We start from the raw sequence: 123,687 nt of genomic DNA, 5'->3' as shown, positions 1-123,687 counted from the left end.
AGAGGGTTCCCTTTTCTCCACACCCTCTCCAGCATTTGTTGTTTGTAGATTTTCTGATGATGCCCATTCTAACTGGTATGAGGTGATACCCCATTGTAGTTTTGATTTGCATTTCTCTAATAATTAGTGATGCTGAGCAGCTTTTCATGTGCTTCTTGGCCATCTGTATGTCTTCTTTGGAGAAATATCTATTTAGGTCTTCTGCCCATCTTTGGATTGGGTTGATTGTTTTTTTAATATTGAGCTGCATGAGATGCTTGTATATTTTGGAGATTAATCCTTTGTCAGTAGCTTCATTTGAAAATATTTTCTCCCATTCTGAGGGTTGTCTTTTCGTCTTGTTTGTAGTTTCCTTTGCTTTGTAAAAGCTTTTAAGTTTCATTTGGTCCCATTTGCTTATTTTTGTTTTTATTTCCATTATTCTAGGAGGTGGATCAAAAAAGATCTTGCTGTGATTTATGTCAAAGAGTGTTCTTCCTATGTTTTCCTCTAAGACCTTTATAGTGTTCAGTCTTATATTTAGGTCTCTAAACCATTTTGAGTTTATTTTTGTGTATGGTGTTAGGGAGTGTTCTAATTTCATTCTCTTACATGTGGCTGTCCTGTTGTCCCAGCACCACTTATTGAAAAGACTGTCTTTTCTCCATTGTGTATCCTTGCCTTCTTTGTCATAGCTTAGTTGACCATAGGTGTGTCGGTTTATCTCTGGGCTTTGTATCCTGTTCCATTGATCTGTATTTCTGTTTTTGTGCCAGTGCCATATTGTCTTGATTACTGTAGCTTTGTAGTATACTCTGAAGTCAGGGAGTCTGTTTCCTCCAGCTCTGTTTTTTTCCCTCAAGACCATTTTTGGCTATTCAGGGACTTTTGTGTCTCCATACAAATTTTAAGATTTTTTGTTCTAGTTCTGTAAAAAATGCCATTGGTAATTTGATAAGGGTTGCATTGAATCTGTAGATTGCTTTGGGTAATATAGTCATTTTCACAATATTGATTCTTCCAATCCAAGAACATGGTATATCTCTCCATCTGTTGGTATCATCTTTAATTTCTTTCATCAGTGTCTTATAGTTTTCTGCATACAGGTCTTTTGTCTCCCTAGGTAACTTTATTCCTAGGTATTTTATTCTTTTTGTTGCATTGGTAAATGGGAATGTTTCCTTAATTTCTCGTTCAGATTTTTCATCATTGGTGTATAGGAATGCAAGAGATTTCTGTGCATTAATTTTGTATCCTGCAACTTAACCAAATTCATTGATTAGCTCTAGTAGTTTTCTGGTGGCATCTTAAGGATTCTCTATGTATAGTAGCATGTCATCTGCAAACAGTGACAGTTTTACCTCTTCTTTTCCAATTTGTATTCCTTTTATTTCTTTTTCTTCTCTCATTGCTGTGGTTAGGACTTCCAAAACTATGTTGAATAATAGGGGTGAGAGTGGACATCCTTGTCTTTTTCCTGATCTTAGAGGAAATGCTTTCAGTTTTTCACCATTGAGAATGATGTTTGTTGTGGGTTTGTCGTATATGGCCTTTATTATGTTGAGGTAGGTTCCCTCTATGCCCACTTTCTGGAGAGTTTTTATCATAAACAGGTGTTGGATTTTGTCAAAAGCTTTTTCTGCATCTATTGAGATGATCATATGGTTTTTATTCTTCAGTTTGTTAATATGGTGTATACATTGATTTGCGTATATTGAAGAATCCTTGCATCCCTGGGATAAATCCCACTTGATCATGGTGTATGATCCTTTTAATGTGTTGTTGGATTCTGTTTGCTAGTATTTTGTTGAGGATTTTTGTATCTATATTCATCAGTGATATTGGTCTGTCATTTTCTTTTTTTGGAGTATCTTTGTCTGGTTTTGGTATCAGGGTGATGGTGGCCTTATAGAATGAATTTGGGAGTGTTCCTTCCTCTGCAATTTTTTGGAAGAGTTTGAGAAGGATGGGTGTTAACTCTTCTCTAAATGTTTGATAGAATTCACCTGTGAAGCCATCTGGCCCTGGACTTCTGTTTGTTGGAAGATTTTTAATCACAGTTTCAATTTCATTACTTGTGATTGGTCTGTTCATATTTTCTATTTCTTCCTGGTTCAGTCTTGGAAGGTTATACCTTTCTAAGAATTTGTCCATTTCTTCCAGGTTGTCCATGTTTTTGACATAGAGTTGCTTGTTGCAGTCTCTTAGGATGCTTTGTATTTCTGTGGTGTCTGTGTAACTTCTTTTTCATTTCTAATTTTATTGACTTGAGTCCTCTCCCTTTTTTTCTTGATGAGTCTTTCTAATGGTTTATCAATTTTGTTTATCTTCTCAAAGAACCATCTTTTAGTTTTATTGGTCTTTGCTATTGTTTTCTTTGTTTCTATTTCATTTATTTCTGCTCTGATCTTTATGATTTCTTTCCTTCTGCTAACTTTGGGTTTTGTTTGTTCTTCTTTCTCTAGTTCATTTTAGGTGTAAGGTTAGGTTGTTTATTTGAGATGTTTGTTGTTTCTTGAGGTAGGATTGTATTGCTATAAACTTCCCATTTAGAACTGCTTTTGCTGCATCCCATAGGTTTTGGATCGTCGTGTTTTCATTGTCATTTGTCCCTAGGTTTTTGTTTTTTTTTTTCTTTCCGGTACGCGGGCCTCTCACTGTTGTGGCCTCTCCCGTTGCGGAGCACAGGCTCCGGACGCGCAGGCTCAGCGGCCATGGCTCACGGGCCCAGCCGCTCCACAGCATGTGGGATCTTCCCGGACCGGGGCACGAACCTGTGTCCCCTGCACCGGCAGGCGGACTCTCAACCACTGCGCCACCAGGGAAGCCCCCTAGGTATTTTTTGATTTCCTCTTTGATATCTTCAGTGATCTCTTGGTTATTTAATAACGTATTGTTTAGCCTCCATGTGTTTGTGTTTTTTACGTAATTCATTTCTAATCTCATAGTGTTATGGTCAGAAAAGATGCTTGATATGATTTCAGTTTTCTTAAATTTACTGAGGCTTGATTTGTGACCCAAGATGTGATCTCTCCTGGAGAATGTTCAGTGCACACTTGAGATGAAAGTGAAGTCTGCTGTTTTAGGATGGAATGTCCTATAAATATCAATTAAATCTATCTGATCTATTGCGTCATTTAAAGCTTGTGTTTCCTTATTAATTTTGTTTGGATGATCTGTCCATCGGTGTAAGTGAGGTGTTAAAGTCCCCCACTATTATTGTGTTACTGTCGATTTCCTCTTTTATAGCTGTTAGCAGTTGCCTTATGTATTGAGGTGCTCCTATGTTGGATGCATATATATTTATAATTGTTATATCGTCTTCTTGGATTGATCCCTTGATCATTATGTAGTGTCCTTCCTTGTCTCTTATAACATTCTTTATTTTAAAGTCTATTTTATCTGATGTGAGTATTGCTACTCCAGCTTTTTTTAAATTTCCATTTGCATGGAATATCTTTTTCCATCCCCTCACTTTCTGTCTGTATGTGTCCCTAGGTCTGAAGTGGGTCTCTTGTAGACAGCATATATATGGGTCTTTTTTTTGTATCCTTTCAGCAAGCCTGTGTCTTTTGGTTGGAGCATTTAATCCATTTTCGTTTAAGGTAATTATCGATATGTTTGTTCTTATTACCATTTTCTTAATTGTTTTGGGTTTGTTTTTGTAGGTCCTTTTCTTCTGTTGTGTTTCCCACTTAGAGAAGTTCCTTTAGTATTTGTTGTAGAGCTGGTTTGGTGATGCTGAATTCTCTTAGCTTTTAATTGTCTGTAAAGCTTTTGATTTCTCCATTGAATCTGAATGAGACCCTTGCCCGGTAGAGTAATCTTTGTTGTAGGTTCTTCCCTTTCATCACTTTAAATATGTCATGCCACTGCCTTCTGGCTTGTAGATTTTCTGCTGAGAAACCAGCTGTTAACCTTATGGGAGTTCCCTTGTATGTTATTTGTCGTTTTTCCCTTTAGCTCTCAATAATTTTTCTTTGTCTTTATTTTTTGCCAATTTGATTACTGTGTGGCTCGGCGTGTTTCTCCTTGGGTTTATCCTGCCTGGGACCCTCTGCGTTTCCTGGCCTTGGGTGTCTATTTCCTTTCCCATGTTAGGGAAGCTTTCGGCTATAATCTCTTCAGATATTTTCTTGGGTCCTTTTTCTCTCTCTTCTCCTTCTGGGACCCCTATAACGCGAATATTATTGTGTTTAATGTTGTCCCAGAGGTCTCCTGGGCTGTCTTCATTCCTTTTCATTCTCTTTTCTTTATTCTGTTCCACAGCAGTGAATTCCACCATTCTGTCTTCCAGGTCACTTATCTGTTCTTCTGCCTCAGTTATTCTGCTATTGATTCCTTCTAGTGTAGTTTTCATTTCATGTATTGTGTTGTTCGTCTCTCTTTGTTTGTTCTTTAATTCTTCTAGATCTGTGTTAAACATTTCTTGCATCCTCTCGATCTTTGCTTCCATTCTTTTTCCAAGGTCCTGGATCATCTTCACTATCATTATTCTGAATTCTTTTTATGGAAGGTTGCCTATGTCCACTTCATTTAGTTGTTTTTCTGGGATTTTATCTTGTTCCTTCATCTGGTACATAGGCCTCTGCCTTTTCATCTTGTGTATCTTTCTGTGAATGTGGTTTTTGTTCCACAGGCTGCAGGATTGTAGTTCTTCTTGCTTCTGCTGTCTGCCCTCTGGTGGATGAGGCTATCTCAGAGGCTTGTGCAAGTTTCCTGATGGGAGGGACTGGTGGTGGGTAGAGCTGGCTGTTGCTCTGGTGGGCAGAGCTCAGTAAAACTTTAATCTACTTGTCTGCTGATGGGTGAGGCTGGGTTCCTTCCCTGTTGGTTGTTGGCCTGAGGCGACCCAACACTGGAGCCTACCCGGGCTCTTTGGTGGAGCTAATGGCGGACTCTGGGAGGGCTCACGCCAAGGAGCACTTCCCAGAACTTCTCCTGCCAGTGTCCTTGTCCTCACGGTGAGACACAGCCACCCCCTGACTCTGCAGGAGACCCTCCAACACTTGCAGGTAGGTCTGGTTCAGTCTCCTACAGGGTCACTGCTCCTTCCCCTGGGTCCCGATGCGCACACTACTTTGTGTGTACCCTCCAAGAGTGGAGTTTCTGTTTTCCCCAGTCCTGTCAACGTCCTGCAATCAAATCCCGCTAGCCTTCAAAGTCTGATTCTCTAGGAATTCCTCCTCCCATTGCCGGACCCGACCGGACCCCCAGGTTGGGAAGCCTGACGAGGGGCTCAGAACCTTCACTCCAGTGGGTGGACTTCTGTGGTATAAGTGTTCTCCAGTCTGTGAGTCACCCACCCAGCAGTTATGGGATTTGATTTTATTGTGACAGCAGCCCTCCTACCATCTCATTGTGGCTTCTCCTTTGTCCTTGGATGTGGGGTATATTTTTTGGTGAGTTCCAGTGTCTTCCTTTTGATGATTGTTCAGCAGTTATTTGTGATTCCGGTGCTCTCACAAGAGGGAGTCGGTTCTCCTCATTCTTTTTTAACGCCTGAGTAATAGTCCGTTGTGTGTATATACCACATATTTGAAAACATTCTTTTAAAATTTTATATTGGAGTACAGTTGATTGACAATGTTGTGTTAGTTTCAGGTGTACAGCAAAGTGATTGTTATACATAGAAATGCATCTATTTTTTTTCAAATTCTTATCCCATTTAGGTCATTACAGAGTATTGAGCAGAGTTCCCTGTGCTGTACAGTAGGTCCTTGTTGGTTATCTGCTTTAAATATAGCAGTGTGTACATGTCAACCTCAACCTCCCAGTCTATCCCTCCCCCCCGGCCCCCATAATATTTTTATTTAAAAGTGGAAATCAGATCATGTTGCTTAAAGTCTCCAAATGCTTGCCACCATGCTGAAGATGAAGTCCGCAGTTCTTATCAAGGCCAAGCAGGCCCATCTGATCTGGGCGGCGCCGCCTCTGGATCTCATCTCTTCCTGTTGCCTCCTCCAGCAGATGGGGTCAGTGCCCTGCCCACACCCCTGGCTTGCCCCAGACGCCACCTGCTAACACTGGCCTGGGCTCCAGTGGTCTTTGTGCATCTGCCTGGAAGTCTTCTGTGGCCTCAGGGGCAGCTTCCAGAAGCCATCTTCAGCAGTGAGGCAGGAGTGGGAAAATACCCAGCTTCCTGACTGGTCACTGGGGCAGTTCTGAGGCATGTCCCATGTATTCTCAGAGGTCCCCAGCAGGACTGAGCCTCAGTGGCCCACACTGAGACACCCACTCATTAATGTCCCATTGTTAGCTTTCCTTCCTTCCCTCTCTCTCTTTCCCACTCTCTCTTAGTGCTTCCTAAGATCACCTCCAGAAACCCCTTGTACCCAAATCCTTGTCTCAGGAAGTATGAAAACTAAGACACCTCTCACTCCACTCCAGCCACACCAGCTTCCTGTTTCTAGAACACATCAAACACCCCACCACCCAGAGCCTTTGCATATTCTGTTTCCTCTGCCTGGAACACTCTTCCCCTCGAGTCTTTCCAGTCTCTGCTCAAATACCATCTTCTCTGACTTCTGTACAAAGTAGGAACTCTGACCCCCATGAGTCACTCTCTATCTCCTTTCTCTGCTTTCTTTCTCTTTTTGTCATCAATGGCTAACAGACTCATTGCATGTTAATTTGTTTATTTATTGACTGTCTCCCTCCAGCAAAAGGTAAGCTTCACGAGAAGAGGGACTTAGTCTGTTCTGTTTTGTTCATTGCTATATTCCCAGCCAGTGTGAAGAATGGTCCCTGGCACACAGTAGGTGTCTAGGAAATGTTTGCTGAGTAAATGGTCATAGAGATGGATAATAGGGAGAGAAGAATGGAAAGAATATTTGTAACCATAGCGTAAAACTTGGCTTTATTGATCTTTGTTGGTAATTGCTCAGAGTCTACCAGATGGGAATGTTACGACTGTATAAGAAAGATCTTGGGACATACTCAATTTCCAATTTTCTATAAAAGAATTTGAGGCTTTCCCAAATGAAAATGTAGAGAGTTGATTTCACAAGTATCTCTGCTTCCTGACTTTTGATATAAGAAGTATTTTAGATCCTATTATAGCATCGTTCACAAATTCTTTCAATTTAGAAAGTCCTATTTTAAAAGTAGAAAATAGCAGACTTGTACCACTATGCACTTAACATGGTTCTGTCAAGGGCAGGAGACATTCAGACACTGGATTTCTAGGTGCCACCTTACAGGCTGGTGCTAACGAAGAAGTGAATAAGCTTAAAAAATGTGGAGAGTAGCTCCTGAATCTGTCCTACCAGATGAGGGGTCAACTGGAGCTCTTTTCCTCATCATCTGTTGGTTTCCTTGGCAGTCTGTCCCCGTGGGCGTGACCTGGGTCCCACCTCCATTTTATGTCATCCTTGTGGCCCTCACTTAAATGTCTCAGAGAGAAACCTGCCCTGACCGCCAACTGCGTGGTGATTCTCTTCCATGGTGTGCGGTTGTTTTGCTCGGTGGCATTTAGCATTACCTGTAGGCACATATTTATTTCTTGCCCTTTCTTGAATGTCCTCTACCTTCCTAGAGTATAAGCCCCCTGAGGGCAGGACCGTGTCTGTTTTGTCACGACTGCATGAAGAGTGCCTAGCACACAATAGACACTCCGTTATTTTTTGATCGATGCCAGAGTGAAAGCGCACGTGAAGGAAGGGAGGCAGGAACCAGGGAGCCGGGTGGCGATGTGCTCAAGGTCAGATCATCAGCCGGGCTCAGGGCCCAGGCCTTCTGACTCCCGCTCTGAGCCCTCGTCCGAGTCCTGATCTGCACTTCAGCAAAGCTCCTAATCACACTGCTGACAGGCAGGGTCATCTAAGAAAGCAGAAAGAGGAGAAGAAAAATGAGGCACAGGAGGGTGGAACGGAGAATCCAGGCTCTTTTAGCAGCCACTCTTCCTTATTTCTGGCTGGAGTATTGGCACCTTTAAAAGCCTTGGCTGTCCTCCCCAACCTCCCCACTCAATCACAAACCACAGTGACTAGAAAAAAATAAAGGGGAAAAAAATCAATGTGCTGAATCTTCCTTGGGCTCAGTAGCAGCTCCTTCTGCAGCTTCCCTCGCTGGCCACAGAACTAAGCTCTCCAGGGCTCGGACTTGACTCCCAGGGCGGGGACCTTGCACATTAAAAATATGCCCCCTCCCAACCCATTCCCAGCCTGGAGAAGACCGGGAGGTGAGCCTCAGGACTGCCCCGCCTTCCCAGCTCTGAGTCTCTGTCTGCTGGTTCTCACCTGCCCTCTCGTGCAGTCTGCGCTCTACTTCCTTCCCTCTCAGCCCTCACTATAAGGTTTTCCATTCACAACTCACCTCTAGATCCCCCTCTTTTTGGTGAGTAGGGAGGGAAAGGGAAAGGGAGAGTTGTTATCTGCAGGTAGATGGGTCGAGAAGAGAATCCTATTTGGAAAATATTAAAAATGGCGTATTTTCATTTCTCCTTTAAATCATATTACTTGCAACAATCTCCCTTCAAGTCTGAGTCACAGAGTTTACTGCACCAGGGAAGGAGAAGGTGGGCAGAACTGAGAGGCAACTTGATTACCTTTGGGTATCGAATCCTCACTACTTTGACCTCTTAGTCAAGAGCTTGATCTTGAAAGCTAGGATTTATGGAACCAGAAGAGGATTTCCTAGATTCTAGAAACCTGGATAGGTCTTCTAACATATGAAGAGCCATGCCTGGTTGGATAGATGGGTGAGTTTTAGAAAAGGGAGGTCCACATCAGAGAGAAGACCTATCCAGGTTGAGGGGAGACTGAGCTAGGATGAGGGATCAGGTGGGTTCTCGTTGCCCGTTTCTAGGGGTGGAAAGCCTTCAGTGTGTGTGTGTGTTTGTGTGTGTGTGTAGGTGGAGGACCGGGAGAGAAACAGGTAGTTATGGGCGAGCTGAGAAGGTTAAAGTGAAGGGTGGCCTTGTGGCACATGTACCCGGACACAGCTTAGAGGAGGCTATCTGTTCCCAGTCGAAGACCCACCTGTCCAAGGTGACAAAAGAGAGGTCATGAGGCATTGACTGAGGAAGTGACTGCATGAAGGACCCTGAGGCAGCACTTCTGGGTCCCCTTGGCCGGCTCAGGAAGAGCAGAGCATCCGGAAGTTCTTCCCTGGCCAAGAGGGGATGCAGAGAGTGCTGGGGGCAGGTGGAAGCTTGGGATTGGCGGAAGACACTGCCCTGGGCGGAGACATTGAGACCAGGGCAAATGGCTGGGACCCGTCCTCTTTCTCAGTCCCCTTTGCAGATTCCTCTTTATCTCTAAGCTCTGGAATTCCTGTCTATACTCAACTCCTTTAGTGATATCATGCATTGGCACGGCTTTAAACGCTTCCCATACACAACAAATCTCAATCGTATGTCTCCACTCTTTGCTCTTCCTTGAACTCAGACCTTTAAAGGCAGTTCCTTCCTTAACACTTCTGCTTGCACAAAACTGAAGTCCATGCCCTCATCTCCCCTCAGAAAGCCTCCCCCTCAGCCTTCTCTTCTTCTACAGGGAAATGCCAGTCTTCCAATTGCTCAACCAAAAGCCATGGAGTATCCTCGACCTCTTTATCTCTCATACCATTCATGCTACGACCCTGGGCCATGCGCTGTCATCGTTCACCAGGAGTTTTGCAGTTGCCTTCCAACTCACCTCTCTTCGCCCACGCCTGCTCCCCTGTAGCCTGTTTCCCACCAGCAGCTGTACTGGGACTTTTAAAATGTATGTCTCTTCTCTGCTCGAAGTCCCCAAAGGCTTCTCATCTCACTGTGAAAGCAAAACTCCTTCCCCCGGCGCACCAGGTCTGCCACACTCTGGCTGCCTCTCACCCTTGCCCCCTCCAGCCCAGCCGCCCGGAGTCCCTGCCCTCCCTGCTCCACGTCGTGCCCGCTCTGGCCTCCAGGCCTGTGCCTTGGCTCTTCTGCCTGCCCAGAAGGCCCTGCCCCCAGAATCGGTCCTGCACTTTCTTCAGAACTCAGCTTCAAATGTCTTCTTATTAGTAGGCTCTTCCGTGGCCACTCCATGTGAAAGAACAGCCCCGCCCTGCACTCTCTGTCTCCCTTAACCTGCCTCTCCCGCCCACATAATCACCTATCTCCCCCTGACATATTACGTATTGGGAGTCTATATATCATCTGTTGCACATCCCGCAGAATATAAGGTCCATGAGGCCAGAGGGTAGGAACTTTGTCCACTGCTGTCTATCCAGCCCCTGGAATATAGTACTGAACATAGTAGGAGCTCGATCAGTATTTTTTGAGTGAAATGATTCAGTGAAGGCTGCCCCCCGATCTCTGCTACCATAAGGCCCTGAATACTCTCTACCTTTCCACAGAGCATCCTTGAAAGGAACTAGGTGTGGAGGAAATCTGAACTACTGAGCTTCACACCACAAAGAGGATGAGTGATTAAAACCAAGAAACAAACAACCCAGCAAAATAAACTATGAAACTATACACTGCTCAAATTTTCATTTTGTTTCTCTTCAGAGTTACCCAATGGGATGGGGGCTGACGGTGAAGAGCAGATCAGTTCTAGGAAATAAAAAAGCTGCGTTTTCTTGGCACGTCTGTGTGAAGGTAGAAATCAGCATATCTCTGCACACACGGCCCCTTCCCCCTAGTTCAAGGGCGCGTGTGACGCTACAGAGGGTGTATGAGACAAATTCTGTGTCTCCAAAAGCCCGCGAGCTAGCTAGGGTGCTGCGATAGGTATTATGGAGTTTGGAGACATCTGTGGGAACGTGTGCAGCCAGATTTCGTGGTAAATAACCACAAAGTCTGTCAACAGGTTTCCCTGGAGTAGGAGGACCGCTCCTGCACGCTGGGCTGTGGAGGGCGCAGCTGAGAAGTCATGCAGCCAGTGGCAGAGCTCGGTCACTTGGCTGGGTGGCCAGGCCTGGAGCAGCTCAGGGGAGGTGTGACGTCACAGGACTTCCCCGTTTCCGTTGTTTGGAAGCACTCCTCAGCACAGCTGCTCCGGGGAAGGCTTGAGCAGCCATCATAGGGGTTGAAAAGGCTCTGGGGACCACTGGTTGCTGTACTTGGAGGAAAAGAAGGGCTCATCTGAAGTCTTGCAGGAAAGGAATCCATGCCCTGGACGCCATATCTGGAGTGTGTCAGAGTGTCAGCCAATGGGACCTTTATCTCTCTACCTAGTGTTTGTTCCGGGATGTCTAGGCCCAGGCGTTGGGACACACTGTCGCTGTTTTCTGTCTTCTGTAATGCAGGTGTTGCCCTTTGCCCAACTCATGTGGGCTGCACCCTACACCTCTTCCTTGTGCTCCCTGACAGGGCACTGACTTATGGGGCTGACTTTCTGATCAGAGCTGCACTTAGGCTTTCACGTGGATATGTGGACCGCACAGGCCAGGCCTCTCCCCAAAATCTCTGCAAATGCGAAGCAGCCCTAGGTGGTTCCCATATTAGCAATCTATTTCTGAGTAACAAATTACCCCCAATACTTAGCGATTTGAAACAGCAAACGTCCGTTGTCTCGCGATTCCTGTGGGTCAGGCCTCTGGGAGTAGTTGAGCTGGTGCCTGGCTCAAGGTCTCACAGGCTGCAGTCAAGGTGTCGGTCTGGGCTGCAGCCTCATCCCAAGACTCCAAGGGCCACTTCGAAGCTCAGCTGTGTGGCTGTTCACAGGCCTCGGAAGATGTGCTTCCAAACTCAATCGTGTGGGCCTCTCCATGGGGCTGCCCAGCGACGTGAGACCAATAGTTAAAGACAATAAGAAAAAGTAACGTAGTTGGGTCATTTTAAAAACCTTTTTTTAATCAAAGCATAACACAGATACGAAAAGTGTACAGATCTAAAGTGCACAGCTCAGTGAATTTTCATAAAATGAACACACCCATGTAACCACTCAGGTCAAGAAATAGAACATGACCTAGAATCATCCAGAATCATCCAGAAGCCCTAGTTCTCCCAGGCATCACCTTTCTTCTCCCTCCGTAAGTGTAGCCGCTACCTGGACTCTGGTACCACATCTGCCTGGGTTTTTTTTTTTTTTTTTTCCAGCTTTACGGAGGTATAATTGACACATTTGCCTGTTCTTAAACTTACATATAAGTACAATCCTGCGGTATGTGTTCTGCGTCTGGCTTCTTGCTTAACATATGTGTGAGGTCCATTTAAGCTGTAGTATGAAGCTGTAACTCAATGTATTTCGTTACCATAAAGAATTCTGTTATATGAATATACTACAATATACATTATATAACAATCTATTCTACCACTGATATACATTTGGGTTATTTCCACTTTGGGGCCAATAAAGACACTACCTACGCTAGGCTCTAAACCTCCTTGTACATGTCTTTTGATACACACGTGCATGCATTTCTGTTAGCCATTGTGGTAGGCAGGTCCACAGAGATATCTACATCCTAATCCCCAGAACCTATGAATATGTTACATTTCATGGCAAAGTGGAATTAGGGCAGCAAATGGAAGTACATTTGATAATCAGCTGACTTTACGATAGGAAGATTATCCTGGATGATCTGGCTGGGCCCAGTGTAATCACAAGTGTCCTTAAATGTGCAAGTCGGAGAGGGGGCAGAAAAGGAGGTCAGAGTGATGCGTTCTGAGACCCACCCACTGTTGCTGGCTCTGGGACCATCAGCTGAGGACTATGGGTGGCCTCTAGAGGCTGAAATGATCAAGGAAAAGGATTCTTCCCTAGAATCTCCAGAAAGAACATAGCCTTGCTGACACCTTGATTTTAACCCAGGAGACCCATTTTGAACTTCTGAACTACAGAACCATAAGATAAAAAGATATGTTGTTTTATTCCACTAAGTTTGAGGTAATTTGTTACAGCAGCAATAGAAAACTAATACAATGATGTTCTTGTAAGTAGAATCATTGTGTATGTCCATGTTCATCTTTTCTAGACACTGTCAGTTTTCCAATATGGTTATGCCAACTTTACTCCCACCAGGAATGTATGAGTGTTCCCACTGTTCCGCGTCTTTGTCAATGCTTCGTCAGCCAGTCCTTTTAACTCTAGCCTTTCTGTTAAGGCATCTCATTTTCATTTCCATTTGCATTTCTCTGATTACTGAGGAGGTCGAGTACCCTTTCGTGTCATTACTGGCCATTCGGATCTCCTCTTTTGGGAGGTGTCTGATGAGATCTCTTGCCATGCGATTCCTTTGTGCTGCTCTAGTAAAGGAGGAATAGAATTTAGAACATAGCTCTCTAGTTTTCCATTCATAAAACCATTCTGCATTCTCAAGTCACAAAATTGGGATTTTCTTTAATGTTTTATAAGGCTTTCTTCTTTTCTTATTCTTCTTTAAAAATAAGAAAGATGGGCTTCCCTGGTGGCGCAGTGGTTAAGAATCCGCCTGCCAATGCAGGGGACACGGGTTTGAGCCCTAGTCCGGGAAGATCCCACGTGCCGCGGAGCAACTAAGCCCGTGCGCCACAACTACTGAGCCTGCACTCTAGAACCCACGAGCCACAACTACTGAGCCTGAGTGCCACAACTACTGAAGCCTGTGTGCCTAGAGCCCCTGCTCTGCAACAAGAGAAGCCACTGCAATGAGAAGCCCGCGCACCGCAACAAAGAATAGCCCCCGCTCACCGCAACTACAGAAAGCCTGCGCACAGCAACAAAGACCCAACGCAGCCAAAAATAAAAATAAATAAACTTACTAAAACAGAAGATCAATGGAATCTAATAGTGTATTAAAAAAAATAAGAACGAGAACCAGATTCTAGCCTGTATATCACAATATGGCTAGTTTAGCAAGTTTACAACACAACACGCACACTCACACACAGTTACAAACAGATACGGGACACTGAAAAGAAATATGCAGCAACCATTAAAGCCACTAGCAGATATTTTTAAAAACAGTAGTTGTAAATCCCAATAGACCATCAGGGTTTTATTTATAGATTAATAATCTCTGCATGAGGCTATTTCATTCAGAGGCTCTGTGATGAGGGTATTAGGACAAGCCTCAGTATTGAATGTTGAGATCAAAATATGATCTTCCTCAGCTGATGTAACTTCCAAAGTAAATCATTCATACAGTCAGTGACTCACATAATCCATTCCAACGTGCTCTGCTCCTTGTTAGGAGATTTTTATTTAAGCATTTTCATTTTTCCAGATTTTTATTGTGCCCTGTGCAGTTCTGAGTCTTGGGCAATTGTTATAATAAGGTTGCTAGTCAGAGACTGCAGATAAAGAACAGTAATCCAATAATTAAAAGGCAACCAAGGGCTTCCCTGGTGGCGCAGTGGTTGAGAGTCCGCCTGCCGATGCAGGGGACACAGGTTCGTGCCCCGGTCCGGGAAGATCCCACATGCCGCAGAGCGGCTGGGCCCGTGAGCCATGGCCACTGAGCCTGCGTGTCCAGAGCTTGTGGTCCACAATGGGAGAGGCCACAACAGTGACAGGCCCGCGTACCACAAAAAAAAAAAAAAAAAAAAAGGCAACCAAGAGTATGATCTGTTGAGTAGCAAAAAATCAGATCTAAAACTGAATGAAAGTGGGCTAAAAGAGAAAACTCTTAATGCAAAATATTATTTCCAGTAGTGAACTGATACATGTTGGGGCTTCTGCGTTACAAAGGGGATTTTGTAAGGTAATCAGACAAACAGATTAGGCACAAGAATCTTGACTTTCCTCTTCTTACAATATCACCCCTCAGAATTCCATTTTTAATACTTTCAGGATTCTATTAAACCAGGTTCTATTCCTTCCTCTTCCTATTTATTCCTTATCTACTACCATTCCTACCTTCGGCATGGCTTTCCATCCTCAGAAAAAGTAAGGTTTTTGAGGGCAAGGACCTGGTCTTTTTCTTTTTTGTACATCTTTCTAAATATCTTTTGGAATTACCCGCTCATCTCTGCTTCCATCACCCTAGTTCAAGCCACGGTTTCACACTTTGCCTCCTGTGGACTCCTGGTCTCTCTACATCTATCCTCACCTCCCCACCATCCCACCCCACCCCACCCCAGCCCCATCTTACAAACTCTCCACAGAGCAGCCAGATGGATCTTGTTTCCACACAAACCTGATCTTGTCATTTGTGTCCTTAACATGGATTGCCCTTACTCCAAACTCTTGCATGTAGCCTGAGAAGCCCTGCCTGGTCTGGCTCTGGCCTGCCTCACCAGCCTCTTCTAGAACCTCTCTCCTTGTTCTCTGAGCTCCACCTTTCAGATCCTAAAATACACTGTGCTCCTCTCAACCTCAGGGCCTTTGCATACACTATTTCCTTCTGCCTGGCTAATGGCCACCAGTCCTCAGGTTCCCCTGTCTTGGTCTCCTCTTCTTTCAAGGATGCTAATCATATTGGATTAGGACCCCATCCTTATGGCCTCATTTAGAGCTTTAATTACTTCTTTAAAGACCTGTTATGGACTAAATGTTAGTGTTCCCGCAAAATTCAGATGTTGAATCTAATTCTCATTGTGATGGTATTTGGAGGTGAGGTCTTTGGGAGGTTATTAGGTCATGATGGTAGAACCCTCATGAATGGCATTAGTGCTCTTATAAGAAGAGACCAGAGAGCTAGCTAGTTCTCGTTTTGCTGTGTGAGGATACAATGAGAAGTCGCCAGTCTGCAGCTTGGAAGAGGGCTCTCATCAGAACCCAACTGTGCTGGCATCCTGATCTCAGACTTCCAGCCTCCAGAACTGTGAGAAATAAATTTCTGGTCGTTTATAAGCCACCCTGTCTATGGCATTTTATTATAGCAGCCTGAGCCAAGACAAGGCCCTATCTCCAAATTCAGTCGCTCTGGGGGTTAGGGTTTCAACATATGAATCTTGGGAAAACACAATTCAGTCCATAACAGTGCCCAATACTGAATATATTCTGATACACAAGACACAGAGGTCCCTGTCCTCAAGGAGCCCATAGTCTGGGCAGGAGGTGAACAGGTGGAACAGACGATAAATAAGAAAACTAAATGAATATATAATAACAAATTATAAGAAGTACTCAAAGGAAAAAGCAGGGTACGTTGAGAGAGAAGTGTGAGCACCTATTGTAGACTCAGGAGCTAGGAAGGGCCTCTTTGAGAAGATGCTTTGAAGTTAAGACCTAAAGGCTGAGAAGCAGCTAGCCATGTCAGCGTCTTCATGTATGCTGTTCCCTCCACCAGGGGCAGGCAGTCAGGTGGGAACGAGTTTAGCGTATTTGAGAAGAATGAAAGAGGCCAGGATGATTGAAATGCAGTGAGTGACGCAGAGAGGAACCTAGGTGAAGTTGGAAAAAGTAGGCAGGGGAAAGATTTCACAGGGCCACGTGGCCCTCATGAGGATTTAGGTTACAGTAAGGATATTAGGAAGATTGTTAAAGATTTTAACCAGAAGAGCTATGACACAACTGTCACTATGTGAGAATGGACCCTGTGGAGGCAACTGTGAAAGCAGGGTTTGCAATCAGGCTACTTTCAGTGAATCCCACGATGGGACTGTAATAGCTTAGATTAGCGTGGTAGCACCAGAGACAGGGAGAAACTGGTTAGAGAGGAAAATCCAGAGTTCAGTTTTGAAGATGCTTGTTTGAGATGTTTGTGAGACATTCAAGCAGATGTGTCTAGTGGTCAGTTATACAGGCTGGGAGTTGAAAGATGACGTGTAGGATGGGGATATATGGAGTCTCCTCTCACCTCAGGGTTAAGGTGTAAAGTCAGCATGTAAAGCCAAAGTGCAAACAATTAGAAACTGCCTTTGGAAAACTCTACTGTCTCTTGAACCTGAGCCTTGGAAGCCAGAAGCTGGGGTCCACTTCTTTTGCTCTTTGCACTGTGGCCCCTATTTGCATCTCCCTCACCCCCAGCAACATCTTCTCTGGGTTACTGGAAAGCAAAGTCTGGTTTGCGGAAATGGAGGAAGGAAGACTTTTTTCTTTGCCACGTGGGTAAAGTTGAAATCACTGTTCACGTAATACGGCTTTAGTGTATAAACTCGGGAATCATCAGCAACCGGATGGTTTTTAAAAATATGGAAATGAACAAGGTCACTCAGGGTGAGGGTGAAGCAGAATGGGGGCTGTATTCGTTTCCTAGGGCTGGCGTCACCAAGTACCACAAACCGGGAGCCTTAAAACAAGAGAAATTTATTCTTTCATAGTTCTGGAGACTAGAAGTCGGAGATCAGGGTGTTATCAGGGCTGTGCCCCCTCTGAAAGCTGCAGGGCAGAATCCTTCTTCGCCTCTTCTAGCTTCTGGGGTTGGCTGGCAGTCCTCGGCATTCCTTGGCTTGAGATGCATCCCTCTGATATCTGCCTCTGTCATCACAAGGCGACTTCCAGGGACTTCCCTGGTGGCACAGTGGTTAAGAATCCGCCTGCCAATGCAGGGGACACAGGTTGGAGCCCTGGTCTGGGAAGATCCCACATGCCACGGAGCAACTAATCCCATGCGCCACAAATACCAAGCCTGCGCTGTAGAGCCTGCGAGCCACAACTACTGAAGCCTGCGGCCCTAGAGCCCGTGCTCTGCAACAAGAGAAGCCACCTTAATGAGAAGCACGTGCACCGTAACAAAGAGTAGACCCCTCTCACCGCAACTAGAGAAAGCCCGTGCACAGCAACGAAGACCCAATGCAGCCAAAAACAAATTTAAAAAAATAAACAAAAAAAACCAAGGCACCCTCCACTCACATGTCTGTGTCTCCATGGGGTCCTCCATTTCCTGTGTATCTTTCTCTCTTCTTTGAAGGACACCAGCCATACTAGATTAAGGGCCATCGCTATTCCAGTATGACCTCATCCTAACTAGTTATATCTACAAAACCCCTGCTTCCAACCAAGCTTACATTCTGAGGTGCTGGAGGTTAGGACTTGAACACACCTTTTGGGGACACAACTGAACCCATAATAAGGGCCCTGGGACAAGCGCTGAGGAACAGCAACATCAGAGGTCAGGAGGGCTGGACAAGCGTGAAAAAATTAGCAGCACGATACCTGTCTTTACCACTGGGTCTGTGCTCCTGTTAACATGTCTGTCTTTCCCTTCAGAATGTGAGACCCATAAAGACAGAGGCTGCCCCTCTCATGCTCACCAAGGTCCCCCAGCTGTGGGTTGAAAATGTTATTTTTATCGTGACTTCCTAAACCACAGTCTTCATTTCTTATAGGAAAATTAAAAATTTCCAGAGACATTTCACCAACGATCTCATAACTTTCCAAGTTGGTCTTCTCCTTTCTGACCGCATCTATATTTATTCAGGTTCCATTGGCATTCCTGAGGCAGGAGAGTACTTAGTGTGCCAGGGACGGTCACCATGTAAGAATCACAAACATGATGCCTCCATTTTACCCTCTTTTCCCTGGTCATTTTACGGACATTCCCAACACACTTTCGTCCTTTTGAAAAGGTCTCTTTCCAGATTACATTCCTTAGTGCAATTGTTGTGAACCGCTCCACAACCTCGGGGTGCAAGATGGTCACACCTCTTTTCTCTAATTCATTGCTCAAGTGTCTAAAGGACGACTTAGCTGAAAGCAGGTGACTCTCTTCGGAATTTTCACTCCCCTCCCAGGGATTCTGGAGGTTTATACAGTGTCAAGAGGAGACAGTATGGTCTCCATACCCAAGAGGAGACAAAAGTTATTTCTTCTGATTTCTACTGCAGTTGAGTCTCGTGACCACAAGGTGTCGCTGTTGAGGACCTGTTCTGAGCCATCTGACCACAGATGCTGGTTTGCTCTGGACCAATCCTCCTAGAAGGCTCAGACCCCATCACCATCTGTTGTGGGTTCTCATGGAGAACAATCCCACGTCCTCAGTGCTGTATTCTATAAAAGGGTCCCCAGCCTCTTCTAGCTGGTCTCTCTGCTTTCATTCTTGCTCTAATGAATTATCCTAAAAGTGGAGAGGAAACAAAGTTTCCAAGACTCTGGAGGAAAGAATTGGTGGTAGAGTTGGGTGAAAAAAGTACGTTAAAGATGCTCTTTTATTCATGAAACTTTTGCATTAAATTGTGTCAAATAGCCATAGAGTGAAGTCTTGAGTTATAATTTATGGTGTATATCTCTATCAAATTGGGCTCACCCAGAACCTTGGGAGAAAAGAGAATAATCATTAGAGAGCATAGAGGACTATTACCGACTTCCCTGTTTGCAAAAGTCTAGAATAGAGAAACGAGCTCCGGATGTGGGATAAGAAGACCTGAGGTCCAGTCCTTGTTCTGCAGTATTTTAGCTACATGAATTTGAAAAGTCACTCAGCTTCTTTGACCTTGACGCCCAAATCTGTAAACTCAGGACAATGCCAGTCCTTTTCATCTTATGGTGCTCTTCTGAGAATCAAATGGATTGATTCGGAAACTGTAAAGCACTATATAAATATAAGGTCTTTCCCAGCAGATGTTTTAAGAAAATAATAGATTTTATTTTTTGAGCAGTTTTAGGTGTACAGAAAAACTGAGCAGAAAGTACAGAGTTCCCGTAGGCCTCCCACTCCGCTTGCAGTTTCCACTATTATTAAATTCTTGCATCCATTTGTTACAATCGATGAGCCAATACTGGTACATTATTATGAACTAAATCCATAGTTTATATTAGGGTTCATTCTTTGTGTTGCACATTCCATGGGCTTTGACAGATGTTTAATGACATATATCCAGTGTTGTACAGAATGGTTTCACCGCCCTACAAATCCCCTGTGCTCCCCTGTTCATCTCCTGTCTCCCCGGAACCCTGGCAACCGGCGATCTTTTCACTGTCTCCGTAGCTTTGCCTTTCCAGATGTCATAGAGTTGGACTCATACAGTGTGTGGCCTTTCACATTGGCTTCTGTCACTTAGTAATATGTCTTTCAAGTTGCTCCAGGTCTTTTCCTTGAGAGCTCTTTTTCATTGTTGAAAAATATTCCATTACCAACGTATTCCCAGCAGACATTTCATTTAAAAAGAAAGACCAAAGACTGCATTGTATTAGAGTTAATTAAATATCAAGAATTCCATGAAAGAGAAAAGGAAGGTGCACAGGGCAGCTTGATGTGGAGGTGTGTGGGCAGAGAGGTTGCATTTCCCCTCTCGTCGCATTGATGCAGGCGGTGTGTCTCAGAGGGGGCAGGGATTATGGGCTGGTTGTAACTATGAGAACCTGGTTATTGCTCTTCTTCTCCCTCCTGGAAACACAGCTCAACTGCCAGCAACTTGGTCCCCTAAGCGCAGGGCCTGATGCGCGGTACCTGGGCCTGGTGCTGGTGGCCGACTAAGAAAAAAAATGCTCAGGTCTTGTATCTCAAACCTGACACGTAAGAGCATGCAACAAATGCTTGAATGAATGGGTGAGGAAACACAGGATAGGCCCCCAGACTTGGGGACTCAGGGAAGATGCCAGGAGGAGGCAGGAAGATCCAGTCATTGATGATCTTGTGATAAGGCCCGGGAGATACGACTGCCGAGACCAAGATCCCCTTTACAGACTGCTAAGCACTGCAGAGGGACTGTTTGTATCAGATTCAAGCCAGGACATCCCCAAGGTCTCTGACAATAAAGAAAAAAGCAACCTGGGGCCAGCCAGTAGACCCAGAGGAAAATTGGTCGCTTGTGGACCTGTTTAGCCCCAATTCTCCTTCTCCAGCCAGATCTTCAGCGCCACCTAGTGGTGTGCCCTTCAGGCTGGCTGTGCTACCAAAGCAACCGACCAGGGAGGGCTTCAGGCCCTGGCTTAAAGCTGGAAGGATTAAAGCCTTCCTCTTAAGGTTCAGGATAAGAGACTATGTGGAAATAATGAATAAATGGAGAGCTTTAGAATTAACGTCAGAGAATTTTAAGTCACAGAACTTAATCTCAGCAATTACATGCATACAGTTAGGAGCAGGGTTTTGTATTTGTGCTTATCTCTCTGCAGCTTGGGATATTGAGCAATTCTGGTCAATGAGGCCAAGATCAAAAGTTAAAGCTGTGCAAAGAAGTGCAGAACTGAGAAGTAGAAGAGAGAACCCGACCCAGCCCCTACCCCCAGGCAGAGCAAGTGTTATCCATTTCTCAATTAGAGCAGGTAAGGCTCCATTAAACGCCCAAGGCCAAGTGGCCAACAAAGGAAGCAAGGACCTGGATTGGGTGGAATGATCTTTTCCTCTTGCTGTGCTGCTTCTTAGGGCCCCCTTTCTTTTGATATTCACCTAGTTTTGCCACAATTGCATTGATATTCTCCTACCAATGGGCAAGTCAGCTTTGTTCTATCCTATTGCCACAAACTGTACTCCTAAAGGCTTGGATCACTCTGTCCCTAATGCAAGAACTACAGTTCCTGAGAATTTTTATAATGCAGATGGCAGGTTATCGCATTTGTTATATGCATTAAATATCTTAACTATAATGTCAACTCCTCTCTCCTTTGTCCATTATAAAATTTAGGTCCATCTCTGTATGTAATATTTTTAACCTAATTAATGCAGATCACAGTGGATTTTTTAAATCTGCATTTTCTTTAAGAGCATGTCATTCATAGATTGAAAGTAACCACCCCCAATGACATAAGTAAACAAAGGAGCTGGGTTTCCGATCTCAACGTCTAGGAGTATTTCTGCCACATAACCTGACTGCACCACACTTGAGGTCAAGAAGTCTTTTTTATTCCCAACTTAATAATACATAAAACACTATATACTGTATCACTCCTTTGGAAATTTGTATGCTCATTTGTATATCAAAGGTTCTATTGAATCTAATATAAATACACATGTTTAGCCTAGTGATTCCCAAGCTCATGGAATCATTGTTTTGTTGTTGTTTGGTATGTGTGTATAACTGTTAACTTTCCTCTGACATAACACGCTATAAAACACACCATGAGAAATGCTGGTCTGGAAGATGATATGCTGGACAGTCTGATTGAAGAGACATGGACTTGAGAGATGGTTTTGAACTGAATGAGGATTCAATCTTTGCAAATAGTCCTTGGGCATAAAACAAAAATGGAAAAACAGCTCAGAGCATAAGTTTGCTTCAAAATTCTTACTTGTAACCTTCCTTGTTCAAGAAAGAATTAATATGGGGGAGCAGGATTTCAATGGTACAGTGATTGTCTCCGGGGGTCTCCATGAAAATGTAAAATGTACCCATGGTATGGCGTCTTCTCCCTTCGTTTCTTCGACATCTTTCATCTTTTTCTTGGATTGCTACTCACTCTAGCTCCCCATCTTTTTCATCTCTCTCTCTCTCTCTTTTTTGTTTTTTAACCTTTTATTTACTTATTTAGTTTCCAGCTTCATTGAGACATAAATGACTCATAGTCTAGCGGCCCCTTTTAACCTCTCCGTCTCAGCATACAGCAGGTTTCACAGTTACCACTCACACCTACTTTGGTTTCCTCAGTGCCTATCAGTTTGATGTTAGCAAAACAATCTGATCAATTTAATATTCGTTATATAATCAGTTCTTAGTGCTTCAGAAGCATTGGTAATTGGAATAAATAATTCTGTAAGAAAAATTTCAATTAGCCTTGGAGAGATTTGGAGAAAAGCGTTGATGGATCCAAGCTGAATATTTAAAAGATATATTTCTGCATAGTCTATATTCTAGAAACAAATAGTTCTATATTGAAATTTAAATAGTACCATTTACAAGAGTACTAAAAACCTGAAAAACATAGGGATATATTTAACAAAACGTGTCCAAGACATGTACAATTAAAACTTAAGAAACATTACTGAGATAAAGAACACCTAAATAAATGGATAGAAATGCCACGTTCATGAATTGGAAGACTCAATATTGTAAAAAAGTTGTCTCCTCAAATTGATCTATGTATGTCTTCATTGTGGCCATGACAGGAATGTATATATTTATCAAAAGTCACCAATCTGGGTGCATTTTATTGTATGTAAATTATATGTCAATAAAATTGATTTTAAAAATTGTAGTGGGGAATGCAAGATCAGGAAGGAATAGGTTTGGGTATATCTCTGTGTTGAGGTGGACACATTTTGAGTAGGTTTATATGCTAAAGAGGGAAAGACAGTGCAGATGGAGGGAGAAAACACTGGAGGGAGGGTTTGACTGATAAGGCAGTTTTCTCGAAGAGAGGGAGAAGGGGGTGCCTGGCAAAGTGCAGGTGGATGCATGAGCCTTGAAGGGGAGGAGGGAACACTGTGTCCCACAGCCTGCAGTCGAGGAGGGTGCATTTTCACCTTTGAGTCATGTTATGTGAGTAATTTTGTGCGTGGGAGGGCAGAAAATTGAGGAAGTTCAGGGTTCATTCAACCCTAAAATAGTATTTATTTTATGACAGGCACTATCTATATAAGGATGAGAGTATTCTATAGGAAAAAGAATAACATTACCACTGTCCTTATGGAATTTAGAACATCATAGTTGGGGGAGGGGTCAGGCACTAATACAATTACAAACTTGTATTATATTACACATACAATTGCGAAACATTCAGATTATTAATGAATTCCACGAAGGCTAAGGGAGCTCTGGGTGAGTGTAACAGGAGGAACCTAATTTAGATGAATGACCCAGGGAAGGTCTCTGGGGTGAAGTGACCATTGAGCTGAGAGGAGGAAGATGAATGGGAGTGGGTTAGGTGATGAGTGAATGGACCAGGCTTGGTGAAGACCTTGACATTGGAAAGATGTTGGTATATTTTGATATGGAAAAATAATTATGGGTGAATTTTAAAACATTAATATAAAAAATGAAACCACAGAAAATTCCTAGGAAATAAATACAGGTGAATTTCTGATGATGTGATAGAAGGCTCTCCAGTAGTATGACTAAAATTCAACTGCATACCATAGAATAGGTTTTTTGTTGTTTGTTTGTTTTTTTAAATGTAAAACATATCATAAACCAAGTACAAAGGCAAATAAACCATGAAGGTATTTGGAACAAATAAATCAAAGGATTACGACTCTTACTCTACAAAGAGCATGTACCAAACTGATGAGAAAACCACTAAAATATTCACAGAATCCAGTTACTATAATATCATCCTTCTAAAATGATTTAATACTTTCATCATTTAGATAAGGTTATAGAATTTTAGAGGCAAAAATAAACATAAAAAGCAAGTTGAGAAAATATGATAAAAATACAAATAAAAAACAAGCAAGTATTTTATGGAAGAGAAAATTAAAATGCCTAAATAGATGAAAAAGCATTTTTACTCATAATCAAATGGAAGTTGAAGAACGAAATACCATCTTCCCAGCAATTAAATAAGTAGAAATGGGAGGGAAAAAAAGTTACTTACTGCTGGTGAGAAGGCTATCCTATACAGATGGTGAGAATATTAAATTGGTTATAAGCTTTTAATAAAACAGTTTGGGAATATGCATCTGAAACCTTAGATATTTTTTTCCCCTGATTCCGGTGTTTAAAATTAACCCTAAGGATATAATCCTAAACGACTTCAAAGAGCTTCAATTTTTTTTTTTTTTTTAGTTAAAATCTTAAAGCCCAATCTTTCAACAATGAAGGGATAAAGAATGATGTATCCAAATGTTGAAATATTATGTATTAATTTAAAAGAATTAAAAAAATATTATGTGGGCATCCCTGGTGGTTCAGTGGTTAAGAATCCGCCTGCCGATACAGGGGACATGGGTTCGAGCCCTGGTCTGGGAAGATCCCACATGCCACGGAGCAACTAAGCCCAGGTGCCACAACTACTGAGCCTGTGCTCTAGAGCCCGCGAGCCACAACTACTGAGCCTGTGTGCCATAACTACTGAAGCCCGCATGCCTAGTGCCCGTGCTCTGCAACGAGAGAAGCCACATTAATAAGAAGCCCGCGCACCACAACAAAGAGTAGCCCCCTCTCGCCGCAACTAGAGAAAGCCTGCGCACAGCAACAAAGACCCAACGCAGCCAAAAATAAACAAATGAATAAATAAATTAAAAAATATATATATTATGATCTGTGGTCACCTGCAACCATGTGGCCACTGAAGGCAAGAGACTTTTACTGCCACGCTACCCTAAAAAATATCATATTGGCTGGTCCACTACCTTAACGCTACCACAGTGAAGGAAGCGCACCATGCACTGCGTCCTCCACCAAAAGAAGGCACCCATTTTTGAGGCAACAACTGTGAGATGCACGTGTGCTACAGTGACCCATTTCACAGGTGGGCAAAAAGCTGTCAGGTCTGAGTGGGCTTGGAGCAGGAGAAGTTTCCTCTGCTGAGGGCTACAATTGATTTTGTCCTTCAGCCCTTAAGATCTAACAGATCTAACCATGTTCCTGGTGTCTGGGGGCAGATCAGGATATGGGATGGACGTATAGCAAGACCCTGTGGACTCACAGGTTTGTTTTTATTTTCCCTGCCTGTCATGCCTTGCCAGAGCCACCAACTGGGGACTCACCAGGGGCCTTATGAATGATTGCGGTATCTTGCACAGCATTGCTTCACACCAAGGAACCCAAGTTAGGTAGAGGGCCATGAGCATCACTTCTCAAGACAGTATGGTATTGGCAAAAGAACAGACAAGTAGATCAATGGAACAAGGTAGAGGGCCCAGAAATAGACCCTCATAATTAGAGTGAACTGATCTTGGACAGAGGAACAAAGACAGTACAATGAAACAAAGATAGTCTCTTCAACAAATAGTGCTGGAAAAACTGGAAATCCACTTATAAAAAAAAATTAATTTAGACACCTTACACTCATCACAAAAATTAACTCAAAATGGATCATAGACCTAAATGTAAAATAAAACTCTCTAAAATTTCTGGAAGATAGCATAAGGAGGAAACCTAGATGACCTTGGGTATGGTGATGCCTTCCTAGACACCACACCAGACATGACCCATGAAGAAAAAAATGATAAACTGGGCTTCATTAAAATGAAAAACTTCTGCTTTGCAAAAGATAATATCGAGAGAGTTAGAAGACAAGCCATAACCTGGGAGAAAATACTTGCAAAAGACACATCTGGTAAGGGACGGCTCTCCAAAATATATAAAGAACTCTTAAAACTCAACAATAAGGAAACAAACAACCTGATTTTAAAATGGACCAAAAACTTTAACAGACACTTCACCAAAAGTGATATACAGTTGGCAAATAAAAAAAACATATGAAAATCTACTCCACATAATATTATCAGGGAAATGCAAATTCAAACAACAAGGTGATACCACTACCAGCCTGTTAGAATGGCCAAAATCTGGAACACTGACAACATGAAATGCTAGTGAGGACGTGGAACAGCAGGAACTCTCATTCATTGCTGATGGGAAGGCAGAATGGTACGTCCACTTTGGACGACAGTTTGGTGGTTTCTAACAAAACGAAACATACTCTTATCATATGATCCAGCAATCACACTTCTTGGTATTTACCCAAAGGAGTTGAAAACTTATGTCCACACAGAAACGTACACATGGGGCTTCCCTGATGGCGCAGTGGTTGAGAGTCCCCCTGCCGATGCAGGGGACACGGGTTCGTGCCCCGGTCCGGGAAGATCCCACATGCCGGGGAGTGGCTGGGCCTGTGAGCCATGGCCGCTGAACCTGCGTGTCCGGAGCCTGTGGTCCGCAACGGGGGAGGCCACAACAGTGAGAGGCCCGCGTACCGCAAAAAAAAAAAAAAAAAGAAACTTACACACAGATGTGTATAGCAGCTTTATTCATAACTGCCACAGCTTGGAGGCAACCAAATGACCTTTGGTCGGTGAATGGGTAGATAAACTGTGGTCCATCCAGACAATGGAATATTATTCAGGGCTAAAAAGAAATGAGCTATCAAGCAATGAAAAGACATGGAGGAAACTTAAATGCGTATTACAAAGTGAAAGAAGCCAAGCTGAAAAGGCTGCATACTATACAATTCTAACTATGTGACAATCTCTAAAAGCAAAACTATGGAGACAGTAAAAAGATCAGTGCTTGCTGGGGTGGGGACTGTGAGACAGAGAAATAGAAAGCACAGTGAGCACAGTGGTTTTTTTAGGGCATTGAAATGACTCTGTATATTATGATAATGATGGATATATGTCATTATGCTTTTGTCTAAACCCATAGAACATTTAAGACCAAGAGTAAACCCTAAGGTAAACTATGGACTTTGGGTGATTATGACGTGTCCATGTAGGCTCATCTTTACATAAAAAAAAAAAAAAAAAAAAGGCACCATTCTGGTGAGTGATGGGATAATGGGGGTAGGCTAGGCAAGTGTAGGGGCAGGGGGATATATGGGAAATCTCTGTACCTTCCTCTCAATTTTGTGATAAACCTAAAACTGCTCTAAAAAATAGAATCTTTAAAAGAACACCTCCTTAAAATTCATTATGGATAGAATTTCCTCCTTCTTGTTTCAGAATACTTAGAAACTGGGTTACTCTGGGAGACTGGGTTTTGCAAAACAATATTGGAGAACTTGCTTGATACAAGCAATGTGAACCCTGTCTTTGTCCCTTTTCATGCCTATGTTAAACAGCCACCTGGAAAGGGCCAGGTAGGGCCCAGATGTCGTCAGGAGGAGGAGGTGGCAAAAGACAAGGAGACACATTAACAAAAGAAGTCACTTTCGGGAAAAGGCAGGGCCCGTATCGATCATGGGTGAGAATGGGCTTTGCAGAGGGCTTTGCAGAGGGTTCTTCCCATGTTAAATGTGGAAGATATTCTCTCTCCTAGCAACCTGCTGGTTTCTCGAAAGGCCTCATTTACATGTTTCCAATCTGTTAGTTACTACTAACCGTGGATATTAAAGGTCAAAACAAAGAAGAGATTTTAAGCCTAAATACCACAAGATCTCCACTTCATACTTTTCTTAGTGGAAACGAAGTAGTCTAAAGAAGAACCTGTGTGCATCAAATATGTAAACAAACCAAAATGAATGTTAAAGGAATTTGTACATAATTTTTGAGGGTCAAAGTTCTGGTGGAGGAGCGTCTATTCCCATAAGAAGCAGATTCCATCTGAGATGCCTCATGTAAGGCTATTTGCTGTGATATGAATGTTATACCGATTTTTCTGAACACTTAACTCTATTTTAATGTCAATGAATCTATAGCAAATGAGCATGGCCCGGGTCCAGGGTCCAGGGGAATGGTTGGAGAATGATTTTAGGAACAATTTAAGGTTAGACATACCAATTGATGTCAACTAGCTCCTGTCTGCCTTCTGTTTTCATCTGTTTTTCCCTTAAAATTTCAACATCATCTTTTTAAAAACATTGTCCTCACTGTGTCTCCTACCCACCAAGAGCCTATGGCTTGTGCTTTATCAAGTCAGTGCTCTTGGCTTCAAGAAGCAGAAAACCCTGGCTCTAACTGGCTTAGACGATAATGGAATTTATTATTTCACATTACGGGATGTCCAAGTTTTTTTTTTTTTTTTTTTTTTTTTTTGCGGTATGCCGGCCTCTCACTGTTGTGGCCTCTCTCGTTGCGGAGCACAGGCTCCGGACGCGCAGGCTCAGTGGCCATGGCTCACGGGCCCAGCCGCTCCGCGGCATGTGGGATCCTCCCGGACCGGGGTACGAACCCGTGTCCCCTGCATCAGCAGGTGGACTCTCAACCACTGCGCCACCAGGGAAGCCCGGATATCCAAGTTTGAGCAAACTCCAGGCATAGTCCAACCATTTGCCTCAACGATGTCACCAAGGACCAAGTTCCTTCCACCTCTTCCTGCTCATCCCCTGTGAGCTGGCTTTGCCCAAGGGCTGGCTCCCTTCACGGTTGAACAATAGTTGTAGCAGTTTCAGGTATTATGTACACATATGACCCTATCTATGGGAAGAAGTGGGACCATCCCTTTCATTTTTTTCAACAGCATTATTGAGGTGTAATTCACATACCTTACAACTCTTTCATCTAAAGTTTATAATTCAGTAGTTTTTAGTATATTCATAGAATTGTGCAACTCTCACCACAACCAACTTTAGAACGTTTCATCCCCCTAAAAAGAAATCTCATACCCATTAGCAGTCATTTCCTATTTTTCCCCCAAACATCCCCAACCCCAGCCTCAGGCAAACTCGAATCCACTTTCCATCTCTATGTATTTGGCAATTCTGAATGTTTCATATAAGTGGAATCATACAATATGTGGTCTTTTGTGACTGGTTATTTCATCTAGCATAATATGTTTAAGGGTCATCACCATATCTTTCTTGAATGTTCCCTTTTAAGGAGAATGAAATCTTTCCTGAGATCTCTCAGCAGACTCCCCCTAAGACTCACTGGTCTAAAGTGAGTTACATGATCACTTCCTAACCCAAGCACTGGCAGTGGAAGAGGAATTACTATGAGGACCTTAAACTGATGTGAACTAACTCCTAACAACAGGGATGGGGTAATCTAGTCACCTGCAAAGTTGTCACAGGCAGGCAGGGACTGTGAAGGTGAGAAGCGTATACCTGAGCGAAATTTTGTTCCTTTTAGGAAAGAAGAATGGGGGAAATGGATGATGGATAAAGAAAGAAAGTGTGTACTACACTTAGTACAACATAATTACAAGTGGAGCCAAGAATCAGTGGTGAAAGAGGCTACGCTTATCTTGGGTTTATTTATTCTATTGGTCTTCCTTTCTTTCTGGCTTTTTGTTCTGCATCTGTAAGTTTCCGACTCTAGGACACTATGAAGGTTCTTTTGCTGTAGGTTTACCATGGTCACTGCCTCAAGTCACTCCATATACCACCCCTGCAGTAGATCCTACCGTCAGGCTTAGCTAAGCTGACCAAGTTCTGGAGCTTCAGGGAAGTGGCGAAAGCAGGGAGAAGTAAGTGAGAAGTGAGAGCCACACAGCACCCTCTCTAGGGTAATCAGCAGCCACCTTTGCTGTTCTAGGTTGATGCATATAACTGGGAAGGAGGTTGCAAGTATAAGAGTATTAGATATATGCATATGCATGTATATATGTATATCTTGTCAGTGAGCATAAAAGTAAAATGTGGGGCTACCTTAAACCTTGAGTCTCTCTCCCTTGGTTTAGTCTCACATTCTCTCACTCTTCCACATTAGGGAGCAATCTGACGGGTGACTTAAGTACTTCTTAAATCCCCAGTGATCCGTGAGTGATCTTCCTGTTTCCTCTTACCCTATCTTCCTGTTTCCTCTTACCCTACTTCTCAAGGGCTTATGCCCTTTTTTTTTTTTTTTTTTTTTTTGTGGTACACGGGCCTCTCACTGTTTTGGCCTCTCCCGTATGCGGAGCACAGGCTCCAGACGTGCAGGCTCTGCGGCATGTGGGATCTTCCCAGACCGGGGCACGAACCCGTGTCCCCTGCATTGGCAGGCGGACTCTCAACCACTGCGCCACCAGGGAAGCCCTCCTCTTACCCTACTTCTAAACAGAGGTTGTTTCCGTTCAAAATTCTTTTTGTTTTTAAAAATTAATTAATTAATTTTTGGCTGCGTTGGGTCTTCGTTGCTGCGCGCAGGCTTTCTCTAGTTGCAGCGAGCAGGGGCTACTCTTCCTTGCGGTGTACGGGCTTCTCGCTGCAGTGGCTTCTCTTGTTGTGGCGCACGGGCTCTAGGTGCGCAGGCTTCGGTAGCTGTGGCTCACGGGCTCTAGAGCATGGGCTCAGTAGTTGTGGCGCACGGGCTTTGCTGCTCCGCGGCATGTGTGATCTTCCCAGATCAGGGCTTGAACCCGTGTCCCCTGCATTGGCAGGCGGATTCTTAACCACTTTGCCACCAGGGAAGCCCCCCTTCAACATTCTTAATAACAGATTTTGAGCCAAGAGAAAGTCACCTCAGGATTTGTTCTGGACTAATGGGAAGCTACTGGGCTTCCAGATGGTCTGTCATCGTGTTAGGAAAATACTACAGATTTAAAAAAATTTTATATTGGGGTATAGTTGATTAACAGTGTTGTTAGTTTCAGGTGTATAGCAAAGTGACTCAGTTATACATATACTTGTACCTATACTTTTTCAAATTCTTTTCCCATTTAGGTTATTACAGAGTACTGAGCAGAGTTTCCTCTGCTATACAGTAGGTCCTTGTTGGTTATCTGCTTTAAATATAGCAGTGGGTGCATGCCAATCCCAAACTCCCTAACTATCCATCCCCCTGCACCCTCCCCCCCATAACCATAAGTTCATTCTCTAAGTCTGTGAGTCTGTTTCTGTTTTGTAAATAAGTTCATTTGTATCATTTTTTTGGATTCCACATATAAGCGATATCATGTGATATTTGTCTTTCTCTGTCTGACTTACTTCACTTAGTATGATCTCCAGGTCCATCCATGTTGCTGCAGATGGCATTATTTCATTCCTTTTTATGGCTGAGTAATATTCCATTGTATATATGGTATGTACCATATCTTCTTTATCCATTCATCCGTCGATGGACATTTAGGTTGCTTCCATGTCTTGGCTATTGTAAACAGTGCTGCAATGAACATGGGGGTGCATGTATCCTTTCGAACCATGTTTTTCTCTGGATATATGCCCAGGAGTGGGATTGCTGGATCATGTGGTAGCTCTATTTTTAGTTTCTTAAATATTACAGATACTGAGATGTAAGTAAGACTCTTCCAGTACTAGGGGCTATTGGCTATCTGTCAGCACATTCTTCTAATGCCCTCAGGGAAACATGACTTCATTTTATAGGCAACTGAGTTCACAGTTTCAATGTGTAGCTTATTTCAACATGTAGCCAGTACCATGTGTGGCAATGTGTTGTGTGAAAGAGACACAAATCCCTATCTTTGACGGTGCAGAATGTTCTCCAGAGATCCCAGGCAAGAGTTGGAGACCAAGGAAAATTCCAAATGACTACTGGGAATTAATTTTCTGCTGTTTAGGAACCTCACTTAACTGTCAGCAATACTGAACAAAGAACATGGGAAAGGGAGAGCATGAGCCATGCCCTTGTCTCTGGCTGTGCACATCTGGATAAATCTTTGGCCTCATCTAAGACATGAAAGTGCCAGTGAACCTCAGGGATGATGCCCGAGGGGCTGCTGCAGGCATCTAAGGCCTGTGGCGTCAGACCTGAGTCTTCTTCTCTGGAACTAGAGATGCTCGTCATGGACCAGCAGAGGAAAATTTCCAGGACTCTCCCTAACTATGAGAGAGCACCAGGCTCCAGTCCTTGACCAACAGAAGGTCTTGGGGCTGCCTAAGCCAGAGTGTCAGATTTCTGCTGGGCTGCAGGAAACCATTCAAGGCTGGCTAGCAATGGAGCCTGATTATTTTGGGATCTGTGTACATCCTAGTAAAATAGAGTTTGGAAGAGAGTAGAGCTGGTGTAGGTCTCCAAAAACTCCAACTTCTACATCTACCTAGAGGAATGCATACGGGGATTCCCTCATTAACTCTGATGTCGCCCATTTGTCCTATTTTTGTACATGATTAATGGCTGAAGTGAAAGATGCAGACTAAAAACATTACCCTTGTTCGAGAAAGGGGTAGATCAACAAGGGTGTAGCTCTCAGGAAAGGCTGCAGGAAGGATGTGATTTGGATGAGCAGAGAGAAGGAAAGGGGGCACTACAGATTTGCTCTGGGGATGGGTGAGGGATTGCACAAATGGCCCTAAACAAAATGGCAGACAGAAAAATAATTTAGTTTTAATTTTGATTCACTGAAAGTACTGAAATATCAACCTGTCTAGGTTGGATTCTCCAGGAAGCATATTCTATGACAGTGTGTATTAATTTCCTATTGGCTGCTGTAACAAATTACCACAAACTTAGTAGCTTAAAACAACACACATTTCTTATCCTACAGTTCTGAAGGTCAGAAACCTAAAATGGGTCTGTAGGGCTGTGTGCTCTCTGGCTCTAAAGGAGAACTTATTTTCTTACTTTTTCCAGATTCTGGAGACTGCCTACGTTCCTTGGCTTGTGACCCCTTCTTCCACCTTCAAAGCCAGCAGAGCGACATCTTCTCTCTCTCTGATCTCTGGTCTCCTTCTTATAAAGATCCTTGGGATTATACTGGGTCCACCTGGATAATGCAGGATACTCTTCCTATCTCAAGATCCTTAACTTAAACACATCTACGGAGTATTCATAGGTTCTGGGGATGGACACGGACATTTTGGGGGGGGGTTATTACGCTGTCTGGCATACAGTGTTTAGCGTTCAGAATCAACACCTGCAAAAAGGGAGAGAAGGAAGCAGGATGGAGTAGAGGGAGAAGCCGAGCTATGATGCAGCCTGACAGCCGCAGCTGACCCCATGAGGAGCTCTGGGGCTAGGATAACTGGTCAGAGGTGTCTTATTTGGGTCTAAAGTGACAAAGCTGTTGTACTTTCTCCTGGGTCAGGTCATTAGATGTGGGTCACTTCCAGAAGGGCGTGACACTGGTTAAGATGGCTCGCTGCATGGAGGCTGCCCCTGCAGGGGCTGTCTAGCACAGTGCTCCTGGCAGCTGGGACAGCAGGTCTTTCCTCGAAGGGGGATCCAGGTGGCGCATCTCCATGTCCACTGCTCAGCCCTGGTCATGATGCCTGAAAAGAGCCTCTGAGAGGTTACCATGTTTTAGTGTCATTTGTGACCTTACAGACTACATGTGTAGGATGTGGCTTCCACTCTATCCCCCCACAGGATGTGGGTGGGGTTAACTTCTGTAAACACAGATAATGTTTTTTTTTTTTTCCAATTTCTGATCTTTTTTTTGGGGGGGGGGAGTATAGTTGCTTTACAATGTTGTGTTAGTTTCTGCTGTATAGCAAAGTGAATCAGCTATACGTATACATATATCCCCTCTTTTTTGGATTTCCTTCCCATTTAGGTCACCACAGAGCATTGAGTAGAGTTCCCTGTGCTCTACAGTAGGTTCTCATTAGTTATCTTTTTTATGCATAGTAGTGTATATATGTCAATCCCAATCTCCCAATTCATCCCACCTCCCCCTCCCCCGCCAACCCCGGCATCCGTCCATCTGTTTTCTACATCTGAAACAGGGATAATCCTTCACTTATTTATTTACAACTGTGTGCCTCTAGAAAGGATACGAAGGGGCAATCATTGGCTTAACCAATGTGGCCAAAACAGGGCAGTTTCTACAGCAAAAATATTAATAGTATAAATTATATCATTTCAAAAATAAATGGGCTGCTTCAGTAATGCTTTACAGTGTCAGGAAATACATGTGTCGTGTGATGGGTACAGTTAATTCCTCAGAGATGAATTTATGGCTCACTCCCATTTTGATGCAGGTATTTTCCCATTTGCAGGTGACCTATCTGAGCCATATGACCTATTGTTCCTGTTTATACAAACGTGCAATTTAAGGAGGGAACACAAAGGTCTCTCTCAGAGACATGCCCCACACCATGGCTACACTCCTCTCTTTTGCAGATGTAATTCTGAGGCTTTATTTTGCGGAGATGTCTTATTTTCTCTAGTCTGAGAATCCAGATAAAAACCTGGGAGACTTCTCTACTGGGAACTCAACAGCCTGACACCAACATTCCCAATTACTGCCACACTGGCCACAATGAATTAAAGCCTTCATATTAAAGAAATAAAGTAAAGAAAACTAACAAATATTCCCTAATGGTCTCATGAACACGACTCGACTAGTCCTGAGTGAGGTGGGCTGTGAGACACACGACCCTCCACATGCCCTTGTTCTCCCTTCCCTGGAGGGACTGCCTCCCCCGCGGGGTACTCTTTTCTCCCTGGTGGCAGAGGCCTGTCACCCTTCTTGACAGGCATTCTGGGCATCTGCCTTGTGATGCCTGAGCTTTTCAACAGTGCGTGGCTCTCACTCAAATAAAACCAGAGTTTTCTTTTCCCACAGCTCAACCCCATCCAGATGTTACCTTCCGGTGAGACCCTCACGCCCTCTCCCCAGAGCTTTGGGAGAGTCAAAGCTGTGACCTCCGTTTTGAACAGGGGATCTGAAATCTCATCCCAGCCCTGGTTCTTTGGCATCAGCCCTCTGTGAGTTAACGTTCCTGTCTCCTGTCTTCAGTGACCCTGGGGGGTGGATTGGGGAGGGGTCGGTACTCAGAATTCTCGCCCTGGCCGACTAGCACTCCATCCATGTGCACGGATGGCCTGCTCCCGGTGGGCTTGAAACTCTCAGCTCATCCCAGTTGTGCCAAATACATATTCTTCCTTCCAGGGTACCTGGTGGATCCCAGGGATTTTCTGGTTAGCTGGTAGTTGCTTGAGGTTTAGGCAGTGGCTACAGGAAAAAAACAAAAACAAAAACACCACAAGTATTTATTGAGTGTTAACTCTATGTACTTTTCTAAAGGATTTACGTGTATGGACTCATTTACTCCTCATGACAATCCATTGAAGTAGATACAGTTATTATCATCATCATTATAGAAACTTAGGTACAAAGAAATGAAAGGTATTGTTCAACTCCCTCAGCTAGTATGTGGCAGAGCTGGAATTCCAGTCCAGGCACCTGGTTCCAAAGGTGCAAATACATTTACCTCCTGGACACTGCTGCCTTCCCGCACTGGCTAAGTGCAGCGTAAAGACCACACTAAATACCCATCTGCAGCCTGGGCAGTGCTATGCTCTCATCCAATTGTGCCAATAAGTCACAGACCACAGAGGGAGGCCTCTTTTCACTGCCATAACACTATCCGCACCGTGTGCACAGATACACGGCCATGCTTGCGCAGCTGTCCTCACAGGGGCGCTCACAGGCCAGCATGCACACGAGCACATTCAGCGTGGCCAGATCACATCCACACGTGATGCAGGTGTCCCAGCGAGACTGGATTCTGTTCTTTGTTGACCCTAAAGACAGAAATGAGTGTAGAGCTCCCTGTCACTGTGTAATCCAAAACAAAAATAAAATCAGCCCTAAAACAACAAGAAAAGATATACATATATAAAAAGTATACATACACAAAATATACATCTATATATAAAGTATAGATATATATTTTAAGAAAAAGCTTCTTTCTATATTTCTTCATTTTCTGATTGGAAAATTATGGAAAATTCATTTAAGCCAAACTTTTCTCACTTTGCTGAAACCCTAAAGCTTAGTCTGCCCATTGGACCATGCAGCATCAAGTTGCAGATTTTTATAGCCTGCAGGCAAGGAGTTCAGCAACTCATTATCAAATGCAAATGTTTTAGATGGTTGGAAAAGGAGAGTTGAAAATAACTGTCTCTCATACCTAGAATATCACAACATCTTATAGCTAGAAGAGATTTTTTTTACGGTGATCCAGTCTCCTAATTGACAGGTGGAAGGGCTAGGAAGTTCACCCTACTGGTAGTGTGGGGTCCTGAGGATTAGAACCCAGCCGAGTATGCTTTACTGCACCATAATCTCGTCGGTGGTTCTCATTTCTCTTAAAACAGTCATCTGGGGGGCGATAGTAAGGATGCGTGTCTTTATGCAGTAAATGGGGAAACTAGACTGCAAGCTCTATGAGGGCAGGGACAATGGGCGGGGGTGGGTGCTGCACAGGAGTGCATCCCCTGTGCCTAGCGCATGCGCAGCACTCAGCAAATGTTGGTTGATCCAATGATGGATGGGAGAAGAAAAGTAGGAAACCTTGACTGACTGGTATGGTCCCCACAGCACACGTGCGGGTGGGGGAACTGGTGGGAGGCTGACAGAGAATTAGAACTGCCCTCTGGTGGTCAGCATGGGCCCTGGCTTCTCTGCAGCTCTCTGGCTCTCTAGAATCTATTCACTACACTGTGGCCAGAGGTGTTTAAAATGCAAACCAGATCAGGTCATTCCCCTGACTGAATCCTCTCAGGGTCTTCCCATCCCATTCCATATAATGTCTTCACCATGGCCCGTCTTGCCCACCCCTCCGGCTTCATCGCTACCTCTTATTGCTTAGTTGTCTCTGCTTCACTCGCACTGGCCCCCGACTTGGTAAGCTGCCTCAGGCTTTACAGATTTTGCACTGGCCGTGCCCTCCTTCAGGTTCTCTTTTCCTCTGGATCTTTGCTTGACCTGCGGCTTCTCGCCTTCAGGTCTCAGGTTAATTGCCCCTTCCTCGGAGAGGCCTAACTTAGACGGCCTAACTTAAAATAGTTCTCCCCCCACCCCACTCCTTTTCTATCACCTGTTTTCGTTTTCTTCGTGGTACATAGCACTACCTGAAATTGCCCTGTTCATTTAGTTATTCTCCGATTTAGTGCCAGGTCCTAAAACAGTGTTTGTCTTGGTAGGCTTTCCATAAAATATTGTTGAGCGACAGAGGGATGGATGATAAGGCTGAATGGATGAATAAATGAGCGATCGAAAACTGAAGGCACCGCCCCCCCCCCCCCCCCCACACACACACATACACACCGGCGCGCCTCGGGCAGCCGCTGCAAACCGCACCCTCCTTGCGCGCCAGGAACCCGCTGCGGAACCCAAGGGCGGCGGCAGCGGTTTCCCTTCAAAGAGCAGGGGAATCTTGAGCGAGCACACAGGAAAGGCAGCTTGCGCGCTGGACCCGTCTTGGTGAGTGCTGCAGTGCCGGGGCGGGGAGCCGGGAGCGGGGCTCGGGGACCCCGCCCGGGCGGGCGGGGAGGGCCCCGGGGCGTGGGGTGGGCGTCGCGACCCGGGTGCGGGCGGAGGGTGGGAGCGAGGGCCAGACGGAACCGCGCGGGGAGGGCTCCCTGCGGGGGGAGGGCTCCCTGCGGACGGCGGGATTCCTGGTGCCGCCGCGGGAGGCTGGTGGCCTGGGGTCTAGCCCCAGAGCTGCCTTGAACTTGCGTGACCCTTACCCACTTCTCTTGGGGCCGGGGGGAGCGATTCAGCTAACTCATTTGCAAAATGGGGCGAATGGTTTCTGATCGCTTGATGGATTGGTTGATTGGTTCGTTCATTCCAGGTGGTTTACTAGGTTCTGTTTGCTAGAGATGCACAGACAGAACCTGCCCATTGTGGGGTCCCAAGTCTCGTGAGAAAAGCCCCGCCTCATGGTGAGGAGGGTCGAATACAATCAGAATTGGGGAGTTCTTGGGAAAAAAAAAAAAACGAAACCCATGCATTTCGGACGGGACATGCAACAGTTATTTATCGAATGGCTATTAGGTGCCACATTTTTTTTTCAGTAGAAATTTAAGTTTTTACTGAGATTGGGGAATAAGAGTTCTGTTGGGTACTTAGAAGGCATATACACTGCTAGCTAATATATTACATATTTGATGATGACTTAAATCCGGAAAAATTTACAAGGTGCATCTATACCCCTCACAGATGTGAACTTTACAGCCAAATGAGTTAAGCAGAGCAGGTGTATCCTCATTTTACTAAGGAGGAAAGTGCATTCACAGCCCCATCAGATGGGATCTTCGCAGCCAAATGAGTTACGCAGAGCAGGTGTATCCTCATTTTACTAATGAGAACATAGAGACAGGTGAAATGATTTACCCAGGCTCTCACTGCCAGTAAGTAACAAAAGTAGGACTAGAATCTAGGCCTCAAGACCCTTGGACCAGCGCTCTTTCCACTACACTAGGTTACCTGCATGTTTCCACAGTAGTTTTGTAATACGCAGACCCATTGACACAAAGGGAGTTCCAGTGGGTCATGGGTGGCCTTACAACAGACTCTTAACGACTGTTAGATTGTTCTCTAACTTCTGTCCTTGCCTTGGATATTTTATCTGTACTCCAACTTTATCTCCTTCACACTGATGAGTCCCAAATTTATATCTTCCATCCAGACAATTTCTTCTGGCTTCAGACTGCTAAGTCCAGACATCCATTGATCATTTCCATTGGCTGCTCCACAGGCATCTCAAACTCAATATCTCCAACACTTTTCTTCATGAACCTACAATCCAACTCTCATGATTGAAATCACTATTCAGTAAGTTGCCCAAGTACAAAACTGGCTTGGTTCCTCTTCTCTCACCTCCTACAATCAGTTGATCACCAATGGCTGCTAGATTCTATTTTCTAAAGATCTGCCACATCTATCCTCTCTCTGTCTCCTTTGCTTCTTCCTTCGTTATGTGCCTAGAGATTGTGGTAGAACTTGCTACCGGCTCTCTGTAGCTTTTAGCTCAGCTTCTTCCAGCCCATTTTCCATTCTGCTACAAAGTGATCTTTCTACAGTCCAAATGTGATCCTATCACTCACTTGCTTAAATCCCTTCAAGGTTTTTCATCATTTTCAATGTAACATCCAAAGTCTTTAGCGTGGAGTCAAGGTCCTTCCTGATCCTTTCTGAACCTCCCCGACCTTCCCCATCCTTTGTCTCCAGACTACTATTTCTCAAAGTGTGGTGCTGACCTCCACTAGAAGCGTGGGAGTACTCATTAATAATGAAGATGATGATGCCAGAAACTCGGCCTCTGTGCACTGGTGCCGAATTGAATCTTGGAGACAGAGTTTTGGGTGAAGTAGAAAAGAATAGCTTTATTGCTTTGCCAGGCAGAGAGGGACACAGCAGGTTCATGCCCTCAAAAAACTGTGTGTCCCAACCCAGGGGGATTTGGTGAGGAGTTTTATAGCAATGGTTCAAGGGCGGGCTTGCTTATCAGGCTCAGGGTGTGCGCAGGGCCTGCGTTCCTTTAATCTGGCCTCAGGTGGTCTTCTGATGAGCTTCTGTGATTCTCGAGGTTGTTAAGCTGTGACCTCTCTGAAATGAAGATTGCTTCATCAAGTAGTTACCGTCTTCCATTAGTTGGGGGTTTTATTTCTGTGGAAGAGCTCAAAGATATTGTTATGTGTATCCTTTGAGGTGGAACCAGGACCCTGCCCCAAGGCTGCACTACTGTTTTTTGACTGTTCCTCCCTTGTCTCTGTATCCCTTCCCTTCCCTGATTAGCAACTGTTTGAACCTGCCCTTTGGAACTCGGAAAGTCTAGAAATGGGAGACACAGAAAGGCTTTCGTGCCCAGGAGCCCCACAGGGTCCTGCTCAGTTTCACTAACAGCCCAACCAGAACAAGTCAGAATCTCAGGGGGTAATGCCCAAGAATCTGCATTTTAACAAGTTTTACACTAGAGTTTGAGAGGCCTTGTTCTCGCCTTCCATATTTACACTGCTCTTTATACCTGACTCCCCACCTGTGTTTCCCTGAACATACCTTGCTATCATTTATGCCTTTATGCACATCAATCTCTTTAGCTTCTCATTCGGTACTCCTCATTCTCCAAGACCCAGGGTAAATGTCACGCCTTCTGGGAAGACTTCCCCCAACCATGGACCACCGTGTCACCTCCAGTCTACATTGGGTCATTCTTGTGGCTTCTGACAGAGCCATGACTTACCCCTCAACATCCTTCCCACTGTATTACAATCATAAATTGTGTAATTGTTTTGCACTTGTGGGTTTAACAGTTGCCAGCACTTGAGAATAGAGGCTTGTGCTTCTCTGCCTAGCACCCAGCACAGAGTCCAGCATGCTGAAAGAACGCGTGCTTTAGGGTGCGATGGGGAGGCATCTAATCATCACGTGTGCCTTTGGGTTCCTTTATGTACCATCCTGGACTGTGGCTCTGATTCACAGGCAGGTGGGCTTCCGGGCACTGGCTTCATTGTTGCTGGTGATAAGGATGTGTCTGGCCTCGAGAGGAATTTTAAGCAATGGTAGTGTTAAAGAAAAAACTATGTAGTGACACTTGTTAAAGAATGGTCAGGCAGACTTTACTCAAGGGTAGGGAGAGGCATCTGGGTGGATGTAGAGACCACTGCAGTGGTGGTCTTAGAGTGGGGGAAGGAGGTTGGGCTCAACTCTGACTCCAACGAGGACAAATGGGGGTTTATAGCCAAGGGGCAGGGTGGGCATCAGTGGATGGAAAATTACTAAGAGGGAACATCAGGGTTAAGGGGAATTCTTGTTAGGCTGACTCAGTAGAGTTCTTGCTGAAGGCAGACCAGGGTGATAAGATATCCAGGGTGGTCAGATACCAACGGTGGAGGTGGGGGATTTTCACTAAACTAAGTGGGATTCTTGCTCAAACTGGATTCTACAAGGGTGGAGAGGGAAGCCCAAGCTAGGGCCTTGTCCAGCAGAGCTCAGAGGAGCCTGATTAAAGTTAGGTCAAGAAGAGAGTCTTCGTGGTTAAAGGGAGTAATAAAAGAACTAGAATCTTCACCAAAAGCTGAAGATTTTTTTTTCTTGGTCTGTTTACCTCATGCACACAAAGTCATAAAAATTTTCTGTATCTGTTTAGAAAATAATTTATTTTTAGAAAATTTAGAAAATACATTTCAATTTAAGATGTAAAATATATGTCACCCATTTTCTCACAATCAAGAGGGAATTCCTTAAAGTTTCTGTGTGTTTATTTCTACTGGTATTTTTTTTTCATTTATATTCATGTTTGAACATAATTGGTAAATACCAATTCCATAAGGCTTTTTAATCCTGCTAATTTTACCTAACATTATATTTTTAGTTTTTTCCACATCAACAAAAATTCTTAGTGAAAAAAAATTTAATGTAGTGGGGGGAAAAGTGTTCCTTAACCTTCATAGGGTCCCTAGCTAGGTCTGGAAATTAGACTGACAAAGACTGATCAACAGGAGGAAAGCATACAGGTTTACTCAATATGTTTTACATGATACGAGAGCCTTCACAGAGAAATGAAGACCCAAGGAAACAGGCCCGAGTATTTTATTTTAGACAGTCGTGGAGGAGCGTGATAGGGTGAAGGGTATGAGGTAATTAGAGCAAATGGGAAACAGCAAGGCCTGTGTGTTAGGATTCTTCTTGGCATCCCTTTTTCTTTGGAGACAAATGGATCCTTCCTGCTGGGTATAGGGCAGGCACATCTCACTGGAGGGTTTTATGGTCTGTTTCAGGGAAGAAGGGCAAGGTGGGCAGGTGGGCAGGGTGACCTTCCTGCTTCTGCCATTTCCCCGAACTCCTTCCTCTTAAAATATCCACTCTGCAAGGTGCCATATTTTGGGGTAGCATGTCTTGAACCCCATCACATTCAACAGTTATTTACCGAATGGCTGTTATGTGCCAGGTTTTATTTTAGACACAGGGATACTGCAGTGACCAGAACAGTCAAAATCTTTACTCTCACGGAGTTTACATTCCAGGGGGGTAAGTTAGTAAACAAACTAGCACATAAGGATCATCACAGGATAAGTGCTGTGACAAAAAGAAACAGAATAGGTTTATATGGTCGCTTTGTTTTTGAGTAAAGTTACGCTAGTTTGCCTTCCGTATAGGAGTGTGTGTCTATCTCGTTTTGTCATCAGTGAGTAGAATCATTTAAAAATTTTGGTAATTTTATAGGTGAATAGTGATAGTTCTTTGTAATTTGCATGTTTTGATTACTCAGGAAGTTGAGCATTTTTACAGAGCTATGTGCATTTCCTCTTCATTGAGTTTTCTGTGAATGTTCTATTGAGGGCCTAGTGTTTTCTCCTATTTTGAATAATCCCTTTACATTACTAGTTTGATTACTAATTTGATGATATACACTTTATATATAATGGATAAGCAGACACTCTTTTTTTATTTTTCCTTTTTTTTTTTCTGGCCGTGCCGCATGGCTTGCGGGATCTTAGTTCCCCGACCAGGGATCGAGCCCAGGCCCTGGCAGTGAGAGTGCCGAGTCCTAACCACTGGACGGCCAGGGAATTCCCAGATAAGCAGATACTCTTAAATAGCGGTATAATGACTGTAAGGAGAAAGCAAAGACAGGACACCTAGAATTCCCTTCTCTTCCTGCTTCTCTCCCCCTTCCTTCTAAGAAAAAGTGATGAGAGAAGAAAAAAGTGTAGTTTAGGTGGAAAGAAGTGAAGAAAGAAAGAAAGAAAGAAGGAAGGAAGGAAGGAAAGAAAGAAAGAGTAGGTGGGTGGGTGGGTGAGGAGATGAAGGTGATGTAACTAGGAAGGAAAAGGAGGGAGGAAGGAAAACATGGAGAGGATGAAAGAACCGAAGACAGTCATAGGGACTCTGCACGATTCCCTTGGACAATTATATTTTTTTCTTTTCTGCCTCTACTAATCTAGCAAATCCCTAAGAGAAGATGACTGTGTTCTTTAAAACACTTCGAAATCATTGGAAAAAAACTACAGCTGGGATCTGCCTGATGACATGGGGAGGCCACTGGCTCTATGGAAAACACTGGTAAATATCTGACAGCTCCCATACCCCCCACCTTCACATGCAACAACAAAACAGTTCAAAAGGGCCTACGGTTAAAATCCTGTTTAGCTGTGCTTGTCTCTGTAAAACAGTGTGTTGTAAAAGGAAAGCAAATGTTAAAACCTCAAAGACAAAGGCTTCTTGTTGTACCCAGTTCTGAAAGATGGAAACTGTATAGAGCTATTAACACTTGTACTTCAGTGGACACAGATTACTGCAGCGAGATCAGAACGGGGAGAAATTGAGGGCCGCCTAGAGAGAGACAAGGGACTTCCCTAGTAATAGTAGAGGGTTGGAACTCACACGTGTCCTTGGGTGGTCCTTCCGTTTTCCGCTAGGGTCTCTTGATCTCTAATAGTGCCCATTGCTAGACACTGAGTCTGCTACCTGCAACCCCTGTGATTTTCCTCATCTAACCCATTAGCAACAACAAAACTAATGAACCCATTAGTTGATTTAAATGAAACTTAGACTTTCAGACCTTTTGTTTGAATAAGGAATTCCAGGCAGTCTTGGGTTTTATTAGCCTTGCAGGTCTGTGGGGAGAAGAAGGTGCCAGAGCTCCTCTTCTGGATTCACATGGTAGTAAGATTTAAATAAACAGCTTTTATATAAAAGTTATACAGATTACTAAGAGAGCCGATCAAATTGCAGTCTTTTGGGGATTCAGGGCTACGTCTTAAATATATAGCAACATTCTCTGACATCCGAGTGTCCCGAATAACTGCTTTGTTAAACAGAAAACTGAACAGGCTTTATAATGGAAGTCTCCACGTTGGAAAGGAGAGTCACACTGGTACTTCTGTGAACGTTCTCAATTCACCACTATGAGAGATAATTTATGATGCTCATGGTGTCTACTTTTTGCAGGTGTGGAGAAGGTGGAACATTCCCCCCTTTTCTTTCTAAGTCTTCTCAAAGCTAAGCACTTGAATTCCATTAGCTAGCGTATAAAGAACAGACCTAAGAATCTTAAAATTTTAATATATAAAAAAGAGAAAGGCAGAGGAAATGTTTTAACAAATTGTGTACGGAGCATATAATGTTTGGCTTTTCCTCCCTTTTCAAACTATTGGGCTGGCCAAAAAGTACGTTCGGGTCTTTCCGTAACATTTTACGGCAAATTTGAGCCGTAACATTTAAGCCCTCGAGGAAAGGCTCCTTATACCTCCTGCCAGGGTAGGAACGAGGATTTCCTATTTAGGAGCACCCAGTCCAGGCCACAGCTGGCTTAAGGCGGGAGAACCTCCCACCTGCTGCGGATTATTGCCATTGCTACTGCTGGGTGAAGATGTGAGGAAATAACCGTGTCCCCTGTTCAGGATGTCTTTAAGGTACCATAATAATTTCTCGCCAGCGTAGTCTTGAGACTTTAAAAAAGGCCCATTAAGTCTGTGGCACGTCGGAGGCCTCATTCTCAGTTGGATCTGAAACAGCTTGAACTAGAAGTGTAGCAGGAGGCTGGAGGCATCATTTGCTCTGTCTCTACCCTTGACATTCAAGGTTACTACTCAGAATGCAACCCCCCATTGTCCTGCATAGCTTCCTTTTCTCAGACTTCTCTCCGCGTGCTCTGGTGCTATTTAGCACCCCTCCCTCCCCCTTTTAAAAAATTGTGGTAAAAAAACACTAAAAGAAAATTTACCACCTTGACCATTTTTAAGTGTACACTCAGTAGTGTTAAATATATTCGTATTGCTGTACAGCAGATCTCTAGAACTTTTTCATCTTGCAAAATGGAAACTTTATCCCCACTGAATACAACTCCCCATTTCCTCCTCCCTCCAGCTCCTGGCAACCACCATTCTGTTTTCTGTTTCCGTAAGTTTGACTGCTTTAGATACTTCGTATGAGTGGAATCGTGTAGTACTTGTCTTTTGTAACTGGCTTATTTCACTTAGCATAATGTCCTTATGGTTCATTGATGTTGTAGCATATGGCAGGATTTCCTTCTTTTTTTAAGGCTGAATAATATTCCATTGTATGTATATACCACATTTCTTTATCTGTTTATATGTTGATGGACATTTGGGTTGCTTCCACCTCTTGGATATTGAGAGTAATGCTACATTGAACTTGGGTGTGCAGATATGGCTGTAACATCCTGTTTTTAATTCTTTTAGGTATATACCCAGAAGTGGGATTGCTAGATCAGATGGTATTTCTATTTTAAAATTTTTGAGGAAACTCCATACTGTTTTCCATAGTGGCTGCACCATTTTGCAATCCCAATTTCTCCACATCCTTATCAACACTTGTTATTTTCTGGGTTTTTTTTTTTTTTTTTTTTTTTTTGATATTGGCCGTCCTAATGGGTGCGATATGGCATTCTGTGGTTTTCGTTTGCGTTTCTCTTAATGATTAGTTATACTGAGCATTTTTTCATATGTTTGCTGGCCATTTGTTTATCTTATTTGGAGAAATGTCTGTTCAAGTTTTTTGCCCATTAAAAAACATCAGGTTATTTGTTGAGTTGTAGGAGTTCTTTAACCTTTTATGAGATACATGATTTGCAAATATTTTCTTCTATTCCATAGATTGACCTTTTTCTCTCTGTTGATTGTCCTTTGATGCACAGAAGTTTTTTTTGTGTGTGTGGTATGCAGGCCTCTCACTGTTGTGGCCTCTCCTGTTGCGGAGCACAGGCTCCGGATGCGCAGGCTCAGCAGCCATGGCTCACGGGCCCAGCCGCTCCACGGCATGTGGGATCTTCCCGGACCGGGGCACGAACCTGTGTCCCCTGCATCGGCAGGCAGACTCTCAACCACTGTGCCACCAGGGAAGCCCCTACACAGAAGTTTTTAAGCTTGATGTAATTCCATTTGTCTGTTTTTGCTTTTGGTGTCACATCTAAGAAATCATTGCCAAATCCAGTGTCAAAAGACTTCCCCGCTATGTTTTTTTCCTAGGAGTTTTATAGTTTTAGGTCTTAGGTTTAGGTCTTTAATCCATTTCGAGTTCTTTCCCCAGTGTGTCTCCTAGGTGCCCTTGTCAAACATCATTTGATCATATATGTGAGAATTTATTTCTGGGCTCTCTGTTCTGTTCCACTGATCTATATGTTTGTCTTTATGCCAGTATCATACTGTTTTAATTACTGTAGCTTTGTAATATGTTTTGAAATTAGTGATAGGCCTCTAACTTTGTTCTTTTTCAGTATTCTTTTGGCTATTCAGGGCCCTTTGAGATTCCATATGCATTTTAGGATGGTTTTTCCTATTTTTTCAAAAATGCCACTAGAATTTTCATAGGGATTACATTGAATATGTAGCTCATTTTGCGTAGTATGTTTTTTTTTTTTTTTTTTTTTTGCGGTACGCGGTTCTCTCACTGTTGTGGCCTTTCCCACCGTGGAGCACAGGCTCAGCGGCCGTGGCTCACAGGCCCAGCCGCTCCGCGGCATGTGGGATCCTCCCGAACTGGGGCATGAACCTGTGTCCCCTGCATCGGCAGGTGGACTCCCAACCACTGCGCCACCAGGGAAGCCCAGTATGGACATTTTAACAATATTAAGCCTTCCAATCCATGAGCATGGGATGTCTTTCCATTCATTTGTGTCTTCTTTAATTTTTTGCAGCAGTGTTTTATCATTTTTAGTATACAAGTCTTTCACCTCCTTGGTTAAAATATTTATTCCTAAATATTTTATTCTTTTCAGTGCTATTGTAAATGGAATTTAAAAAAATTTTTTCCCCTTTTTCTTGAATTATTTTATTTTTTATACAGCAGGTTCTTATTATTTATTTCATACACATTAGTGTATACATGTCAATCCCAATCTCTCAATTCATCCCACCACCAGTACCCCTGCCCCTGCTTTCCCCCCTTGGTGTCCATACGTTTGTTCTCTACATCTGTGTCTCTATTTCTGCCCTGCAAACCAGTTCATCTGTACCGTTTTTCTAGATTCCACATATATGCATTAATATACGATACTTGTTTTTCTCATTCTGACTTACTTCACTCTGTATAACAGTCTCTGGGTCCATCCACATCTCTACAAATGACCCAATTTTGTTCCTTTTTATGGCTGAGTAATATTCCATTGTATATATGTACCACATCTTCTTTATCCATTCGCCTGTCGATGGGCATTTAGGTTGCTTCCAGGACCTGGCTGTTGTAAATAGTGCTGCAGTGAACATTGGGGTGCATGTGTCTTTTTGAATTATGTTTGTCTCTGGGTATATGCCCAGTAGTGGGATTGCTGGGTCATATGGTAATTCTATTTTTAGTTTTTTAAGGAACCTCCATTCTGTTCTCCATAGTGGCTGTATCAATTTACATTCCCACCAACAGTGCAAGAGAGTTCTCTTTTCTCCACACCCTCTCCAGCATTTGTTGTTTGTAGATTTTCTGACGATGCACATTCTAACCGGTGTGAGGTGATACCTCATTGTACTTTTGATTTGCATTTCTCTAATAATTAGTGATGTTGAGCAGCTTTTCATGTGCTTCTTGGCCATCTGTCTGTCTTCTTTGGAGAAATGTCTATTTAGATCTTCTGCCCATTTTTTGATTGGGTTGTTTTTTCTTGACATAGAGCTGCATGAACTGTTTGTATATATTGGAGATTAATCCTTTGTCCGTTGATTCGTTTGCAAATATTTTCTCCCATTCTGAGGGTGGTCTTTTCATCTTGTTTATAGTTTCCTTTGCTGTCCAAAACTTTTAAGTTTCATTAGGTCCCATTTGTTTATTTTTGTTTTTATTTCCATTACTCTAGGAGGTGGATCAAAAAAGATCTTGCTGTGATTTATGTCAAAGAGTGTTCTTCCTATGTTTTCATCTAAGAGTGTTATAGTGTCCAGTCTTATGTTTCGGTCTTTAATCCACTTTGAGTTTATTTTTGTGTATGGTGTTAGGGAGTGTTCTAATTTCATTCTTCTACATGTAGCTGTCCAGTTGTCCCAGCACCATTTATTGAAGAGACTGTCTTTTCTCCATTGTATATCCTTGCTTCCTTTGTCATAGATTAGTTGACCATAGGTGTGTTGGTTTATCTCTGGGCTTTTTATCCTGTTCCGTAAATGGGATTTTTTTTTTAACTTCCTTTTTGAATTGTTCACTGTTAGTGTATAAAAACACAACTGATTTTTGTGTTTGATTTTGTAAACTTTGCACACTTTTGCAACTTTGCTGAATTTGTTTATTCTAATAGCTTATTTGTGTGGACTCTTTAGTGTTTTCTACATGTAAGATCACATCATCTGCAAACAATTTTACTTCTTCCTTTCCAATTTAGATGCTTTTTATTTCTTTTTCTTGCCTAATTGCTCTGGCTAAGATTCCCAGTACTATGTTTAATAGAAGTGGCAAGAGTGGGCATCCTTCCCTTGTTCCTGATCTTTTTTTTTTTTTTTTTTTACGGTACGCGGACCTCTCACTGTTATGGCCTCTCCCGTTGCGGAGCGCAGGCTCCGGATGCACAGGCTCAGCGGCCATGGCTCACGGGCCTAGCCGCTCCACGGCATGTGGGATCTTCCCAGACCGGGGCATGAACCCGTGTGCCCTGCATTGGCAGGCAGACTCTCAACCACTGCGCCACCAGGGAAGCCCTGTTGCTGATCTTTAAGGAAAAGCTTTCAGTCTTCTCTGTTGAATATGATGTCAGCTGTGGGCTTTTCATATATGTCCTTTGTTATGTTGAGGTAGTTTCCTTCTATTGTCTTTACAAAAAAAAAATCCCAAACTTTTCACATAACAGTCCTCACATTATTTTTTATAATACTATTTTAGTTTTTTCCCTGCAAAAATCTTACCCTGCAGCTGTCTTGAATAGAAGCTGCCCTCCTCTTCAAATGGGTTGTGAGGTGGGGTTGCCATTCTCCGAGCTCCTCGGTACCTATTCCAAACCATTACTCTTTCATCTTCTTATAAAAATCTTTTCTCCTTTGAGGCTCATAATATCTGGCTATATTATAAAACCATAAACCACCCAGCTTTCTGGGATCTCGTCTACATTAGACTTAGGCTTTGGTGCCTGGCTTATCAATGTCCTTTTCTCTTTAAGAGAAAAGGGCATTGTTATCTTGTTATCTTTCTGAATGCCCTGAGTGTTTATGTGAACATCCCACCTAACAACACCTTGTCTTTCCTTTCCCTGACTTAATCTATTCCTGGGACTTTAATACTTTGCCCTCTTTCAACTCTCCCCATTCTCACTGGTTGAATGCTAAACCTTGTCATCACTTGTCCTTGTTCCACTTTTGAAAATGGAACTTAAGCATCTGACTCTCTCATTTCGGCCTTCTATTATTCCAGTTTTCTTCCTTTACTCCTCTTTTTCAGTGTTATCAAGACTTCTTGTCCCTTGGGCCCTCCATTTTCTTCCCAATCTATCACTCACCCCTGCCTTCTTCACTTTCTTCCTGTCCTAGATTCCTTGATTCAACACATCACACAGTTCATCACAGTTTTTCGTATGTCCTCCCTGGCCTTTTCACTCTCTCATTTCCTCCTCCTATTTTAAGCTAAGCTTTTTGAATAGGTTCTCTCTGCTTCCCTGCCTCCTACCCATTCTGCATCCTGTGTGGTCTCCTTTGAGTTAGTCGCGCCAGTTTTATTACTCATCCTTTTTGACCGCTCAGCTTTAGACACAGTTGGCTCTCCTTGAGACACTTCTGTTTTCCTTGGCTTCTGACTGCCAGGTATCTGTTTTCCCTCCTACTCCTCTGGCCATTCCTTCTCACCTTTTACTTCTCCCTTCTACTCAGGGGTTACAGCAGTAGTTCTCTAAGACTCTGCCCTAGGCCCTCTGCTCACTTTATACCCCCTCCCTGTATGATCTCATCTGCTCGCAGTGGCTTTATTGTCAGCCGTAGGTAGACAGACCGCAGGTTTGTATTTCCATGGAGACCTCTTCTGAGCTCCAGACCTATACGTGCATTCGGCTGCTTGCTTAACTTGTCTCCTTGGTTGGTTCCTAGGTGCCTCAAACTCAACAGACTAAAAATAAAATCCAAAGCTTTCCTGTCAAACCGGTTCCTTCTCAGTGATTAGTACCACTCACCATCCAGTTTCCCAAACTAAAAATTTGAACGTGATCCTCCATTCGTCCTTCATCCTTATTTCCCATATTCAGGTTATACATTCTAAGTGATTTTACTTCTTTTGTATCACTTACTTTGTTCGATTTCTGTTGTCCTTCCTCACTGTTGCCGCCTTTGTGCTCACTACCATCATCTCTGGCCTGGATTCTTACTAAATGCTTTCTGACTGTTCTCCTTGTATCTACTCTTGCCTGTTTCTAATCTGTTTTGCACAGCACTGCCAGAGCAGTCTTTTAAAAATGCAAATTGCTATTGCTTTTAGACTCAAATCCCAAATTCTTACCAACTCTACATGACTTGGCCCCATCTGTAGACAGCTCTAACTAGCCCGGCCACACTCTACACTTCGGCATATAGAACTCTCAGGCCTTCCAAAGTGGCATGTCCTTTTTGTTTCAGGGCTCCTTAGAGGGCCTTCATACACGTTCCCTCCTGAAACTCTCTTCCCTTCTCTTCTTCCCCAGCCAACTACCATTTCTCCAGGTCTCAAATGTTCCTTCTTCCCTGTCGCCTCCAGTCTTGGTTAGGCAGACTTTCTACCTTTTCTCCATGGTATTGTGAACTTCTACATAATACTTATTACTATTATAATTTTTTGTTCTCTGTGTTTTTTCTCTTATATTATAAGACTCTAAAGGCAGGGGCCCTGTTTGTCTTTCTTAGTGTTGTCCCCAAGACCCAGCACATAGAAGGTACTTGAGACATATTGTATTTATGGAGGAAGGAACAAACAAGAGAAGGGAAGTCTCAGAGGGCAAAATCTCAACCCTGTTGACTGGCCACTTGTGAATTCACAAACCCAGGCTGTTGAATCCTCCTGAAGAAAATGACACACTAAACCCATAGTCAGGTGACTCTTCCATTTTCACAAACTTATTTTGAAATAATCATGAATTTCCTCAGTTTCCTGCTTCACCTTCTCCATATTCATTCTTGGACAACCTTAACTCCTACTTCAAAGACAAAATAAAGAACACTGGGCAGTTACCCCTGCATACACATTCCTCTTCTTTTTGTCTCATTGGATGAGGTTGCCATCCTCCTGCCCAAGGCCAACCCCTCCAACCCTGATCTGCATCCCATTCTTCCTCCTTCATTGGTTATCCTTTTCCTCGCTTGTATCTTGAATCTCATCCTTCCTACTTCTTTCCCCCTATTTGTCAAACTCTTCCTAGCTTAACGTGTCATCTCAGCTGTGGGTCCCCATTTATTTACTGCTCTCTCTCTTCCATTTATACCATTCTTGAGATCTTGCCTCACACTTGCAGCCTCTACCTCCACTTTTAGAGTAAGCTTAGTAAAATCTGGTTTTGTTCCCATGATTTGATTGACCCTGTTCTTGACGAGGTTGTTAACAGCCTCTTAGTTGTTAAATGAAGTGGATACTTTGAGTCCCTATCTGCCACATTTGATTCTCTTTGATCATCTCCTCTTCAGTTACCTTTAGGGTGTTTTTTTGTTCTGCTTGTCCCTTAAAGGTTGGTGTCCCAGGTCCTATCCTCATTCTGTAGACTTCTTAGGTGATCATAACTACACTAGGGTTTTCAGGTGTGGTACTTAAGATTTCAGAGTCATAATGCTTTTTAGTCCATGTCTTGCTTCTCTTGACATCCTATGTGAGTCGTGTCCCTGGAGTTGTACCATGCAGCCAGCCAGCAGAATATTCTTTCTAAAAGAGAACTCTGATCATGTCACTGTTCTACTGACAACCTGTAAGTGACTCTCCATTGCCTGGAAGAAAAAGACCCAACTGCTTAGCATGGCATAAAAGGCCCTTCATGATCCTGCCTTGTCTTCCTCTCAGCTTTTTTCTGATTCCTTTTCATCCTCCCTCCATCACCCTTACACTCAACCTCTATGTTCCAGAAATCTGGAAAAAGACCTGTTTCCTGTTGTCCCTCTCTCTCCCTTTGCTTGTGTTCTTCCCCCAGCCTGGAACACTTGCTCTTCTTCACCTGGCCAACAGCTCAAAAATGTCACAAAGCTGTGTTAATGGTGGCATTATTAGAATAAGAGGAAAGGAAAACAACCTGTGTTAAATAATTACGCTGTACCTGGTGCTGGGCTAGTTGTTGCCGTGCGCATACATGGTCTCATTTAATCCTCAAAATAGCCCTGTGAGAGAGGTAATGTTATTCCCATATATAAATGAGGAAACTGAGGCTCAGAGAAATTAGTAACTTGTCTAAAGTCATATTTCTGCTTACTGGTGAAACTGGGATTTGGACCCAGGTTAATCATGTTCTAAATCCTATGTACTTGCATTGCTCCTGACAACTTTGAAAAATAAAGCTCACTTTAATATATAAATCCTGCTGTAATTATTAAATGACATTAACTTTTAAATGCCTTTCATATAACTTTATTAGAACTGTTCTATTATGTTCTCGTTTCATTTTTCACTGGATAGAATAAAGCTCCTTTATTAAATAGAACACATTTATTAGCATTTAGTAGAGACAAGGTGAAAACTGGACACATCTGCCCAGGGACCAGAGCCCTCGTTTCAGAACCTCCCGGGTGCTCTTGGTTGTTCTTTCGTGCTCTTAGCTGGTCTCTGTGGGCCTTTCATATACTGGTCTGACTCCCCTTCTCCTTTTCTCCCTTTTACTCACTGTTCTTTCCCTTTCACTCTGCCTTTCACTTTTCTACCCCCCGCCTTTTCTTAGCTTCCTTACCTGTTTGTAATTTATAGATGAGTACATTTATTTTTCCTCTATTCTACGAAAGTCTTCAAACATACAGCAAACTCGAAAGAATTTTACAGTAAACACCTGCCTACCTACTACTTGGATTCTAGATTTTACTGTATTTGCTTCATCACTTATCATCCGTCCATCCTCCTCTCAGTCTTACTTTTTGATGCATTTCCAAGTATTAATAATTTGTCGACATCAGTGTACTTCCACCTGAATACTTGACCATGCATATCAGTAATTAGAGCTCAGTATTTGTTTATAGTGTTTTTTCCCTTACTATGAAATTTACATGCAATGAAATATACAAATCTTAAGCCTGCTTTCACTGTGTTTTGTCAGATGCATACACCTGTGTCACCCAGACTCCTAGTAAGATAGAGAGCGCTGCCACCCCTCCAGACGTTTTCCTCATGTCCCTTCATAGTCAATCCCTGTCCCCCACACCCTGAGGCAACCATTGTTCTGTTTTTTTCCCCACCATAGATTCTTTTTTTTTTTTCACTTCTAGAACTTTATATAAATGGAATCATATAACGTAACCTGTATTGTTTTTTGTAAGCCTTCTTTCTCTTAGCATAATGGCTTTGAGATTCATCCATATTGTTTTATTTATCTGTAGTTCATTCCTTTTTTTTTTTTTTTTTTTTTTGCTGGGTAGTATTCTAGAAGATAAGCATAAAATAATTATAATTTTACACTTATAGAATTTTAAGTTCCTTGTTCTTGATTTCTAACAAGAACATAATAGTGAACATAATATTTTATATTTCTAATTTTAAAAAGCAAGCAAATTATTGTATTATATGTATTTGACTTTTTCTTTCCTTTGAGAGGAAAATAGTGTCTCCTGATACAGGATTCACATGCCAGTAATAATAATTGGCTGTATTTCAGTGTTGATTTTAATAGCGACCATGGTTTGATAGAGTAAATTTCCGTTTGCTTTTAAGGAAACAAGGCTCTTTCTAAGACAGCTTTGGAAGAAATTGCATATGTTATTGTATCTGCCCCAGTTTTGGCTGCTGTCTTTAACTTGTCTTTTGGCACAGGTATTCTTTATCTGCAGGCATCATTTCATGTTGCTGTATTTATAAGTTTTCTTCTCCTGTGGGAATTCCTCTCCTTTTTTTCTCCCTTCCCCTCAGTTTCAAGGAAGAGAACCTGTGAGATTTTTTTCTCTGCATCATCTCCCCCACGGCAGGTCGCAGCAGTTGACAGGAACAGCAGAGGCTGCTCTCAGGACTCTGGTAAGAGCAACTGAAGAGGAGGAAATGACCCTCTTTGCTGAAAGTAAAGAGAATTTAAGTATTGCTCATTCCTCTTCAACTGCTCTTCCCAAGCTTTCGGGGTTCCCTGGGGGAGATCGAGTTTCAGGTTGTTCAGTTCATCATGTCAGCAGTTACCTGCAATGGTCCTTCTCTCATTTGGAGCCCTTTCAGTAGCAAGGAGCCTGCTAACAGAGAGTGACGTAAGAAAGGAGGCACTTCTAACAGTGTCACCTTGGGCGCTCTAAGCCTCAGGTTCATCTGTAAAGGGGGGATAATACCAGTTCCTTACTGGACCATTGAAGGATTAAGATAACTGGGAAGCTCTTAGCATAGTGCTTGATTGATACCAGGGTTCAATACACGCTAGTAATTGTGAATTAATTTGATATAATGTATACTCAGTTACTTTGGGAGTTAAAACGAATTACTGCTGGTAACTGGGCAATGAGTGATTCGAGAGACAGCCAATGGGGAAGGAAGACGAGGATCTGCCAGATGGTGTAATGAGATCTCAGCCTTTTGTTTATTTCACCTTCCATGGGTAACACGACAGCTTGGAAAAGTGTAATTTCAAGCGTGACAGAACGTAACCACAGAAGAGGCGGGGCCTAAGTAGTTAAAAGCCGCGAGCCGTGTCGGAGCCCTTGTCTGTCTCATTTGAGCTCAGAGTGTTCCTTTCATCACTGGGGGCCTTGTCCTTGCGCACCCTGGCTCTGGCCTCTCTGCTTGTGATTTTGGCCGGTGAGCCCTTCCGCAGCTTCTCAGCTCATCCTCGTGGCTCAGCAGTTGGCCGTAGCTCTGCTCCTGCTTAGTTCTGGCTCCTGTTTCTCAGCTTCAGCCTTTGGCTCTGCTTCTGGCACCACTTCTGCCACCCGCCTTGGCCTGTGCCCCAGGACTCCCTCCTGTTTATTTCTGTGGAGCGTCTAGCCTCTCAGCCAGAACCCCTGGTTCCTTCTCGGAGAATCTTAAATCCCACAAACACTATACCTCCCTTAACGTGAAACTTGCAAAGCAATTGTGATACTATAGTAAGTCCCCTACATATGAACCTTCAAGTTGCGAACTTTCAAAGATGCGAACAAGCATGCACACGTTCCGTCATGTGAGTGAGTTCACGAGTCTGGCGTACATCGTCACACGCGTGCATCCTCTACAAGTGGCTGTGTTTTTGTGTACTGTACGGTACAGTGTAGAGTACAGTAGTATAGGATCTTTATTTTAACCCCGGGATGTCCGGAAGGAAGTGTAAAAGCAGTGGTATAGAGCGGATTGTATTAGTTGGGTACCTAGGCTAACTTTGTTGGACTCACGAACAAATTGGACTTAGGAACGTGCTCTCGGAACGGAACTCGTTCATATGTACGGGACTTACTGTATAGCAATGGTCCTGGGCCATGGGTCTCTAGGTTTTTATTAATACTGGAGTTTTTTTTTTCCCCTCTGAACAGAGGAACATTAATCTTGATTACTATATTGTAAGCATTGGTGGGAGCCCACCTTTCAAGTTCTGTGGTCAGACAGTTGCTTAGAAGGAAAACTAAATGGTTATGAGTTGGCCTGAGGGGTGTGTTCAGTGTCATTCAGTTTTATTGAGAACGTAGTGGCAATAATGATGATAATCACTAACACTTAATCAGTGCTTGCCATGTGTCAGTTCTCAGCACTTTACATTTATTAGCTCATTTTATCTTCCTAACAACTTCGTGAGATGGTTGTTAATCTCATACTAGTGTGAGATTAATAGCCCTACAAAGATGAAGAAATTGAGGGACAGCAAGGTTGAGTAATTTGCCCAGGGTCACACGGCTGGTCAGTGTCAGGGCCCCGATTCAAAACCAGGGCCTCCTCGTCACCTCTCAGAATGGCTCCTGTGTCTTAGGTAGCATGAGAGATGAACTATAAACTGAGGTTGTCTTAGGCCTCCAGCCCCATAGGGCGTAAGACGGATGATAGAATGTCGTGCTTCTAATCGGGCTTCCTTCTGAGTCAGCTGGGTCTGGGTTCAAGCCTTGCGTTTGTCACTTGCTGATGTGTGACTTTGGGCAGGTTCTTCAAGCTTGCTAAACGTCACTCTTCTTCATCCACACAGTATCTCACAACATTGTTGTGACGTTTAAATGAGATCACCACAGTTCCTGGCACACATTGGAAAGAGCAGCTCCTTTTATCATGGATGAATAAGGCACTCCGTGCTGTGTCCTGTTTGAGTGGCACAAAGTCAGTGTTAGGGCGCCTAAGGCAAAGAGGGCTACTTAAACATTGTTTTATCATGGAAATTTAAAACATAAAAATTCGAGTAGTGCAACGAATCCCCCTGTATTGTCCCCCAGCTTCAACAGATACCGGCATTTTGCTAATCTCATCCCATCTCTCTCCTCTACTTTTTTTTTTTCTGGAATATTTTAAAGCAAATCCCAGATATATCTCATGTCATTTTACCCATAAATACTTTAGTATCTTATCTTTAATGATTAACGAATTTTTAAAAATCACAATACCATTAACACGACCTAACAAAATTAAAAATCCTTTACATCATCTGATATTCAGTCTGTTTATATTTTGCCTGTCGACCCCAAATTCTCTTTTATGGTTTTGTTCAAGTCAATATCAACACGAGTTTCACACATTGCGTTTGATGTCTATTCTTTAGCCTCGTAAACTCTAACCCCCTCCTCCTTTCATAGTATTTACTTGTTTTAGCAACCAGGCATGTCTGCATTTGCCCTTTAGAATTTTTCATCCTCCAGATTTGGCGGTTAACTTATACAGTTCAGTGCTGGGCAGAGCCATATCGGAATCTGAGCAAAAAGAAATATCAGTAATACTGAGCCTGCCTTTATTTAAAACTCTTGATATTGTGTTCATCATGGGTCTTTTACGTTCATTTTGATTTTTTAAAATACTGTATTAAAATGCTTCTCTCCATTCCTGTGTCTTCCGGTGCTCCCTTAAATTTTGCACGTGAGGCAAGTGGTTCCTCACTCCCTTCGTTCCAGTCCCGGCCATGAGTTAACTTGTTTCTCTGTCTCGCCTGTGTCTTGTCCACCGGTGATTCTGTCTGGCTTCTGAAGCTTTGCTATTCAAAGCGTGAGCCGTGGTCCAGCAGCACAGCTCACTCCTGGGAGCTTATTACAAATGCAGAATCCTAGACCCCAAACCAGACCTGCTGAGTCAGAATCTGCATTTTAACTGGATCCCCAGGGGGTCTGCGTGCACAGTAAAGTTGGAGGAGCGCTGCTCTGGAGGTGTGATTCCATTCAGGGTTAGTTTGTTTGGCAAGATTTCTTACTGTGTCACATCAGGAAGTACGTGGTGTCTGGTTGTCTTGCTTTTGAGGATGTTAAGCTTGATCAGTGGGTTCAGATGTGATCAGCCTGACCCACCTGTTAGAAAGTTGAGAAGTCGATTCCGAGAGCTCCCTGGGGCAACATGGTGAAGAGGAGGGCAGCTAGATGGATTTGAATGTCGACTTACACTTACCAGTCTGCGACCCTGGACAAGGTGCTTCAGTTCTCTGTCTGTAAAATGGGCATCATGGTGGATGCATCTCATTGGGCTGTCATGCAGATTTTCTTAGAACCGGACCTGGCACAAAGCAAGCTCTCCATCAGAGACAGTGCTGCCTTTCCACTTTTCCTTCCTCATTAGAGAAAGCATCTTAACAAAAATGTCTTGAGTGGGGCCTTGCAGACTGGGTGGGACAGTGTTCTAGGTGACATTCATGATTTGAATGTCACTTCTAGGTGACATTCAGAAGTGCACAGTGTATTTTTGGAGATTGGCGAAGAATTTGACTTCACTGGAGTTGTTTTTTTCAGTAGAGTGTGGGGAAAGCCAGATTGGGAAAGGCTTTGACTCTAGGAAGTTTGTAGTATTTGGTGAGCAGTGAAGACTCAGTGAAGATGCTCAAGGAGAGGAGAATGTTGTGAAGTGGAGTTTAGGACATTGAATCCGTCTCCCTGTGCAAGAGACACGGGAGGGAGAAAAGTTCGAAGACTGGGAGGGCGTTTCAGTGGTTCACGTAGAAGGTAGGAAAGGCCAGAGCCAGAGTGGTGGCATTAGGGGGGGAAAATAAAAGGGCGGTTATGAAGCTGTGGCAGTGTGAGCAATGCCCGAGCGTGGGCGCTGTGGGCAGACAGACTTCTGTTTGGTCTGGGTTTCGCTGCTTACTGGCCACGTCAAGTTACTTAATTCCCTTAACCTCAGAGCCTCATTTTCCTTATTGGTGAATGGGGACAGTGACGTCTTGTTTAGCAGGTTACCTGTAAGGATTCAATGAGATGGTGCATGTCACGTGCCCGGCTTAGAGTTGCCACTAGATAAATGCTGACCGTAATTATTACTAGATGATTGGGTGTCTGGCTGAAGGAGAAATCATTTTTTAGCTTCAAGTCTAGGATAGTTGGTGATACAGAAAGAGGAAGGTTGCCAGGGAGAATTGGTTTAAGGAGGCGGTATTACATTCCCTTTTAGATGTGTTGAGTTTGAGACCCTGACAGGATGTCCAGGGGTAAGTGTGTCAGATTTCAGGGGGAAATTATGCAGGAGCCACACTTGACTAGACCTGTGCTGTTTCTTTTGGTACAGATTATGGTTCCAATAATGCCTTGTGGTTTATTTCTCAGGATCTCTGCGGTTTCTGACCAAGCAGATGTTTTATTTTTACTTGGACATCCATTCACATTAGCCTCTGACTTTGCAGTCAGTGGTCTGGGACCCGGCTGGTTCAGCAGCAGAAGGTAGCAAGGCTCTTCCCCCTCATGGCTTTTCCTCATTCCTGATTTTGTTGCAATTTGAAGAAAGCAGTTTGTTTTGCATTTTAGCGGTTTCAGGTTTCTTCTCTCTCTGTCTCTTTTTCTGAGCACAAGCTGATGCTGAAATTTGGAGTATTAATAGGTGCTATTTAAAGAAGTTCATTTATGGGCAATTAAATAACATGCCTGTCAGCCCAGATTTGATAGGGAATAGGGGAAGCTTTTTTTTCCCCCTTTTTTTTAAGTGCAGTGAAGTTTATTTTCCCTTTCCTTTTAACTCTTTGTCATATTATTTAGAAAAGAGATTTCTTCTTTTAAAAAAACTGTTGTTTATTTTGCTTCCTTTCTGTGTTTTCCATATGTTTACTAGTGGGAGGTAGAGCGGGATGGGGTTGGACTGAGATGGAATGGCAGAGGTATATTTAAGTTATATTTTGTTTTGTAGATTTTACATAATTTTTAGGGGTATTTATATCCGTGGTTTTAGCTGCTCCAAGCACTGCAGAGAGAATAATCATAGCTGATGCTAAAATTAACCCTTCCCCAGGTAGTAACTGACATCTCAAATATTGCATGTGCTGGAACTGCAGAAATACTGACAATAGTAGCTACTAGTTTATGTGTCTATAGGTCAGAAGTTATCCAGATCTGTCCTGAATCTTGGAGCTCAAAGTAAATAATCTCTTTCTGCATGTGATTTATACAGAGCACATTGTCGGGTGGGAGGAAGATCGGAAGGGACTCTCCCTTCCTGTGCTTTCTTCCTGAATACCTGTCATAATCTCTGTGTTGTTTGTTTTCTGTCTTTTCTTTTCTTTTTTTTTTTTTTTTTTTTTTGCGGTACGCGGGACTCTCGGGCCCAGCCTCTCCGTGGCATGTAGGATCCTCCCGGACCGGGGCACGAACCCATGTCCCCTGCATTGGCAGGCGGACTCTCAACCACTGCGCCACCAGGGAAGCCCTGTCTTTTCTTTCTCTATGCAAATAGGTTTAAGGACCTTGTATATAATTGTTACTTAATTGTTACTTTGTTTGTAATTGTATATGCAAATGTATAATGGTTGACAGAACAGAAAGAACTAGTATTTGGGTTGCCTAGTAAAGTTAATGTTAATACAGTATGTGAAGAAAAGTATGTGGCATAGAATGTTTGAGTTGGCATGTAGGCTAAAAATGAATGGATGGAAAAAAGAGCAGAAAGTGGAAGAAGTAAATGAACCATAAGACAATGTCAGAATACTTGTGAGAATTAGGTAGGGGTAGGAGTCATTGAAAAAGTGGCTAGTGGTAGCATCTCAAAGAACGATGCCCTTTAAAGGCAGCCAAAGCCCGCACTTGAGCGTAACCTAGCAGCTAGCTGGAGACGGTCCTCAGACCTCAGCTCCTGCGGATATTAATACGGCAGTGGAGTCGGAACAGAAATTGGTATTTTAGGGAAAGCTGAGGCTCGAATAAGAGGGTGAAAATAGAAAAAATTCATGTTCTAAGAGGAGAAAGAGAGACAATTTAGGCTTCCTACATGTCCATTTCTCTTGGTCAATGGAATGAGGGAATAAGCGGCAGAACCCATTTCCATCTCTCTGGCTGATGGAAAGTTCTACAGAACAGACCCAAATGATTGGTTTATTATGTGAGAGGAGCCCTCAGGGGATGCCATTGTTCATTAAGTCACTTCCTATCCTGAACTGGAGAGAAGTTTTGTGGAGAAAACCCGAGGAATTAGAAGGTACTTGAAATATTTAGAAGTAGTGGCGTGTTCCACTTAAGCACACATGTATAGACTAAAATGGCTGGGAACAGGTGAGATTGGAGGAAGATAGCTTTTGGATTTCTATATTTCAGAGAGAAAGAATAAGCACTGGTTCAGCTAGAGCTTTGTGCAGCTGCTAGCCATTATTATAGACGGGGCCTTCCTGCTGAGGACAGAGATTGAATCTTTGTCTGGCTAATAAGTGTTTTTGAATTAATGCGTAAAGAGTGGGGTCAGATTTAGTTGGGCTTTTTCCTAAGCCTACTTGCAGGAGACAAGGTAATCATTATAGTTATCAGTCGTGAATTGAGGTGACCATAGCAGAGGCACATGCCTGCGTGTGTGATTAAAGGGTGGACGGAGAGTTATTGACTGCTTTTTGTGGCATTCGGGGATGCCCGTAGAGAACAGAGTAGAAGCAGAGTGTTGCGAGAAAAAAGGCCGTTGTTGAGAATGAGAAGGCTTAAGTTCTCCTGCTCAGTCTTTGAGTAACTTCTGTCTAACGATGGGCAAATCCCCAGGCCAGAATTTTCTCAGACTAGATCAATTGGGTATTTTTTAGGAGCTCAAAGGAGATGGCACTGTTGAAGGATTCCCTCATTAAGTGAACGTACCAGAATCACGTGGGGTTTAGGGATTGGCACTACGTAAGAGGTGTGCGTGTGTGTGGGTGTGGGTGTGGGTGTGGTGTGTGTGGTGTGGTGTGCGTGTGTGTGTGTGTGGGGGGGTGTGTGTGGTGTGGTGTGGTGTGTGTGGTGTGGTGTGTGTGGTGTGGTATGATGTGTGGTGTGTGTGTGGAGTTGTGTGGTGTGGTGTGTGTGGTGTGGTATGGTGTGGTGTGGTGTGGTGTGTGTGGTGTGGTGTGGTGTGTGTGTATCTCTTGCCAATGGAAAGTCGTGTCATTTGATTGGTGGGGATCAGCCTGTGTTGGGGGAGGTTGGAAAGCACTGGACTAGATAATTTCTGAGGCCCTGCCCAGCCTTAAACATGTTCATTGTCAGCAAATGGAACTTGGGTTTGGATGCCTTTGATAAAGGCATTTTATTTAGCTTTAAATAAAATACCTTTAAAGCTGTAGAACTTTAACACTTTGACAAAGAAATAAATAAAGATAGTAAAAACAGGGATTGTAGACTTGAAAATTAGTGTAAATGTTCAGGAAGCCATGGTTAAATAGTGGGTAAATTGATATCTCTGGGGTAAATCACACATCTTACGTATTAAATGGGGTGAAACATATTTTGACAAAGGCCTGCTGGGAGGACTGACTTTATTGAGACAAGATACGAAAGGGGTTGCTGTATCAGCTCATTCCTCAGAGAAGCTACTTTCTCTAGATTTTTAATTTCAATGGTGACTTATTCATTCTTGCTAACCATGGATTTGACTGACTCCCTCCCTCCTTCCCTCCCTCCCTCCCTCCCTCCCTCCTTCCCTTCTTTCCTTCTTTCCTGTTTTGGCAAATAACAGTCTTGGGAAAATGTTCTTGACTTGCTTTATATTATTATTAAAAATGTTTATCTTTGCATTGTTAAATATACCTAAGTACAGAAATCTATCTGGAAGGATATTCCACTCCTGGATATACATCGAAAAAAACAGAAACACTAATTTGAAAAGGTACAATGCACCCCAGTGTTCATAGCAGTATTATTTACAACTGCTAAGGTATGGAAGCAACCTAAGTGTCCATCAACAGAGGAATGGATAAAGAAGATGTGGTATGTGTGTGTATATATACTTACATACATACAGTAGAATACTGCTCAGGCATAACAAAGAATGAAATTTTGCCATTTGTAGCCACATGGATGGACTTGGAGGGCATTATGCTAAGTGAAATAAATCAGATAGAGAAAGACAGATACCGTATGATATCACTTATATGTGGAATCTAAAAAATACAACAAACTAGTGAGTAAAACAAAAAAGAAGCAGACTCACAAATATAGAGAACAAACTAGTGGTTACCAGTGGAGAGAGGGAAGGGAGGAGGGACAATATAGGGATGGGGGAAAAAAGGGTTATGGGATTATATGAAATCATGTGTGTGAAACTTTTGAAAATTGTAAAGCACTGTAGAATTTAAAGAATCATTCAAAAAAAAAAAACCTTAAAAAAATCATTACTGTTTTCATTGTTCTCTTGGAGTTTCTAATCAGCATACTATCCATTTTCTTCTATCCAAATGAACATTCTTCAGGCCTCAAAGATCAAGCATTCTTGTTTAAGGGGCTGCATTGCTTCCGGCTTTGTCACATGCCTTTCTCTTAGGCGGGGACAGTCAGCATTTCCCCATGAATGACAGAGGCTCACTGCAGCAGCCCTTGGGTGGGGAATTGGAGGTGGCATGGGCTTGAGGAGGAATCTGTAGTTTGAAAGCTTTGCCGTCTTACACACAAGACAATCGCTTCTCAAAGGTTCATTTTCATCTTTGCTTCCGTTTCCACTCTATCCCTGCTGACAACCAGTGGGTACCACCACTGCAATATAATGATTAATTATTCTAGTACACTTTGATTAGTAGAAGTAGTTGTTACAAACATCTACACTTGAAATCTGTTTTGTGTAAAGCAAAAGCTGTGTTTGCATGCATGAAGGGAAACGCTGGCGGTGGAAATTGCTGTACAGTTTGCCTCTAGACTATAGCGGGAAGTCTTTTTTGGGAAATAGGATGGACCCATGTGATTTTTCTCTCCGTGTAGAGTTGTTATTGAAATAACAACTTATCTTATTTTGCAGTACTAAAGTAATAAATAAAACATTTACGGCTCGGAATAAATTGAGCGCAGCCCACTTCCTGTGGTAGCAGGCATTGTTCGTATTCTATTAAAGCCCCAGGCAGGGTGACATCAGCAGATTTTTTCATTTTCTAATCCAGAAGCTTGTAATTTCTTTCTGTCAAAGAACCCGCATTTTAGTACTGAGCAGACCTTCAGGGACTCTTTTTGATATGACTACATTTTGTAGCACCTCTTTTAAATTGTGTTAAACTTCAGTTCTCTTAGGAGGCAGCATGCTGTCGTGGAAACAGCATGGGCTTGGAATTTATATACAGTCTTTTTTTTTTTTTTCCTGGTCACAGGGTCTTTGTTTCACAATCAGATTCTTGACTCATTAGCAATCTGGAATTTCTGACACCGAACTCAGCCCCTGGGGCAGTTCTTACGGTGCTTCCTGGTGTACCAAAAGGAGTTCTTGACTTAGCCTTTCTAGAGGGTTCTAGTTCCATTACCCTCTCTGGCAAATATACACACATGCGCGTGCGCTCACACACACACACCTCCCTGGGTCTTCTTGATCTAGTAAAGTTCCTGTGACTGTTTGAAGTTTCCCCTCCTCTCCTGTCCTGCCCCACAATGAGCCCTCCTCTTGCCCTTTGGTGGTCATGACACTGAAGAACCATCCCAGCTGATCTCTTGGTTCAAGAATGCCAGATACTCCTACAAAGAATAACCTTCAGTTTATCCTCCAGAACAGAGTCTGCCTGTCTGGGCACAGGGAGTCAGTCTCTTGTGTTCAAACACTTGCCACTTATTTATTAAACAGTTATTTATTGAGTATCTTAGATTACCTACAAGAGTCTGTGCTCTGTGCTGTGGAAGAGAAAAGGGTGAATTATCCATGACTTCAAGACAGTTATAATCAAGGAGGAAAGATACGACAAGCAGCTTTGTGTGTGGTGAGGTAAGGGTGTGGGTGGTATTGTTTGGCCTCGATTTTTTTTAAAGGGAGAGGGGATAAAATGACCACATCCTTGGAGGGGAAAAGTGCAGTCCGCTCTGTCTTTTAGGAACAGCAAGGCATGCAGTTTGCCAAGAGTAGAGGCAACATCGAGAGCATGATGGGAGATAAGGGAGAGGATGCTTAGCCTCTTTCCTTGCTTGTCCACCACATCTTTCCTTTGGCTTTGAGATGAGGTGCAGTCTCCATTTACTTGGGAGTCATTTGGTGTTCTCTGTGGAGGGTCCCAACGTGCAGGGTATGTCTTCCTGCTTCTGCTTCCACCTCCTCATGGAGATGATCTTATCCCCTCTCACCCCTCTTATTACCACGTGTATCTTTAGTCAAGAGCTCTGTCTGGAATTCCAGATGTTCCAGTTGTCCCCTGGAACCTTCCACCTGCTCTCTCATCACTGCCTCAGATCGACCAGTCCAAAACTAAACTCAGCTTCCTCCCTCCTCTACCTGTCCCTCCTCCTGCCTTCCATCTCTGTGACTTTTACCACCTTCCACTGCCTTTCACTGGAAGAAATGTGGGCCCCATCTTTGACCCCTCCCTTCTCATTGATTCCCACGAACCAGCCCTCAAGTTTACCTCCAAATGTCTGCTGAGTCTGTCTTCTCTCCGTCCCCACTACCTCCATCCTGGCTCTAGTCCTCCTCGCTGACCTGCGTTCCTGAAGAATCCTCCCTGGCTCCCTGGATTCAATCTTACCTTTGACGCTTGCCCTCTTGACACTGCAGCCAGAATGATCCTTCTACAATGTAAACCTGACCATATCAGTTCTCTTCTTAAAACCCTTTAATGGCTTCTTATGGCCCTTAGGATGAAATCCCCATTCCTTAAATAGGTTAAGAAAGGCTCTTGGTCTGGCCTGTACCTGGCTTCTCCGTGGCTTCCTGCCTGCAGCTGTCCCGAACTGCTTTCAGTTTCCTACCTTGGTCGTGATCTAGCGCTTGCAGGCTTTTCACATTCTCTTTCCTCTGCCTGCATTCTCCTCCCTATTTTCGCCTGGCTACTTTTTATTTATCTCCCAGATCTCAACTTCACTGTCCCTGTAAAAAGTCTTCTCTAATTCCTTCAAGGCTAGGTTAGATACCCCTATTACATGCCTCTTTCATGGTGCACATAAAAGTCACATCATTTGATGATTGCCAATCGAATTGCCTTTCTTCCCTTCTAAAGTGTAAACTTCATGAGGATGGGGAATGTTGGGCTTATTCACTGGTATATCCCAGACATCTAGCACAGTGCCTGGCATGTTATCTATCAAGAAACATGTCTTTTACTATATCACTGATATTTACCAAGAGCTATTCTTTGCCAGTGGATCCTAAGCTTCTTCAGGTCAGGACCAAATCTTGTTCGTAGTGCTGTACCTGGCACCTTGTGTTAAATAAGTTTGTTTCACCAATCACTTTTGGGAGCTTTATTCCACCTGAACTTATTAAAAAAAATTATATGGTTGTAAATCTTAAGAGTTATATTAGATGAAACTAGGAAGTAATGTGATAAATTTAATAAATGTGCTATAATGTATACATCCAAAGGAGTATTGCCCATTCAGTATTGTCTGAAATTAAGAAGAAAGAGCCTTAAGGCACTAACTGTAGGGTTAGGTTGGCGTGGGTTTGAAACCCAGCTCTCCCGCTTCTCTGAGCCTGGACTTCCTCATCAGTAAGATGAGAATATAATGCCTGCCTTGGCAAGGTTGTTGCAGAGATTAAAGGTTTATGAAAAGAACTGCCATAGTGTCTGGCACACAGTAGTAGTTCTGTGAATTTTAAGTTATTTTCTATTCCACCAATGCAGCCGTTACAGAAAATGTTTTTGAGATTTCTTTTTTGAAATAGTTTTTAGAGCTTTCTGTAGACCATCAGAATATGTCAATAGGAGAAATATTTTTTCCTCTGAGGATACGTTTGATTTTTAGATACAGTTTGGTTCAGAGAGCGTGATCAACATAGTTAATACCACTTTTGATATTTAAAAAGTGTGATTATAATGAGGATTTCTTTTGTAGTGTCTAAAGTGGTACATATTCTGGCTTTCTCACAGGTGGCATCGGCAGCACGCACGTTCCATTAGACACGGTAAAATCCAGGGAATTAATGATCAAAAAATCGATTGATATTGAATAGCAGGCTGATCAGGCAGTATCAGTAAGCTCGAGAGAGCTGAGATCTTGAATAATATACTTCATCACAAGTTTAACCATCAAAATTGTACTCCTAGCAAAAAAGAATTGAGGAAAAAAATGATCCAAGGTGCTACCCATATTCTTGTATATGTTTGGGGGTCTTGTGTTTTCAGCTGGGTCCACAGGCATCAGTGTGGCTGGTTCAGTAAGGAAGATGGTATCTACTAATGACCCAGGGGAGCCTGGCGCCCTCGGAGCCCTGTCCCTAGTAGGAAGAGGAGGAAGCTGGCTGGGGGAAATGGACAGGGGTGTAGAGATAGGCACTCAGCTTTTATAGCAGCATATACTTGTACAGGATAATCCACAGGATGTCTTTATAGGAAAAGAGTGGAGGCACAGGTCATTCTGTCTACTAGGAAAAACACTTTGAGGCAGGTGGTTGCAGGAAGACAGTCCTGTGAGGCTGGAAGTGGTGCCCCAGGCAGTATGGAAGCTAGACTGAGGGTTAGCCGAGCCCGGGGGAATCTGGTGACAATGCTCAGCTGACTACAAGGAACCCGGTTTTATTTTATGATCTGGCAGTCACTGAGGGCTCAGTATCTCACCTCGTCATTGTGCAGAAGGGCATGAGCATGAGGGATCAAGTCAACTGTAAAGGGTGACCGACATGTTAATTATTTTTAAATATTTTACTAGTTTGTACCCTGAATTTACCTCATCTTACATGTGTGTATATTTTGTTGATGTTAGAATAATTCACCGGGAGCAGTTGATGGAGGGGCATGCGAAGAGAAGAGCAGAACGTGAATATTTGTGACTCTTGGGTGGGGGAGGGGAGGGGAGCTTGTAGGACTCCCTTTGCCATAAGGTAGTAGGGAGCAGTGTCACTCAAGCAGGGAACTGAACCTGGCTGTAAAGGCGCCTTGTGGGGTAGACCTCACAAGGGATCGGTCCCCCTCAAATCTTCGTTGTAAAACCGTAAGTGCTTTTGAGGTACTGGTGTCATTATAATTGTAATGGGACATTGTCATTGCCCTTAGGTTTCAGGTGGGCAGCAGAGATACTTCCCCTTAGGGAAGAGACACCTTCTCATAGAAGCTGACTGCTCTGTGAAATCTAGGGGTCCTCCTCCAGCCTGGCTGTGGAAGAAAAATCCATAGCCTTGGACGGCAACCATGGCAGAAAGCAAAAGATTGTTTAATTTTTTTAGTTCAAATTTAAATGTCAAAATTAGATTTGAATTACTATAAAAATGCAAAATTCAAGGTCTTTGATATTATGAAAAAGGTCTAGACAGAAAATTTAAGTGAAATAACACTTTTCTCCTTTTAATTCTTTCCTATAAATTGTTTATTGGTCATGTTTTCTGGGTATTAGTTTTCTTAACTGTTGTTAACCAGGCTGAAGGTATTATCTTAGCAGTGCCAGCAACATGCATTAGAATTGACTCTTACAAGGAGAAGATTCTGGAACCCAGTAGGCAGTCAGCCATTTAAAGTGCTCTTAAGGTATAAGTGGCACAAACATTTTAGAAAGCTTTATGCTGAATAGATGAACATGTTCTGATAGAATGTTTTCATTTTTGCAAGGCAAAATTTTGCCTCATGCCCACATTTTCTGTTTATGATATAATTGAGTATCTGACTGTGATATAAAAAATAAGAGATTTAGATCAGCAGTCCCCAACCTTTTTGGCACCAGGGACCAGTTTCGTGGAAGACAGTTTTTCCAGGGACCGGGTGTGTGTAGGGGATGGTTTTGGGGCAATTCAAGCGCATTACATTTACTGTGCACTTTATTTATTATTACATTGTAATATATAATGAAATAATTATACAACTCACCATAATGCAGAATCAGTGGGAGCCCTGAGCTTGTTTTCCTGCAACTAGATGGTCCCATCTGGGGGTGATGGGAGACAGTGACACCCGAAGTGTGTTGCTTATGTCCAGTCTGCTCCGTAAGATGCAGCTTAATTGCCACTCACTGATAGGGTTTTGATATGAGTCTGCAAGCAGTTGATTTATTATGGTCTCTGTGCAGTCAAACCTCTCCGCTAATGATGATCTGTATTTGCAGCCGCTCCCCAGCGCTAGCATCACCGCCTCAGCTCCACCTCAGATCATCAGGCATTAGATTCTCATAGGGAGTGAGCAACCTAGATCCCTCACACGTGCAGTTCACAGTAGGGTTCGAGCTCCTATGAGAATCCAAGGCTGCCGCTGATCTGACAGGAGGCGGAGCTCAGGTGGTAATGCGAGCGATGGGGAACGGCTGTAAATACGGTTGAAGCTCTGCTCGCTCACCCACTGCTCACCTCCTGCTGTGTGGCCTGGTTCCTAGCAGGCCACAGACTGGTACCGGTCTGTGGTCCGGGGGTTGGGGACCCCTGATTTAGATAAAACACTAGCAGAAGCAACTACATATTAAATTTATTTCTGGCAAATGACCTGAATAATTTCTACTGGATAAGAAAAATGCAGGGTATGTGCATTCATTTTCTACTGCTGCCCTAACAAATTACCACAAACTTAGTGATCTAACACAGCACAAATTTATTATGTTATGGTTTTGTGGATTAGAGGTCCAACACAAGTCTCACTGGGCTAAAATGACGGTGTTGGCAAGGACAGCGTTCCTCTGGAGGCTCTGGGGTGAACCCATTTCCTTGCCGTCACAGCTTCTGGAGGGTACCCACACTCCTTGACTTACGGCCGCCTTCCATCTTCAAAGCCAGTGAGGTTGCATCTTTCTGACCATCCTTCCATGGTCATATTTGCTGCTGAAGTCTCTGCTTTTAAGGACCCTTGTGGTTTGACTGGGCCCACCTGCATAATCCAGGATTCTCCCCCTATCTCCAGATCCTAACTTAGTCACATCTGCAAAATCCCTTTTGCCACATAAGATAACATTTTCAGGTTCTGGGATGTGGACATCCTTTTTTTTTTTTTCTTTGGCTGAGCCACGCAGCTTGCAGGATCTTAGTTCCCCAGCCAGGGATTGAACTCAGGCCCACGGCAGTGTAAGCGCTGAGTCCTAACCACTGGACTGCCAGGGAATTCTCAGATGTGGACATCTTAGAGGGAGGAGGGATTATCATGCCTCCCATAGTACGGAAACCTAACACCAGGTTTCATTCAGAGAAAGTATTTTTCAAATGTGCCCATGATTTGTTACAGGTCTTAAGAAACTTTGACTTGGGTATTTTACAGGGAAGAGTTATACATATTTCTAAAAATGATGATGATTTGCTTGGATCTGAACCTACTTATTAAAGCTAACGTTCATTCTGTTTTGTTTACTTTGATAGTGATAACCTACTAAGGAGAGCAGCCTGTCAAGAAGCTCAGGTAATGCCATTTAATATGAAACAATTAAAACCCGCCTTATCTCCACTGTGCAGAAATCTCAGGCTGTTCCAGGGGGACTTGCACAGTGCCTTGCATCAGCGCAGCTTGGCTATTTTTTCCCCACTATCGGGGTGAATCAGGCTGCCAGCCAACTCTGAATAGAACTGGAGGAGGTTAACAATCTGGTGAGGAGCAGTTCCAACGCCCACCCCTTTAGACTTGTTTACTTCTGGATTAGTCCAGAGAACACAGAACTGGACTGGTTGGCACTCTGGGAATTTGTTCATGTCTGCAGGTGTCCTTGAAGATCTGGCTAAAGCCCGAATCATCCCTAATCCGAATAACCCCCAAGGATATCAGTTCAGAACAGGTGTTACCTCTCAAAGTCAAATCTTCTTAAAACTGTTGATTCATATTTTTAAAGCCTGTCTCTTTAGCATAACTGATTCAGACCCTCTCCCATGATATTGCACTTAAATATTCATCTATCTAGTTGTAGCTGAATCGTTAATCCTTTCAGGTTTAAGGCCACAATTTTGTTCTTCCCTCCCCTCCAAACGTGTGCGTTATACCTTGCAGATTAATTTGCACGACTGAGTTGCCTTTTTGTTACGTCATTCAGGCATACGATGTCAGAAATACCAAAAAAGAAACATGAAACTAAAAAATGACAAAAGACATGATGCATTTAGTAGGAGAGGTGGGTGGCAGACCTCATGTTTGTTTTTGAAATGTTTCCGTGGATGACAATGACAATAGATACTATTAATAAATTCCTCTCTTTAGTGATTCCCTAACTGTTCTAAATCCGTGTTTCAAGAATTCGATTGCTTTGTTGTTTTTATCTCTTATGGCTCTAAGTTGTTTTGGAAATCAATTCAAATAAACTTTAATATTAAATTTGAGGTGATCTTTACCCCAAGCTAATTTTCCACTAGCAACTGGAAAATCCTCTTGGGAGGGGAAGGCTTTCCCCCTTGAAGGAAGAGTGGTCATGGGGTACTCCCTTTCTTGTGCAAAGTAAATACCTCCACCTCTGTTCTGAACTCCATCTCCTCTTACTTTTCCCACTGTTCTAACTCTCCACTTCCCGACACCCATTTAGCTCCTTCCATCTGAAAAAAGGAAGCGAATTCATCCTTATAGCCCCCTCCCTCTAGTTACTTTTCCTGTCTGTGTCCTTCCCTTTACAGTCTAAATTCTTGAAAGAATATGATTTTTTTTTTTGCGGTACGTGGACCTCTCACTGTTGTGGCCTCTCCCATCGTGGAGTGCAGGCTCAGCGGCCATGGCTCATGGGCCCAGCCGCTCCGCGGCATGTGGGATCTTCCCGGACCGGGGCACGAACCCGTGTCCCCTGCATCGGCAGACGGACTCTCAACCACTGCGCCACCAGGGAAGCCCGATTTTTTTTTTTTAATCTCACATAAACTCACCTCATTGTAGTCTCATGTAAACCTGAGACATGAGTTGCAGGTAGATAAGACTTCTAGAGGCTAAAAACCCAGGACCAGGAGGAATAATCTAGAACTGTAGATCTGGAATCTGGCAGGTTAATTAAATCATTTCTGGCCAAATTCCAGAAATAGTATGGATAGAAAAAGAACAAATTACAATATTTAGAGATTTGGCAGCAAAATGTTAAGATCTAACTCAATAAGAGTGAAAACAGAGTAGTAATTATAACGTACACAGAAACTTTTTACAAAGAAATAGTATGTCTTTCTGAAGTATTCAGAAATAGAAGTTTATTTTTTTTAAAGCAAGAAATAGACAATGGTGACAAAGGATCTCTAGTGGGCTGTCAGGGAGGCGGTAGAGTTGGGGTCAGTTACTTAATAAAAATCTTGGTGTAACTTCCATTTTTCTCCTATATTTACTTTGTGCTTCTGTACTTAATTCTGCCTCCTTGGCCCAGACCTACTTCCCACAATCTAAGACTTGCAATTTTGCCCTCTTTGGGGTTTTCCTATTCTCATTCCTTTTATTGACCACCTTCTCCTCCCGTTACTTCCCATTTTCACTCCTCGCATCTAGTCCTCTGGGTGTCTTAACTCTGCCTCATCATTTATTAGCTCTTTAGAGCTGATAGAGTAGAAGTTTGGAGTTAGATTCATATAAATTCTAGGCTTGTAATTTATTAACACTTTGACTTTGACTGACTTAATCTTTCTGAATCTTGGCTTTCTCATCTATAAACATGGGAATATTTAATACCTCCTTGGTTTCTAAGAACTAAGAATTAATATGTGTGGAAGTGGCAAATACTAGGTGCTTAGTAAATATTAATTACATTTCTTTTCCTGTACCAGTTGATGCTACTTATCAAGGTTGCAAAGAAAGGAGGCAAATAGAGTATTAGATTTATTTTTTATGTGTATAAAGATACGAAGATTAACTGGTAACATGAAGATTCTTCATGAATGAGCTTTAGTAATAAGTTAAAAGAGAAAAAGGTTATATTCTGAAAACTGAAGACAAATTAAACTTCCCTTGTGACAGACTACAGACTTACTGGTTGTAATAAACCTAGTCATATCTTACAGAGAAAAGAAAAGTTACTTACCTTTAGTAGGTGAATGAAGCAGGGCGTTTTATTACAATATAAAATTCAGCTTATTTTCATTAAATAAAGGTGCACTTTTATTGTTGTTGTTTATGGTGGGGTTGTCAACATGAAATCCGGAAAGAACATTTGTTTCCCCAGGGTAGACACCGTATCTGCCAGTAGTAAATTCTTTTGGAATGAAAGAATATCTGTGCTCACTAACTGAATAGAAGGACATTTACTGAAAACTTTTCTTTGTTCCTTTTTAGGTGTTTGGCAGTCAACTTATTCCTCCCAATGCACAAGTGAAGAAGGCAACCGTCTTTCTCAATCCTGCCGCTTGCAAAGGGTAGTTCAGTTTGTGACTTGTTATAGATTTGGTTTTTCTAAGGGGAAGAGAGTCACAGAATACTAGGCAGCTGGTTGGATTGTGTGGAATTGGAGCTACTAGGTTCAGTACCCTGGTAGCAATAAGATTCAATTGTAATGTAGAAATCACGGTTAATCAGATATAACTGTAAAGCTAAACTGATGCCTAGCTAACTGGTCTAATTGAAGTTTAATAATTATTCCAGAATTAACACTCTCAAATCAGTCTTATCTGCCCCCTTGGGAACAACTTCTGCTGCTGTGATGTAAATTATGAGTCCATCTCTGTTACAGGATGTTCAGAGATTGCCGAAAGCGCTGTGGCCTTGTGAGGTCAGAAACATTCTTTCTCAAAGTGGTGAATGTAGAGTTAGGTCTTGGAGGTCAGTCAAGGGAGAACACTCAGTGTTCCCGACTGACGAAATGGCCCATGGGGCGGGGGCCTACAGACAGGAGTGCCGACTAATGTCCTTTGCTGTGTCACAGGAAAGTCTGTAAACTGGTCTGGTTGGCCTCAAGGGGTCATGTGAGGCAACTCTGAGAATTAAGATGTGAAGATAGTTGGGACCTTGGTTGACAGTCATGTGTCCATGTTCATTTATTGTAACAAATGTACCACACTGGTGCAGGATATTGAAAGTGAGGGAGGTTTTTTTTTTGTGTGTGTGTGCGTGTGTGTGTGCATGTGTGTAGGGGAGCAGGGGGTATGTGAGAACTCTCTGTATTGTCCACTCATTTTTACTGTGAACCTAACAACTGCTCTAAAAAATAGTCTATTAATTTTTTAAAAGTACCGTAAGCAAAATAAAAACTTTTTTTTTTTTACATTGCTAGTTAGGTACAACTCTTTCAGTTGGAAAGGTAAATAAGACTTTTGGTGGCTTATAGAAGAAATCATTTAAAATTTAAAATTATTTTTTAAAAATAGTAAGAATTAAAGGGTTGAGGGGGAGAAAAAAGTGATATATTCTATCTAACGGCCAGAACAATTCTTTTTGTCCTGACTGAGGAAAAATTAATAAGTATGTATTAGATTGAATTCTCTAAGTTCGAAGTCAAATGACATTAAGATAATAAGAACAACAACAAAAAGCATAGTTGGGAGTAGCTTCTAAGTGGTGAGGTTAACATTTGAGAGAAACGCAGGGACTCTGAAATAAGTTTCTCTAGTCATTTCTTGGGAGGTAGTGTGTGTGGCTTCACAGATGTGAGGGCTAGTCACGCCTTATTTCTTTTGAATTCAGCAGTTTAAGATATTTACCTACAGGTTGTCTAAATCGGCTCCATTACTCTACCTAATTGAATCATATTTGCCCACCTTTGTTGGAACCACTTCCCGCCCCCATAAACATACCAGTCATAAGGCCTCTTGTTCATTCTTGTTTAAAACCAGCGCTGAACAAAAATATCAACAAAGGTTCTAACACAATACAATCAAAATACCCAAGATAACTAGTCACTGGTGGCCTGTGGGAGAAGCTAGCAGGGAACTGGGTGTATCCTCTGTATACTCTTCTCTGCTCTGTGATACGGTCGGTGTTGCTTAACTTCTTAAATCCTCAATTTACTCATCTGTAAAGTGTGAAAAGTAATAGCACATGCCTTATAAAAATTACCATGTAATTCTTTAGGATTAAATGAGGTAATGCCTATAAGGTATTCAGCATTCTTTCCATTTCATAGTTAGCACCTGATAAAAGAAATATAAGCTGCTGTTCTTGGTATTACTGACCTGTAGGCTGGGTCAGAAGGTTCTCTACTTGGCTCTCCCACCCTGGGATCTCTCCTTTTGCCTCCGTTGTTGTAACTGCTCCAGGTCCTGTTCCTCTAGAGATCTAGTAAGTTAGTAACTTGCTAATTCTCTTGAAATATATGGTAGTTTGTTTAAGCTATAATCAGTCATTTTGAGTTCCTACTTGAGATATTTGCATTTTTAAAAAATGAATAAACTTTTCTTTTAGAGAAGTTTTAGGTTCCGTTTACACTTTTACACGTAAGTGTATTTGCGTTTTTAAAGGTAGGTTCTTGTTGAAAAGTGTAATACCTTTACCTGCAGGCTAGGGTAAGGAAAGTGTTTCTTTTCTAAAGTCATGGTCTCCTTTAACAAGGTGAATCCCTGCAAGCTTCTAGGAAGCAGCCACTTTGAAACTCTCCAGCATCTTTTTTTAAAGCTTTCACTGTTTAACTGTACTATTTTTGTCATCTTGACTCTGACCTGACACATAATTTATAATTTATCATGTAGCTATTTCATTATGTAGTACTGGTTTAAAACTACATTAGAGCTTTAGGAAATAACTGTTTTGCATTAATAAATGATACATTAAGGAGTAATTATTTTGTGTGTGCGTGTGAACCTGCAAATTGCTAGAGGTATAGAAAGTTTTATTTAACTCTGGTGCTATCTCACCCTTAATTATATAATAAATAATACATTTATTACTGGTAACACTTGCTTTTCGATCTTTTATATGGAATATTAGAAGGAAAAAAAATGCCTTCACTTCCACTTTAGAGATTTTCTGTACCTGTGGCCTCACAAAGATGTGAATAAAGGCCCAAATGTTCAAATCTTTTTTCTTTCTTTCTTTTTTTTAATTGAAGTATAGTTGATTTACAGTCTTGTGTTAGTTTGAGGTGTACAGCAAAATGATTGTTATATATACATACATATATTTTTTTCAGATCCTTTTCCATTGTAGGTTATTATAAGTTATTGAATATAGTTCCCTATGCTATACAGTAAATTCTTACTGTTTATTTTATATATAGTAGTGTGTATCTGTTAATCCCATACTCCTACTTTATCCCTTCCCCCTTTGGTAGCCATAACTGTTTTCTATGTCTGTGAGTCTGTTTCTATTTTTAAATAAATTCATTTGTATTATTTTTTAGATTCCACATATAAGTAATATCATATGATATTTGTCTTTCTCTTTCTGTCTTACTTCACTTAGTATGATAATCTCTAGGTCCATCCATATTGCTGCAAATGACTATTTCATTCTTTTTATGGCTGAGTAATATTCCTTTATATATAATGTATATAATATATTCTACACACAGAAACACACACACACACACTTTATCCATTCATCTGTTGATGGACACTTAGGTTGCTTCCATGTCTTGGCTATTGTAAATAGTGCTGCTATGAACACTGGGGTGCATGTATCTTTTCGAATTAGAGTTTTCATATTTTCTGGATATGTGCCCAGGAGTGGGATTGCTGGATCATATGGTACTTCTAGTTTTAGTTTTTTAAGGAACCTCCATACTGTTCTCCATAGTGGCTGTACCAATTTACATTCCTACCAACAGTGTAGGAGGGTTCCTTTTTCTCCACACCCTCTCTAGCATTTATTCTTTGTAGACTTTTTGAGGATGGCCATTCTGACTGGTGTGAGGTGATACCTCATTTTACTTCTACAAATCTTATTTGTTTTTTTAAAATTAATTAATTAACTTATTATTTATGGCTGAGTTGGGTCTTCGTTGCTGCGTGCGGGATTTCTCTAGTTGCGGCGAGCGGGGGCTACTCTTCATTTCAGTGCATGGGCTTCTCATTGCGGTGGCTTCTTGTGTTGTGGAGCATGGGCTTTAGGCGTGCGGGCTTCAGTAGTTGCGGCTTGCGGGCTCTAGAGCGCAGGCTCAGTACTTGTGGTGCACGGGCTTAGTTGCTCCACAGCATGTGGGATCTTCCCAGACCAGGGCTCGAACCCCTGTCGCCTACATTGGCAGGCGGATTCTTAACCACTGCACCACCAGGGAAGCCCAAATCTTATTTCTTAAACTAACTCAGAGGAGCTTATAGATGTGTTGTAAGTGATTAATACAGCTGATTGAGACTTCACCAGAGTTTTGCTTCTCAGAGATAGATCTAATCCACTTCCACCTGACCCTTTCTTGTCAACCTAGAAATGAAAGCAACCCTGCAAGGAGAAATGTTTACAGTATCACTAGCTCGCCTTTTATTGTTGGGTTAAGCCCCAGAAATGGTGATCTGGAAAGGAGAAATTTCCGTTTAGCCTTTCATGTTCATTCTTACAAGCATTCAGAGCTGTGGAAGAGGGAGGATATGTTTGTTTAATTTGCTTATTACGTGCTCAGGTGTGCCCTTGGTTCAAGGTATGTTTTTGGTTCTTGTAAAAATTTGCTCAAGCTTCTCAGTTTCTATTTTAATTCATAATCAGAAATGTTTTATGTTCTGTGTTCCATTTGATAGCTATTTCTTTTTAGTTTAAAGAATGTTGAAGTTGGTCTGTGCATAACTCTACATGTTCCTCATTCACTACCTTTGTGTCTGTTTCTAGTATAAAATATTCTGAAGAAAGTTGAAGCATGCATCACTGATAAAAAATAATAATCTTTCTGAAAGAGGACTGAGTAAATGTGGATGTAAAAGTTAGATGTTTGGTGTTGATTGTTTTGAAAGTACTAGTTTTTGTTTTTGTTTTGTGATGTGATAGTTGAAAATATTTGGGTAAAAGACAAGTCAGCTGATTGGTATGTTTTAACATTTGTTCAACTCTGAGACTCTGCAATTGGGGACTTTTTTGCAGCTTCTGTATCCCTTGATTTCTAGTACATTCTCAGTCAGCCACTGGAATGTAAATAAGTTCCGTGAGGGCTTATTACATTATACCTCAGTTACATGTATTTTTGTCTGCCTTGTCCTGTTGTTTGCCCAGTTCCTAGATGTGTCTAGCACACAGCAGAGGCTCAGTAAGTGCTTGTTGAGTGAATCAGACATTGTTGCCTGAGTGGAGCCGTATCCAGTGTACACACTTCCTCTAGAGGAACTAGATTGTGCACTGTAAGCATCCCACATGGGTGAGAGCTTATTGTATTAGACGAGGGGCAAAATCTTGGAGGCCCCAGAGTGAAAGAGTCCACGTTTATATCCAGAGAAACTCATTACTCTTCACTAGCCTTCCTGTCCTTGAACAAATAGAGGAAACGTGTTCTCTACGCTATGTCTTGTTCTCTTCTAGAGAAGCTGGTTGGGCTTTTTATATTTCCTCTTGAGAACTTGTGTTAAAATATTTGTGTTTTTCTCCTTTGTCTACAGCAAAGCCAGGATTCTATTTGAAAAAAATGCTGCCCCGATTTTACACTTATCTGGCATGGATGTGACTATCGTTAAGGTGAGAACTGCTCTAGAATGTTGATTTTATCCAAGCTACCCCTCCTTGTAACATATCCTCTTCTCTTGACTTCTTAGCAAAAATCACTTATCACTTAGAAGATAAGAACAGAGAAGTCAACGTTGTGTTCTTCTTCTGATAATTAATAAGATAATATTGTTTTTTCCAACCACGGTCAGCTTTTCACTTTCAGAACAGGATTAAATGGAGCCATGAACTTGGCTCCTTTCATCTGACAGATAGGACGTGGAACTATTGTCTCTTGGAAGATGAAAGTTGTTACAGCTGTAAGAATTCTTTTTCTGACTATTAAAAAGAAATTTCAAGTTTGAGTAATTAATTTCTTGGTAGTTCTGCAGACAGGTAAACATTTTCTTTCTGGTGAGGAATTATTTCAGGTGAGGAATTTTAAGTGGTAAAGCTTTAGAATTTTCGAGATTTGGGTAAGAAGAAATGGGGACAAAAATAAATGAGAGGGAATTGTGCTATTTTAGAAGATGCCTCAAGACTCCACTTTCTTGACTTTAAGTGCTATGTGTGTGGTATGTACATAGGTGTGTGTACTTGGTGAAAGTCACTGTTACCATGTTTGTAAATCTATGGTATACCAATTTTTAATATTACACACTTTCATTAAATCATAGAGATTGAACGGTCATTTAGTCCAGTTGACCATGCAATGTTGATGAACTCTCCTCTCCAGCTTGTCCGAGGTGTGGTCTTCTAGTTGTCTGCCTGCAGGGATGGGAGAGTGGGGAAGAAAACTGACATTTATTTCAGGACCTGTAATGCATATTGCAGACTCTACGTATGAGAGATCTGAGAATGGTTATTTAAGACCAATATTTGTTTGTTCCTGGAGTGTTTGGTTGAACTCACAAGGAGAACCATCTGGGCCTGGAGCTTGCTTTGAAGGGAAATTTTTTTGTATATTAACTTTCTTTAATGGCTGTAGAAGTACATCAGGAAGTTCTGTTTCTTCTTGAATTAATTTTAGTAAGGTAAATTTTTTAAAGGAATTTGTGAATTTCATCTAAGTTTTCAAATTAATAGGCATCAAGTTGTTCATAATATCTTCTTTTTAACTTTTAAATTTCTGTGACATCTGAAATACATCATTTTCTTGCTCAGTATTGTTTTATTGTTTATTTGTGCTTTTTTTTTTTTTTTTTTTTTTTTTTTTGCCTGCCAGTCATGTGAGAGATGCGTCAATTTAATTAATCCTTTTTGCCGAGAACCATTTCTTGGCTTGTTGATCCTTTCATTTATGTTTCTTTCATTAACTTCTGGTCTGTCTTTATTGTTTCCTTCATTCTACTTTCTTTGGCTTTTTTTCTGCTGTTCTTTTTGACATTTTAACTTGGATGTTTATTTCATTAATTTTCACCCTTCTTTCCTGGTGTTTTCTTAGAAAGCTATAAACTTTACTGCTTCAGCTGCATCCTAGGAGTTTTGGTATATAATATTTTCATTATCATTCATTTCTAAATGTTTTCTAATTTTCATCATGATTTTTGTTTGACCTATGAGTTATTTAGCATGTTTTAAAATTTTCAAATCTAAAGTTTTCCCACATCTTTTTGTTAATGGTTTCTGATTTAATTGTGTTATGGTCAAAGAATGTAGTCTATATAATTCCAGTATTTTAAGTTTATTGAGATTTGTTTTATGGCCTAGCATGTGGTTTGTTTTCATAAATGTTTTATGTAGGCCTAAAAAGAATATATATCAGTTATTGGGTACCATGTTCTATATATGTCCATTCAGTCAAGTCTGTTAGTTGTGTGGCTCAAATCTTACATGTCCTTACTGATTTTTTCCTTCTGTTTGAACTATAGATTACTCAGAAAGAAGTGTTAGAAATATCGCACTAGATAGATTTGTCTGTTTCTCTATGTAGTTTTATCCACTTTTGCTTTTTTATATTTTGAGACTGTCAGTAGATGCATTCACATTTCAAATTATTTCATTTTTCTTGCATGTTGACACTGTCATAGAGTTACTCTCTTTAGCACTAATGCTGTCCTTTACTGTAGTCTATTTTATTTAGTATTGTTAGTACCCATACTAGCTTGCTTTGATTAGTTTTTACCTGGTATAATTTTTACTTATCTTTACTTAAGCCACTTTGTGTCCTTATATTTTAATGCATCATTGGTAAAGGCATGAAAACAGGATATTTTAAAGATCCAATGCTTTTTGTGTGTGTGCCTTTTGACTGGACCATATAATCCATTAACATTTATTGTAATTGTTAATGTATTTAGATTTATTTCTATACCAGTTATCTATTGCTACATAACAAACCGCCTTGACAACAGTTTTTCTGCTTACAATTCTGTTGGTCAACAATCCGTGTTCAGAGCTGTTCTTGTGTTGGTCTCACCTGGGCTCCTCAGTGGCTTGTCTTTTCATGACTTGATAGCTTATTTATTTCCTTTTCTCACTGAATAATATTCCATCATGTAGATGTACAACAGTTTGTTTATCCATTTACCTATTGAAGGACATCTTGATTGCTTCCAGTTTTGCAGTTATGAATAAAGCTGCCATAAACATTTGTGTGCATGTTTTTGTGTGGACATTATTTTTCAGCTCATTTGGGTAAATACCTAGGAGTGCAGTGGCTGTGTTACATGGTATGCTTAGCTTTGTAAGAAACTGGCAGACTGCTTTCCACAAGTGGCTGTACCGATTTGCATTCCCACTAGCAATTAAGGGGATTTTCTGTTGCTCCACATCCTCATCAGTATTTGGTGTTCTCAGTGTTCAGGGTTTTAGCTGTTCTGATAGGTATACAGTAGTTTCTCATTGTCTCAATTTGCAGTTCCCTAATGACATATAACATTGAGCATGTTTTCATTGGTTTATTTTCCATCTGTATATCTTCTTCAGTGAGGTGTCTGTTCAAATCTTTGCTATTTTAATTGAGTTGTTTCTTGTTTGTTCTCTTATTGTTGAGTTTTAGAGTTCTTTGAACACAAGTTCTTTATCAGATATGTGTTTCAAAAATATTTTCTCTTATACTGTCTTTTAAAGCTGTGTTTGTTTTCGTTCTCTTAACAGTATTTTCACGGAGCAGAAGTTTTTAATTTTAAAGAAGTCCAGCTTGTCAGTTTTTTTCTTTTGTGGCTCTTGCTTTTGGTGATTTATCTAAAAACTCATCAACAAACCCAGGATCACCTACATCCTGTACTGTGTGATTTTCTAGAAGCTTTATAGTTTTTTATTTGACATTTAGGTCTATGATCCATTTTCAGTTAATTTTTGTGAAAGGTATAAGGTTCACGTTTTCTGTATCATCAGGCCACTCTTTATCCTTTCTCTTTGTTGCATTTGGAATTTTCCTCTTAAGATCAGAGCCTCAAATGTGTCATCCCTATTAATGTAATCTTATAAATTATGGTCTGTTAAATCTGTCAATATCCTTTTGAATTTTGGTTCTTTCATTCATGTACTTATTCATATTTATCAATTTGTCTTGCAAATATTTGAGTGACTACTACAAAGTAAGCTCTGTTCTACTTTGTAGTAGTTGAGGATGCAGTCTGAACAAAACAAGTTTTCCCTCTCTGTCCTCAAAGAGCTTCCACCCAAAGTGTGAAAAGGAGGGATACAGATAAAACACATACACAAATAAACATATGATTTGTCAGATGGTGATGAGAGCCAAGAAGAAAAATCAAGCAGGGTAAGGAGACCAAGAGTAATGGTGGTGTTAGTTTAGTTCAGGAGGCCAAGGAAGGCCAGTCTGGTAAGATGACCTTTGGAAGAGACGTGGGGGAAATGAGTGAGTCATGCTGGTAGGTTGGGGAAAGCATCCAGGCCGAACGTACTGCACATTTGGAGGCTCTGCGGAGGAGTGTACTTGGGGCTTGAGGAAGAGTGAGAGGCAAATGTAGTTGGAGGAGAATGAGCAAGGGGAGACAGGAGAAAGGATGAGGTTGAAGAAGTTAGGAGGGGCAAGATTGTCAGGTTTGTATCGTTTACGCATTCAGTCAATTACCTTTCCTCTCTGTTGTTGATAAAGTGTTGTGTAGGAAAAGGCTGAATGGAGAGCCCTAAAGAAATGTCACCAGGAATCTACCTACAATTTGATGTCCCTCCACTGAGCATCTTACTTTGAACGTAGACATTCAATTGGTAATCAGTTCACCCAGTTGTATTCTAGTGTATTGTTCCCACCTATCTCCGCCTTGTCCCCAAGGATATTATCAAATAACTTGCCAGGTGCCTTGCTGAAGACCCAATAGAATGTCTGTCTGGATTTCCTGATCTTCTGATCTAGTAATCTGTCAAAGATGAGGATACTCTGAAATGCCTTGTTCTCGGTGAACCCATGCAGATTCCCAGTGATCACCTATTTCGGGGTGTTCACAAAGCATCCTTTTAATCAGGATCAACATATATTCTCTCTTTTAAAAAAAATATTTATTTATTTTTGGCTGCGTTGGGTCTTCATTGCTGTGTACGGGCTTTCTCTAGTTGAGGCGAGCGGGGGCTACTCTCCGTTGTGGTGCACGGGCTTCTCTTGCTGTGGAGCACGGACTCTAGGCGTGCGGGCTTCAGTAGTTGTGGCATGTGGGCTCAGTAGTTGTGGCGCACGGGCTTAGTTGCTCCGCGGCCTGTGGGATCTTCCTGGACCAGGGCTCGAACCCGTGTCCCCTGCATTGGCAGGCAGATTCCTAACCACTGTGCCACCAGGGAAGCCCCTATATTCTCAATACAAATGGTGAGGCTTACATACCATTTAGTCACCATTTTGTGACTGCTTTGAGCCATACCTATATTTCTTTATGTACAATCATAGCAAAACCACAGTAACCGTTTATGTAGTACAGTGCCAGTTAAGAACAGTTACCTTGCTAGTCGCTTTTCATACTGCTTTCCAACAGTATTAGGAAGAAGCACTTTTCCCTTCCTCCAGTACACATGATTTCATTGATAAGGAAATTAAGATCCTGAGAGTTTAAGGCCACTCAGCTAAAAAGTAGCAGAGTTGGGATTTAATCTGGGTCTCCTGGGCTCTCAAATCTGTGCTCTTTTTATTACATCTGTTTCTCCTTATTTGCACATACACTTGACTTTCTGCTTGCAGACGAAAGTCACTGGGTAAATGATGTAATAATAGAACGTGCACTGGACTAGAAATGATTCCTCTGACTAGCTGACTGTATAACCGAGACAAATCACTAGGTTTGAGTTTTATTTTTAAAGTAAGGAGCTGCCTAGATGGTTTCTGAGGTCCCTTCCAGCTCTAAAAATATAAAACTATAAAAACCATACATAGTTGCTTCGTTAGCTGTTTAGTTTCTCATGTATATCAATTATGTAGAATTTAAGAAAAGGTTCAGTGTGAAACTTTAAAGAAAATATCCCATATTTTTAGACCTTTGGGCCTGTGGCTCTGGGATGATAAATTTACCAAAGGCTTCCTTTGTATTGCAGACAGATTATGAGGGCCAAGCCAAGAAGCTCCTGGAACTGCTGGAAAACACAGATGTGATCATTGTTGCTGGAGGAGATGGGACTTTGCAGGAGGTGTGGCCGCTCTTCTCTTTGAAACCATTTTGAAAGGGAGGAAAATAGAAATTAGGTCTTGGAGCAGTGGCGTAAAGTGGTTATAATTTAAGGAAATTATTTCTTTGTAATCCATTCTTTTTAGGATTGTTTCTCTCTGAAACAAGTATAGCATTACATTTTTCTCATGCACTTTTATTTCATTGCTTCGTATAAATTCTATACCCAGCACATAGAAGGGTTTTTGTTTTATCAGATTTAAGTCGGTTAAAATGGAATAAAACAGGATACAAAATGGTGCTGGGTGTGAAATGCTTTTTATATTTTGAAGACTCTTATGAAGTAGCCCTGTTTGTTAGGGAATCACTGTTTCAATTATGGGAAGGTTTCTTGTAAAATAAACTTAAATAACAATTGCCTTTTTAAAAAATGTATCTGTCCATTCTCACTTCATTTCCATCCCATGTAATGTTATCTCCTAATGGTACATTTAGAGGCAGAGGTCTACATGTTCCGATGTATGCGTTGCTTTTGTTCTGCAATTCCATTTCCTTAATGCTTGCTTTGGTCCAATAAGGACAGTAAGTATATTGCCCTGGAAATGCTCTTCTTTACCAGGGCAATAGACTAGAACCTACATTATGTATTGGAAACCCCTAAAGGGCCCAGTGCAGGTGCCCCTCCCACTCAGTCACCCCATCCTGTGTACCATAAGTCACATCCATACCTCGTTTCTCATTGTCTTTTGCCTCTATTTTGGTGGTTTCATTGGTGTTCAGGGACCAGGAGCTGTAACAGTGGACAGGGCACTGTCCTGTGTTTGAGTTAGCAATCATGTAAGCCTTAGTAAACTTCTTTTAAAAAGGCTGTGCTAATGATCTTTTAATTGTGTTTATGGATTTTTAATGAAGTGTGAAGAATACAGATAGCATGCCAACAAAGTAATGAAGTGGAACTCACGACAGCCCCATTTAATCCCGAAACTCAGTGAGGCGGGAGATGCGGGAGAAGATTGGCTTTTGCCTTGACTTCACAAAATGTTTTTAAGAAAGAAACCAAATTGTGTATCTGGTATAATCTAGTCATCAAAATATGCTCTGGTTAAAAAAAAGAATTGGAGGGAAATATAGCAAAATATAAACAACTGACTAATGATGCCTGGTGGGTTTATGAGGAAGTATTTTTTCTTCAGGTATTTTTCACAGTTTTTACAAGACCATGGGTATTATAGTTTAAAAATAGAAAATAAATTAAGTAAAAATTCAAATTAAAAATGTCTTTTTATAGAGGGAATACAATCTCCCTTGTCTTCATATTCATCAGTAAGAAACATTTATTGAGAGCAGGCTTCTCTCTGAGTGTAGCAAAGTGCTGTTTTTTTCCCGATATGTGTACTTCATAGTAGGAAACTAGTATCTTTAGTATAATTGATGTGTACATCACATTTATGCCCATCTTATAGAACTTAAAACGTAATTTTACTAATATAATGTGGAAGTTTTATAATTATTTTATCTTAGCCTTTATAGTACTATTGTTCCTAGGTGGAGAATAAAATCTAATCTAGCTCTGATCTTATTGGAGAATAGTTTGTGCTTTAAGAGCCAATACATCTTTTGACATAGTTTCTAGGAAGAAAACAGGAACAAGTTTGTGGTCCATGAAAATTGAATCCAATTCTTTTATGATAAAGGAAATACAAGTTGTTCGTAATAATTTTTTTAAAACATTTGTAGGTTATAACTGGAGTTCTTCGAAGAGCAGATGAGGTGAGCTTTAAAATAAGAATCATTGCATTTTGACTTTTACTTTCCTGCTTTAATCTCTCTTTATTTCTTTCTTTTACCCTTTCTCCCCTTTTTATATTTTAAGATGGGCACAAGTTGTGCTTCCTCAGACTTTAGAAAATAAAGTACTTCTGCCTATGTCATAGAACACTTTTATTAACTCATGGTGGACTTTTCTGCTTTGGGGATCCAGGGTATCCAATGGCTTTTACCAAGAGTTGTTTAAAATATAAAATTTCCCTATAGAATCTTTTCTTCAAAGGATTCCTTCATTAATAAATTGTGGTATATTCATATATTGGGAGCCATACAACAGTTAAAATGAATGAACTAAGTTTATAAATATCTACATGGTAAATCTAAAAAATATTCAATAAAAAAAGGCAGGTTGCCAAAGTATTTTATGCATTTCTATAAATTTTTAAAATTCAGAAAACAAAGATACTCTTAATAGATGCCTAAACTATGTAGTAAAAGGGTAACAATGTGAATGGAAAGGAATCACACCCACCTCACGATAAAGGCTTCCTCTGGGAAGGGAAAGGGGAGTAGGATGAGAAGGGACTTGAGTTGTATCTGCATCACTTTATTTCTTAAAACTCTGAAGCAAATATGGCAAAATGTAATATTTGTTAAATCTGGGTCTTGGGTACATGGGTATTCGTGAGATTACTTTAAATTATTGTAGAAAAGTGTGATAAAATATTTTATAAGTAACAACAAGAAAGAAGATCCTTCCCAGTCCCTTTAGTAATAGTAGACTGAGCTCAAAACAATCTTTAGGAACCTTACGGTATCTGTTTATTTGTGGCCTTTAATTAAGTCCTCTACTATGCCATTCTTCTGCTACTTGACCTTGCTTATTCTCTTAGCCTTGTTTATACTTGAGGTAGTTTATAAGGCACTTTCACCTGTCCTCAGTCACTGTACAAATGTTAGACATTTTTAGTTGAATTCTATCTGCAACTTTGTCAAATAGCGTGGCAACATAATACAGTCTGTCACAATCATGCATTTATCTAATATCTAAGACCCCCATTTTCTTAACCAAATTTCTTTCAACCAGTTGCCATTAGTGAGCACCCAAATATTCCTTCCAAATTTGAAGGTATGTTGTTTTCATGAGCTGCCTTGTTCTAGAACCTGCTTCCTCAGTATTACCTGGTTGCTTGTCTAGGGGTGTGGGAAGGAAGGCTGGGAGGCAGGCCCAGGGTCAGTTACTTTGTCATAGGGGATACACCTGTGCCTCTCTGTTCAACCTCATTTTCTGACCATAACAATAAAACTTTGCTCTTGTTTTCTTCCTCGCCAGGCTACCTTCAGTAAGATTCCCATTGGATTTATCCCACTGGGCCAGACCAGTAGTTTGAGTCAGACACTCTTTGCCGAAAGTGGAAACAAAGTCCAGTAGGTTGTCAATGTGGGATGGTAGCATTTGTGGGTAAGCGAGCCTGGGAATGGAGAATTCACACGTGTGATATAATTTTCTTTTTGAGTTTTGATAGCCTGAAACTTCAGATCATTAAGAGGAAGAGATCAGAGTTCAAGCGTTGGGTTGATTGGGAAGTTTCTCTGTTGGGTTGCGGGACCCTGGTGATCTCATGTTAAGTCCTCAGGTCAGGTATGGAGATGAATACTGATGTCCTTCTGACACTTATGAAGGTAGCTTCGCTGATCCAAGCATACTGTTTGTGTGCTTTTGTGTTGTAAGATTCTCTGGTGAAGACATACTTGCAGTGATCATTTGTTTGCTTTAAGTGTGTATGATGACAAATAGCAAGTTCCCTGCGGAGACTGGGCCAGCAGCAGCCTTGGCTCCATTACCTTGATAATATAAGTAGCTAAAACCAAATATAGTTACGTCCTTTAGGGAATGCCAAAAGTGGAAGGCAGTGTGGATAAAGTAGACAGAGGAAGTAGTGCAACCCTGACATTAAATTAAATTGTGAGTCTAACAGTGTCCTCAGGAGTCAGGCAAGTTGCTATTATTGCTCTTTTCTTTCAAAAGCATTATGTAAACAAAGATTTAGTCTTTCAGGAAGATGGGAGTCTTGAATTTGAGTCATGGCTTTGACAATGATTAAAAATGTAATCTTGGACAAATCATTTTCAGGCAGGTTCTCATTGTCAGTTGCCTGATCTTTAATGTAAGCTTTGTGATACATTGGGGGAGGTCAATAAAAAGTATTTGTTGAATGAATGAATTGAAATCTTCTCAAGACATTTCTTTTTATAACCTTCTAGAATCAATAACAATAATAATACTCAGGTGATTTTCTGTTTTGGATTTTTTTTTTCTGCTTTGGGATTTTTATTTTAGATTGAGGTATAGATGACAAAGCATATTAGTTTCAGGTGTATAACACGATGATTTGATATTTATATGCCACCACAATAATTATAGTTAACATCTGTCACCATTCAGTAGTTACAGAATTGTTTTTCCTTGTGATGAGAACTTTTAAGATATACTCTCTTAAAAACTTTCAGACATGTAATACAGTATTATTAACGTTAGTTGCCATGCTATACGTTCCATCCCCATGACTGACTTATTTTTTTTATAAATTTATTTATTTATTTATTTATTTATTTTTGGCTGTGTTGGGTCTTTGTTTCGATGACTGACTTATTTTATAACTTGACTCCCTTTGCCCTTTTTACCAACCTCCCACACCCCACCTCTGACAACCATCAATCTGTTCTCTGTATCATCTATGAACTTGATTTTTTAAAATTTTAATTTAATTTAATTTATTTTTTGGCTGCATTGGGTCTTCGTTGCTGCATGCAGGCTTTCTCTAGTTGCTGTGACAGGGGGCTACTCTTCCTCGCGGTGCACGGGCTTCTCATTACAGTGGCTTTTTGTTGCGGAGCACGGGCTCTAGCGCACAGGCTTCAGTATTTGTGGCGTGTGGGCTTCAGTAGTTGTGGCTCGCGAGCTCTAGAGTGCAGGCTTCAGTAGTTGTGGCGCACTGGCTTCAGTAGTGTGGCTTGCAGGCTCTAGAGCGCAGGCTCAGCAGTTGTGGCACACGGGCTTAGTCGCTCCGTGGCATATGGGATCTTCTCGGACCAGGGCTCGAACCCGTGTCCCCTGCATTGGCAGGCAGATTCTCAACAACTGCGCCACAAGGGAAGTCCCTTGTTTTGTTTTGTTTTTTAAAGATGCCACCACATATAAGATATCATACAGTATTTGTCTTTCTCTGTCTGACTTAACTTCACTTAGTATAATACCCTCCAAGTCCATCAGTGTTGTTGCAGATGGCAAAATTTCATTCTTTTTTATTGCTGAATAGTATTCCAGTGTATGTGTGTGTGTACACAAATGTGTGTATATATATATATATATATATATGTATCTCACATATATATCACGTCTTCTTTATTCATTCATCTGTCAATGGACACTTAGCTTGTTTCCATATCTTAGCTACTGTAAATAATGCTGAACAACAAACATGGGTGCATATATCTTTTGAGTTAGTGTTTTCGCTTTCTTCGGATAAATACCCAGAAGTGGAATTGCTGGATCATATGGTAGTTCCATTTTTAATTCTTTGAGGAACCTCCATACTGTTTTCCATAGTGGCTGCACCAATTTACATTCCCAGCAACAGTGCAGGAGGGTTCCCTTTTCTCCACATCCTCTACAATACTTGTTGTTTCTTATCTTTTTGATAATAGCCATTCTAACAGGTGTGAGGTGACGTCTCATTGTGTTTGGATTTGCATTTCCCTGGTTGTTAATGATGCTGGGCATCTTTTCATGTACCTGTTGGACATCTGTATGTCTTCTCTGGAAAAATGTCGATTCCAATTATCTACCCAGTTTTCAAGTGGATTTTTTTTTCTGTTGAGTTGTATGAAATCTTTATATATTTTGTATATTAACCACTTACCAGATATATGACTTGCAGATATTTTCTCCCATTCAATAGGTTGCCTTTTCATTTTACTGATGGTTTTCTTTGCTGCACAGAAGGTTTTTAGTATCATGTAGCCCCACTTACTTATTTTTACCTTTATTGCTTTTGCTTTTGGTGTTAGATTCAAAAATCATTGCCGGGCTTCCCTGGTGGCGCAGTGGTTGAGAGTCCTCCTGCTGATGCGGGGGACATGGGTTCGTGCCCTGGTCTGGGAGGATCCCACATGCCGCAGAGCAGCTGGGCCCGTGAGCCATGGCTGCTGGGCCTGCGCATCCGGAGGCCGCAGCAGTGAGAGACCCGCATACCGCAAAAAAAAAAAAAAAAAAAAAAAATCATTGCCATGTCTTATGTCAAGAAGCTTACCCTCTATGTTTTCCTCTAGAAGTTTTATGGTTTCAGGTCTTATTACATTCAATTCTTTAATCCATTTTGAGCTAATCTTTGTGTATGGTGTAAGCTAGTGGTCTAGTTTCATTCTTTTGCATGTGGCTGTCCAGGTCTGCTTTGGGATTTTGAATAGGCTGGTTTTGTGGATTTGTTTTTGCTGTTGTAGTTTCAGGAGTCATCTTTTATCTTTTAACTTTTTTTTTTTTAGATAAAAACCTTGCTCCATATATCAAACACCAGGCATAAGCATAGACATATATCAGGCCTTTATTAAAACGTCTCTCATGCTTCAAGCCTTAGTCTCATGGGGAGGGTTCAGCTCTTTACCAATCATCCTGCAGCCTAATGTGGCATTTCAGTTTGCCATATTTTTTTCCCAGTTTAGAATTTCTGAGGGGCTATAAATATGACAAACAATGAATCAAACATTTTTTCTTATCTGAGACAAATCCTATCTGGTTTGGGTCTTGGTTACTTTAGATAGCTAGTCTTTCCCCCTGTCAGTATAGATTATTAGAACTGCTTGCAAGCATTACCAGATATGCCAGTGATGCGGAGGTAGGACATGTCCCTTAGAGAACACCTCACCTATCCAAAAGCCAGTGTCTGTGCAGTGTGGCTGCTCTCAAGGTCTTAAATAGCCTTCACTTTTTTAGGAGCTGATTTTCCCTGTAGTTAAACTAATGTTGTTGTTGCTTCTATTTATAATTTAAAGATTTATAAGACTTAATTTATAAGCATGCCCCAGGGCTCTTAGATAATTAAGTCAGTCTGCCCTGGCTTCATAATTTTGTAGACCTCTTAACATGGCAGATGCCTGAGGCTACCTAAAAGAACAAGGCTTTGCTTTTTGCATTGCTGTCGAGATTTGTTGTACCATAATTACTACAGAAGAAAAAGGAATTTTGAATTTGGAATGTTGCAGATAAATAATCCTAAAAAATAGCTGTTTCGTGCTACAGTGCTGCTTTATTTAGAACTTTCAATTATTGCTGGAGAATGATAAATTTAAGGTTGCATTTTAACCATCTTCTGCCAAGGAATTTTGAAAAAAAATTAATAGAAAAAGGCATTTTTCAGTTGGAACATTTTTTAAAGGTCAGCCTCTCAAAAGCACTTCTTAAACCTCTTAATGTGCTAGGTACTACTCAGAGCGAGCACAAAGCTTTAGGATTCTTTCTAATAACTTCCTTTGAAATTAATGTATTCATATCAAATTAATCTAAACTGGTGAACATGTGTCTTGCTTTCTCCTAAACTGAATCTCATTTTCTAAACTGCTGCCTACTTCCCAGATAGCAACTGTATTGGAGGGAAAATGGGATAAAGATATGTTGATAGAGAAATATGAGAAAGTAAAGTAGGCTGTTCTTAAGTTTCAACTTGCTTCCTAGGGAACCCAGAATGTAATCCAAGCATTGGAGTTAATGTGTATATTTTGGGGATTTATTATATTTCGCTAACATAACTCCAGCAAATCCTGTCCTTTAGCTATCCTTCAGATTATTAGAGTAAAAAGGAATATGGTTTTTGAAGTGCTTGACTTTCATTCTCTTACAGTGAATGAAAGATGTATTATTATTTATTTATCATATTTTCCAGTGATAAAAGTCAGACACAATGTAGAGACTCAATAAATGTGAGGTAAATAAATGATTGGTGCCTTGTATAAACTCCTCTTTGCCAAAGCCTTCTCTTTGAGTCTGTATCAGAGCCTTCCACTAGATTTGTATCAGTAATTATTTTATACACCTTTGTTCTGCTTTCTTGGAGTATTTTGAAGGAATTTGTCTTTTTCTTGACCGAGCTATTAGTTCTCTGGGTAGGAGTGTGGTTGTGTGTGTGTGTGTGTGTGTGTGTGTGTGTGTGTGTGTGTGTGTGTGTGTTGGGGGAGATGTTGCTTATTTTTCACAACATGATCATTTCCTTCTTGTTATCTTTTAGACATATTACAGATGCTACACTTGCCATTGTGAAAGGAGAGACAGTTCCACTTGATGTCTTGCAGATCAAGGTAAGATCTTTCATCAGAGTTTGAAAAAATTAACAAAGTAATACACACTTTAAAAAAAATGTAGTAGTTCAAATAAGATTGTAAGGAAAACAACTGTTCTTCTTCTTACCCTTTCCTATGTGCAGTATAACCCCCAGAGAAGATAGTTTTACCTGTTTGTTCTAGTTATCACTAATTAGTATGCTCGTGATGCTACTTTTAAAAATTGTGGTTAAAAAAAAAAAACCCACAAAACATGAAATTTACGATCAGAACCATTTTTAGGTGTATAATTCAGTTTAAGTATATAATACTACTTTTTGGTTTATCAGTTTTAGACCTTCTCTCTTGGCCTCTTATCAGAAGTCCTCTGTATCACCTCTCAGTATAGTTGTATCGTGATTTTTAGTTCCTCTGATTACCTTTGGCCCACAAGTAATTTTTCTGTTTTATATGGTTGTTTTGAGTATTAAAAGAGCTAATAAATATAACGCACTTAGGACAGCACCGATTTCATCTCACCTGTTTGCATGGTGGCCACCTCTCTATCTCATGCCCTGCCAAAGGCGAAACCTTTCTCGTGGCCCATCTGTCTTTTCGAGGGCCTTCTCTTTGGGATTCAGGTTACTTGGTTGTCTTGCATTGTCAGCTCTCTGATGGGCTTGAGAATAATTATGATTCTGTAGATTATCAGGCTTTTCCTCATTTTTAGGGTGGGAACAATGTTCCTTGTTGCTTCCTACATCCTAGAGAGGAGCAGAACTTCCCATTTTTCTATTGGGTTGTCTAACATTTTCTTACTGATTTGTAGATGAGCTCATGAATTACTCTAGAAAGACATTTGCTCGCTTTGCCCACTGAAGGGGCCTAAAGGCAGTGACACCCAACAACAACGAGCATATCTGGCATCCAGATTTTGGTCTCTAAGTACCATTCCCTAATAAAACTTCACAGGATTCTGTGAAAAGATGTCTTTCAGAGGCAGGGCAAGAATAAGGCAAAGAACTACTCAAAAACTGATGAAGACAACGCAAAATAGGAGGCAGCCTGATGGTACCCTATTGGCCAACTTTGGGCTGGTTTGGACATCAAAAAGAATAATGCTAGTGGATTATAATACATTAAATAAGAATGATGAATCTATAGTTATGTTACAGAAGAATTGCCAAATTGTAAATGTATAAGATACGACAGAGTTAGAGAATTACCATTGGGCAATCACTAATGAAATCACTAATTCAAACAGGGATCATGAATGGATGCTACACACATTGGATAAAAGGTCGTTGAGAAACAAATATCCACACAGTCTCAGATGATCGCAAGTTACTTTATAATTACAAAGGGAAAAAGTACCTTTATAGTAGAGAGATCTAGCATACACCACCTTAACCAGGTGATCAAACAGCATCACCAATCATGGGACAGATGGACATTATCTGCCTCCGGATGTGATGTATTGAGAAGGGTACAACATCACCTACGTAGTTTTCTGCCCCAAACATTAGTCTTAATCTAACTGACTCTAATAATGAGAAAACAATCAAATCCAAATTGTAGGACATTCTAAAAACAACCATTGATTTGGCTTCTTCAAAAATGTCAGTGTCACGAAATCTAAAAGAAGATAGTCTGTTCAAGATTAAGGGAAGCTAAAGAAATATCATAATGAAGTCCAGTACGAGATCCTGGACTGGAAAAATGAAAAACAGTGTCAGCCATAAAAGACATCAGAGATATTTTAATATGGATGATATATTAGATGTTATATGCCAGTGTGAGAGTTCTTGAGAGTGACAGTGGTGTTATGGTTATGTCTGTGTATGTCCTTGTTCTTGGGAGATACATGCTGAAATAGTTAGGAGTGAAAGGTCATGAAGCCTGCAATTTATTTGCAAATGATTTAACAATACTACAAACTATACACACAGAGATAAAGCTAACGTGGGGAAATGTTGGCCTGGTGAAGCTGGGTGAGAGGTAAATATGGTGTTCATTGCACGTATAAAAGGTTTTTTGGTTTGACATCTTACCAATATTAAAATTTTGGAGGGAAGAAGACCCAATAGCCATTCCTGATTCCTGATCAGAATCTTCTCTCTAAAAAGGGTTTAATTCCTAGGGAAAAGATATTCTCGCTTGATGGTAGTTAAGTATCTATTCCTTCTTCATCTAAGTTTCTTCTTTTTCCCCCTGGAGAAGGCAGGTTCGTAAGAAGGCTGAGCCATAAAGCCAAATAATCCTATAAACAGCGAATCCTGCCTACTTTACTCAGGTTCAGCCTCAGAATGTACCAGCTGCATTCAGGTTGTCCTCCAAAGGCTATGCACATTGTATATGCATGCAAGTTTCCTAGTATCTGTGGAAGAAGCCTCCGTACTGTGTCATGATTCCAAACTTCAGTCCTAAAATGTCGTTCCTAGTTATATGGCATTTGCTATATGCACGTTTACGGTTGATGAACCCGTGAACTTGCAACCCATTTCCCTTTTATTTTCCTTTGTGCTTTATGCAGTGATATCTGGACTCTCCACCATGACCTTGTTGGTCAGGGTAAAAGCGATTTAAGTTGCAGTTGATTCTTTAGCATCTAATAAAGCTTAATCGTTTTCACAAAATGTGCTGAAAGGTATGTTAACCTGGAAAAGAGACTACAGATCAGCATCCATTATTTTATTGTTGCTGTCAAAGGAGTGAATCAGGGTAGGTCTCTTAATAACCGAGTGATTTACTGCTTCTTATATATGTGTGAGAAGTAATACATTCTAGAGTAATTAGGATTTAACTGAACATTCTTGACTGTGCTTGCATTTAAATGTCTCTTGTCTCCTTTATCTTTTTCTTTCAAATATACTGATTCTGTGAATTGATGAAACCAGTGTCAAATTTAACACAGGCTGTGTATATTGGTAACACACCCCAGGAAGCAGAAAACTTTTAAAATCAATTCCTAGAAAACATAGTACGGTAGCCTCTACTGTAGTTTCTGAGGCACCCAGCTAGGCTGAATTTGTCTTCTCTTTTTTCTTTATTTCTGGAAATTGCTTTCAGAGTGTGGTGAAAAGCATTGCAGATGAAGCCTGATACCAGATTCCTCTTCTTTTAAAAAACAAACTGAAACACAATTAAACATATAATGGAAGATTCTCCAAAAAGAAAAGAAATAGTCCTTGGAAGCTATAATAGTGCTTTATGTTTTCATTGTATAGTGTGAGTTCGCTTCTCCTTAGGACTTCTGACTCAGTGAGGGAGGCAAGATGTGTATTAGTATCTTCATTGGACAGATTTTTTAAAAAGGGTTATCTGATCATATGACTAGTTGTGCTGTAGACAGAAGTAGAATAAGGATTTTCTGTCTTACAGTCCATTGCTTTTTCCTTCACTGCTTTGTCTAGGTGGGATCACTCTTGGCCTGTCACATGATTTTTAAAGGGCAGTTTTCCCACGTGGACATCTACAATGCCTGGAAGTTGACTTTAAAGTAACTACTGTAAAGATTTATGGAATTCTTCCTAGTTCTTTCTTTTTGGTCTCTCAGTTCGACTCAGACCCTGCCGACCCAGAACCAAATGAGGAAGATAGGGGAGGTGGTGAGAGTGAGACTCTCCCCCTTTCCCCTGTCTTTCATTCCTGGATTCCTTCTGTTAAAGCCCCAGCTCTGACCATTCTCATACGACGATGCTTAGAGCTGCTCCTGAGCTCCTTCTGCCTTGATTCTTTTTCTTCATCTAGAATCCCTAAAATCCATAGGTCGGGCAGTTGTCTAGTTGACCAGGATCGTTTTCTTGTCACTGTTCCTTAAATTCTGTTGCACCCAGCTCTCCCAGTTGTTTTCCTCTGCAGAGCATGAGGTCATTTCCCCTCAGGGATTTGCTCTGTCCAGGGGAGCCTCTGACTTGGAGCAGCATATCTCCTTTGCTGCTAAGGCCTGGCTGCATGCCTGTCTTTCTGTACAGTACCTGTTCTTGTTTTCTCATCTCTCCATCTCATAATCTGACTACTGCCCAGAACTTCACTGGCCTAAGATACAGTGGTGCTTTGTCTGTTGGCTTCCACTCTGTTCAGCTGACCTTGCTTATTTTTCCTGTGCTTGTGTGTCCTCCAGCTGGGACCAGTGTCTCCACTACTGGCCTCTGCTGAATCCTGAGGGCTCCGTGCCCATCTGCTTTTCTAGACTCTTCACATTCTTCACACTCCTTTCCTACCCCTTGCTGGAACATAGCAACTCAATTCCGTGGAACCTTAAGGTTGCAAGGCTTTTCGGTTAATCTTAACAGAAGAGTCCCAAAATTCTTCCCCCTACATGAAGAAAGGGAAAATGGTTTTAGAGCACCAGTCAGGAAATCTTGAGTACTTAGCTCAGCACTTCTTGCTTCCACTACATGCTTTAGAACAGCATTTCCCTAAGGAATATTACTTATGCAAGATGTCTTCCCAGAGAAGGGCTGAACAGTTAACAACTCAGGAAAGCTGTATATTGTATTTCTTCTTTTGGACATTTATAATGTACATTAACATATTAAAGACTAAAAAGAATTGCAGTAAACATAACTTCTTTCAAACCAAATAAGTTTGATATTTCCCAACTTATTTCAACATGGAATCTTCTATCATCATCATCATCATCATATCATCATCATCATCAGCTGTAACACTTAACATCTTAAGAAACATTTGGGAAATGTTCCCATTGATACAGCAAACTATTCACATAGTGTTAATTCTCTCCCTTAGGCTAGAGCGCCTTTTCTCCTCGTTTCTTTTCTTTCTCTCTACTTTCTTCCCACCCTCCCCAATCTAGGTGCTTTATTTAGTTTTCCTTTTTGGGGAAGGACTGGGGAAATCACTGTAGTATGCACTTATTACTGTAATATAGTGTCCTTCCTCAAGGGACCTGATTTCTCTCTCTCTTTTTTTCTAATTAGCATGCATCTTCCCTAGTCCAGTACTGTATGATTCAGCCTTGTTCCTTCTCTTTCAATACTATATAGTGCTTAGCTCACTCTTGGGAACCTCCTAGGTAGATCTGAAAAAATTATAATGAATAAATAAAAGAATGAATCCAGGAATTATACAGATATAGATATAGATACACATACATATAAATGCTGGATCAAAAAACGTAGTTAGATTGCAATAAAAAAATTCCTCCCACCCCCTATTCCCTGCCTCTGTCAACCACCAATCTGTTTTCTGTATCATCTATAAGCTTGTTTTCTTTGTTGTTATGTTTTGTTTTTTTAGATTTCACATGTAAGAGAGATCATACAGTATTTGTCTTCCTCTGACTTACTTCACTTAGCACAGTGCCCTCAAGGTCCATCCATGTTGTCCCAAATGGCAAGTTTTCATTCTATTTTATGGCTAAATAATATTCCTGAGTCTCTGTGTGTGTGCATGCGTGTGTGTGTGCATGCCACTGTTTCTTTATCCATTCATCTGTTGATGGACACTTAAGTTGTTTCCGTATCTTGGCTATTGTAGTTAATGCTGCAGTGAACATGGGGGTGCATGTATCTTTTTATTTAAAAAAATTTTTATACAGCAAGTTCTTATTAGTTATCCATTTTATACATATTAGTGTATATATGTCAAAATCAATCTCCCAATTCATCCTACCACCCCCCCACCACCACCACTTTCCCCCCTTGGTGTCTATAGGTTGTTCTCTACATCTGAGTCTCTATTTCTGCCCTGCAAACCGGTTCACCTATACCATTTTTCTAGGTTCCACATATATGCGTTAATATATTTGTTTTTCTCTTTCTGACTTACTTCACTCTATGACAGTCTATAGGTCCATCCACGTCTCTACAAATGACCCAATTTCATTCCTTTTTGGGGCTGAATAATATTCCATTGTATATATGTACCACATCTTTATCCATTCGTCTGTTGATGGACATTCAGGTTGCTTCCATGAGTTGGATATTGTAAATAGTGCTGCAGTGAACATTGGGGTGCATGTGTCTTTTTGAATTATGGTTTTCTCAGAGTATATGTCCAGTAGTGGGATTGCTGGGTCATATGGTAATTCTATTTTTAGTTTTTTAAGGAACCTCCATACTGTTCTCCATAGTGGCTGTATCCATTTACATTCCCACCAACAGTGCAAGAGGGTTCCCTCTTCTCCACAGCCTCTCCAGCATTTGTTGTTTGTAGGTTTTCTGATGATGCCCATTCTAACTGGTGTGAGGTGATACCTCATTGTAGTTTTACGTGCAGGCTTAGCGGCCATGACTCACAGGCCCAGCCGCTCCGCGGCATGTGTGATCTTCCCAGACCGGGGCACGAACCCGTGTCACCTGCATCGGCAGGCGGACTCTCAACCACTGCGCCACCAGGGAAGCCCCTCATTGTAGTTTTGATTTGCATTTCTCTAATAATTAGTGATGCTGAGCAGCTTTTCTTGTGCTTCTTGGCCATCTGTATGTCTCCTTTGGAGAAATGTCTATTTAGATCTTCTGCCCATCTTTGGATTGGGTTGTTTGTTTTTTTAATATTGAGCTGCATGAACTGTTTATATATTTTGTAGATTAATCCTTTGTCCGTTGATTCTTTGCAAATATTTTCTCCCATTCTGAGGGTTGTCTTTTTGTCTTGTTTGTAGTTTCCTTTGCTGTGCAAAAGCTTTTAAGTTTCATTAGGTCCCATTTGTTTATTTTTGTTTTTATTTCCATTACTCTAGGAGGTGGATCAAAAAAGATCTTGCTGTGATTTATGTCAAAGAGTGTTCTTCCTATGTTTTCCTCTACGAGTTTTATAGTGTTCGGTCTTACATTTAGGTCTCTAATCCATTTTGAGTTTATTTTTGTGTATGGTGTTAAGGAGTGTTCTAATTTCATTCTTTTACATGTAGCTGTCCAGTTTTCCCAGCACCACTTATTGAAGAGACTGTCTTTCCTCCATTGTATATCCTTGCCTCCTTTGTCATAGATTAGTTGACCGTAGGTGTGTGGGTTTACCTCTGGCCTTACTATCCTGTTCCACTGATCTGTATTTCTGTTTTTGTGCCAGTACCATATTGTCTTGATTACTGTAGCTTTGTAGTATAGTCTAAAGTCAGGGAGTCTGATTCCTCCAGTTCCGTTTTTTTCCCTCAAGACTGCTTTGGCTATTCGGGGTCTTTTGTGTCTCCATACAAATTTTAAGATTTTTTTTTTTTTTTTTTTAATTTGAAGTGGGCCTCTCACTGTTGTGGCCTCTCCCGTTGTGGAGCACAGGCTCCGGACGCGCAGGCTCAGCGGCCATGGCTCACGGGCCCAGCCGCTCCGCGGCATGTGGGATCCTCCCGGACCGGGGCACGAACCCGTGTCCGCCGCATCGGCAGGCAGACCCTCAACCACTGCGCCACCAGGGAAGCCCCAAATTTTAAGATTTTTTGGTCTAGTTCTGTAAAAAATGCCACTGGTAATTTGATAGGGATTGCATTGAATCTGTAGATTGCTTTGGGTAGTATAGTCATTTTCACAATATTGATTCTTCCAATCCAGGAACGTGGTATATCTCTCCATCTGTTTGTGTCATCTTTGATTTCTTTCATCAGTGTCTTATAGTTTTCTGAGTACAGGTCTTTTACCTCCTTAGGCAGGTTTATTCCTAGGTGTTTTATTCTTTTGGTTGCAATGGTGAATGGGAGTGTTTCCTTAATTCCTCTTTCTGATCTTTCGTTGTTAGTGTATAGGAATGCAAGGGATTTCTGTGCGTTAATTTTGTATCCTGAAACTTTACCAAATTCATTGATTAGCTCTAGTAGTTTTCTGGTGACATCTTTAGGATTCTCTATGTATAGTATCATGTCATCTGCAAACAGTGACAGTTTTACTTCTTTTCCAATTTGTATTCCTTTTATTCTTTTTCTTCTCTGATTGCCATAGCTAGGACTTCCAAAACTATGATGAATAATAGTGGCTTGTTCCTGATCTTAGAGGGAATGCTTTCAGCTTTTCACCATTGAGAATGATGTTGGCTGTGGGTTTGTTATATATGGCCTTTATTATGTTGAGATAGGTTCCCTCTATGCCTACTTTCTGGAGAGTTTTTATCATAAATGGGTGTTGAATTTTGTCAAAAGCTTTTTCTCCATCTATTGAGATGATCATATGGTTTTTATTCTTCAGTTTGTTAATATGGTGTATCACATTGCTTGATTTGCGTATATTGAAGAATCCTTGCATCCCTGGGATAAATCCCACTTGATCATGGTGTATGATCCTCTTAATGTGTTGTTGGATTCTGTTTGTAGTAGTTTGTTGAGGACTTTTGTATCTATATTCATCAGTGATATTGGTCTGTCATTTTCTTTTTTTGTAGTATGTTTGTCTAGTTTTGGTATCAGGGTGATGGTGGCCTCATAGAATGAGTTTGGGAGTGTTCCTTCCTCTGCAATTTTTTGGAAGAGTTTGAGAAGGATGGGTGTTAGCTCTTCTCTAAATGTTTGACAGAATTCACCTGTGAAGCCATCTGCTCCTGGACTTTTGTTTGTTGGAAGATTTTTAATCACAGTTTCAATTTCATTACTTGTGAATTGTCTGTTCATATTTTCTGTTTCTTCCTGGTTCCGTCTTGGAAGGTTATACCTTTCTAAGAATTTGTGCATTTCTTCCAGGTTGTCCATTTTATATTGGCATAGAGTTGCTTGTAGTAGTCTCTTACGATGCTTTGTATTTCTGCGTTGTCTGTTGCATATATCTTTTGAGTTAACGTTTGTGTTTTCTTTGGATAAATACCTAGAAGTGGAATTGCTGGCTCACATGGTAGCTCTATTTTTAATTCTTTGAGGAACTTCCATCCTGTTTTCCATAGTGGCTGCACCAATTTACATTCCCACCAGCATGCCCAAAGTTTCCCTTTTCTCCATATTCTCAACAACGCTTGTTTTTTCTTGTCTTTTTGATGATAGCCATTCTAATAGGTGTGAAGTGTTATCTCATTGTGGTTTTCATTTGCCTTTCTCTGATGATTAATGATGCTGGGCATCAGTATGTCTGTTTCTATGCTTTGCCCATTTTTCAAGTGGATTGCTTTTTTTTTGTTTGTTTTCTATTGAGTTATATGAGTTCTTTATATATTTTGGATATTAACCCCTTATCAGATATATGATTTGCAAACATTTTCTCCCATTCAGTAGGTTGCCTTTTTATTTTGTTGATGGTTTCCTTTGCTGAACAGAAGGTTTTTAGTATGATGTAGCCACACTTATTTATTTTTGCTTTAGTTGCTTTTGCTTTTGGTGTCAGATTTAAAAATCATTGCCAAGACTTATGTCAGGAAGCTTACCCCATATGTTTTCTTCTAGGAGCTTTATTGTTTTAGATCTTATACTGAAGTCTTTAATCCATTTTGAATTAATCTTTTTATGTGGTGTAAGATAGTGGTCCAGTTTCATTCTTTTGCATGTGACTGTCCAGTTTTCCTAGCATCATTTATTGAAGAGACTGTCCTTTCCCCATTGTGTATTCTTGGTTCCTTTGTCATAAATTAATTTACCATATATGTGTGGGTTTATTTCTGGGCTCTTTGTTCTGTTGATTTATGTGTCTGTTTTTATGACAGTACCATGCAGTTTTAATCACTATAGCTTTGTAATATAGTTTGAAATCAGGGAGTGTGATACCTCCAGCTTTGTTCTTCTTTCTCAGGATTGCTTTGGCTGTTTGGGGTTTCTTTGTGGGTCCATACAAATTTTAGGATTATATGTTCTATGTCTTCGAAAAATGTCTTTGGAATTTTGGTAGGGATTGCAGTGAATCTGTAGATTGCTTTTGGTAGTATGGACATTTGAACATCATTAATTTTTCCAATCCAGGAGCATAGAATATCATCTCATTTTCAATTTCTTTCATTAATGTCTTGTAGTTTTCAATTTCACCTCCTTGGTTAAATTTACTCCTAGATATTTTATTCTTTTTGATGCAATTGTAAATGGGATTGTTTTCTTTATTTCTCTTTCTGATAGTTTGTTATTAGTGTATAGAAATGCCACAGATTATTGTGTATTGATTTTGTATCCTGCAACTTTACTGAATTCATTAATTCTGTCATGTCATCTGTAAGTCATGATAGTTTTACTTCTTCCTTTCCAATTTGGATGCCTTTCTTTTTCTTACCTAATTGCTCTAACACTTCCAATACTATGTTGAATAAAAGTGGTAAGGGTAGGCATCTTTCTTGTTCAAGATCTTAGAGGAAAGGCTTTTTACTGTTGAGTAGGATGTAAGCTATGGTCTTGTCATATATGGCCTTTTATTATGTTGAGGTATGTTCCCTCTATACCCACTTTGTTGAGAGTTTTTATCATAAATCAGTGTTGAAGTTTATCACATACTTTTTCTGCATCTAGTGAAATGATCATATGATTTTCATCCTTCATTTTGTTGATGTAGCATATCATACTGACTGATTTGAAGATGTTGAACCATCCTTGCATCCGTGGAATAAGTCTTACTTGATTTATGGTGTCTCATCCTTTTAATGTATGGTTGAGTTTGGTTTGCTAATATTTTGTTGAGGGTTTTTGCATCTATGTTCATCAGGAATATTGGCCTTTAATTTTGTTTTCTTGTATTGTCCTTGTCTGGTTTTGGTATCAGGGTAATGCTGGCCTCAAAAAATCAGTTTGGAAGAATTCCTTCCTCTTCTGTTTTTTGGAAGAGTATGAAAAGGATTGTTATTAATTCTCCTTTGAATGTTAGGTAAAATCTACCAGTAAAACTGTCTGGTCCTGGACTTTTGTTTGTTGAGAGGTTCCTACTGATTCAGTCTCCTTCCTAGTAATCAGTCTGTTCAGATTTTACCTTATTCTTTAAAATTTATGGTTTGTCTTAAAACTTACATTGTGTTTTCCCTGACCATCCATCTCCTTGGCTCCCTCACTCACTATACAGTTGCACCTGCTCTGTACTTTCATAATACTTGATACACATCTCTGTTCTTTGAACCTACTGCATTGTGTTGTTATTGTCTGTGTCTTTCTACCCTCTATTATACCTTGAGCTCTTTGAGGACATTTTTTATCACTAGTTCCTAATATATAATATATATCCGTTAATGATGATTCATGAAAAAAAAAAGAATGAATGAATGATTAGCTTAGTATAGTCAGGATGGCTCAAGCCCTGCTGTCTTCCACAGTATGCACTAGGCACCCAGTGCATACATCCTTGCTGTGCCAGTAGTGGGTTACCTTACCATCACCTCTTTGCTCTGCCATTTCCCTCTAGCTCCTTCTTCTCTTGCTTAAGCAGGTGGAGAGAGCAGAAAAGGAAATCTGCTTCAACAGATACACAACCAAGGAATGAGAGGCCAGTGTCTTTCACTGGTAGGCTGGCCCTATTCATGTGTGATTTGCCTAGAAAACCCTCACTTGTTTCAGGGTAGCGGGAACAGGAGTGAAAGTGGGACTGAGCGGGGAAGGACTACCTCTCCTAAGAAGACTTAGACGCTTTCTCTAGGCCAACAACTTACAGTGCCAAGGATTCTCCTCCAGTTCCTAATCTTCTGCTTACACTGGTTCTAATGATGGCATGGTGGAAACCGAGCTGGTTCTGTGCCTGTTTAGCAAATTCTGTGGAGTTGTGTCTGGCATTTGGCAGCTCTCTTTAGAATGTGGGTACCCTTGGGCTTTAGCTGCAATTCTGAGCTACCGGGAAAGTCCCTTTCAGAATCCTGTTGTATATATTTTCATATAGGAAAGCCCATCATGAAGTGTAAACTCTTGAAGGCAGTGGCTCAATTGTGTGTTTTCTATATATTGCTAAATAAACTCACTGATTTATTAGAAGCTTGCTGATTATAATATGCAGTATTTGGCCATAAAGCACTGGACTAAATCCAAGTCACTTTTCATCCCGATTTGTTATGACAGATATCTGGCTGTATTTTCAGATATCCAAGTGAAACATTCTGGAGTACATACCAGGATGCTGATCTTCCTTGATAGCTCTTGGCCCTCCAAAGAGAACGCAGGCTTAAATTATCTTTGCCTTGGACAAGTATAAGAGAGAGAAGAAATTCTGGCTGACCCGACTAATTGGTCCAAGAATCAGCCTAACGATTACAGTCTGAAGTATGATACTGTGTTTTCTTGCCAGCGGATTCATGAGGCCTGATACATAAAAGTTAGCTTCATTTTACAGGACAGTTTATTTAAGTACTTTGAGCACTCACAGAATTAATTTCTTAAATTTGGAACATTCCTTTTAGAATTTTGGTTTGATGAAATGTAGGCCATGAACGTTTGCTGGTTACTTACCTGTAGAGAGTTCCAAGTTATTGTCATCATTAATTTAAATTAAATGTGTTTAACTTCCAGGGTGAAAAGGAACAGCCAGTGTTTGCACTGACCGGCCTCCGATGGGGATCCTTCCGAGATGCTGGCGTCTCAGTTAGCAAGTAAAGGGGCACTGTATTAACGTGTGGTGATTTTAAGACACCTTATTCTGTCCCTGTCTTTGCGGTTTCAATATGTAGTGATCTAGGAGTTAGTGCGGTTGAATTATGTGTGAATAACAGAGGTAGAGGTTTAAGTTCTTATGTGCAGAGAGGCTGCGGAGAGTTCCGGTTTCCTCCACGCTAGCTTGGCGGAAGATCAAGAGGAGCAGCGTGCATCTTTCTTTCTAGACGTCGTATTTGAGCGTGGGTGAGGCCACGCTAGCCCGGAGGGGCACTGGATGGCCTCTCCTCCCGCGGCCTCCTTAGCTGGGTACGAAGTCAGAGGCACCGCTGGGGCCACAGCCTCGTGGAGCTTTCACAACCCTGGTTGGAAGACCCCCCGACGAGAGGTGTTCTTTCTGAAAGCCTAGCAGATCCACAGAGCCCAGGCCACCTCTTTCAGAGGAGGAAGAAAGGCAGATGCCTGGCTATGTTGGGAGATGAAAGAAACAGGCCTGTGGAGGAGGTGATTAGAGGGCCGCTGCTGGCTTTTCATGCGAGCGGGCTTATTTTTGGAGAATTCATCGTGTAGAATAGGCTCCTGGCTCGGAAAGAGGGTGTGTCCTGTTCTGTTGCAGGGAGAGGCTGCTTGGGCAGGGCTTCCTGTGGTGGGGCTGAGCAGACGCGGCGTGAGGTTCCCTCCTCGCTGGTGGGCGTTTTAGTTTTTCTTTACCTCTTCTTGAAAACGGGCTTACAATTTTAGTATGGTTTAAATGAATTAGGATTGATCTCACACACAGCTTTTATCAAGAAACCCCTCTTTCACATTGTAGGCATTCCTGCTTATTTTCTTTACAGAAATTTCTAAGTTTTTGGGTTTTTTTGATGTGGACCATTTTTAACTTTATTGAATTTTTGTTATAATATTGCTCCTGTTTTATGTTTTGTTTTTTTGGCCGTGTGGCCTGTGGGATGTTAGTTCCCCGACCAGGGATCGAACCTGCACCCCCTGCATTGGAAGGTGAAGTCTTTTAACCATTGGACTGCCAGGGAGGTGCCTACAGAAATGTCTCTCTTTTGTTTCACTGGTTATTCCTGCTAATGAAGTTCCTGACAGTGGACTGTCAAAAGAGAGATATCACTACGTTATATCACACACTGTGTTCTTTAATATTTCACAGCTTTTATTTGCAAGTATGCCGTGGTTATCTTGATTCCACAAGTTATCTTTGTGTCTGATCTGTAATCTCAAATGCCAGCAATTTACCAAGAGGAATTGCTTGGTTTCCCCTGAGAAAATCTGATGAGAGCAAATTGCTTTCTAAATGTATTGAGCACAAGCATAGGTCAGCCCTTTAGGAATATCACACGCGGGCCCACATTCTGTTTGATTTCTGAGCAGTGAATTTTAAAATTCTGGTTGTTGTTATACCTGGACTAGGACCGCGCACTGAGTCGCTCTGTGTGTCATGAGAGAAACAATCGGGATGCGAGAAACCAATTCCTAGCTGGCCTCGGGAAGACTGCAAGCGCAGTGTCAGAACTTGCTATTGATACAGATGGAGGGAACTGCAGGCAGTGCAGAAATAAACTGCCTTGGATGGGATGTGTTTCTGTCTGGCTAACTGGGAAAAGAAGCAAATCATTGAGTAACCTTCGAAACAAAAGAACAAAAACAAAAAAATTAGTTGGTCCAAGCCCTCATGAATAGCATCATGGTACTTACCTGGGTAATAGAGTGGTTCTGCGTTGCTCGTTGGATAGCTAAACTCCTTATTTGGGCATTCAAGGCCCAACTTAATCCGTCAGCACCCCTAACTACAGAGTTGTGTATCTTTGCTTTAAATAAAGCTTTTGCCCTGGCTATTACTCTCAGTGTTTCCCGTACTTTTACTACTCCTTCTGCCTAGAATGATCTCCTTCCCTCTTTTATGTATCTAAATCCAACCCATGTTTCTAGGTCTCATGCACTTACTTTGTTCTTGTGTCATTCATTATGCAAGTGTGGCTGCTTCAGTGATTTTAGGCCCTTAGTGATTTCTTGTGCCTTCTTGACTCTCCTTACCAATGAATCGTGATCAGTTTATACCATGTCATGTAAATGTTTATTTATTTGTTGTTTTCTGTTACTTTGGGGGAGGAGCCCTCAAAGGCAAGAATTTTATATTCTTTATATTGCTTTGTTTCCTCCATATACATAGTAAGTGCTAAATAAATACATATTGATCCAAAACAAATGGGGAGCAGTTAAGATGGGCTGGTAGGTGACAGAGATGAGTTTTAAGAGAGAAATCTACTTTATGCCGCTTTCCTAATTCCAACTAGGCATCTTTTTCTCTTCAGTGGCTTTTAGGTATTTAGCAATATGAAGCAGACCCTCTTCATTCCCAGATTTCACATTTGCCATTTTCAAGCTGCATAACATAAGTAATGCGAAATTATGCTGATTTACAGATTTTAATTGTATGTTTGTGTGTGAGAGAGAACACGGTGTACAGAATGCAGCCATTTAGCTCATGAGTAATACATCAGCACCCAGCAACTGCGTCTCATTGTGGCTTTATCCCTCTCCACTCATTTGGAATGTATACTCAACTGTATTCCATGGTGGAAAGTATATATTACGGTGATACCTGTGAATTTAGAGATTCAAGGAGACTCTGATTATATATCCCTTGTAGATTGCAAGGATCTAGCTGCTGTATAACTAATTATGTATGGTTTGACATGGTATTCAAATGCAGATTAAAAACTTAACTGCAATACTTTTTTTTAATACTAAAGCACAGTCTCCAAGCCTCCAGAGCCGACACTCATGGTAAAGGTGTAATTCTAATGCATTATCCGTCATGAATGGTATCTAGCACATTGACAGTTCTTTTAATATTCTAATTACATTTTTATCTTGGTCTTTCTCAGGTACTGGTATCTTGGGCCTCTGAAGACCAAAGTAGCCCACTTTTTCAGCACTCTTAAGGTAAATACAGTTTACAGTGTAGAAGCTTGACTTCTGGTATTTTGTTGTTCCTCTGTGATGTGTGTATTTGGAACCCTTAAAAATTTCTTGCTACAGATGTATATAGCGTGCTCCAGCACTGAAATGGGGCATATTTACTTATATACAAATGCAGAAGGCATTCCTGTTGTAATTCCTCTCATCTACCAACTTACCCTCTCCATTACCAAGCCCAGATTTCATTTCATTTTATATTTTACTTCCCTTTGTCTGTTCATTCACTCACTCTTACCAGACAAACCTTGAACACAATGACCTGTATCTCATTAACTATTTGCAAATGTGTCTATATTAGCATCTGGAAATGAACTGAAGTTGTGTATCTAATCATACAGGCTTGTGTATAATATAGGAGGTTTCAAACTATGCTTCGTGCTTCCAACTGTGCTTTTTCAAACTAGCCAGATGTGGGTAGTGGTTGCTGTATTGGACAGCACAGGTATAGAGACAGTTGCCATCATGAGAGAAAGTTCTATCAGGCCATGCTGCTGTAGACTATACAGTGAAAAATACTGGCATAGAGAAAAGCTCAACAATGTATATTAATGAAAATGCTAATAGGAAAGTCATACTTAATCTGTGTACTATATGCTGTGTTCCGCTTTTACGCAAATCAAGGTAGTATATTTACAATTCGACCAATCTGAAAATTGGCAGATGAAGTTTGAATGTAGTGAAAAGTTTGGTTTTAATGTTAACATTCAGAGTATCGAGTGTTTTTCGAATTACAAAAGTAATATATGTCCATTGCAAAATGTTTGGAAAACATAGCTCCCTTTACCTTCTAAATAATTCCAGATGGATAACAAAACCATTAAAGTACTAGGGGTGACCAATCTACATGATTATTAAAATGAACTTGGGGGGCACCAAGGACTTTCTATACCTAAGGCAAATTGTGTGAGTAAAATGCATGACTGCTGTTGATTGAGGGGATAATTACATTGGTGGAGTAGGGATTGCATTCAGGAAGAAATAAGAGTAACTACATATTTAAGTTGTAGAATCTGGGAGCATGTAAACTGTTTCCATCATTTCTTCAGCAAACAATTACTGCATACCTGTTGTGTGGCAAGCCCTGCTATATATTTGGAATGCAAAGTCAAATAAGACAGGTTTCCTGCCCTCAAGAAGTATTCAAGTGCTGGGGGTGAGGTCCAGGTATTCAAGTGCTGGGGGTGAGGTCCAGGTATTCAAGTGCTGGGGGTGAGGTCCAGGTAAATCAGCAGTTTGGCAAGCGCTAAGAGAGAAATATGGAGAGAATAAGATGGAAGCAGAGAGGAGGGACATTTACCCCTGACTGAAGGTTGGTAAAGTCAGCCCAGGGAAGGTGACACTTTTGCCAGATTTTGAAATACATACAGGACTAGATAAATGGCATTCCAAGTGGAGCGGTGAGGATGTGTGAAGTCACGGTGGTGTAACACGGTCTTTAATTATGGCCAATGCAGTAGCATGGCGGGAAGGGGACTTTGAGGGTCAGGTCAGGACCACTTTTGGCAGGTTTTGATGTGGGATCTGACATTTATCACTAAAGCACTAGAGGGTTATTGAGTCTTAAGCAGGGGAGTGGCAAGAGCAGATTTTCCCTCTAGAAAAATTGTTTGGCAACAGTGTGGACAGGAGATTGGACACGGGTAGTTAAAGGCAAAGGCATCAGGTAGAAGATTGTTAACGTAATCCAGTTGAGAGGAGATAAGGTGGTAACAGTGAATATTGACCACAGAGGATGGATTAAAGAGGTACAGCCCTCAAAAGTTGGAAGGAGCTTGTAGTAGTCCCAGATTTCTGGTTTGAGGGACTGGAGTTTGGTAACTAGAGTTTTCCCTTAATGCTGATAATATTAGAGTAGAATGAAGTTTGTGAAGAAAGATGAAATTTTCAGTTTGGCACATACTGAGCTTAACATACTGTGGTGCAGACAGGTGGCGATACAGTCGTGACTTCGGTCTGGAATTCAGAGAGATCTGGGCTAAAGAAATAGATGTAAATGTCATAAGTGTATGAGTGGCATTGAGCTATGGATTTGATAAAGTTACTGTCGAGAATAGATGGCCAGGAATAGCCTTCATTTAAAGAGGCAGAGACGGTGCCTGGGAACCGCCAAGAGAGACTCCAGGAGGAAGTACTGACATAGAAGCCGATGGAAGAGAGAATTTCAAGAAGAGAGTGAGATTTCAAGAAGCAACGGCAGAGTCTAAACAGAGGCAGGCAAGTGAGTGCCCTCTGAAGGTTCAGTAGCCTGTGGGTGGAAGAGCTGAAGCCGCACTGAAGAAAGTTCAGGGGTAAATGGGAGCAAAAAGTAGAGGCAGTAGAGCCACTCCCTCAAGGATCTCGACTCTGAAAAGAAGGACATAAAAAGACAAAAGCTAGTGAAAAATATGGGGCCACTGGAGTGTTCTGTTTTTTTTAATTGGAGAGATATCTGTGTCTTTATTTCCTGAAGCAGAAGTGAAAAAGAATGGGAGGAGAAGAGAGAAAGGACACAAAAAGCATGACTGACTCAGCTAGTTCCATGAGCACATGGAAGCGAGTGGGATCCAGAGTCCTGGACTAGCCTTGGATGGGGGAGGGACGCCTTTTTCCTTGAGACAGGAGAGAAATAAAGGAGAGGTACAGATGAAAACATATTTATAAAGAGGTAAAGCGGTTCTCACTGATGTCTTGATATTCTCACTGAAGTGCAGGAAGCAAGTGATCTTTTGAAAGTGAGGTGGTGGTGGTGGTGGTGATGATGGTGATGGTGGTGGTGGTGATGGTGATGATGGTGATGGTGGTGGTGGTGGTGATGATGGTGATGGTGGTGGTGGTGATGGTGGTGGTGGTGGTGATGGTAGTACGGGGAGTTTTGAAGCAAGATGAAAATAGGTTTAGAAGGATTATCAAGTGGCGTGGACAACCTTAGACCAAGAATTTGTTGATGTGGATATGCTCGTTTGGGTGATTGTTTTCCCTGTGTCAGTACTCAGCAGGAGTGTTTTATTTCCCCTTCTAATAATATTGAGCCACGATGTAGAAGTACAGACACCTAGTGACAGATTGATTAAGAATAGGGGCTTTTCAGGGCAAACATTATGGAAGAAAGAAGACACGAGGGCCAAAAGCAATGGGAAAAGAGAGTGCTGTAAAGTAACCCACTGTTCATCTGGTTGGCCTGAGGACAAATGGCGTGGTCAGGGGCTGGGATTCTCAGTGCGACTGAGAGCTTGGTGTGGTTAGGGTCTCCACGGGCCCCCACATCACACCCCTCTCTTCCTCCTCTGACTAACCAAATGCAGGAACAAAGCATATGGAAATCAACATGCCAGCTTTATAAATGTCAGCAGGAGTGAAGGACACAGCTTGGATACGCGGTCACAATCTGATTTCCTAACACTCCAGATTGAATTTATCCACTTAAAACATCTCCTTCGGGGCAGAGACTGCTAAGTAAGCTCACTGCGTGAGGAAGCACTGGACGCCTGAGTCTGCAGGACGGCCACTTCCAGAGTGAGAAGAGAAGGGGTTGGGTCTTTCTGGACTTGGGAAGGAGTAAGAGGTGGAGTGAGAGGAGTTGGAACTGTTACTCTTTTGTAATTCACCCCATGGAAACTGGAGAACAACACCCTAAGAGCCACTGGGCACAAAAGAATATGGGAAGTGATTAGATGGTAGGATATCAGGGCTTTGGATTTCTAAGATGGAGTGGCTCCGGGTACCGCTAAGGACCGGGACGTGGCCATGGAAATCGGTGGCTGTGGTGGGTTAGAGGTGACGTCAAGGGCTGAGAGGCTAGGGTGTTGTTTTCATCATCCCTGGGGACACTGATGGGACCCAGGATGGCACTGGACTCGGTGCCAGGAAGAAGACAAATCTAGAGTTGAGAGTGATGGCCTTTGAGGCAGGAATGAGAGGCCTTGGGCTGGATTTCGAGGCCGGACTAAACCAGCCTGGTCTCTGAGTGGAATATGATGACAGAAGCGAAGAAGGTATGTGATACAACTGGATTTCATGTTTGTGTCACCATCTCTAAGTCAAAGTATCGGACTCTGTGCGCGTTCATACTGAGGTTTTCTTGGACAAGTGTAAGCAGTGGTTGGTTGCTGGTCCACTTTGATCTCCTCTCTGCTCTGTGTTAGGAGAGCAATGGAGGCCGCAGTCACTGGGTTCCTATAGGCCTTCAATAGGAAAAGAAAGCTTGAGGATTCCACACTCCAAATTAGAGATAATTTCATCCCATGAGTGGAGATTACTAGTTTGCTTTCAAGCAGATATGGGTGGAATACTATCCTTTGTAGAGAGAAACCCCAAGAGTTTGGAATCGTGCTGCACGATAAAGGTTTTTGTCTCTTTACATTGAAAGGAGTGGCCTCAGACTCATCAAGCCTCTCTCTCATACACGGGACCTGCGGAGCGACCTCCCAGTGGAGCAGAAGAGACCCCTCCACGGCCCTCTTTGTACAGGAGAATATTACGAAGGCTCGCATCCTACTGGGTACAGCCGCAGGACGGTGAGCAGTGTGGGGACTGATGATTGGAAAGCCCTGGTCAGCTCAGGCCTGCCTGAAGCAGACCCCACCTCAGTGTTTGACTCTCCTAGAGCAGGGGAAGCCTTTCCAGCATCACTGAACTCAGCCCTCTGTGTGCACAGCTGCAGGCCCCAAACAGCAGCAGCAGCGTCCCATGAATGGGAACAGCCTGTGTCAGCTGTGACTCCCAGTGACTCCCTCTTTCTGTCACCAACCTTTATGTTATTGTGGCTACTTTTATAGGGATGTCTCAGGCATAGAGATTCCATTTTGAGCCTGGCCCTTTAACCTTGTATCAAAAGTATGAGATAAAGAAAACTAAGCGGGGGGGGGGGGGGCGGTCAGCAGATGGGCTCGGGAGGCCATCTGAGCCACTGGTAGCTGGCCGTGGTGGTGGTGCTGAGATGTTCATGGGAGACACTGACCTGTATCGAATGCATTCACACAGCCCCCCAAGAGATGAGCCCAGAGGTCTGGAAAGAAGTGCAGCTGTCCACCCTTGAACTGTCCATCACGACCCGGAACAGTCAGCTTGACCTGGCAGTAAGTGTGCCTTTTTTTTTTTTTTTTTAAAGTAGAAAAGCATTTGGGAAAAAGTGACAAAGGCTACATGCTCTTCCACTAACTTGGTGTTTTTATTTTTACCCGGTGGGGATAGACAGGGAAGGATCAGGGCAGGAGGATGTGGGGTGCCTTTGAGGAATAAGCAGTGAGAAGAAACAGCGAGTGAAGTGCCTAAAAGCTTAAGGGGCTCTGATCGAGCATCTGCCACCAAGCCTTCTGCCTGAGAGAACTGAGGGCAAAAGGCCTTTAGAGATGAGTTAGCCTAATCCCATTCGCCACAGGAATAAAACTGTGTGGAACTTTTACTTGAGTAAATAGCCATTATTTTTGTGACTATATTAAATATGTAGATTTAGGCCTCTAGGAGAGAAAACCATATATACATCTACATTTATATAGATGTATATATGTATACACACAAACATCTCTATTTTACATATTGAGTCCAATCTGTTGACATGCACTGACCAGTATGGTAGCCACTAGTCACAGGTAGCTGCTTAAATTTAAATTAATACAAATAAAATTTAAAACTTATTACTTGTGCCACATGACAAGAGCTCAATAACCATATGTAGCTAGTAGCGACCCTATTGAAAGGCGCAAATATAAAACACTTCCATAGTGCAAAAAGCTCTCCTGGATAGTACTGATATAGATAATACGCTAAAAATTTTTTGAAACAAAGCAGAGGTTAGCAAACTGGTCTGCCACCTGTTTTACTATAGACTGCAAGCTGAGAATTGATTTTACGTTTTTAAATGGTTAGAGTAAAGTCAAAAGAAGGATTATATTTTGTGATGGGTAAAAGTATACGAAATTCAAGTTTCGACATCCACAAGTAAAGTTTTATTGGAACATAGCCGTATTCATCCATGCCCATGTTGTCTGTGGCCACTCATGCGGCAGCGGCAGAGCTGAGTTGTTGTGACAGAGACTGAATGGCCCCAAAGCCTAAAACACTTACTATCTGGCCATTCACAGTAAGGGTTTACTGACCCCTGGTCTAGAGAAAACTTTAGTAGTTTATGTTAATGAGAATGCCAGTAGGAAAGCTATCCTTAACCATGGACTAATATTATGTTCAGCTTTTATGTGAATCAAAGTAGTATGTTCACAACTAACCTGGTCAGTCTGAAAACTGGCACATGGAGTTGAACATATGAATGTAGTAAGATGAATGAGGGGGACAAGTGTAGTGAGAAGTTTGATTCCAATATTAATATTCAGAGTATTGGATTGCTTTTTAATTATAAAGGTAATGCATGTCCATTGTATAACATTTGGATCACATAGCTCTTTTCACCTTCTGAATTGATTCTGGTTGGATTAAAAGGTTAAATGTAAGAAAATAAAACTATTAAAAACACTAGAGGGCTTCCCTGGTGGCGCAGTGGTTGAGAGCCCGCCTGCCGATGCAGGGGACATGGGTTCGTGCCCCGGTCCGGGAAGATCCCACGTGCCGCGGAGCGGCTGGGCCCGTGAGCCATGGCCGCTGAGCCTGTGCGTCTGGAGCCTGTGCTCCGCAATGGGAGAGGCCACAACAGTGAGAGGCCCGCGGTGTTTTGTTTGCATTAAAAAACAAAACACTAGAGTGAAATCTTAAGTGATTATCAATATAAACTTGGGAGGACAAGGCCTTTCCAAGACTGGCATCTAACCAAAAATCATATTGATGCATTTACTTCTAATAAAAAAGAAACTATAAACAAAAATTTTAATGACACTCATTTTTAGATTTCCTTTAAAATTTATCAACCTTTAAAAAAATTTGTTTTAATGACAAATTGGGAAAAATATTAGGATGTGATATACCAGGAGTTAATAGCTTTCCTTTATACTTAACTGTTAGGATAATCAATAAGAAGTGGGCAAAGGACTAATATAAACAACAGGCAGGCGGCATAATTAGAAATTCACAAAGGAAATAAATAAACATGAAAACAATCGCTTATATTTACTACATGATAAGCACTGTCCTAAGAATTTTACACAGTGTCAGCTCATGTAATCCTCATAACTACACTATCAGGTAGATATAACTTCTATCTGAAGTTCATAGGTAAAGAAACAGAAAAAGTGCTCAGTATCAAAGAAATACAAATTAAAATATTAAATATTGAATTGCCATAGATTAAAAAGCCTGCTAGTGTTCACTGTTGGTGTGGACAGGGAAACGGGCTGTCAGGTTTTCCTGAGGGAAAGAGAAATCGGAACACTTTTTCTCCAAGGCATTTTGGCAGTATATATTAAGCATCTGAAATGTAAGCATACCCTTGGCCCTATTAAGCATATTTCTAGAAATTTATCCTTCAGAAATAATCAGATGATACATAATGTAGAGAGTCTGAAAATGTTGGTGAAAGTGAATGTATTAAGGTTAAAAAAATACTCTGTTAAAAAGAAGAATCTTAAAAAGAAAGATAAGATTTCTAATTATACATTTCCTTTATACTCAATCTCTGATGATATGTACTTCCAGTGTTTTGTTCATGTTCTTTAACCTTGTTCTTCGCTCTGATGACTGAATGCCAATGAATGGATTGAGTTCAGTGAGTATGTATGTGATCGTGGCTCGAGATTAGCCTCATTCAGAGTGCCGAGAGCTTTTTATCTTTGTGACAATTATAAAAATATATGATCCTGTGCTGCTTATCACTAGCAGCAGCAGCACATTCATTTTTTTTCTATCCTCTTTGTAAAAATAAAAGCAAATGCAATAAAATATTCAAAGACAGTGAAGCTGCCATGTAATAGCTCAAAATGTTCATTTATCATTAAAAAAAAGTCCATTCAGAGTCTGAAAGAGGCCTGAGGGGTGTGGAATGCTTGAAAATTAGGATCTCTTGTAGAGCTATGTTCACTGTATTTATAATAGCAAAATATGTGAAACAAACTAATCAGGCCACTGATGAGAAATACATTTTGGTACATGTATTTAAAATGTTCTCTATTTATTGACATGGGAAGATGTTCATTGTATCTTTTTAAATGAAAAACCAGGTTAACGTGATTTGCAGCAAATGATTTCATATTTACTTAAAAAAGAGGTACTCCCACCTATAATTGAGTTTTGTGAATGATGGAGGTAAGGCTCCAGTTTTATATTCTTTCTATATAGAAAGCCAGTTGTCCAAGCACCATTTATTGAAATGTCCTTCCCCCACACACCCCACTGATCTGCAGTAAACCTCTGTCACACGTCAAGTATCTGTATACATGGAGATGTTTCTAGTCTATTCTTTTGCTCTATTTTTCTATATTTGTACTAATACTATGTTTCTCTTAATTACTATAGTTTTATAGTAAGTCCTTCTACGTTTTTCTTCTTAAAGAGTCTCTTGGCTGTTCTTGGCTCTCCGACTTCTATAAATCCTTTAGAATGTTTATTAAGTTCCACATAAAAATCTGTTATAATATTGCTCAGCATTACATTGAACCTGTAGATCAATCTGCGGAGAAATGACATTTCTACAATATTGACTCTTCTATCATATGCATATGGCGTATCTTCATTTATTTAGGTTTTTAATGTCTTTCAATGAAGTTTTACAGTTTTCTCTATAAGATTTTGTCTTGCTGGGTAGATTCCTAGTTATCTTAATTTTTGATACTGTTGTAAACAGTTATCTCTTAAATTGTTATTTTTTTAACTATCTGATTTAGTTGATGGACATGTAATGATTTTTTATATTGATGCTGCATCAGCAACCTAACAATTATTATGTTAAGTTTATGGATTCCTTTAGATCTTCTATAGATTCAGTCATATCAACTGCAAATAGTGCAGTTGATATGATTTTTTCCTTTCAAATACTTAACCTTCTTCTAATCTTTTGTCTTATTGCATAGGCTAGGGCCTCAACAGTGTTGAACAGAAGCAGTGATGGCAGGCGTCCCTGTCTCATTCCTGATTGAGAGAGAAAGGCTTCACTGCTTCATTCTTGAGTTTGATGGGGTTTTTTGTAGATACACTTTATCAGATTAAGGAAGTCCCCTTCCACTCCTATCCTACTTTGCTCAGAGTTTTTATCATGAGTGGATCTTTAATTTTATCAAGTACCTTTCCAGCCACTACTGAGATAAGGCTTTTTCTCGCTGAACCTGTCATTGTAGCATAACACATTGATTTTCGCACTTGCACTCTTAACAAAAGTCAAATCCTTGACTTGCATGTATATCTACTTAGCCCCTTCCATGTCTAAGATACATTTCAGTCTTGGCATGTCCAAAACTGAGCTACTGGTCTTCCCTTCCACCCCCGAAACCTGCCTTCTCCTCCATCTTCCTGCAGCGCAGTCGATTGTAATTCCACCCTTTTCATTGTTCAGGCCAAACATCTGGCTCCTCTTTCTCGTGGCATCAGATCTCAGAGGAAGTCCTGGCGGCTTCACCTTCTAAATACTGCCAGCGCATCTCAGTGTCCGCTGCCAGCTGGTCCAAGCCACCATCGTCTTTCAGCCCGATTATTACAATATGCTCCTAAGGGGTCTCCCCGCCCTTGCCCTATCGTCTTTCAGTCCGATTATTACAATATGTTCCTAAGGGGTCTCCCCGCCCTTGCCACCATCGTCTTTCAGCCCGATTATTACAATATGCTCCTAAGGGGTCTCCCCGCCCTTGCCCCTTTTCTCCTCCTTTAAACACAGTAGCCAGAGAGACCCTGATTAAAAAAAAGCCAAATCATATTTCTCTGCTTAGAACCTTCCAGTGGCTCCGCACTTCACTCAGCCTAACGGCCAACTTCCTCGTAGGGGTGCACAAGGCCCTACTGCTGCAGTGCCTGAACCCTCTGATTCTATCTCCTCTCATCCCCTTTTCTCACTCTGCTCCAGCCATACTGGCCTCCTCGCTGTTCCTTCCCACGTCAGGCCCGCTCCCACCTAAGGCCCCTGCCCTGGCAGTGCCCTTTGTGGGGCCTGCGCGTCCCTAGACCGGTGGTTCTCAAAGTGTGGGCCTTGGGTCTGCAGCAGTAGCATCGCTTGGGACCTTGTTAGAAATGAAGATCCTTGGGACTCGCTCTAGATCTACTGAACCATAAGCTCTGACCTGTGTTTTAACAGGCCCTCCAGGTGACGTTTGCTAGAGTTTGCCCTGGATTTCCACAATGCCCTCACCTCCTTCAGGTGTCTGCTCAGAGGTTACCTTGTCAGTGAGGCCTACCTGGACCCCTCTTTAAAAACGCCACCAATCGTGCTTGCTTCGGTAGCACATATACTGAAAATGCCACCAATACCACCTTTTATCTCATTTTTATAATATACTGTAATACTTCTAATATACTCTATAATTTGCCGTTTATGCTAATATACATACACAGTCCACAATTTACTATTTTTATACGGATATACTCTAACATACTTCTAATATACATGAAGTTTATTATTTTATCATGGTTGTGTTTTGTTTATCCCTTCCACTCTCTCCGGTAGAATGTAAGTTCTTTGTAGGCAGAAATTGTTTTTTTTCATTCATTGACACAACCCTAGCACTTAGAAGAGTTCATGGTACATAGGTGACAATAAGTCATTTAACAAAAGGTGACCCTGGAGCAGAGTTATTCCTCTATGTTTTGTAATTCCTAGTTGAGATGTAAAGTTGTGCTTTGATAGTGCCCTTTAATCTCAGGCACAGGCTGTCAGCTCTCAGAGGCCTGGGGGTGATCCTGGGGCTACAGATTTTGAAGCTGTCCAAAAATAAACAAACCTCTATTTGAAGCAGACACAGAAGTGTTGGGATTGATTTACAGAGGGCCAGGTTTGTACTGCTAGCCACCAACTGGTGGTAAATTGTGGGGGGAGGGTGGGGAGTGGCACGGAAACCAAGTCTGTTTTTATAGCCACTTCCTTGTAGCTCAATTCTTCCAGAACGTTCTGTGGTTGGGAATGTAGAGTTTTAAAAACATTGCCATGGCATAAAAGGATTGCTGCTCTTCAACTCTGGTCACATACCAAGTTTGCATGTAGAGCATTTAAAAAAAACACAGATACTTGGGGGCTCTCCACATCAAGAAGCTGGTCCAGCCAGTGCGGCATGATGACGACGTACAGTGAGGGTGGAGACTTGCTGGGAGAGAGGGGCTGAAAGCTTGGCCTGCCAGGGAGGGGGCCCTAGAGACTACAACAGCTACGATTATTAGTGAGTGACAGAACTTGACAACCCTCCAAGCCTGAGTGTTTACCTAGCTTATGTATGTAGTAAAAAAACAAGCAAGCAACAGAGATGGACTTTATGGTATGTAAATACCACTTCAATAAAGGTCTTAATGTAAAAATAAAGGACTGAGGATATATTCAGGATAAAGTCATTGAAAGTAGAGTCCCCTCCGTAATACACAGCTCCGACCGCGACCCTCTAAGGCTAAAGGAGGGCAACAGGCTGCATGAGCCAAAATTTAGAGCATTAATTTTCGTTTTCTAACCTTTTTAGAGCAAAGAAGACTTCATGAACATCTGCATGGAACCCAACACGGTCAGCAAAGGAGACTTCATAACTATAGGGTAAGTGGACGGGGGTTTGCAGGCTGTGAGGCTTTAAGTAGTTTGTGTTCTCAGACTCACCAATCTGAGTGCCCATGCGCTCCAAGACAGAGATCCAACCGAGGACTTGCCTGGTTTGGGAACCACAGCGTCCCCTTGTCATTTGAGCTGGCATGTGTAGTGCACCTCTCCTACTTGGCCTCCCCCATTCATTTCGGGAAGATCAGAGCACGGGAGCCGTCTTTGTCTTTCGACTGAAACGACAGGATTCAGGGTAGTGTGGTATCATGCCCAGAATTTTGGCTTCAGGGTCGGAACTACTGGGTACAAATCTAGATTTTGCCACTCACTGGCCTTATGACTTGGACAAACCCTTCACCTTCTCTGAATCCTCTTCCCTGTGTATAGATGGTGTGGTATAATCACCTCCATCAGGACTGTTTTTGAGTCACTTACAAGGGACTGTGTGGGAAAACTCTTTTTCAGTGTGAAGCACTTCACAGCATCCGTTAGCATTCATGTCAGCCCACCTTGCCCTCTTCCCAGGGCATTGATGGAAAGGTGTTGAGTACCTTGGACATTTTCCAGGCTTCTTTCCCTTTTCCACTACAAAATACCCTTCCAGGTCCTGTCTGATTTATTAAGCCCTACCTCTGCCAGAATTTTATTGGTTAAGGATGCTCTCAACCCTCTGCCAGCCTTCAAAGCATCTGAGGAGGCTGTGTGTTACCATGCCAACTGGGAATCTTCTCAGCTTTTTACGAGCTCTGTCTCAGAGCTCCCTCTGGCGCCCATCTAAGGATTAGACATTTCTGCTGCCGCGGCCGGGTCTCCATGGCTACTTCATTCTCTGCACCAGCACCGGCAGTACAATGTCTTTCATCAGTTTGTGTTATTCTTGCCTTTGGTACCAATTCTTCAGTTGCTGAATAGCTGCTTCTGCAGCCTTTGATTTACTTAACTGTAGTATAAGGAAGAAGGGAAAAGTCTTTCTTCTCCTAGGAAGGGTCCACAAACCACACAGTGTCTTAACTGAAAGTCTGGCCAGTGGGACCAGCTATATTTGAATCTCCTTCATAATACTGACATCCAAAAATAGGAAGAAAAACCGGTGATACTGCTTAAATTAGACGAAGTCATTATGTTCTGCGTTGTTGCTGTCGTCATCTTCAGCAGCAGAAATAACATGGTTTCCTTTTGGTCTCTACAGGAAGTGAAATCAAGTAATGTCCGTTTCCTCTGGGTATCTGATAAGAACACTGTAAAGCTGCTTTAGAAAATGGACGAAGTTTCATAGATGAAAGAATTACTCTTGTTAATTAATGATAAAGAATGGACTGAGATTAGCTTTTACCCCTTTTCCACTGATGCTAACTGGCTGAAGGGTATATACACGAGGGGGAGCGTGTGTGTGTGCGCGCACGTGCGCGGACAGGCTGATAATCCTACTCTAAAGCCATGTAGTCAAAGTAAAGATGCACTGTGCTAAGTAGACTGTTTATATCAATACGGAGAATCATTCTAGAACTACTAAGACTGGTTGTTCATATAAATAACTAGTTTAAATTAGAATAAAAAATTTTCTCCTTTAAGTAACAGACTCACAAGAAGTACCAAATATCAAAAGTTTAGTACTTTTTTCTAAAGAATTTCATTTCATTCCAATTTTTAAATTTGAGTTTTTTAAATAGCCCAAGAATTAGGTATACATGGAACTTTTTAAAAATAAAAAACAATTCAGAGAAAAATCAGTCTTAACTTCAAGCACAGTTCTCTGCAGTAAATAAACCTGCTCAAACTAGAATGGATCTCAACACTAAGCAAGAATCACTGGGGGAAGAATTATTCACAGAACCCCATGGGTCAAGAGATCATGAGTCCATCTATTTCATATCATCAAAAGACAGGCAGAACTTGCTATGTTCTTGCAGTTGAATGCAGCTGCCAGCACTGGTTTCCAAGCTTGCTTTTTCCTGTACCAACAGAAGTAAAAAGGTGAGAGACCCCAAGGTGCGTGCTGACGGCACCGAGTGTCTTCAGGCCAGCCGCTGCACTTTGCTTCTTCCTGAGGTGAGCGGGGGTGAGCTGTCCCAGAGCTTGTGGTTCTTTCCCGGTCTGTCTTCCTTCCTGTTTTCTTCCCCCTCCTTCCTATAAACAGACCCTTTTTTAGGTACCTTATACGTGCTGAGCACTGTGCCAGGCTCTGGGCTACATTAACGGAGACCTGAAAAGATGACGGAAGCCCCTTCTGAGTCACGGGTTTAGAGTTGGACTCCTGAAGACTTCCGGTGTTGTCAAGCCAAGGTTCTGTAAAGTGACCCTTAGGTCTCCCGAGCTTTTATTTTTCTGAATGTAAATTATGCAGATAGCTACTATACCCACAAAGTTCTCCAGTTAGCAAATGTTAGTAGTGGATTATGGCTTCACTTTTTTTTTTTAATTTATTTATTTATTTATTTTTGGCTGCGTTGGGTCTTTGTTGCTGTGCGTGGGCTTTCTCTAGTTGCTGTGAGCGGGGGCTACTCTTCATTCTGGTGCACGGGCTTCTCACTGCAGTGGCTTCTCTTGTTGTGGAGCATGGGCTCTAGGCGCAGGGGCTTCAGTAGCTGTGGCACGTGGGCTCAGTAGTTGTGGCTCGGGGGTTCTAGAGCACAGGTTCAGTAGCTGTGGCACACGGTCTTAGTTGCTCTGTGGCATGTGGGGTCTTCCCAGACCAGGGCTTGAACCCATCCCCTGCATTGGCAGGCAGATTCTTAACCACTGCGCCACCACAGAAGTCCTAGCTTCACATTTTTAAAAAAGGATCTGGAAGCAGTTTTCAGGATGGCAGCAAATTTTTCTGTACTGGGAAATGCCAAGCTTAGTAGAATAACCTATAAGTGGAAAAACACTTACTACAGGTGGCCTCTGAAGACCTGTGGCTCTTAAACTAAGGTGTTCAAAAAGGTAGGTGTCCCCAATGGCTGGCACCATAGTTTCAACACAGCAAATGCTGAATTAAATGCATGAGTTACAGAAGGGTTTTACAGAATCTGTAACATTAATGTTGCTATACCTTAGGTATAAAGCTAAGCGAGTCCTAAAGAACCATGAGAATCATCAAGTGGCTGTAATGGCTTTCCTCCGAGAATTGGCTGTGTTTCTCGCTTTTCATTTGAGAAAGATTAGGGCTGAGGACATACACGTATGTTCTATGACTTCCTTAAAGACGTGACAGGACCCTGTCTTACAGTAAGCATTTGAAAATGATAACCTTGTTTCACAAATCCCAGAATACTCTGGGAGGAGACAGAGGCCACTGAAACCTTTTTCATGGTGGTAGAATAGGGCTATTTCCAGAACCAGCCCCCTGTCTGACAGAGGCACCGAAATACTCTTTTCAAAGAACATTAGACCAGAGCCTCAGAGAGGAGGACCTTTTCCCTAACAACCTGCTCCGGTGCTCTAGTGATGACGAATTCCAGCCAGCGTGGGCGTGAGCTGTTGTGAATATTCTCTTCTCCACAGGGAACAGGTGGCTCCTTCAGCATCGACAGCGAGGAATACGAGGCGATGCCCGTGCAGGTGAAACTGCTCCCCAGGAAACTACAGTTCTTCTGTGACCCTCGGAAGAGGGAGCAGCTGCTGCAAAGCACGGCCCAGTGAGCGGGCTGCAAGTGGGCGCCCGAGACTGCACTTTAGGCTACCCTGGGACCAAAAGGCAACCAAGGCCTCCCCGTCCCTGCAGCGCTGTCAGAGGATCCCAAGGGCCCGTTCATGGCAAGTACCCTCCACCCTCCTCTCTAGTGCTTCCCAGCTTTGCAGCCAGCTTCCCAGCAGCGCATGCTTTGACTCTGCTGTGACAGCCCGTCCCTTCTACATACTGCTTTTCCTCAGGCTAGTTCCAGGAAATCCCCACCCTCAGTGGATGGAGAAGGGCTAGACCTTGTTCGCTCCCCTGAGTGGGAAGCAGGGTCCTGGGCTGAGTGGCTCGTCCTCTCCTGGTGGGCTCTGTGGCCGCCCTGGGAAGTCTAGGGAAGCGCCTGCCCTCTGCGGCCTCGTCCCGTTCCCCAGGCTCCTCCATGGGTGCTGCTACTTTGTGAGCTCCAATTCTTAGCGTCTTTCAGTTCTCTCCTTAATCAAAAACATACCGGAGGTGTTTCCCTCTTCAGCCATGGCTGAAATACTGTAAAATACGTTTTTTCCCCTGAAGGTTGGTTTGCATGAGAACCACCTGGGGTGCATGTTGAAAACTGACTCACTTGGGGCCCAACCCTAATCTAATAACTCAGTCTGGGGCTGGAGCCCAGGAATCTGCATTTTTAAAAAGGTGTCCACCTTCCCCAGGTGGTTCTACTACAAGAGGTGTCCCCCAAACTGAACAGGACACAGTCTTGTAAAGCAGCGGTCCACACACTACTCTGCTTAGGTACTTCCTGAAAGTATTCTGAAAAATCATGTATCCCCTCAGTTTTAAGTTGACAGCTAAAATTTTTCATGGAAGTTAGTTGCCAAAGTATGTACTTTCTGGTGTCATGTAAATATTGATATTTTAAAATAAAACTGTTACATCACTGTCTTAAACATATTCAGTGTAATTGAAATACGTAACAATTTAACAGTCATCCTCCATTTACAAAAATAAGTTTTTTGTCATTGAAAATGTCGATTATCCTTGTATGGTTATCTCCAAACCACTTTCAGCAAATGCTATCATAATGTAATGTTTTTATGCTTGAAATTTTCTTTCCATTGGACCTGTCTTCTTGCCACCAAAAAATGTAAGTGGAAGTAACTTTTTTTTAGTTCTTCAAGTGTTAACTCAGTACAGAATAAATGTTATAAATTATTGAAATACAATTGATGAATATTATAAATTTTTGATAATTAAAAAATCAACATTTTATTAGCATGCTCTTTATCCTAGAGTTCATTTATCAAAAAGCAGTTTTTCTGTGTTGTTTATTCAAGTTTTTTTTTAATTTTTGTATTGGAGGTTAGTTTCAGGTGTACAGCAAAGTGATTCAGTTATACGTATACATGTATCTATTCTTTTTCAGATTCTTTTCCCATTAGTTTATTACAGAGTACTGAGTAGAGCTCCCTGTGCTATACAAGCAGGTCCTTGTTGGTTATCTATTTTAAATATAGCAGTGTGTACATGTCAATCCCAAACTCCCAATCTTTCCCCGTCTTTCCCCCTAGTAACCATAAGTTCCTTCTCTAAGTCTGTCTCTGTTTTGTAAATAAGTTCATTTGTATCATTTTTTTTTAGATTCTGCATATAAGCGCTTATCACATGATATGTCTTTCTCTGACTTATATCATTTAGTATGATAATCTCCAGGTCCACCCATGTTTCTGCAAATGGCATTATTTTATTCATTCCACTGTACATATGCACCACATTTTCTTTATCCATTCCTCTGTTGATGGACATTTAGGTTGCTTCCGTGTCTTGGCTATTGTAAACAGCACTGCAGT

The 123,687-nt window shown here is 41.7% G+C and overlaps 2 protein-coding genes and 1 long non-coding RNA gene across 13 annotated transcripts; 2 read left to right on the top strand and 1 right to left on the bottom strand.

Moving 5' to 3' along the window:
- Positions 1-4,792: 4,792 nt before the first annotated feature.
- Positions 4,793-10,412, top strand: LOC125965474 (uncharacterized). The gene is made up of 3 exons (XR_007479380.1): positions 4,793-4,994; positions 9,477-9,686; positions 10,300-10,412. It is a non-coding gene; the product is annotated as an uncharacterized LOC125965474 (long non-coding RNA).
- Positions 10,413-35,416: 25,004 nt separating this feature from the next.
- On the bottom strand, positions 35,417-38,275 carry LOC125965448 (uncharacterized). Its single transcript, XM_049715000.1, has 3 exons — positions 38,270-38,275; positions 37,102-37,489; positions 35,417-35,577 (listed from the first exon to the last, which is right to left on the bottom strand). Exons 1-3 carry the CDS (start codon positions 38,273-38,275, stop codon positions 35,417-35,419), a joined length of 555 nt encoding a protein of 184 aa, XP_049570957.1.
- AGK (acylglycerol kinase) lies at positions 37,127-123,113 on the top strand. Of its 11 annotated transcripts, none has more exons than XM_033432313.2 (18): positions 37,127-37,261; positions 42,730-42,847; positions 58,513-58,626; positions 69,566-69,605; positions 72,423-72,502; positions 77,594-77,669; positions 83,118-83,210; positions 84,926-84,958; positions 86,043-86,084; positions 86,289-86,383; positions 91,237-91,306; positions 103,599-103,678; positions 106,577-106,634; positions 111,016-111,163; positions 111,630-111,724; positions 118,175-118,245; positions 120,210-120,294; positions 121,732-123,113. In XM_033432313.2, the coding sequence occupies exons 2-18, from the start codon at positions 42,747-42,749 to the stop codon at positions 121,867-121,869; spliced, it is 1,419 nt and encodes a 472-aa protein (XP_033288204.1). In that variant the 5' UTR covers positions 37,127-37,261; positions 42,730-42,746; the 3' UTR covers positions 121,870-123,113. The 11 variants fall into 11 exon arrangements, with proteins under 11 accessions (XP_033288204.1, XP_033288208.1, XP_004272177.1 ...); XM_033432311.2 differs by lacking the exon at positions 37,127-37,261 and adding an exon at positions 37,367-37,725; XM_033432314.2 differs by lacking the exon at positions 37,127-37,261 and adding an exon at positions 38,493-38,617.
- Positions 123,114-123,687: the final 574 nt, after the last annotated feature.

Source organism: Orcinus orca, chromosome 9, assembly GCF_937001465.1.
Source record: "Orcinus orca chromosome 9, mOrcOrc1.1, whole genome shotgun sequence".
NCBI lineage: Eukaryota > Metazoa > Chordata > Mammalia > Artiodactyla > Delphinidae > Orcinus > Orcinus orca.
The sequence above is the reverse complement of the archived record's forward strand: the minus strand, read 5'-3'. Positions and strand labels throughout refer to the sequence as shown.

Coding starts and splice junctions, on each gene's coding strand:
- AGK (XM_033432313.2), top strand. CDS start 42,747: ATGACTGTGTTCTTTAAAACACTTCGAAATCATTGGAAAAAAACTACA. Junction 103,679..106,576: donor GCTGGCGTCTCAGTTAGCAA/GTAAAGGGGCAC, acceptor GGTCTTTCTCAG/GTACTGGTATCTTGGGCCTC. Junction 120,295..121,731: donor GCACTTTGCTTCTTCCTGAG/GTGAGCGGGGGT, acceptor TCTTCTCCACAG/GGAACAGGTGGCTCCTTCAG.
- LOC125965448 (XM_049715000.1), bottom strand. Junction 35,578..37,101: donor TGCCCGAGGCGCGCCGGTGT/GTATGTGTGTGT, acceptor TTCTGTCTTTAG/GGTCAACAAAGAACAGAATC.